Source organism: Carcharodon carcharias, chromosome 18 (assembly GCF_017639515.1).
Source record: "Carcharodon carcharias isolate sCarCar2 chromosome 18, sCarCar2.pri, whole genome shotgun sequence".
In the NCBI taxonomy this organism is placed as follows: Eukaryota; Metazoa; Chordata; class Chondrichthyes; order Lamniformes; family Lamnidae; genus Carcharodon; species Carcharodon carcharias.
The window spans coordinates 39,413,565-39,557,743 of record NC_054484.1 but is presented as its reverse complement, the minus strand read 5'-3'; the positions used below and the strand labels follow the sequence as shown (position 1 = coordinate 39,557,743).

The 144,179-nt window shown below is 41.4% G+C and overlaps 2 protein-coding genes across 6 annotated transcripts; both read left to right on the top strand.

Annotated features, from left to right (window-relative positions):
• Positions 1 to 23,081: 23,081 nt before the first annotated feature.
• si:ch73-264p11.1 (uncharacterized protein LOC100000923 homolog) lies at positions 23,082 to 41,794 on the top strand. The gene is made up of 4 exons (XM_041210874.1): positions 23,082 to 23,227; positions 24,606 to 24,669; positions 31,446 to 31,596; positions 41,754 to 41,794. Exons 1-4 carry the CDS (start codon positions 23,082 to 23,084, stop codon positions 41,792 to 41,794), a joined length of 402 nt encoding a protein of 133 aa, XP_041066808.1.
• Positions 41,795 to 72,277: 30,483 nt separating this feature from the next.
• On the top strand, positions 72,278 to 142,539 carry cip2a (cellular inhibitor of PP2A). Of its 5 annotated transcripts, none has more exons than XM_041211983.1 (22): positions 72,278 to 72,403; positions 75,141 to 75,244; positions 81,627 to 81,774; positions 84,664 to 84,773; positions 90,729 to 90,823; positions 94,267 to 94,363; positions 101,532 to 101,654; positions 105,061 to 105,206; positions 107,170 to 107,245; positions 111,593 to 111,820; positions 117,502 to 117,661; positions 118,498 to 118,639; positions 119,963 to 120,062; positions 121,721 to 121,839; positions 122,970 to 123,150; positions 126,861 to 126,935; positions 130,551 to 130,661; positions 133,977 to 134,173; positions 134,625 to 134,738; positions 134,898 to 134,980; positions 135,986 to 136,125; positions 141,386 to 142,539. In XM_041211983.1, the coding sequence occupies exons 2-22, from the start codon at positions 75,143 to 75,145 to the stop codon at positions 141,554 to 141,556; spliced, it is 2,718 nt and encodes a 905-aa protein (XP_041067917.1). In that variant the 5' UTR covers positions 72,278 to 72,403; positions 75,141 to 75,142; the 3' UTR covers positions 141,557 to 142,539. The 5 variants fall into 5 exon arrangements, with proteins under 5 accessions (XP_041067917.1, XP_041067918.1, XP_041067915.1 ...); XM_041211984.1 differs by lacking the exon at positions 72,278 to 72,403 and adding an exon at positions 72,825 to 72,980; XM_041211981.1 differs by lacking the exon at positions 72,278 to 72,403 and adding an exon at positions 72,825 to 72,994.
• Positions 142,540 to 144,179: the final 1,640 nt, after the last annotated feature.

The window sequence follows — 144,179 nt, the reverse complement described above, 5'->3', positions numbered from 1 at the left end:
TCAGAGATTGTTTCTTACTGCAGAACCTACCTGGGAACAGGCTATTTTAGACCTAGTAATGTGTAATGAGATGAGATTAATAAGAGATATCATAGTTAAGGATCCTCTGGGGGATAGCTAGCACAATATGACAATATGGTAGGATTTCAAATTCAATTTGAGAATGAGAAACTTGTGTCTCAAGCGAGCGTCCTCAACTTAAATAAGGGCAATTATAGAGGTATGAAGAAAGAGTTGTCTAAAGCAGGCTGGGAAAATAGGCTAAGGGGAAAGTCAGTGGATGAGCAGTGGCTCAGCAAAAATTTATCCCAGTCAAAAAGAAGAGCTTGATGAGAAGGATGAACCACCTGTGGTTAACAAAAATGATCAGGGGAGTATCCAATCAAAAACTAAGGCATACAAATTATCGAAAACTAGTGGTAAGCCAGAGGATTGGGAAGTTTTTAGGAACCAGCAGAAGACTAAAAAGCTAATAAAGAGGGAGAAAATTGATAATGCAAGTAAATTGGCAAGAAATATAAAAACAAACAGCAGGAGCTTCTACGGGTATGTAGAAAGAAAGAGAGTGGCTAAAGTGAGCGTGGGAACTTTGGAGGATGCTACTGGAGAATTGATAAAGGGGAACAGGGAAATGGCAGATAATTTAAGCCAATTTTTTGCATCAGTCTTCACAGTGGAGGACACTATAAACATCCCAAAGATATCAGATATGCAAGAAGCTAATGGTAGGAAAGATCATGTAACAGTCTCTATCACAAGGGACAAAGTATTTGAGAAATTAATGGGATGAAAGGCAGACAAGTCGCCAGGACCTGATGGCCTGCATCCAAGGGGTTTAAAGGAATTGGCTGCAGAGCTAGTGGAGGCATTGGTCAAAATAGTCACTGGATTCCAGAATGGTCCCAATGGATTGGAAAACTGCTAATGTGACGCCTCTGTTCAAGAAGGGAGGGAGATAAAAAGCCCGAAACTATAGGCCAGTCAGCCTAACCTCTGTCGTTGGGAAAATGCTAGAGTCCATTATTAAGGAAGAAATAGGACATTTAGAAACGCTTAACGCAATCAAACTCAGCATGATTTTGTGAAAGGGAAATCATATTTAACAAATTTGCTAGAGTGCTTTGAGGGTATATCAAGCAGAGTTGATAAAAGGGAACCGGTAGATGCCATGTATTTTGGATTTCCAGAAGGCATTCAATAAGGTGCCACATAAAAGGTTATTGCAGAAGGTAGGAGCTCACTGTATTAAGGGTAATGTATTAGCATGGATTGAAGATTGGTTAACACACTGTAGATAGGGAGTCGGGATTAATGGGTTCTTTTCAGGTTGGAAAGGTGTAACTAGTGGAGTGCCACAAGTATCAGTTCTAGGGCCTCAGTTACTTACTAGCTATATTAATGACTTGAGGAAGGGGCAGAGTATAATATATCCAAATTTGCTGACAATACAAAAATAGGTGGGAGGGTATGTTCTGATGAGGACACAAGGAATCTGCAAGGGGATGTAAATAGGTTGAGTGAGTGGGAAAAAACTTGGCAGATGGAGTTCAATGTAAGAAAGTGTGAGGTCATGCAAGTGTGAGGTAGGAAGAGTCAAAATGCAGATTATTATTTAAATGGAGAGAGACTCCAAAAAAGTGCAGCACAGAGGGATCTGGTGCTCTTGTGCACAAAACACAAAAAGTTAGCATCCATGTGCTTCAAGGCAGGAAACCTGCTGTCCTGTACCATTCTAGCCTATATGTGACACTATACCACAGCAATGTGGTTGACTCTCAATTGCTAACTGAAATAGCCTAGCAAGCCACTTAGTTGGAACAAATGGCTACACAAAAGTTGAAGAATAAAATCAGACTGTCCATCCTACACCGACCTAGGCACTGGACAAGACAACCCTGGAAATTCCTCCACATTAACATCAGGGAACTTAGGCCAAGATTGTCCTCCAGACCACAGCCTTACATTTTCATGCTCAGAAAATCATTCCTTAGAGCCAATGTGCAGATTCCTCCATCACCATCCCTGTCTTGTCCCACAGACAAGACGGACTCACCTGAGATGGTGGGATGGTATAGAGCCTGGAGCGAGTGGACCTGGGAGTCCTCAACATTGAAGTCTCATGGCAGCAGGGCAAATATGGGCAAGGCAACCTCCTGCTGTTGCCATCTACCACCCTCCCTTAATTGATGAATCAGGACTCCCCCATGTTGAACACCACACAGTAAAAACCCTCAGGATGGCAAGGGCACAGAATGTGTGAGGGACTTCAATATCCTTCACCAAAAGTATCTTGGTAACACCACCAAGGTGGGCGAATCCTGAAGGACACATCTGCCAGACTGGGCTTATGACAGGTTATGAGAGAATGAACAAAAGGGTAAAACCTACTTGATGGCTTCCTCACCAAACTACCAGTCACAGAAGCATCTGACCATGACAGTCCTTGTGGAGAAGTCTCATTATCACACTGAGGGGAGTCTCCATTGCATGGTGTAGCACTACCTCATGCTAAATGGGCTAGATTCAGAGCTGATCTAGCAGGCTAAAAATGAGGCACAAAATGCAACTGCAGCTCAGGTCTACATACACACTGAATGACGGAAATATCATGCTACAGGTAAAGATAAATTATCTCACAGCTAACGGATCAGAGTAAAGTTCTACAGACCTGCCATATCTAGTCATGAATGGTGGTGGACAATTAAATAAATAACAGGAGGAGAAGGCTTCATTAGTATCCCCGATGGTGGAACCCAGCACGAGTGCAAAAGATGAGGCTGAAGTGTTTATAACCATCAACCAGAGTGCCGTGGATGCTCCATCTTGACCTCCTCCTACCATAGCAGAAGCCATCTTCAGCCAATGTGATTCACTTTGCGTGGTATCAAAAACCAGTTGAACGTACTGGATACAGCAAAGTTTATGGACCCTGCCAATATCCTGGCTGTAGTGCTGGACACTTGTCCTCCAGAACTAGCTGCTCCTCTAGCCAAGCTGTTCCAGTACAGCTACGATACTGGTATCTACTGTAAAAAGTGAAAAATTGCCCAAGTATGTCCTGTCTGTAAAAAAAAGGACAAATCCAATCCAATTAGTCTACTCTCAATCATCAGCAAAATAATGGAGCGTGTCATTGACTGTGCCATCAAGTGACACTTACTGATATCCTGCTCAACATGGCTCAGTTTAAGTTCCACCAGGACCACTCAGCTCCAGACCTTAGTACTTGGTCCAAATATGAATAAAGCTGACTTTCATTGTTGAGGTCAGAGTGATTGCTCTAGACCTCAAGGCAGTATTTGACCAAATGTGACATCAAGGGAGCCCTAGTAAAATTGAAGTCAGGGCAATTGGGAGGAAAACTCTTCTTTGACTGGTTGAAATCATAACTAGCACAAAGAAAGATGTAGTTGTTGGAGACCAATCATCTCAGCCTAGAGCATTGCTACAGGAGTTCCTCACCTCCCATCAGCTACAAGGTTTCCCCAGGCTCCTTTAAATCTCACAGTCTCATTAAAATTTTTAAATGAGCAAACTGCCTCCTGGGCACAATTTGGTATCCGCCACACACCCTGCCTCCTTTTAAAACATGAAACCGGCAGGCTCAAGAGGGATTTTGTTGGGGTTGAGTATTTCTTTTACATTTTTAACTCAAATCCATCTGGTTTGCAGGGGTAGGGGAGGGGGTTAAATTTCCCCCATTATATTTCATCACTATCTCGGAAGATCAATCTTTGTTGCCTTACACTGGCTCAGGGTCAAGACAATTTAGCTGACAAAATCCATGTGTTGTTCTTTATTTTGCATCCTTTTACTCAGCATTTCAACCAACAAAGGCTACATGCTATCAGACAACATCAACATAGCCATTTTTATGATGTGGAACTTGCTAATGCAATTGTACTTTAGTTCCTTATGATGAGGAAAGTTCCTCCGAAGGTATTTGGTTGTCTTTCGAATGTTACTATTGAATCTGCTTCCACCATCCATTTAGGCAGTTCAATACAGATCACGACAACTTGCTGTGTAAAAGAAAAATGTTTCCTTGTGCTGCCTTTGGTATTTTTCCTAATCACCTTAAACTTATGCTATCTGGTTGTTCACCCTTCTGTCAGTGGAAACAATATCTCCTTACTTGTTCTATAAAAACCATTCATTATTTTGAATCCCTCTATTAAATTTCCTCTTAGCATTTTCTGCTCTATGGAAAACAACTCCAGTTCTCCAGTCTGTCCACGTAACTGAAGTCCCTCTTCCCTAGTAGTGCTCTAGTAAATCTTTTCTGCAATCTTTCTGATGTTGTGACATTCTTCCTAAAGTGTTGCGCCCAAAATTGACCACATTACGGCAGCTGAAACCTAACCAGCATTTTATAAAAGATTTTGTATAACTTCTTTGCTTTTGCTCTCCTTCGCTTTGTTAATAAAGCCAAGATTTTTTATCTGCCATCTCAACTTGTCCTGCCACTTTCAAAGATTTGTTTGATCATTTCCAGGTCCTGACGATTTATTAATTTATTAAATTTTATAAATTTATTAATTTTGCTTCCAATCTCCACCCCTCCTTCATTTTCACATGGTCCATCTCTGACACTTCCATTCCCTTCCTTGACTCTCTGTCTCAATTTCTGGTGATGGACTGTCCACCAATATCCATTACAAGCCTACCGACTCCCACAGCTACCTCAACTACAGCTCCTCACACCCCGCTTCCTGTAAGGACTCCATCCCATTCTCTCAGTTCCTTCGCCTCCGTCGCATCTGTTCTGATTATGCTACCTTCAAAAACAGTTCCTCTGACATGTCCTCCTTTTTCCTTAACCGAGGTTTTCCACCCACGGTAGTTGACAGGGCCCTCAACCGTGTCCGGCCCATCTCCCACGCACCTGCCTTCACGCCTTCTCCTCCCTCCCAGAAACATGATAGGGTCCCCCTTGTCCTCACTTATCACCCCACCAGCCTCTGCATTTAAAGAATCATCCCCCGCCATGTCCGCCAACTCCAGCATGATGCCACCACCAAACACATCTTCCCTTCACCCCCCCCCCCCCCGGCAGCATTCCATAGGGATTGTTCCCTCCGTGGCATCCTGGTCCACTCCTCAACCCCCACCTATGGCACCTTCCCATGCAAACGCAAAATATGCAACACCTGCCCCTTCACTTCCTCTATCCTCACCGTCCAAGGGCCCAAACACTCCTTTCAAGTGAAGCAGCATTTCACTTGCATGTCCCCCAACTTAGTCTACTGCATTTGTTGCTCCCAATGCAGTTTCCTCTACATTGGAGAGACCAAACGTAAACTGGGCGACCGCTTTGCAGAACACCTTCGGTCTGTCTGCAAGCATGACCCAGACCTTCCTGTCACTTGCCATTTTAACATTCCACCCTGCTCTCTTGCCCACATGTCTGTCCTTGGCTTGCTGCATTGTTCCAGTGAAGTTCAACGCAAACTGGAGGAACAGCACCTCATCTTCCAACTAGGCACTTTACAGCCTTCCGGACTGAATATTGAGTTCAACAATTTTAGATCTTGAACTCCCTCTTCCATCCCTACCCCCTTTCAGTTTCTTCCCCCTCCCTTTTGTTTTTTCCAGTAATTTATATAGATTTTTCTTTTCCCACTGATTTCCATTATTTTAAATCTATACCTTTTATGCCCTTTTAGTCTTATTTCACCCCCACCCCCACTAAAGCTGTCTGTACCTTGCTTGTCCTACTATCCATTCTTAATTAGCACATTCTTTTAGATAATATCACCACCTACAACACCTCTTTGTTCTTTTGTGTGTGACATCTTTTGGTTATCTGCTCCTATCATTGCTTGCTTGTCCCTACAACCACCCCATCATTCTCCACCCCCACCCAACCAACCTTAAACCAGCTTATATTTCACCCCTCTCCTATTTTTACTTAGTTCTGTTGAAGGATCATGAGGACTCGAAACGTCAACTGTACTCTTCTCTGCCAATGCTGCCAGACCTGCTGAGTTTTTCCAGGTATTTGTGTTTTTGTTTTGGATTTCCAGCATCCGCAGTTTTTTGCTTTTATCTTAGATTTGAAACTTGATCTGTAGTGAGCTGGCTGAACAAAGCCTGGGCTGAAATATAAATGGTAAATATGCCTTTAATATCTCCAGGCTAAGAAATAACAACTATTCAAGGTGTCCACTCCTGATCAATATCTGGTCTCTTATACTGATTCAGAGAAGGGAAGGGGTCACGGTAGCTCCACAGATAAAGGTAAACTACTAATCTACAGCCATCTGTGCTTTTCTTCATTTTACTCCCTTTGCTGAGCATTACTGAACCAACAGAAGCCAAATGCTATCAGAGAACATCAATGCACCTATTACGGTATTGGTGGAATTTTACTTCTGTCTTGTGTTATCAGCAAAGTTATCTTAAATCTGAAGGTTAAGAAAGTTCCACATTTGTACCTTAAGCTGTGCTGAGCTAGCTGATCACAGCTAGAACAGCGGCATTAGTAGTATAATTGGCCTCGATATCCCAGGGCTAAGATGGAAAATGATTATCCAGAATGTCTGCTATTAATCACTTTCTGGTGATTCATGTTGACTCAGAGAAATGCCAGATAGCTCCACTGATAACCCATATGTGTTTTTTTGTTTTGTTTTGTGCCCTCTACTGACTGTTTCGACCACAGAGGCTAATACTACCAGATAAAATAATGTAGCCATTATTGTGGTGTGAAACACGATCTGGGTGGGATTGTAGTTTAGCTTTGTATGGGCATCAAACCAGGTGAAGATGGAATATGGCTTGGTTGTGATGCCCTTCATGTTGGAATAGTACACTGACACTCCACTATCTGGGGTCACCCATGATGAACATGTAATATACTGGGAAATGGCCAGTATCGATGGAACTATATCCCACATCCTTTATAAGAAAAGGAAATTGGAAAAAAATTCTACTGAATAAGCAGAATAATTGCTGCTGTTCCCTGAGCATCTCCCACTGAAAGCTGAAGAAAATAGAAGTTGCCATTACACTAAGCAAATGTTTTATTTCCATTACCGACAGGATTGAGCAAAATTGAGATTGAGCATGAAAATTGATTTTTTTTTTACCAGTAGCAATGGAATGATAATGCACAATGTTGCCAAGGGAATAGTAAAATCCTGTTCCATTCTTCCTTATCTTCTTCAAGAGCATGTTTTGCAATGTCGGCAGTCATGGCTCTCCAACTTTCACGATCTTTGACAACGGCCAACATCTTGTTGTTGTTCTCAAGTCTTGTACCTGTTTTACTTTTTAAACTATCAGTGTATTTCCTCCATTGTCTCCCTCCTGCTCTGCTACCTTCAATTTTACTAGTCACTACCAGATGTTCTAGTTTCGCTTCTCTTAAGTATGTGCCCAAGGAATTGTAGTTGTTTTTCAAACCTAACCCTCATCATACGTCTCAGAACGACATCTCTGTTGCCTTCCATTGTCTTGTTTGTATTCCAACTATCACATTAATATAATAATGTTCACCAGAAGTAACATTTTGACATGTAGCATTTTCTTCCTTATATATGTCAATATTGCTGCAACATTTTGCATCGTTAAAGATGTCACATAAATGGAAGTTTTCATTGTTGCCTGAAGCCTACTTATTACAGTGTGTATTTCGGATTCATTGCGTATGTTGGTGACTGGAATAGAGACAATTCTTCTAAATATACTGTGTACACCAGATGTTTGGACATATAAATGATTGAACAACAACAGTACTTGTGGCCAGAATTTTACGTCCTGTGGGCCGACGCGCGCCTGGCCCTTCCGGCCGCAAAATAGCGTGAGATGATGTCAGGCAAGGGTCCCAGCTTCATCGTGCACTCGTGCGATATCTCGCTCAGCGGGCACGCGCAGCAGTTGGAAGCGTGCTCACCGACAAGTAAGCGGGCAATTAAGCTCATTTGGGAGGCGCTTGAAAGCGATTTTTCGTGGCCTGTCCACTTTTACAGTTGGCAGACAGGCCAGTCGGCCAGGCAGCCTTTATACTTTTGCTCAAACCTCGGTCGAGGGTAGGATGAAATCTCCGTGGGGAAATAGAATAACAAAGAAGTACCTGGGGACTGGTTGTTTTTTAATGAGGTTTGCTTTCAGGTGCTTGATTGTGCTGCATGGGCATATTTTGCAGCATTTTGGTTGTTTTGATTATTCTGTGGAGGTCTGCAGCTCCTTGAGGCAGCTGTCTGCCTCCAGGGAGCTCACTGGAAGTGTTCACCAGCACCCGCGGTGACATCGATACCCGCTCTCTTCCCACCCCCATTGGCAGTGCACATTACATGCTGGCTAGCCTTTAATTGGCCAGCCAACATAAAATCGCGGTTGGGGCGCCCGTTTCCCATCCGCTCCTGGGCCTGCCGACCGCGTGCGCCCGACAAGCAAATAATTCAGGCCTATGTTTTGATGGTTTTCCACGTAACAAAAATCTTCCAAAGCACTTTACTGAGTTTGGGGAGAATCAGCAAGAAGTGGGGTTAAAATTACAGGTCGTATCAAGAAGTTTAAATTAAAAAGAAGGGCTTTTTAGGAAGAAATGAAGCAGAAATGTTTTAGAAGAGAATTCTAGATAAGGGGTACACTGCCTGAATGTGTTGCCACTGATGCTGTAACAGAGCATTGGTGGGGGTGTCCGGTGAGGTTGCGGGGGTGGCTGTGGGTAGGTGGATGGAGGGACAGAAGAAAATGGCGCAAGAAACCAGATTTGGAAGAGCTAATTTAGGTCATAACTCTGGAGAAAACTGCAGAGGAGGAATGGAACATTGCCAGGGAGAGATTTAAAGATGAGAACAAGGGATTTGAAATCTCAGGGTGTCTGGGGGCCAGTCGGATTTATCAATGACTCGGGTAATAAGTGTGTGGAACATATGAAGATGGTTATGAGCTGTCTCACAGACTAGTCAACCAACAGGCTGACAAGATCCAACAGAGGATGCTGGTGAGAAGTGACTGAAGCATTCTGGGAGAAGTCAGCGCAGACACTGCGACTCAGGAGGGAATCGAGGAGGAGCCACTGTCAAAGAACGGAATAGCCCCAAACATTACATTGCTATATTGTTTCCATCCCTCCCTCCTCCTCAAACCTAAAAAAGAGAGAGGAAGAGGCAGTGCCTTCAGGAGTGCACCAGACCTGCGAGAGACAGTCTTCTGAAAGTGAATTTTAAAGTAAAAGCAGCTGATTGGTGAGTAAATCCTGGGAGCAGACTCGGAGGGAGGAGCACCAGAGCGGTGAGTATAAATCTAGCTTACCTCAGGGATTCACGGCTTTGTCTCCAGGTAGCAGACTCAGAGGGAGGAGCACCGAAGCGGTGACCTCGGGGCACAGAGTAACTGAAGCCAAAAGTGAAAAAGTGATATCACACGAAAGCTGTGACCTGACTGGTTGGTAGGAAATCTGCACCAAATTTGTAAAAACACTGCAAAGCTAATTAATAAATTAATTAACTAAGTAGAGACGACTGGGCAGGTGATGTGTTGTAGTTCTTTGATGTGGGAGCTGGCAGATCCCATTGCGAGCCACAGTGACCACATCTGCAGCAAGTGTTGGTTGCTGGAGGAACTCCGGCTCAGAATTGATGAGCTGGAGTCTGAGCTCTGGACGCTGCGGCACATCCGGGAGGAGGAGAGTTACCTGGAAGCTTTGTTTCACGAGGCCGTCACACCCGGTAGATTAAGTACCTCAAATTCGGTCAATGGTCAGGATCAGCAGGATGTGACTGCAAGTGAGGCAGGTAGAGGGATCCTGTGTTCAGGAACAGAGGAGCCTCAGCTCTTGACTTTGTCCAACAGGTATGAGGTACTTGCTCCCTGTGTGGATGAGGAACAGGGCTGTAGGGAGAATGAGCCAGCTGACCACGGCACCATGGCACAGGAGGCCATTCAAGAGGGGGGAGCAAAAAGACAAGTGGTAGTTGTAGGGGATTCTATAATTAGGGGAATTGATAGCATCCTTTGTAAGCAGGATCGAGATTCCCACATGGTATGTTGCCTGCCTGGTGCCAGGTTGGGGGACATTTCTGACTGGCTTGAAAGGATATTGGAGAGGGAGGGGGAGGATCCAGTTGTTGTGGTCCATGTCGGACAAATAACATAGGTAAGACAAGGAAAGAGGACCTGTTTGGGGATTATCAGGAACTAGGAACTAAATTACAGAATAGGTCCTCAAGGGTTATAATCTCCGGATTAGTACCTGAGTCGCGTGCAAATTGGCCTAGGGATGCGAGAATAAGGGAAGTAAACACGTGGCTAAAGGAGTGGTGCGGGAAAGAGGGGTTCCATTTCATGGGGCACTGGCATCAGTATTGGAACAGGAGGGATCTGTACTGTTGGGACGGTCTCCACCTGTACCGATCTGGGACCAATGTTGTAGTAAAAAGGGTAAATAGGGTGGTCAACAGGACTTTAAACTAGAAAGTTGGGGGGGAAGGGAAGGGTAAAACTCCAAGAAGTATGACTAATGGGAAACAAAGCTGCAGGTTAGCATGTTGGCCGGGGGGAAGGGGGGAGGGGGGTGGTGGTGGATTCAACTTCATGGAAAATTATGAAAAAACTGAAAAGAAAGGAGAGCCCAGGAGAGGCTATTAAGGTCTCCAGAACACAAAATTCGACAGAGTGTTTGGAAAGTGCAGGGAATCTAACTTCAACACATCAGATAAAGGGATGACAATGAGAAGGGTGACAGGAAATACAGGACTGAAGGTGCTGTATCTGAATGCACACAGTATACAAAATAAGGTAAATGAGCTTGTGGCGCAGATTGAATTGGCAGGTATGATGTGGTGGGCATCACGGAGACATGGCTGCAAGGGGATCAGGACTGGGAGCTAAATATCCAAGGATGTACATCCTATCGTAAAGATAAGCAGGTTGGCAGAGGAGGTGGGGTTGCTTTGTTAGTAAGAAATGAAATTTAATTGATAGCAAGAGATGACGTAGGGTCAGATGATTTAGAATCTGTGTGGGTAGAGTTGAGGAACCACAAAGGTAAAAAAACCATAATGGGAGTTGTGTACAGGCCTCCGAACAGTAGTCAGGATGTGGGGCACAAGATACACCTGGAGATAGAAAAGGCCTGTAAGAAGGGCAAGGTTACAGTGATCATGGAGGATTTCAATATGCAAGTAGACTGGGAAAATCAGGTTGGTAGTGGATCCCAAGAAAAGGAATTTGTGGAATGTCTACGAGATGGCTTTTTGGAGCAGCTTGTGGTGGAGCCCACTAGGGAACAGGCAATTCTAGATTTAGTGATGTGTAATGAGGCAGATTTGATAAGGGAGCTTAAGGTGAAGGAACCCTTAGGAGGAAGTGACCATAATATGATGGAATTTACCCTGCAATTTGAGAGGAAAAAACTGGAATCAGATGTAACGGTATTACAGTTGAATAAAGGCAACTACAGAGGCATGAGGGAGGAGCTGGCCAGAATTGACTGGGAGATGAGCCTAGCAGGAAAGACAGTGGAACAGCAATGGCAGGAGTTTCTGAGAGTAATTTGGGAGACACAGCAAAAATTCATCCCTAGGAAGAAGAAGCATACTAAAGGGAGGACGAGGCAACCATGACTGATAAGGGAAGTCAGGGACAGCATAAAAGCTAAAGAGAAAGCATACAATGCGGTGAAGAGAGGTGGGAAACCAGGGGATTGGGAAGCCTACAAAGACCAACAGAGGACAACTAAAAAAGAAATAAGGAGGGAGAAGATTAAATGTGAGGGTAAACTAGCCAGTAATATAAAAGATTTCAAGAGTATTTTTAGATATATAAAGGGTAAGAGAGAGGCAAAACTGGACATTGGGCTGCTGGAAAATGATGCTGGAGAAGTAGTAGTGGGGAACAAAGAAATGGCGGAGGAGCTGAATAGGTACTTTGCGTCAGTCTTCTCGGTGGAAGACACGAGTAACATCCCCAAAATTCAAGAGGGTTGGGGGGCACAGGTAAGTATGGTGGCCATTACCAAGGAGAAGGTGCTAGGAAAACTGAAAGGTCTGAAGGTGATAAATCACCTGGACCAGATGGATTACACCCCAGAGTTCTGAAGGAGATAGCTGAAGAGATAGTGGAGGCGTTAGCGGTGATCTTTCAGGAATCACTGGAGTCAGGGAGGGTCCCAGAGGACTGGAAAATCGCTAATGTAACCCCCCTGTTTAAGAAGGGAGTGAGGCAAAAGACAGGAAATTACAGGCCGATTAGCCTGACCTCGGTCGTTGGTAAGATTTTAGAGTCCATTATTAAGGATGAGATTTCAGAATACTTGGAAATGCATGGTAAAATAGGGCAAAGTCAGCGTGGTTTCATCAAGGGGAGGTCATGCCTGACAAATCTGTTAGAATTTTTTGAGGAGGTAACGAGTAGGTTAGACAAAGGAGAGCCAATGGATGTTATCTACTTGGACTTCCAGAAGGCCTTTGACAAGGTGCCGCACAGGAGGCTGCTCAGTAAGATAAGAGTCCATGGTGTTAGAGGCAAGGTACTAGCATGGATAGAAGATTGGCTGTCTGGCAGGAGGCAGAGAGTGGGGATAAGGGGGTCCTTCTCAGGATGGCGGCCGGTGACTAGTGGAGTTCCGCGGGGGTCAGTGTTGGGACCACAACTTTTCACTTTATACATTAATGATCTAGATGAAGGAACTGAGGATATTCTGGCTAAGTTTGCAGATGATACAAAGATAGATGGAGGGACAAGTAATATTGAGAGGCGAGGAGTCTGCAGAAGGATTTAGACAGGTTAGGAGAATGGGCAAAGAAGTGGCAGATGGAATACAATGTGGGGAAGTGTGAGGTCATGCACTTTGGTAGGAAGAATTGAGCCGTAGACTATTTTCTAAGTGGGAGAGAATTCAGAAACCTGGAGTGCAAAGGGACTTGGGAGTCCTACTCCAAGATTCTCTTAAGGTTAACTTGCAGGTTGAGTTGGTAGTTAGGAAGGCAAATGCAATGTTGGCATTTATTTCGAGAGGACTAGAATATAAAAGTAGGGAATTGCTGCTGAGGCTTTATAAGGCTCTGGTCAGACCACATTTAGAATATTGTGAGCAATTTTGGGCCCTGTATCTCAGGAAGGATGTGCTGGCCCTGGAGAGGGTCCAGAAGAGTTTCATGAGAATGATCCCAGGAATGAAAGGCTTAACATATGAGGAATGTTTGAGGACTCTGGGTCTATACTCAATGGAGTTTAGAAGGATGAGCGGGGATCTGATTGAAACTTAGAGAATACTGAAAGGCCTGGATAGAGTGGACATGGGGAAGATGTTTCCATTAGTAGGAGAGACTAGGACCTGAGGGCACAACCTCAGAGTAAAGGGAAGACCTTTTAGAACAGAGATGAGGAGAAACTTCTTTATCCAGAGAGTGGTGAATCTATGGAATTCTTGCCACAGAAGGCTATGGAGGCCGGGTCATTGAGTGTATTTAAGACTGAGATAGATAGGTTCTTGATTGGTAAGGGGATCAAAGGTTATGGGGAGAAGGCGGGAGAATGGGGTTGAGAAACTTATCAGCCATGATTGAATGGTGGAGCAGACTCAATGGACCAAATGGCCTAATTTCTGCTCCTATGTCTTATGGTCTTATAGTCATGGAATCATATCTTACAGATAATGTCCGAGACATTCCCATCACCAACCTGGGGTATGCCCTGTCCCACAGGCAGGACAGACCCAGCAGAGGTGGCAGCACAGTGGTATACCGTTGGGAGGGAGTTGCCCTGGGAGTCCTCAACATCGAATCAGGACCCCATGAAGTCTCATGGCATCAGGTCAAACATGAGCATGGAAACGTCCTGCTGATTACCATGTACTGCCCTCCCTCAGCTGATGAATCAGTGCTCCTCCATGTTGAACATCACTTGGAGGAAGCACTGAGGGTGGCAAGGGCACAGAATGTTCTCTGGTTGGGGGACTTCACTGTCCATCATGAGGAGTAGCTCGGTAGCACAACTACTGACCGAGCTGCTAGACTGTCCGGGTCTGCAGCAGGTGGTGAGGGAACCAACAAGAGAGAAAAACATACTTGACCTCATCCTCACCAACCTGCCTGCCACAGATGGATCTGTCCATGACAGTATCAGTAGGAGTGGCCACCGCACAGTTACTGTGGAGACAAAGTCCCGCCTTTACATCGAGGATACCCACCATCATGTTGTGTGGCACTACCGCCGTGCTAAATGGTATAGATATCCAACAGATCTAGCAAATCAAGTCTGGGCATCCATGAGGCGCTGTAGGCCATCAGCAGCAGCAGAATTGTACTCAAACACAACCTCATGGCCCAGAATATCCCCCACTCTACAGTTACCATCAAGCCAGGGGATCAGCCCTGGTTCAATGAAGAGTGCACAAGGGCATGCCAGGAGCAGCACCAGGCATACCTAAAAATGAGCTGTCAACCTGGTGAAGCTATAAAACAGTACTACTTGTGTGCTAAACATCATAAGCAGCAAGTGATAGACAGGGCTTAGAGATCCCACAACCAACGGATCAGATCTAAGCTCTGCAGTCCTGCCACATCCAGTCATGAATGGTGGTGGACAATTAAACAACTCACTGGAGGAGGAGGCTCCACAAATATCCCCATCCTCAATGATGGAGGAGCCCAGCACAGCAGTGCAAAAGATAAGGCTGAAGCATTCGCAGCAATCTTCAGCCAGATGTGCCGAGTGGATGCTCCATATCGGCCTCCTTCGGAGGTCCCCAGCATCACAGATGCCAGTCTTCGGCCAATTTGATTCACTCCACATGATGTCAAAAAACAGCTGAAGGCACTAGATACTGCAAAGGCTATTGGCCCTGACAACATTCCAGCAATAGTACTGAAGACTTGTGCTCCAGAACTTGCTGTGTCTCTAGCCAAGCTGTTCCAGTAGAGTTCTGCCCGGCTATGTGGAAAATTGCCCAGGTATGTCCTGTACACAAAAAGCAGGACAAATCCAGCCCGGCCAATTACCGCCCTTCAGTCTACTCTCCATCATCAGTAAAGTAATGGAAGGTGTCATCAACAATGCTATCAAGCGGTACTTGCTTAGCAATAACCTGCTCACTGATACCCAATTTGGGTTCCGCCAGGGCCACTCAGCTCCTGACCTTGTTACAGCCTTGGTTCAAATATGGACAAAAGAGCTGAACTCCTGAGGTGAGTTGAGAGAGGCTGCCTTTGACATCAAGGCAGCATTTGACCGAGTGTGGCATTAAGGAGCCCTAGCAAAACTGGAGTCAATGGGAATCAGGGGGAAAACTCTCCGCTGATTGCAGTCATACCTAGCACAAAGGAAGATGGTTGTGGTTGTTGGAGGTCAGTCATCTCAGCTCCAGGACATCAATGCAGGATTTCCTCAGGGTAATGTCCTGGGCCCAACCATCTTCAGCTGCTTCATCAATGACATTTCTTCCATCATAAGGTCAGAAGTGTGGATGTTCGCTGATGATTGCACAATGTTCAGCACCATTCACGACTCCTCAGATACTGAAGCAGTCCATGTCCAAATGCAGCAAGATCTGGACAATATCCAGGCTTGTTCTGACAAGTGGCAAATAACATTCGCACCACACAAGTGTCAGGCAATGACTATCTCCAACAAGAGAGAATCCAACCATCGCCCCTTGATGTTCAATGGCATTACCATCACTGAATCCCCCACTATCAACATTCTGGGAGTTACCATTGACCAGAAACTGAACTGGACTAGCCATATAAATACTGTGGCTACAAGAGCAGGTCAGAGGCTAGGAATCCTGCAACGAGTAACTCGCCTCCTGATTCCTCAAAGCCTGTCCACCATCTACAAGGCACAGGTCAGGAGTTTGATGAAATACTCTTCATTTGCCTGTATGAGTGCAGCTCCTACAACACTGAAGAAGCTGGACGCTGTCCAGGAGAAAGCAGTCCACTTGATTGGCAGCATATCCACAAACATTCACTCCATCTACCACCGATGCACAGCAGCAGCAGTGTGTAGCATCTACAAGATGCAATGCAGGAATTCACCAAGGCTCCTTAGACAGCAACTTCCAAACCCACAACCACTACCACCTAGAAGGACGAGGGGAGCAGATAGATGAGATCATCACCACCTGGAAGTTACCCTTCAAGCCACTCACCATCCTGATTTGGAAATATATCGCCTTTCCTTCACTGTCACTGGGTCAAAATCCTGGAGCTCCCTTCCTAACTGCACTGTGGGTGTACCAACACCACATGGACTGCGATGTGCACATCTCCTGAATGAATAAAAAAAAAATACATATGAAAACTGAGCAAGTTAAGGTGGAGTGATGCAGACTTGTTGGATTACTCATGGCCTTGAACATCTAAGTCCAGGGTCACATGATAGAGTGCAACAAATGGAGCCATATCCAACAATGCAGTGACTTTCTGTGTGTACCTCCTCTTGTCACTTGCTCAATGTTTTGAGAAGCCTATTTGAAGTGAGAGGATGAATGGCCATCTTGGCAGAATCTGCCTCATAGGCCCATTCTCCTGCCAAGCTGCTTGCACTAGGCACACTACCTGGATACATCTGAGCGATTGATAGATAGCCAATGATGTAGATAGCGTTCACTGTTCCTGCCCTCTCTGAATGATCTTTCTTTCTGTCAAACTTGGCAATGACAAATGACTACCCAGGAACTCAGTAGCACTAGTTACAATGTTTGTGTAAGAATGCTGTTTGGCATTTCTTCCATCATTCTTTTGGGATTCCCCTGAGATAAGTTGCAAAGATGTCACTCACTCTGTGGCAATATCATAAATCCATTTCCTCTGACTGCAGCGATATCAGTGATGCAGCAATAGAAACAGAATGAAAGAAGTTGCATTTAGGTAGCGCCTTTTACAACTTCAGGACATCCCGAAGCCAATGAAGCAATTTAGAAGCATAATCACAACTGCAATGTAAGTAAGCAGAGACATTCAAGAAGATTGCAGAAATTACATAGCATCTCAAACAGCACTCCTTTTCCCCTTGTCAGAAATAGGACTTCATAAATGGACATTCTGCCGACAGTACTGTATGTGAGCTGACCTTCACCTTCTGTTGCATGAAAGAGTGTTGTGAAATGAATTAATTCCATGCCATCTCCCTCAGAATGCAGGACAGAAACATTTCCATTCAGGCCATTCCTTCCATGTAGGAAGAGGCAGCATGTTTAGTAGAGTGCAGTTGCTTCAGAACATCCACCGATACCAGCAAACTTCTTTTTCATTTAGTCTGAGTACAACAAACCTGGAAGAGTGGATTCATTTGTCCAATCACTTCCCTCTGTGTGTTTTGCTCCTAACTTTTCAGAGTAATGGCATTTTCTCCAAATAGAGCCACCCTGCTTTGCTGCACCTGCTGCAGGGGGACCTCCATTGTCAGAGAATGGGACCATTTTGCCCACATTTCTCCTTGTAGCCATTTGTTCCTGCAATAGAGGGTTTCTTTGCATCACAAAAACCGGTCGTCTTTCTAATGTGCAGCAACAGCCTTTTAAGAGCTGCTTCCTGACCGGATTTTTTGGCTTTAAGCAAATAACATACCAACTTGGGAAAAAAAATGGTTACTTTTAAATTTTAAGCAGATGTAATTTTGAACATTACTTGTAGGCTGGGACAAAGAGGAACATAGGAACATTAGGAACAGGAGTAGGCCATTCAGCCCCTGGAGCCTGCTCCACTAAACATTTGATCCACTGTGTTGGACACTGAGATCCACTGTGGGCAGGATTTGAACATATATGGAAAAACCACATTGTGTTTTGTTTCCAAAAAATCCATAAGACCACTTTAAGCTTGTCCACCCAAAATACCAACCCTACAATCATCTTAAGACAGCAACTAGTTGTTTTAACAAATTGTTCTGTTCAGCTATTCTTCCTGGCAATGTTTTCAAGCTATTAATCACCCCCAATAAAGAAATACGTGAATGCTAACCCTAAAATTGCCTTTCATAATTCTGAATCTATGCCCTCTTGGCCAGCATTGAAATTCAAACCATTTGAGAATCCCAGAAGTATGTTATTTGCTTACTATTGCTCAATCTAGATCAATACGCATGGAGTCTAGCTCTGTATGTGAGATCCAAAAAAGAGGGAGAGCGATAATTAGGATGGCAGCAAGTGAACAGATGGAATGTAGGACAGATCAGCTAGAGAGGTGAGCAAGGCAGAGAATGGACAGCGTGTGATAAGCAGGACAGAAATCTTCAAAGCTGTCAAGGCACAAAAGGGCTCAGCCAGACTGAGGTAAGGAAAGGCAGAACAAAGTTCACTAGAGTCTTGAAAAAGTAGTGTAATTACCAAGGAAGTGGAGAGGACACACAAATTATACGTTGGTATTGCAAAGCAGATTGACATCTGTAATATAGGTAATACCTGTGTAATTTCTTAATTTCCACCTTTTAGTGGATTTTAAGTATAAAATAGGTGCAAAAATGCAGAAGTAACTACCAAAACATACAGGAAACTCGTATGGAATATTGAGAATCTTATTTTATTTGAAAATACTGACCTCCTGTGAAATTGCCAAATTTAGATTCATGAGATTTTTGTTAGTTTGTATTCTGACTCTTAAAAATATATAAAGACTGTAGATTTCTTTGATTCAGTGATTGTATCATATCTGAGGTTTGAATAGTAGCAATTTGATCTGGCCACAAACTGGAAACTAGACCAAGTTGTCATGGAATAATCCTCCCACATTTACAGACAAGAGGTCACTGTGAGCAGTATTGACGCACTACTCTTGTGAATTCTGCAGCATAATTTGCATATAATATAACTGAACACCATGTCTCGCGTACTACACCAGACATCACATTTTCTACCAAGATTGCAGCTGCTAAACAAGAACTTGCACCTATGTAACACCTTTAACATGGTGAACTGTTAAAAGGTGCCAGTCAAACAAAACTTGACATCAAGCTACGTAAGGAGATAATAGAACAGATGACCAAAAGCTTGGACAAGGAGGTAGATTTTAAAGAGTGTCTTAAAAGAGGAGAGAGGTGAAGAAATTTAGGGAGGGAATATTAGAGCTTAGGGCCTAGTAAACTGGAGGCATAGACATCAATGGCGGAGTGAGTAAAATTGGAGAAGTACAAGGGGAAAAAATTTGAGGAGCACAGATCGCAAAGGGTTGTAGGGTTGGAGGAAGCTACAGAGTTTGGGAGGGGACAGGGCATGGAGAAATTTCTTTAAAAAATAAGAATTCTAAAAATGAGCAGCAAATGGGCGATGAGTGAATCCGACTTGGTGTGAATTAGAATATGGGCAGTAGAATTTAGGATAAGTTAATGTAGGGTAGAAGATGGGAGCATTGGAAGGGGAATGACTTCGGGTGGGAAATCCAAGGAACTTACAATCTGTCTGTGGCATTTTAACAGTCAAGTCCAGAGATAACAAAAACAAGGAAATGGTGCTGAACAGCAGGAGATCTGAGATAGAAGTGGAGTAGGGCAATGTTATGACGTGGAGCTAGGTAGCCTTGGTGATTGAACAGATATGTGGTCAGAATCTTATCTCAGGGTTAAGCACGGCACCATGTAAATGGACAGATTATTTCCACTGGTTGGTGAAGTCATGAAAAAAGGCATAAGCTCAGGGTGAAAACCTTCCTTTCCATCCTCTCAGAACCCTAGGTCTGACTATCTAAAAGAGAAATGGGTAAACAGTTGAAAAGAAGAATGCAAAAGAAATCAGGGAAAGTTCAGAAAAATAGGATTCATTTAAGATAATTCCAACTGAACAGATATGAACCAAGTATCATTCTGTGCTGTGATTTTGGTAATTGTAAGATATAAAACGATGTAAAATCATGTTTAAAAATAACGGGTCGCCCATTTAAAACAGAGGTGAGGCAAAGGTTTTTCACTCAGTTGTGAGTCTTTGGAACTCTCTTCCTGAAAAGGCAGTGGAAGCACAGTTTTTGAATATTTTTAAGGCAGAAGTGGATAGATTCTTGGTAAGCAAGGGGCGATAGGTTATTGGGGGTAGGTGGATGTAGATTTCAGGTTCATATCCGATCAGCCATCATCTTATTAAATGATGGAGCAGGCTCGAGGGCTGAATGGCCTACTCCTGCTCCTTGTTCTTATGCTCATAGATTCATATTTATAACAATTATGCTGACCTTTCCACCCTGAATCCTCTCTTTGCATCAGGCACAGTGATATATATGGTAATGAGCCTGTCAGACGTCTTGCTACCACATAATAGGACTTATTTTCCTGATTCTTGTCTCTGATGAGCTCTCAGAAATGCCATTAAAGAGCGGAGACAATTTAATGGGGAAAGAGTAGTCCTGAGAAACCTATGTCTATGAAACAGCTTAAGACATTTCCAGTAGCCAGCTTCATTTTTGTAATGGAAGGCTTGTTCGATAATGTGGCCAGCCTTTGAATCATCCCCAGGAAGTCTACAGGGCAGACTCAGTCTTGAAGGAGGCCTCTTCTAACATTTATGAACTCCTCATCTCTTTGGATCTTGAGATCAGTTAGGACATGCTGGTTGCCAAATTCCATCAACAGGAAAAAGGACTCAATGATCTGGATAATAACTCCAAGGAGGATAAAGAGCAAGGGGATATGACATCGGGTGGGAAATCCAAGGAACTTACAATCTATCTGTGGCATTTTGACAGCCACCTATTTCTAATTTTCATGGAATACATGACAATAGATGAGGTTATGGACTGGCATAATGTGTTGTCAATTGGGGTATTTCACAGCCAATCCATAGCTTGAATTTGGAGGACTTTGAACAGGGAGACAGAAAAGTTTCATCATGGATTCAGGAAGATCAAGTGCTTGATATATTGGTGGATGTAGTGAGTTAGTGAGAGATACTCATCCCGAGTAGTGGGAGGAAGAAACCTCTATTGCCATCTTGAAGGCATGGTTGGAGAGGGAGCAGGAGGGCTGGAGCAGGAACATTATGAAATGCTCCTGAATTCGTTGCAGCAAGTATCTTAATGACCTAACCAGCTGCACATTTACTTGAAACCTATTGTGCACATTACACCCTCTGCACTCAAACTTGTCAAACCTACTCCATAATTTCTCACACCCACTTACTCTTGCAAGCACACCTATCATTCTCTTTCTCTGCATTTCCTCACATCCCCATCTACCGATCCACCACTGCCACCCACCTTGATCTTATGCAACTTAATGCCTCTACCAAATAGTCACCTTCCCTAATACAATGTGTCCGTTGAGTGAGTACTTCCCATTACAGTCCTTCCCCTGTTCCAGAAGGAGAGAGCATAGTACACAAAGCAGAGGAAGAGGATCAGAAGTGATCATCCACAGATTTCCTAGTTAATAGCTGACAAGTAGGAAGGGCTGGAGATAAATGGCGTTTTGGTGTTGCTGACCATCAGAGATGGAGATATTGGGACATACCAGCTACCTAAATATCGGTGTCCGACATGTCATACAACACTCAATCATGTTGACTTGATTTCCAACAGTGAGTGGAATATAATCATCTTCGTAATGATAAGTTGCAATATTCAGACATATAGCAGCAGTTGAACTTCCCAGCTGACTAATCCTCAGAGAAAGTGATTCTTTCTGAGGATGCACCAAACTCAAGACTCATGCTTGCCCTACACCATCTCAGATCCAGCTAGGTCGTTAGTTGGGATTTAACCTGGTGACTTACATTTTATAAGTGAGCAAGAAAGAGCAGTGGTGGTGATGGCACCTGTGGTGAATCTGCATCAGAAGGCGTAGCTCTCCCCAAACTCTGCTCTGCTGGATGCAGATGTTGTACCCTGGACGCCGTTAACAAAAAGAATAATCATTGAGGGGCAGCGGAAAATCTGTAACATACTGGTAGGCCTTCCATGCACACAGCCCATGATTGCAGGGAGTGTTGTAATATGGCTTTAAAGGATAGCAGCATAACATCACTAGAAGGGAAGTGTGTCGTGCAATCCAGTCTTAGTTTCACTTTTGCCTGTGAGCAGAACACAGCACAGTTCTGATATCTTCAAGCTTCCTACCTTTGTATAAATGTTCCCTTGTGCCTAGTTTAAATTAATGAACCACAATGTGTTTACACAATCCCTTATGAGTGATTGGTGCCTATAGCATTATAACAACACAAAAGAGAGGACCGGGGAGTCCAGCTCATGCATTTCATGAAGCAGGATGAAAGCATTATGGCATCCACCTGCATAAACCTTTTCTTGTAGTTACACACCAGATTCTCATCAACAGAATGGAAACCCTTGCAGTTTACCAATATTTATGTTGTCTGGATATGTACGAATTAACATGGGCTGGATTTGACAGGGTGCCGGAGTCCCTGTCTTCCCTGGCAAAAAAGTCAGGGCAAGTTTGCCCCTGCTCCAGCAGCTCACCCGCTTGGAGGGGTGTTAATTGCCTTGGACAGGAAGTCCTACCTTCGAGAGCTACTTCTCCAGTCCCAGTAGTGTCACCAAGAACGATGGCCACTACTGGGATTGCATCCAGTACCCATGCTGAGGAGCAGGAAATGGAGTCTGCCCAATAGTCTACTCTAAATATCATTCACTCCCAGGAAAACCTCCTGACATCAATCCTAAAGTCCATTGATGTGAAACATGAACTCTCTTTCTCACTCCACAGATACTGCTTGACCTGTTGAGTATTTCCAGCATTTTCTGTATTTATTTCAGGCCACTGATTGGCCAGCAGCTCACGGAAGGCAAGACGTTTATTGCTGGGAGCCTCATTCATGGGGAAGGCCCGCTAGGGCACTGATTCCATCAGGCACCCCCACAGAACTGCTGGGGTTCTCCAACCATGGAACAAGACTCATGTTGGCTTGACAGAATCCAGCCAGTATTTCTCCCTACCTGACTTTATCTCTCTAACCATTACATCATGTTTTCTGCATTTCATTCAATGGTTTGATCCATGCTCAAGCTTTGTACTGAATACACAGAACTTTGAGTTTAATTAATAATCATTAATTTTGCTTTTTACTAAGAACGGAACAAAGTAACATCCTTACTTTTTATTCATCAGTGAATACTGAGATCTCAAGACAAAGAAACAAGATTTCAAATGTGAATGGAAGAGAAGGCATGAGTTAAAAGCCAGACTAAATGTCTGATGCAACATCACTCCCGTATTTTCATGGAAACATCAGCAAAAAGGCCTGTGAAATTTTATTTGCAGCAAATGGGAAAGACGGAAGTTATTTACTGCGAGAGAGTGAAACCATTCCTAATGTTTTATGTCTCAGTGTCTAGTAAGTACTGGTATGATAAACATGTAGTTTTGTCTACTGGTCTAATTTTTTACTGGATGTTTAAAAATATAGTCAAAAATGTACTTCACCAAAACACCTTATGGATATAAATTTCAAAAGGGAACAGATAAATGCGGCCAACCCTTATTAGTCCTCATCTAATGTATCTACTACACGCAGTAGTTATTGATCAGGAATTAGACCCCAAACCAATTTTCCCTTTCTCTTTCAATTGTACTCATACCAACACCTCAGCTGAGATCAGCTAATTCAGTATTGAGGATCAAATCAAGGACCTCTCTGCTTTGTATGTCTCAGTTACTATCGCTTTTTAATTACTTGTATCTTTGTTGCATAACAATTCTATTATTAGAATTAATTAATAAGTAGGTTGATATTTCTACTTTACATTTTCCCTAGGATTCATTTTACTTTGTCATAAATTTACTAATTATGGCAAGATAGTGGGGGGGTGGGGGTGGGGGGGCGGGGTGGTGGGCTGAAGGTTGATAAATAATAAATTATATCAGACTGCTTTAAAGGAGTAATAAATGATCATGCTCATCCTGATCAACTATTCTTCTTTTAGAAATCATGGGACTAAAAAAAAATTGTTACAATTATTGCTACTGTTGCTTTGGTTGAAATTCTTTTGTGTGAAAGTGCAAATTTGTGTGTGGTGTCGGAGTACATTTAGAGAAAGGAAGTCTGTTAGTCTGAGAAAAAAACCACACATGCACTAATTATCAGACTTGTTTGAATGGTTTCAAGCTGTAGTATATATGAATCGGGTGAGAATTTACAATGGCTGCAAGAGGTTTTATGGCATGCCAGAGCTTAAGGAATTTTGGGCTGCATTTAAAGTTTAGTTTTGGGATAAAGTTGTTTCACTGAAGTTATTGCACAAATGTGGCCTAAGTCTGGAGTTAAGACCTCACTTGATACTGAAGCGAAGACTTGACACTCTCTGGAATAGAAAATCTCAATCCAATTCATTTTTGAGTCAGGTGGAGCTTCAACTCTGGATTTACATGACAGAATGTTACCACACAATCATAAAGGTAGAAATAGTGAGGTTCTGTCGCTGGTGTGGAGACTCATTAACATGGATGTGGTACGTCTAATAAGGGCAATGGTTTTGTTATCCAATCTCCCGCCTGTGCTTATGTTTACTGGAGCTCTGCTCTTGGAGCGGAGTCTCAGGCAGCAATTTCTGTGCTGTAATGTTAATGGCCTCTTACAAGTGCCAGATGCAAAAGCATATACGGGTGATAGAATTCACTCAACACTAGTCCTGTAATGACTTATTTGAAGCTTATTTTGTAGTTTAGTAATCAATATGGTGCAATGATACTCATAGATAATATCTCTTTTTTAGCTTTCAAAGAATTGTATATACGTACAGAATTTTTAAAAATCATCGAGGACGTTTTATGGTTCAGGTAAGAATGCAATTAAAGGTATTTGATCTATGTCTGTGCTTTTCACTGCAGTATCTAGCTCAGAAAATGATTTTTCAAAAACATGAGAGGAAATTTTCTAATTGTTCACCCAATATGTACTTGAGGTGCAAAGTTAACTCTTAGGAGATCTAGGCCATTCTCTTAAACTCTGGTTCATCAACTGCTGCCTATAGCTACCCATGCACATAATATAAACTGCAACATATAAGTCGATCTGGCAGATAAGACCACTCCATTTATTCAGCCCCAAAAATCATGTTTTTGCACGTACTCGGCGTATAAGTTGACACCCCCCACCCCTGTCCCTTTCAGCCATGACATGCTATACTCGCATGAGTCGTCAGCCTTAATTTTTCACCCAACAAATGGATGTTTTACTTCCCCTTACCTTATAACTAGGTGCAAGGGATCAAGCAGGTGATATGGGCTGTGTTGCAAAGATAGGCGGGAGTTTAAGACACCTTCACAAACCCCCACCCTGCATGGCGAATGACAAAAATAGCGACCCCCCAAACCCACACCAGTGGTTCACTTTTATACTTGGTGAATAAGTCAAACCATTTTTGGGGAGATTTTTCAAGTCTTCAAAGGTTAACTTTGACATCCAAGGTAAATAAAATCTTGCCCCTATGTGAAATAGGTTACAGAGGCATTCTATTAGTATTTATATCAATGTGCTTCCTAAATCCATGTGATAATATTCTTTTGGATCTGACTTCTGAACCAGCTACTTTTTCTAGCCGTAAAGAGAATAGAGTTCTATGATCAGTTAGTTGAGTCACTCTTCCTAAATATTGAAGAACAATTGTAATAAACACAAAAAATGTAATAAATAAATTTTTCTTAATTTTATTCAGCAATAGATAAACATATAAATAGATTTGTACAATTTAACAAGTTTGATGCACTTTAAATTTGGAACTTTTTAAAATATGGAAACAACAGAACGTGCTCAGACTTGTTTATATTTAAACTTTGTTGAATAGCCAGCAGTAAACCCACACATGCTATGTGGTGTTGAGCACCTAAGATACCTATCACTGATAAGAATCAACATCAACTATTTCTTGAAACATCTATAAGTGTGTATTTTTTGCTTTAGCATCTCTTTTTCTCTTCTGTGCAGGCAAGTTGCTCTGCATGAGATGGTTGCGAGGGTGGAAGGGTGGGGGGTGGGGGAAGCGTTGTTGGTGGAGCTCCCTGATTTGCACTCCAAAAGACTTTCTTCAGAGGATAGCAATGTATCATGTCTGGTTGAGTGGTTAGGCTCAAATTTGTACATATGTTATGACATGACAGATGATGTATGCCAGGCGGACCAAATCCACGAGGGAAACTTGGTCATGCTTTCACAACGGTTTTGCAATTTGTATTTATTTCGAGAAGATCTGTGCACTGAATTCAGAAATAATGAGCCTACCAAGACTTTCAGAGATTTAAAAAAATATTAAATTAAGATGTTTGTTAATAAGGTAAATGATTTCAAGCACATACATATGACTACAATTACTTACTACTATAACACATCCTAAAATTCCTAACTGACCTGACTCCCAGTTACACACCCACTTTAAGCAACAGTCCAAAATAAATTTTAGACTTTAAACAAACTTAGCAAGTTAACACAGTACCCACTTGACAGTGGAATTCCAAATGGTTTTTCTCCAACTTCAGTTACTTTACATAGCAAATTTATGCACAAATGGCTGGAGGGTTCTTGAAGGCTGTTTCATACACTCGTTTTAGATCTTACATGGCCTTCTCTCACATAGCCTTTCATTCTCCTTAATATATGTTTCTCTCTCTCTCTTTAATGTGTAAATTCTATTGTTCCATATGTCTTAGAAACTGTATCTTCCTCATAATATAAAAACTTCCATGTTGCCAATATTGTCAGTAAACTTTGGAAAAAATAAACACACTCCTTAGTCTTGCTTATCTCGCGACTTGTAAGCAGACTAAGATCCTTTTGAAATCCAAAAAATCCCTTCATCGATCTAGAAATGCAAATTTCCTTCACACCTTACATGCTACATCAGCATCCATGTTTACTCGTTAGCATTTCAAGCACATTTCTACACCTAGCTTATTTTGATTATTTCAAGCCTGCAGTCTACTTGACTCCAAATCTTATTAAATCACACAGAAGACAAAACTACAGATACTTACTTCAATAAACCAACTTCACAATAAACCAAAAAATATTATGAAAATCATTATACCTTCATCACACCTCCATCCTTATGGGAAAATGAACCACCATAATATAAAAAGACGGCTTCATTTTCTTAAACCATCTTACACTACTTAGTATACTTACGTATATACCCAAAACTATTACATTACCAGATGCATGCATTAACATAACAGTAAATCCTTTGTATCAACAGAGGTCATTTCAGTCCAGTGTCCAGGTTTTAAATGTCCAATTTCCCTTTGAGCTTTAAACTCTTAACAATGCATCTGCAATTAGATTTTCTTGTTCAGCCACATGTATAACCTGTAAATTAAATGGTTGTAATAATAAACTCCATCTGAATAACTTTGCACTTCAGTCTCAAAATTATAAACAATTGTTTCTGATGAATTGTTTGCAACAAAAACTTCAATGCTGCAATGCTAACACCATACTCAGAGATCCTTTTTGATCGTTCAATATCTTCTCTGTTGTACATTCATCTTTCATGTAAAATACCCTATCGGTTTCTCAATTCCAATTTAATCTTGTTGCAACAGTACAGTGCCATTGCCTACATCACTTGCGTCAATGGCTAACTTAAATTGCTTGACATGATTAGGTGCTGCCGAAATTGGTGCCATAGTCAATACAGTTTTTAAACTGTCAAATGCCTTCTGACACTTCTGTGTCCATTGAAACTTCTTGTTATTTTTTAATAGTTCAGTCAATGGAGCAACCATACTGATAAAATTTGGTACAAATTTCCAATAAAACCCACTCATACCCGGAAATCTCAACTTCTCATTTTGTCTTAGGCACTGGGAAATCCACAATGGCTTTGGCTTTCACATTTTTTGGAATCACCTTACCAAGTCCAATGGTAAGGCCTAGATATGTAATTGCACTTTTGCAAATTCACTTATAGCCAAGTTCATAATCAAATTAACTTCTTGCAGTCAATTAAATTGTTCTTCCAGATGTTGTAAATGCTCCTTCTACATTTGACTGAAAACTATCATGTTGTCAATTGCTCAGTCCTGCAATTATTTTGTTTGTCAATCTTTGAAATGTTGCTGGTGCATTTTTCATACCAAATGGCATGACTTAAACTGATATAGTCTACCTGGCATCACAAAAGCCGATATCTCCCTTGCTCTCCCCAATAATAGTTCTTGCCAATATCCTTTCCGCAAGTCAATCTTTGTGATAAACTTTGATTGCCCCACTTTTTCAATGGCAATCTTCCAATCGTGGAATAGGATATGAATCTGCTTTTGTCACTGCATTCACCTTTCAATAATTCACACACAGTCTTTGTGTTCCATCTGGTTTCGGTAGGCGAACTCCATTTATTGCAACGAGACTCAATTATGTCATTCTGAAGCACAAATTCAAATTATTTCTGTACTTGTGACAATTTTGCTGGACTTAAAATCTATAAGGATGTTGCCTTTTTGAAAATGAATCCCTTACACTTACATCATGGCCGGAATTTTAGAACAGTGGGATTTTGCCGTCCAGCCGAAGCCAATAGAGTTTACAATGGCTTGCTGCATGTTGCGGATCCATCCTTACTGTGGTGGGGCCATATGCAGCTAAATTTGTCCTCCCCAGCTTATTCTCCAAATCACTTTGACACTTGTCTAGAAGGTAACTCAATATTACATTTAAATTTTTAAGTACCCCCTCATTATCCAATTTGATTAGAGGAAACTCAATTTCAGTATCATTTATTTCTACCTCTTTCTCCTAATCTACCTCCACTAAAATGTCCTTTTGATTCTCTTCCCTGTCAAAGTATTTTTTAAGCACAGTTACAAGGCACACCCCCTGCTTCTTTCTTCTATCTGGCGTATTTATTAAATAATTTACTTCACTCAATTTCTTTTCAATTCTGTAAGGTCCACTAAACCTTGTCTTTAATGATTCACCCAGTACTGGTAACAAAACTAACACTTTTCCCCCAGCAACATATCTGTGGCTCTCCTACCTGCCTTCATTTTCATCACTTGCTGTGATATCTTTAAATGTTCCTGAGCTAACTCACATGCTCTTTCTTTCTCCAAAGATTGTCACATAAGTTTCTAAAGTTTTACTCATTAACTTCTCCTCCAGTCTCTCTCCTTGAACAATCTTATCAAAGATAGTATCAGCTAATTGAACTTTAACACCTTTTCCCTGCCTTTTAACTTCCTCTTCTTCCTGTTTCAATCTGTGAGCTTGTGATCTTGTTACTACACAATCTGGAGACAGCCCAGGATGTTCTGTCCGCAACACCTCTCTGTTGAATGCACCTCCACTGGCTGCTTGAATACCTTAGGCATCACCCACATCTGTGACCCAGCTATATCATTACCTAAAATAAATTGAACCCCTACAATGGGCAATTTTTCCACAATATTCCAACAATCACCTCACCTGTTTTCTATTTACTCTTTAAATTTACCTTCCACAATGGAATAGCTTTAGCATCTCCATGAACCCCACTTATCACCTTTTCCTGCAATACTCCCCCTGAACAACAAATATCACTATCCCACAACATCAAGGACTGATTAGCACCAGTGTCTCTTAAATTTTTAATATCTTTACCTGTTCCACCCTGTACACATGGAAAGATTTCCCTTTCACATACAAAATCTTTAAACATTCCTGCAACCTGCTCTTCAGAACTCCCTTGGATAAATTGTGAACACACTCCACTTCTTTGCCTATCACTGATTCTTCCTGCTTTACCTTTACACAAACCATTGTTTTTTTCCTATGCCATGACCTCAGAACCAACAGTACTTTTACTTCCAGAACTTTTCTGCATTCCAATTACTGCAACAGATTTTCCTTGTAACCTCCAACACATTGACTTTGTGTGCCCAACCTTATTACAATGAAAACACCTCAATAAAGTGTCATTTCTACCCTCAGCACCTTCCTTTTTAGTCTGAGAAAAAACTTGCTGAGAATTTCCAAGTGTTCCTTCTCTCCCTTGACTACCTACCTTCCTTTCACCTTCCCACTTTCTATCCTTCTCTGATTTAAAAGGGTGACGAAAGAAAGGTTTAGATCTATGAACTAACGCATAATCATCAACTATCTCTGCTATTTGCCTTACCATTTTAACCCTCTGTTCCTCCACATGACATGGGTTCTGACTACCAAAGGAATTGAATCTTTAAATTCTTCCAAAAGAATTACTTCTCTAAGAGCTGCATATGTTGTCTCTACCTTTAATGCCCAATTCACCAGTCAAAATTACTTTGTTTTACTCTCTCAAACTCAATATAAGTTTGACCAGGCTATTTCCTCATATTCCTAAATTTCTGCCAGTATGTCTCAGGAACCAACTCATATGCACTCAAAATAGCCTCAAAAGTGGGACAAAATTCCTCTTTTAACCTGCTGAAAGATTATGATATGAAATGAGCTGGCTAGTTTTAATTGAAATCCTAGTGGGTGTTGACCTATAGCATCAAGCTCTACCTAAATCAGGAGAGATGGAAGTTAATTCTGTAGGCAAAAAAGGGAGAAACATTTAGGGCAGGATTTTTAGTTTGGCTGGTGCCGTGATTGGCGGGCCTAGGAGCGGACAGGGAATGGACCGCCGACTGCGATCGGCTCCCGAACGCGATTTCACACTGGCAGGCCAATTAACAGCCAGCCAGCAAGAAACACGTGCTGAAAGGCTCAGCACTGCTGGGGTGGTGGCAGAAGGAGTGCTGAAGTCAGCGCAGGTGCGGGAGAGCACTCACAGGAAGCTTCCTGAAGGCAGAGAGCTACCTCAGGGAACTGAAGACCTGAAAAATCTAAATTAAAGGTCACAGAAACCGGGCAAAAGTGTCCAAGCTTTATAATCAGTCATCTGAAAATGTAGATAATGAAACTGCTGTCCACAGAAAATTATTTTTATTTTAATTTATCACGGAAACTTCATCCTGCCCATGGATGAGGTTTCCTGAAAAATGCAAAGGCGCCGATTTGCCCACCTGCCAACCATAACATTGGACGGGCAATGAAAATTCTCTGTTAACTGTGCCGTTAATGGGCTGAATTGCCCTTTTAATTGTCCACTGGTGCGCTTCAAGATTAGCATGTACCTGCCGACTGAGATATCGTGTGAGTGCACAATGACATCAGGATGCTTGACCGACCTCATCATGTGCTATTTTACGGTCGAGCGAGTCGCGCACGCATCTGCCCACTCAGCGAAAAATTTTGCCCTTACTGTTTTCTATCACTGACATCTCACACCTGAACAAGCATTCACAGAAGAAATGTAAATGAACCTTGAAATTACAACATGTAGAATCTTTTAATACTTTCTTTATTATTTATATAAAAAGACATTTTATAAAGGATGCAGAGAATATATTTTTATATAAAAATGAGGAGTTTCCTGACAGTGAAAGAGGCATAAAAGCATTGGGAAGCTTATACAGGAAGCCTACTGTATTATTTCAATACAAAGCCCTGGTTTCTGCAATTCTTTGTATATGAAAACACTTTGACAAGTGGACAATTCCGTGAACATGAATGGATTATGCTAGCTTTTAACAGAATGTATTGTATTTTCATTGTACAGACAGGATATGGAGTCAAAGAAAAGTTCTTCAAAAACCTGGCTGATTTAACTGTTTACTATAAAAAACCTGGCAAAGGTCTTGTGACTCAATTATGTTGCCCTTTGGAAAAAAGCAAAACTAAGGAGGAGGTTAACGTTAATGATTATGAAGGTATGGCAAGATCTTCCTGTATTTTAATCAGTACTTTCTTATACCAGTTTCTATCAGTGCTATTAATCTGACAGCAAAAATAAGTGACCAAACTCATGAATAGAATGGCATAGAATGATAGGAGGAAGCATTAGATAAGGCCCAAAAGCAGGCGCGGGGATCTTAATGCATGATGAGTCTACACCCATTGCTTCCAATACAGGTGGCATGCAAACTTTGTGCTGCCTACTAATTTAAAAGATTGTATCATGTAGTTCAGTGCTAAATACATTGATGAGTGGCTGCATGCCTCAGCAGGGGATCTAAGTTTGTGTGAGGCTCACACCATTCAAGGCTATAGTCTGCACTCCATAAAGCCAGACTGCACATCTTAAAAGGGGAAGTGCATTCTGGCTGCAGCAGGTGCTGCAAGTGACTGTGGAAGACATTGTGAACTTACTAATGGCACAACAGGGCAGAGAGTATGATCTGAGGTCCTCTGGTGCATCACTTGAGGCTTAGGTGCAGGAGGCGGACAAGAGGAAAATGTTCTCAATCCATAGGGTATCAGGAGGCTTTCCAGACAAATGCTGTGAGGCAATGGGGCAGATAGCCACTGCATCAATGTCAGTAGTGTCACCCTGAGAACCTGGATACAGTGCTGCAAGGAGTTCAACAATCTCACATGAGTGGTCAGTGAATGCATCTTCAAATGCCATATCCTTACTAATGAACCATTCATCTCACATGCTCAACTCATTACTAAACATCTATATCAACCACAACTCTTAACTAGCATTCATAGTTTCACCACATCTTCACACACAACATATCTCACAGCTTACACACATTGCTAGATAGTCAACTGACAAGCACCTCACCCAAGCTCATTGCACCACATTCGATGCAGGACAAGGTGATATAAAACCACAGGCAGCAGCTCTGAATCCACAGGGGACAGGCACGACTGTATGTCCTCATCCCGATGGAGAAGGTGGTGCTAGCCATCTCTGAAACTGCCACAGCTGGCCATGGCTGATGGCAAGGCTGAAACCATTGAAGAAGATAGTATTCTTCACCTCAATCCACCTTCTCATATCCCCTTCTCTTTCAACCCACAATCCCTTCTGATTTACAAACTGCAAATGGTCCAAGCATGAACCTATTACTTTCCCTTTTTCACCTCTCCCCACAAACCTACCCTTGTGCCTTTCTCCTTTCAGCTATCCAAGAATTGTCCCCAGATCAGGCAGTAATGAAGAGGAGTGAAACGTAAGAGGATCAAGAGATTAATCACACAACCTCACACTCACGGTCATCAGCTCAGCTTTTGGCAGTGCACATACTTTAGACAGCAGCATAAGTGTCTGGCTCCAAGTTGGCAAAGGGCTAAACGTGGAGCTTGGAGCCCATTGTCTCCAGTATGGAAGTAATGGTCAACTCCATGAGAACAGTTGCAGACCTGACCAATGGTTTCAGTGTCTGGTGGCCAATGTCTCAGCTTCCAATTCAGCACAAGCAAAAGCCACGCAACATTCAGTACTGCAGTGAAAGCTCACAATGAGATCATGAGATGCATGCTTATGGCCATGCAAGCCCAGCTTGGTGTCATGCAAGCTCACAGACTGCTACCATCATGACAGCTAATATCAGTGTTCAAAGGGGCTCACTCAAATACTCTCACAGCAGTTCAGCAATCTATCCTCTAATTGATTATTAGTATAGCTGAGGCATCATCCCAGAGGACTGTTAGTGGATTGGTAGAGCCTGACCTGCTGTACTTTCTCAGGGTTTTGTGCTCTCATAACTGCCACTTCATCAGTGACCTTGTTCTTGCCTCTCCACCAGCGAGCCCAGACTGTTGCCAGCTTATGCAGAGAAGCTGCAGTCTGAAGCCGGGCCTGCTAGCGGCAGAGCAGCATAAAGTTATCCTGCAAGGCCATCTGCAGTCTGTCCCATTGAAAGCCTTGTTGGAAATGCCATCTTTTGGATGAGATGTTAAACCGAGGCTGACCTGCCTGCTCAGGTGGATGTAAAAGATCTCCCTTCAGCTGCTCGCCACACACCTGATAGCAAGGGCTTTGCCCTCATGATGGCAAAGTTGTGCAGGATACAGCAAATCATTATGAATAGTGACACATGCCTGGCAATTACTGTAGGGTTCCACTGGAGCAGTCCAGGCAGCAGGACCATTACTTAAACACCCGTGTGGCCTGTTCAATAATGTTTCTTGTGGCAGTAAAGCTCTCATTATATGCATGCTGAACATGTGTGGTTGTGTTGCACTCCAGAATCCTAAACCAGCTGGTTAGGATCATAAAATTACCTCCTTCTATGCCATAACCATTTGACCCATTGAGTCCACAATGGCTTTCTGCAAGGGCATTTCAGCTAGTCCCACTCCCCTGCCTTTGTTTTTATCTTCAGCTGTTCATACAATTTCCTGTTGACAGGCACAGTTGAATCAGCCTTTGCCACCCTCTTAGGCAGAGCATTCCAGTTCCTAACCACTCACAGCATAAAAAAGTGTTTTCTCATGTCACCTTGTTCTTTTGTCAATCACCTTAAATCTGTGTCCTTTGGTACTCAACTCTTCTGCCAAAGGGAACAGTTTCTCTTTATCTACACTGTTTAGAACTGTTATGATTTTGAACACCTCTTTCAAATCTCTTTTCAACTTCTCCATTCATTCAATTCAGAAAGCACATGGAATGTTGGCTTTTATGGTAAGGGGATGGGGTGTAAAAGTAGGTAAGTCTTGCTACAACTGTACAGGGGTATTAGGCAGACCACACCTAGAGTACTGCGTACAGTTTTGGTCTCCTTATTTAAAGAGGGATATATTTGCATTGAAGGCAGTTCAGAGAAGATTCACCAGGTTGGTTCCTGCAATGACGGAATTGTCTAATGAGAAAAGTTTGAACAGGTTGGGCCTGTTTTAGGAAAATGTGAGATGATCTTACTGAAACTTAAGAATTTTAGGGGTCTTGGCAGGGTAAAAGCTAAGAAGGTGTTGCCCCTCATGCGGGAATCTCCAACTAGGGGGTATAATTTCAGAATAAGAGGATGCCCATTTCAGACAGAGATGAGAAGAAATTTCTTCTCTGAGGATTGTGAATCTTAAGAATTCTCTATCTCAGGGAGCTGTGGAGGCTAAGTCTTTGAATATATTCAAGCTGAGACAGACAGATTCTTGAAACAAGGGTTATGGGGAACAGGCTGGAAAATGGAGTTGAGGTCAAGGTCAGGTCAGCCACGATCTTATATAATGGCAGTGCAGGCTTGAGAGGATGTATGGCCTACTCAACTCCTATTTCTTAAGTTCTTTTGTTCTATCCTCATAATTGACATTTCTCATCCCTGGAACCATTTTCATTAATTGTCCCTGCATCCTCTCTAAAGTTTTTCCGGCCTTCCTAAAGAAGGGAATATAATACTCCAGCTGAGATTGAACCATTGTTTTATAAATAACATAAGAAATAGGAACTGGAGATGACCATATGGCCCATCAAACCTACTTCGTCGTTCAATATGAGCAGGCTGATCATGGGTTTCAACTGCACGTTCCTGCCAGCTTCCTATATCCTTTTGTTATGACACTGCCGATGGTAAACGCTGAGCTGCTCAAATCCCTAAGGGAAACTTGAAACAACTGCCACAACTGTTTTGCAATTTCAACAAATTTCAAGATGCATGCCTTGAATTCAGTAGTATTAAGATCACTGAGTCTCATAGGTTTTTTACTAAACTAAATTAAACCTCTATTAATAGAAGAAATGATTTTAAGCATACACGTTAATCTGCAAATTACTACTATGATAACTTCTAAATCCCTTAGTTCATCTAACTCCCAGTTGTACTTTTGTTAAGGCAACAGTAAGACACCTAGATTTTAAAAGACCTAGACAAAGAAACACGATACCCTGAACAATTCAATTCAAAGTGAGTTTTCTTAACTTCAGTCCTTTGTAGACAGCAGCTTGAAGCTTATATACTGAAAGCTTTTCACCCTTGTTAGATCTTAGAATTCCTGCCCTTGCACATAGCCTTCTCTCCTTTATCCTTATTTTCCCCTTTAAATGCAAATTTCCATTGTTTCACTATGTCTTTGGACTTTACCTCTCTCATAATAAAAATCTCTACAGTATCAATTTTACCAGTAATCTTTGGGAAACATAAACACACTGTTTCTTAACTTCTCCTGGCTAGGTGAAACATTTCACCCCTCCCTTGAATTCAACTAGTCTGGTTTATTCAAAAATGCAAATGTTCCCTTTACACCTGTTTACCTACTTAACATTTCAAACCTTGCTTATCTTCTGTTAGATCAAAGCCTTCAGAGCAGCTGCCTCTAATTAAATCAAGTCACACACACGCGCGCACACACACACAACTTTACAATAAATTCCAATAACATTATGAAAATTATTATATCTTCCTGACACTTTGATTTCCAGAAAGACCAAAAATCTGTCTAAATCAGCCATATGTCATATGTTCAGTTATTGCAAATCCACACCCTCTCTAGGTAGAGAATTCCAAAGATTCACAACCCTTTGAGTGATGAAATTTCTCCTCATCTCAGTCCTAAATGATCGGCTTGTTAACCTGAGACTGCACCCCGGTTTTCTAGATTCCCTAGCCAGGGGAAACAACCTCGTAGTGTCTACCCTGTCGATCTCCTTCAGAATCTTGAATATTTCAATAAGGTCACTTCATATTCTTCTAAACTCCATAGAATATGGACCAAGTTTACTCAGCCTCTCATCTCACCCCAGGGACCAATCTTGTGAACCTTTGCTGAACGGCCACCAATGAAGTATATCCTTTCTTAAATATGGGGACCAATTGCACACAGTATTCTGGCTGTGGTCTCACCAAAGCCCTGTAAATTGGAAAATAAAAACAGAAAATGCTGGAAAGAAAAACTCAGCAGGTTAGGCAGTATCTGTGTAGAGAGAAAGATAGAGCTAACATTTCAGGTCTGTGACCTATTATTAGAACTGGCAAAGGTTAGAGATGTAATAATGTTCAAGCAAGAGGTGGGTAGCACAAGGACAAATGAAGTTCTGTAATAGGATGGAAGACAGGAGAGATTGAATGATGGAGGAGTTAGTCTTCCAGGCCAAAAGGTAATGGTGATAGGGCAAGAAAAGAAACAAAGAAATAAAAGATGTTCCAGGAGCAGGTATGCTGCTAACTTAAAGAAAAAAAATGAAACCAGTAAAGAAAAGGAAACAAAATAGGGGACAGTTTACAGCTGAAATTGATTAACTCAATGTTGAGTCCAGTTACCTGTAAAGTGCCTACTTGAAATATGAGGTGCTGTTCCTGAAGTTTACATTGAGCCTCACAGAAACAGTGCAGTAGGCCAACTGTATATCATTTCATATTTTTCTACATTGAGTTTCATTTGCCATGTATCTGCCCATTCAACCAGCCTGTCTATGTCCTGTTTAAGTCTATTGCTATCCTCTTCATAGTTCAATACTTCCATGTTTTGTGTCACCTCCAAATTTTGAATTTGTGCCCTGGATAGCTAAGACTAATTCATTGATAAATATCAAGAAAAGCAATGGTCCTGGTACTGACCCCGGGGGAACCCCATTGTATACCTTCCTCCTCTCCTAATAACAAGTTACCACTACAATCAACTTCATATCCAAGCTGCTACTGTACCCTTTGTTCTATGGGTTTCAACTTTGCTGACAAGCCTGGATTGGGGCTTTTTATCAAACGCGTTTTGGAATTCCTTGTACACCACCTTAACTCTACACCACCTCAACTCTATCAGTTAACTCCATAAAATGCAATCAAGTTAATTAAATGTGATTTGCCTTTAACAAATCCATAGTGGCTTTCCTTGATTAATCCACCCTAGTCCAAGTGACTGTTAATTTTGTTTCAAATTATTGTTTCTAAAAGTTTTCCCACCACTGATGTTGAACTGTCTCACCTCTATTTGCTGGGTTTATCCTTACAACCTATTTTAAACAAGGGTGTAACATCCCCAGTTCTCCTGCACTACCTCTGTACCTATGGGGGATTGGAAGGTTATCCAGTGCCTTCACAATTTGTACCTTAATTTCTTATCATCCTGAGATGTATCACATCTGCTCATGATGACTTATCAATTGCCCTGCCCTTGCTGCTGACTCCCCCCCTGCCACCTCACACCCTACCCCCACACCCCACGACCCCCTTCCCGCCACATTCACCCGCCTGGATCCCTCCTCGATACAAAGCGTCAGGTGGTTGTCATACCAGCAACAGCCACTGCCGCAGGGGTAGCACTGCTAAATACAGAAGAATTGCCAGTCTTTGATTGGCTGGCAGCTCTAAGCAGGCAGGGACTATTGCCCCTGGGGTCCTTGATTCCAGGGAAAGGCCTCTGCTATCCTGTCAAGTACATGAGTGGTGGAAGATGTGGTGGACCTTCCTGAAAAGAGGTGTCGCAGTGCTTCCGGGGGCTCTTTAGCCAGCGGCCGTGGCCCCAATCACCTCCACAAGATTCCTCCCTTATTGCTTTTGTTATCTAGGTAGCTCCCCTCCTGGGAATGTACCTCAATTGTACCCGAACCATCTCCTTTTTAAAGATAGTCCATTATTCCATTACAGTATTGCCTACCAGTCTTGCATTCCATGTTACCCAGAACAGGCCTGGTCTCAACGCACTGAAATTGGCCCTCCTCCAATTAATTGAGTTTTCTCTAGATTGCTCCTTCTCTTTTTCCATTGCTAATCTATACCTTATGATACTATGATCACTACTCCCTAAATGTTCCCCTATTGACACCTGATCTACTTGATCCACTTCATTTCCATAGAACTAGATTGAGCAAAGACTTCCTTCTCATTGGACAGGAAATTTGCTGCCACACACTTTGACATTGTGGCTGAAATACTGATGGAACAGCAGACTGGTGCAGACAAAGGCAGACTGACTCCTGCCAGGATACTAGGCATTTACCTGTATGATGAGGTGTCCATGGTCGTACGCTAACTACACATTCAGGGAGTGGAACCCTTTGCAGTTCCATTTGCAAGATATCTCTGCATTTAGATTTGGCGCCTACAAAGGTACATATGTGCAGGCAGTGGCACCCTGCATCATGGGTAAGCCTGCTATCCTGGCAAAGCCACGTGCACACTCTACATGTTTCTCTCTGATCAGTCCCCGCCCTTATACAGCAGTAGATGGCAAACTGTGAAATGTTACAGATGCCCCCTGCTCCAGCCTAGAAGGATCCCAATGCAAAGAAATTGATTACCTCAATCACCTTCAGTCACTGGCAGCACTGCCCTCACCCTACTCGGAGGCTATAGGTCTGTGTGTAACAGATTGGAGATTTCAGTGAGCACCTCCTTTGTAAAATGGAGACATTGCACACACTGTTCCTCACTGAGACTGAGTTAAGAGCAATGAGGTAAGAGCTGAAGATGCTGGGTCGATAAGAGATCCTGCTGAGAATACTTCTCCCACTTCTCCACCCTCTGCATCCAGATTTTCCTCTGTGTTGCCTCTGCTTAATCTCCCTTAATCTTACAGCACCAATGACTGGGAACTAGTGGTCTGACCAGAATCCTTGAAGTCAGAACCAAGGCCTTCACCACATGCAGCACTACTCCTTGTCAACTTCATCAACTTATAGTACTAGAAAACTCACTCATTTCTATAAACTCAGACAGAGTCCAGAAATCAATCAGCAACTAACCTGAAAGTAGTTGATGAATTCTTTAAACAGGACTGCTGGGTGCTACTTGCTGCTACTGAATTTGTATTCAGCTGTGCATACTTAAGGGATGGTGTTAGCTTCAGCAGCAAGTTCCAAAATGACAGCGTTGTTGTCAAATAATCGTTATGCACTGACGGATATTGCGATCTATCTACTCTGCATTTTTCCGGCACAAACTCCTAAAACCCAGACTCATGCCCTCACCAAAATGGTATCCAATATAAGTTGTAGCAGAAGTGTGTATCGCAGAGTGGATACCATTTTCATACTGAACAGCACCTATAGCACTGAAAATACCAATGCCTTGGAACATATTTTGTGATCATAACATATAACCATTCACTGGTAATAGCTTTTGGCTGCGAGATTCGTCTCTATAGTGCCCGATGGTTTCAACAAGAGCCTGTTAAGTAAAAATAATGGCAGAGGACAGCAGCAGGCCACTTTTGACAACTTCCGGCAAGGTGCGCCCTGATCACCATGTTGTAGAGGGCAATAGCACAGGTGTTTCGTGCATACACTGAAAGTATGCAAGGTGGCAGATTATAACATCAGTCAGCAACAAACAATGATTTGATACCTGACCTGCCATTTTGGACCTTGTCATTTTGGTTAACATCATCTCTTAAATGTGAGGAACCCCAACCAATGCTATATAAAGGAATCATCACCCAACTTGCAGGCAAGTTAGTTTTGACAATCTACTTTTGCAAAATTAGTGGAAGTATTGGGTTGTTGAAGGAGCCGTGAGAAGCTGGTTAAGTCAGCAGCCGTAGAGATCAGCACGTGCAGCCGTACGTCCAGTTTGCTGCTGCTGCTGTAAATTATCCACCACCTTTTCCTGCAAAAGAGAGGAAAATGTGTCAGTGTTGCAATGTATTCAGGAGTTTGGCTGTTAGTGTGTGCAAGGTGTGTGAGTGTGCAGTTTCCAGCAGTGTTAGTTGTGTGGGGTGAGCTGAAACAAATGAATGAGAGGTTTATCTTAATTGTTGGTATCAAAATGAAGATGGTATGGTGGATTGAGCATTGTGTGAGCCTAATGGTGCAGTTGATAGAATTTGGCACATAAGAATGCATTCACTGATTTGACCATTTGTGTAACACTGTTAAATTTCTTGTGACGCTGCATCAAGATCCTTGTGTCCAGACTGGCACATTGATTTCCAAGGCCATCTACTCCCAATGCCTCCTGAGCACTTGTCTAGAGGGCCTCCTGAGGGAAAAGGACATCTCTCTTCCAATCCACCTCCTGCACCAATGACTCCATCCCAGGATCTGAAAGCCTGGGGGCACACTGCACATTCTGCATCATTTTGACTCCTTCCTGAAGCTTTTTCAATGTTGGCCTAAGCAGTTTCAGCACCTATTACAGGCAGCCTTTAAGAGATGTAGTCTGACTTTAAGTTGTGCTGTTTAACCTCATCCGAACTTGGACTCCCCGATAAGGCATCCGGCCACTCAGCAGCTCACAATCATGGAAATGAGCATTACCAAGGTTGTAGGCCGCCTGCATTGCTCAATTGGGCATGGAATAATCGCATATCACACTCTTCACACATTGCCATTCCTGTGCCTGAATTCAGGAGGGATGGGAGGACTATCCAACGTAGCCGCCAATCTTTTGCTCTATTTTTAATAATTTCTGAATACGATAAGTAAATATGTCTGAATCTATTGCAGAGTTCCTATATTATAAAATGAGTGGTATAAGGTCATATGTGTCATCTAAAAAGATTGAATGCATAGCCAACGTGTGACAAGCTCTTTTTATTAGGTATTTGAATTCCATTTTGTGCCTATATTTTTCATGAGTGCTGCTCAAGGAAGAATGTGAGCTGCTAACTGTTCAGTGACAGCAGTCACATTGGGCACGTTATCACGTGAGAAGTAGGTCCATTTGCAGCTTAAAAAGCTTAACTCCAGTTATCAAATGACCTCAATTCTATAATAAATTATTTATATGATCAAAGTAAAAAAGAGTAAGGTAAAGAGGTGTAATAGCTGGGTGGAGGAGTTGGCAATTGGGGTGTAACAAAACAGGCAACATCCTTTAATGAAGACCAGGCATTATTAGGTATTTTGCTTACAGCCATTGCCAGACTTTTCATTCTTCTATACTCTTTTTTTTCAATAGACTTCATTGACTGTTTGAGGAATTTATGTTATTAATAAGTTATTAGAGGGAATATTATCAGAGTTGATAACTGGAGCTTCTTTGAGTCATCTCCTTTCAACTATATGGAATAATTACAGTGCATTAACATTAATCTGTGCCTATCCTCTGAGCTGCTGCAAGTGGCATGAGTTGCAGAGATCTAAAAACAGAATAAAGGAAAAAAAAACAGTTTTGCCAAAAAGTAGGTAAAAGGGACACTGAAATGATTGAAATAGTTTTTCAATGTACTCCCGCATTTTATTATTCATTTGTCTTTTATTTTGCAGAAGTTGATGATGCTGACTATGTAGAAGTCCTCCCTGATTGAAAATGTTCAAAATTATTGAACGGAAGAACAATTTTCTTTTTTCTTAATGTAGCATAAATATTGTAGAAAAAATGGAAACATAAACAGCAGCATAATTTGTATCTAAGTGTATTATAATTACAATTGGATGCCATATGAATATGGCATAAAACACACAGCTCCTCTAGCTTCACTCCCTCCCCAGCAGACAACCTTCATGTACTGTAAATAGCTTAATGTTCTTAATAGTCACTGATTTGTAAAATTTCTAGGCAAATGTAATTTGCTCAAGAAAATTACTCTGAGGTCTCAATTTTGCAGTCAGTGGCAAACTAATGACACTGGCTGCTGACCTCCAAGAAACCACCCCATCCCATGCTTGCATTTTACCTTTCCTGATGTTAATTTGATTCTGCTGCCAATTTTGGGAAACTCCGGTGTCCAGCAACGGTGATGACATCAAGCAGCCAATCATATTGAAGAATTCTGACAGATTGGAAAACAGGAAGTAAAATGTATTGGTTATCCTTCACTTTTTAATTGTTTTACAGAAAATGAAATGAAGATTGGGGTGCACACATAGGATTAAGGTGGAAACTGAAATATTGTAAACAAACTTTTAAAAATAATCTCATATGAAAAACCAATGGCATTTTTCATAATGGAGAAAGTTAACATTTCACAAATATAAAATTAGATTTTGAAGGCTAAAAACGTTGTTCAGCAGCGTTCATTATTTAGTATGCCATTAGAAACCTAGTCTGATCTAATTTAACAAGGCATAATTTTTTCTGATGTTTTTACAGCAGGATTAGTATTTAAACAGTGGAAGTCCACAAAAATCCAAGTGATTACTGAAGATTTCCATCTGCTGGGAATTCACCAGTGCATCCTGTGGAGGAACAGGAATCACTGACAGCAATTTCCGGATTTCCGTGTTTAACTGCACAGGTGTGGGCACCAGAAGTTGCTATCAGGTTCACAGTTCCAGTGATGTTGAACGTTGACAGTTTCAGTGATGTTGAATGTTGACAGTTTCAACAGCACTACAATCACAAAATCTGAGTCCTTGTTAATTGTTGGCTTTTGGGTTGAGAAGATTTTCATAAATTATTCCGTACTTGATGTTGGTGATTCTGGTGGAAAATGTATATAAAAAGATCTTACTATTTTCATTTGTGTTTCTGTGCAAATGAGTAAATAAAATGAGGTTATTAAGCTAGAGTTCTCCATAGGCATCATAAAATTATTACAGTCACAGTTATTTATTTATAATTCATTTATTGCAATTATTTTTAAAGCCCCATTTTTACTCTGTTTCTAATTGTAAAGATTGTTTGATTATAACACACCCTGCTGAAATGCAAGTTTGGCCCATAGAAATCCCACTTTAACAAGATCCATCACCTTTGGACCTAAGGCATTCTCTCTCAAATTGTTCGGATCTGTGGTCATTATGCCTGAGAACCAGTTTGACCTGGTTTCCACCTGTTTGTTAGTGTTGTGTGTGAGAGAGGAAGTCAAATTTCCAGTTGGCTCAGTTTTTAAAAAGCACCATTATTTGTCACTTGCATAAGTAGATTATTTGAACAGTATGGAGGCATTATAAATTCAAAAGCTAGCCACACAGAAGGATGGCATTTCTGAATTGTGGGTCCCTCTAATTTTGAAATGAAAAAAAGGATGTCAAAAAGAAAGGAGAATAGGTTAAAAATGGAAGTGTAGAAGGAAGATGGCTGATGTTGATGAAGCACTGCCTTGGTGATTTAATCACAAAGGAGCTCAGAAAATCCAACTTGGTGATTGAAAGCTAAAGTTAATACGCTTGCCAAAGGACTTGGTGTGGAATGCTTTGAAGTATTAAATGGTTAAATGAATTCCTGTGCCAATGGAAAGTGAGAAAGCCTTATCTACAAAAAGCTGAGTGGATAGTGACCAACCCACTTCTGATGCATGAACTGAAGAAATATTGTCAGGTTTGTTACCTGAGTAAAACAAAAACAGAATTACCTGGAAAAACTCAGCAGGTCTGGCAGCCTCGGCGGAGAAGAAAAGAGTTGACGTTTCGAGTCCTCATGACCCTTCGACAGAACGGTTCTGTCGAAGGGTCATGAGGACTCGAAACGTCAACTCTTTTCTTCTCCGCCGAGGCTGCCAGACCTGCTGAGTTTTTCCAGGTAATTCTGTTTTTGTTTTGGATTTCCAGCATCCGCAGTTTTTTTGGTTTTATTTTTGTTGCCTGAGTATCTAACTGATTGTATTACAATTGTGATGAGACTGGCCTTTTCTATGGTGCTATTCCTGATCAAACTATGCAAAAAATGGAGAGAAGTGAGTTGCGGCAAAATGACAAAAGGACAGCACAGATTGACATTGAGTTAGAAAATTGTGCTTGTGCAAGGTGAATGAGAAAAGCTAAAAACCACATTGGTTTGACAATGTGTAAACTTTTCCAACCTACTATGAAAACAAAGTCACTGCTTGGAGAAAACAAACAATTTTCAGAAAGTGGCTACAGCCTTTCAACGATAAGCCGAGACAGTAGCTCAGACAATTGTGCTTTTGTTGGATGATGCCACTTGCTATGCTGTGACAGTCTTTCAGATGGGAGGGTCCAATTTGTACCGTCCATCATCATTTCCATTATCGAGCTGCAAGACCCAGGTGCCATTCGTTTCTGAAGCAACACTGCACCTGAGCAAGATGGTTTCCATTTTAGATGCCACTGAGACAACTGTCATTTCACAGGTTATGAAAATATATAAAAGCAAAATACTGCGGATGCTGGAAATCTGCAACAAAAACAGAAAATGCTGGGAAAACTCAGCAGGTCTAACAGCATCTGTGGAGAGAAAAAAATGAGTTAACATTTCAAGTCCTTATGACTTCTTCAGAGTAAGCTTCAGGTAAGGACTCAATGTTAACTATGAAAATATATGGTGTGTTGGATGCTATGCACTTATCTAGTAGAATTTGGAGTTTATGTACTGGAAGAGAGAGTGAAAAAGTTACTGAATTTGGATTCTTACCAAAAACAATGCAGAATTCTTTGTAGCTAAAAAAGATCAAGAGACAGCATTTTTCTTCAAATTTTAAGATGTGACACAGTTCTGTATTCATCTTTTTGAGATGTAATAATTTGCCGTTACATTAAAAAAGGGAAATGAGCATTTTTCTTTAAATTTTAGTGTTATACTGTATTTACAATCATTGTGAGAAGCTATACAATATTGAGACAAATAAAATGTTTTGCACCAAACCAATCTTTATTTCTGTTGCTTTTGCTGCTTCCTGCTTTACAGAAACTCCTGTTTTATCCTAATTTGCGAGGTAGTCCTGAATGGTTCTGCTGAGCACTAAGTATCAGTAGAAAGTAAGGAAATATTAAAGATATTTTTTTCTCAATTTCATTTGTCTTAAGGATAGTCAAGTTTTCTCTGGGAAGAGACAATTTTCTTTGGAGGAGAGATATGGGCAGGCCTCTTTGAAGGAGCAACAGCAGTTAACAGAGATAGTTTGCGCAAACGCTTAAAAGGAGTTAAGAATATTGGTCAAAAGTGAAGAATCAGGAACAACATTGGCCCAGATCTTCTGAACAGGGTCAGAACCCCTGTTTCCAACACTGATCAGACAAAAAAATACACACTTACATTCCTCCGGCAGGTGTGTGAATTGGGTAGGTGGGTGAAGTAGTAAGGTGGCAGGTGAGTAGGGTGGCAGGTCGGTGAGCGGGCTGGGGGTAGTCAGGTCAGGTTGGGTGGGGGGATAGTTGAGGAATCAGGGAAGAGTCGAATGGTGGGATCAAATCAGGCCGAGTTGGGGGGAGGGTGGAGTTGGGTTGGTGGAGGGGAATTGATCTGTCGCGGGGAGTCGAGTGGTTGGGGGCTACTCAGGTTGGGTTGGGGGAGTTGGGGGTCAGAAGGGAAGTCGGGGGAGATTGGAGGTCAAGGGTGGAGTCGGGGGAGGGGAGGGAGGTGTGATTGAATGAGGGGTCAGTTGTTTAGTTATCCAGGAGTTAGACTAGGTTTTTCTCTGTCCAACATTTCCTGGGTAATTATCCAGGTAAGTAAGTCAGAACCAAAATCTGACTCTGGTAGCAGACTTTTTCGGAGGGTCCTGGGAAATGGGAGAATTGCCTATTGAAAGTTCAAACTTCCCAGGCATTTCCCCGGAGCCCTTATGCTGGGACTTCCAAGGGGTCACATAAGACATCTTCCAGGGCATGTCCAGTCTCCAATCGTCTGGAGACCAATATTTCCTAGTATTGCTTTGATGAAGTAAGTACACTTCCCTTCAGCACACCAATACATGATCCAGAACCCTCAGTTGTAAGGATTGTGTTTAGACCATAAGACATAGGAGCAGAAATTGTCTGCTCCACCATTCAATCATGGCTAATAAGTTTCTCAACCCAATTCTCCCACCTTCTCCCTGTAGCCTTTGATCCCGTTACCAATCAAGAACCTATCTATCTCGGTCTTAAATACATTCAATGACCCGGCCTCCACAGCCTTCTGTGGCAATGAATTCCATAGATTCACCACTCTCTGGATAAAGAAGTTTCCCCTCATCTCTGTTCTAAAAGGTCTTCCCTTTACTCTGAGGTTGTGCCCTCAGGTCCTAGTCTCTCCTACTAATGGAAACATCTTCCCCATGTCCACTCTATCCAGGCCTTTCAGTATTCTGTAAGTTTCAATCAGATCCCCCCTCATCCTTCTAAACTCCATTGAGTATAGACCCAGAGTCCTCAAACGTTCCTCATATGTTAAGCCTTTCATTCCTGGGATCATTCTCCCGAACCTCCTCTGGACTCTCTCCAGGCCAGCATATCCTTCTTGAGATACGGGGCCCAAAATTGCTCACAATATTCTAAATGTGGTCTGACCAGAGCCTTATAAAGCCTCAGCAGCAATTCCCTACTTTTATATTCTAGTCCTCTCGAAATAAATGCCAACATTGCATTTGCCTTCCTAACTACCGACTCAACCTGCAAGTTAATCTTAAGAGAATCTTGGACTAGGACTCCCAAGTCCCTTTGCACTCCAGATTTCTTAATTCTCTCCCCATTTAGAAAATAGTCTATGCCTCTATTCTTCCTACCAAAATGCATGACCTTACACTTCCCCATATTGTATTCCATCTGCCACTTCTTTGCCCATTCTCCTAACCTGTCCAAATCCTTCTGCAGCCTCCCCGCCTCCTCAATACCACCTGTCCCTCCACCTATCTTTGTATCATCTGCAAACTTAGCCAGGATGCCCTCAGTTCCTTCATCTAGATCATTAATGTATAAAGTGAAAAGTTGTGGTCCCAACATTGACCCCTGCGGAATTCCACTAGTCACCGGCTGCCATCCTGAGAAAGACCCCCTTATCCCCATTCTCTGCCTCCTGCCAGACAGCCAATCTTCTATCCATGCTAGTACCTTGCCTCCAGTCTGACTCTCAAGGCTGTGCAACGTTCACCTGGTAATTTTGAACTCTTAATATGTTTAGCAGCCATGTCTGCCTGGAAATTTTAAGGGTTTTTCAGTAAATTCTTACTGTATTCTCTTTTAGCATTTTTAATTTCCCCCTAACAGTCCCCCCTTTTGGCCCTTGGCAAAGCCAAGGCTGGCCACACCTTAAGTTGAGAATTCCTCTTCTGGTCCTTTGGGTGGCCAGTCGTCCAGACCACCAGAGGAATCCTAAACCATCGGGCTGTATAACCTAATTTTCCCTGCTCCTGTTTTCTCCCTAGGAGTATGCATAGGTCGGGGAACTGATGCGTATCTTTGGTTTGTTGCTGTCTGTGCCTGGAGAGTCCCTTTTCATGTTGGTAGCAGCAGAGTCCAAGAGCCCATAAGAGCATGATTCCCGAGACTACCGTCATACCCATTCTAACAATCTCCCACCAATTCATCAATCTTCCGGCTGTAGAATAAAAAGTAGCTGATTGAGCTAACCTCCTGGCCGATTGGGTGGCTAAATCCACTTGCACACGCCCCCTTGCAATTTGCTCCCTAGAAGCTTCTACTTACGATTGAGCTATTCGTGTGGCAGGCGTGCTATTCTAGCAGGAGTTTGATCAGTGAATAATGTGTCATCCCACCAAGGGCTAAACAAGTATCCTGTGGTTCTGCCTGGCAAATGGAAGTCTCCTATAGTAAAAGGATCGGTTACCTGTAGGCAGAAACTTGAGCTGCTAGCACAAAGTAAGTCCCCATAAAGGAACTCAGCCTCGCTGGTATTGAAGCACCATTGAATTGAGGACACCAGAATTGCCTTAAATGCTTCCTGAATCAGTAAAGTGGTGAATGTGACTTTGCTTGTGTTTGTAAATACCTCCAGCATTTGGCATGAGCACACAATGTAATTTCTTGATTCTGTACAACAATCTCTAGTACTCATCAGTACCATGTCTTTTACATAGGATATACATCCACGTAGCCCTACGTGGAATACCATCCCCCCTTTAGCTACCCCTAGAGATTCAGGGCTATAGCTGTTCAGGGAAGCCCCATTTGGATGATGTTCTTGGGGAATGGCCATGATAAATTTTATAACTCCATCCTCTCCTCCATCTTGATCTTAATCACCAACACCTGCTGCTTCTTGCATAAATTTATGAGGTTTAGTTGGTATACTGACTTGAACATGTGTTCGGGAATTGTTCCGAACCTGATATCTTCATTGTTGGATTTTACCCCATCAATTAGATCTTGCGCTAGCATATCGCATGCCCTTCCTGTGATTTATGATTCGACTGTGTCTATTATCCCGTCTGCAGTCTGCCTAAGGATCTGTAGCAGACCCTCCCCTTATACCTCCATGGCTGTCAGGGCATGCTCTGTTCCGCGTGCACTGTAATGTAACCCTCGGGCAGTCTCAGCAGCCACCCAGGAGGCATCATCATTTAAATCATAGATCTGACCTGAATTAAGCATGGAATTGGCACTCCCAAATAGCCCTCTGATGTCTTCTAGTATACTTCTTTTTAACCTGGCCTGTGCTTTTGCTCTAATTCCCGGGACGATTCGAAATTTATAGGTCTTTAACTACCCTCTTCAGTTGGCTTCTAGCCCATTTTATGGAACTGTGACAAGTAGTATGTAACACTGACAGGAGTCCCGAGATATTGTACATTACTTCCAAGGACACCATAGTTACATCATGTAGTAGTGGTTTTGACTTTCTTATCCTGACTATCCCATCTGTGGGGGGACTTATTGCATCTGGACATTGAGTGGGTCTTTGATATCCACACGTCGTCAAAGTGAAACATAGCGTATCATAACAATCATATCTATCTATTACATATTTACATGTTTCTTAACAATATTGTCCCTCAAGACCAGGTTCCCAAACAAAGGGAGGTAGGTCTGTCCATCCGGCGGTCACATTAATCTCTTGGTACATCCAAATGCTTGTTGATGAAAAACTGGTAGGAGTCACATTCTACATCCCCCATACTACCAACCCAGTCCAGTTCTATTGTCGTAAATCCCAATTATCGTTACCCTACCACTCGTGTCTATGCTTATGCTTAGTGAGGTGTTACTGGGTGTGTATTTCCCATTGGGGTGTATCCTCAAGAGTGCATTTGTCATTTTAACTTTGCCCTTGCCCTCGGGTATGTACCACCACCCCGTGAAGTTCCCTTGTTGACATTCGAGGGTGTCAATCAAACCAGCTGCCCTGGTGCTGTTAAATGTAAAGTACTCTTAAACTCTTTGTGTGATCACACGTGGGGGTCCTGTTCCCAATTGTTCGTTTGATGTTTCCGTGTAGAGACTTGATCCGTAATCCAGGTGTTGGGCTTTCTTATCCATTCCCCACTTCGTCCTCGGGAAGTAGTACATACTGCCCAGGGTGAAGGCAGATGTCATTATTGACTTTGCCCGTTGGTGCTTCCCATGCCATCGCTGATGCGCCCATAGCCAGGATCGCGGACCTGTGGAAACATTAACATTGGCTCCTGTTGTCCGGATTACCACTTGGTGATTCATCATATATCTTTAACTGTGGGTAATGCCTCCATTTATTTCCCATTTTCATATCTACAAGTGTGCACGTATCAGCTGTCATAACTACCTCATATGGTCTATGCCATCTGGGTGCAAACCCAGTTTGTTCTGGGTTCAGCTTGACCATTACCTTATTCCCCACTTGGGGGGGGTCCATTGTTGCTCTTTGGATTCACCTGTTTCCATTTCTTTAATCATCTATAGGTTCCTGACTTCTTTCTTTAACACATACAATTGCTTACTCATTTCCCACACACAGTCTCACACCCTTCCTTTTAGTGGTCCTACATCTCCCCCTCCTACTATGATTCCCTTGAGCAACTGCATTGGTCTCCCTGTCATTGGTTCAAATGGGGTGAACCCAGCGGCCCTGCTTGGGATAGCTCTAAGGCGCATCAGAATATTGGCTAACACTGTTGCCCAACTCTTCCTGGTTTCTTGAATTACTTTTGCTATTGATGTTTTTAAAATTCAGTTCATCCTTTCCACCATGCCTGAACTCTGGGGGTGGTAAGGAATATGGAATTTCTGTTTAATCTCCATAAGTTTACACATTTCTTTAATGACCCTTCCTGTGAAATGAGTTCCCTGATCTGAATCCATCTGGGTAGGCACCCCCACTCCTTCCAGTTTACTATCTCCTGCTGCTGCCTCATGTCAGACCCCAATTCCTTAAGCTGTCTATACAACTCTACAATGTACCTTCTTATCCTATCTTTCAATGGTTCACTATCTTCACTTCCAGTGGCCGTTCTCTCTGGGAGCCGCTTAACTCTACCTGTCATCATGGTGTTTATCCTGTGCTCTTACTTTTTGTAGCTCACAGGCACATTAATGTAGTCAGTAATACAACTATTTAGCCTTTTCCCAGCTTTCCCTTTACCTGTATCCATCTTGTGGTAAATTGTTGTTAAGTATTATTTCTCCTTACCCTTCAATTGCCTCAACTACAGATTCTGAATAGTTTTACCTCTAAGGTTTTTTTTTCCTGATCACGATCATTCTAAGATTTTCTTGAGGTCAGTTTCTCTATTGTCTTGATCATTTAAAATGTTTCCTTACTTTTTAGGCCATATTAACTATTCCATGTCAATGGGGATCTCTGTCTCTAGATCTTTGCTTTTCTCTCCCTGTGTGGTTCCAATGTCTCAGTTGATGGCCAGACTATCAAATTCAGTTCCCTTAAAGCAGTTTGAACATTATGTCATCTTTCCCTAACTCTTTCTCCTACTTTCCTCATACCATTTTACACATGCAACAGCTACCACCTTATCTCATTCAGATTGTCTGGAGAGACTTTACAGTCCAATAAAGTATTTCCATAACAGTTTTCAAACAGAAATCAGGCATTGACAAGTTTTGCTTCCTTATCTTCTTCTCAAACAACTTTTTATTGTCTCCAAAGTAACCCACTAAATTGTGTCTGACCCTGTTCTTAGAATTATTCCAGATTCATTAACTCAGCCAAAAATTGGATTTCTGCCAAACTTTGTTGAGGTCTTGAGTTTAACTTCACATTTTGGGAACAGACTTACAAATCCAAAAGCTTGCAGCATTTGAATGAGTGCCAATTGTTGGCAAAAACCTTTAAAATGAAAATTCCCTTTTGAGAACTTTATCAAAAACCAAACCTCAATTTTTTAAACTTTGTAATAACTGTAACTTACACTATTAAAATTAAAACTCTTTCTCATGTGTATTGATTTGTATCCAGATTAGAAGTCCCATATGTTTATTGACACATTCTTTATCTTTGGATAGCATCCTCGTTTTTCAAAATTAACCTGTTAAATTACACAGCATTTTACATCTCAAGATTGTCCCAAATTCAAATTCCAGTGCTGTTGGAATGCAGATTTCCTTTCATATTTAATTAATCTCTTCAAAAGAAACCCCTTTTTATCTATTGGAACCACCTAGGCCATGTTTATGTCTTTTGGTTTTCCTAGAATCCTTTTGAATTTCAGGTAACTTTTTTCCCCTCAGAATTTTAGAATACCAACTCATATGCATCAATCCCAATCAGCTTGGAAGCTGGTGATGAGGGTTATTCCCTACTAGTCTGCAAGGGGGTGGTACAAGGGTTGGTTCATCCCAAACAAAGGCAAACCCTGTTTTATCTTTACAATTCCTTCAAATTGCGATTTTTGCCAGCAATCTCAACTCAAACTTTATACTCAAAACTTAGGAATGTTTGCGTACATTGTTCCTTTAATCTAATATGGGGCTTTCGACTACACACTACACTGAACTACACACACAAATGACAATTTAGGGAAGAAAACACATTAAAGCACACATACAAATGCTTCCTTGCACAAAACAACCACATTTATGTATTTATATTCCTATAATATTGAACTTAACTCTAAACGAAACTTCAAGAAGCAGTGGGGGGAATAAAGGGATCTTGGAGGCTCCACCTATAGGGATAATCAAACTGACTGAAGCTTACATTTCCTCTGCTTCTGTACTAGGGTAAAATTAAAAATGCTAAAAGAGAACACTAAGAATTTACTGAAGAACACTTCAAATCTCCAAGCAGCCATGGATGTTAAAGCAATTGACAGCTGAGGTTAAGCAGATGGACATTGCACACAAAGAAGCTTTGAGTTTGTGTGATTTACACAGTTTCAAGAGATGAGCTAATGTCCAGTCACAGGCAGAAACATTCAAATGGTGCAACGATGCGGTGAAGCCTTGAGAGCTGGACTGGAGATAAAACATAACATAAAGTTAGCTTAGTTATACTCCTCTCTCAGATAGGGACAGGGTAGATGGCTTATTTTAGATATGGGAGGACATACAAAGACAAGAGAGGTCTTTGGTGAAACACAAGCAGTCTTGAGTTGTGAGAACCAAGGTCTTTGTGTACGTGTTTTAATTTTGATTGGATAATATAATTATGTATACACCCTTTAAAATAATTGGTTAGCAAAATCACATGTTTATGTACTCAATAGGATAGTTTTAACATGGTACCTATGTGTAGGTTACCGAATGGATATATTCAAATGTACTCAAATGTATTGTGAGAAGAAAAAGTACAAAAGTAATGAAATGTAATCATTCAGGGAGCTGGGTCTTCATTCTTAGGAATGATTGCGGCTCCCTTGCATATGCTTGAATAAAACTGGTAAAGGAAGCCTGAGTTTCTCTGGTTGCTATTGGTCAGGGATTGTAGTTTCTCCTCTTCAAATGGTCAATGTGGTAGTTGCAGGATGGGAGGGAATGCCCTCTTCATTCTGCCTGTCACTGCTCACTAACCCCCTAGGGGTACCCCCTTTCTCTCTCTCTCCTCAGCACAAACAGCTCTTGAAACTTAGATTAATTCATTTCTTTTAAGTTACAAAAATTCAGTAGGGGACCTTTCAGATCCCAATTATCCTTCCACATATTCCCAATATCTGTTGGTGGCCCCTGGGAGAAATCAATCTGCTGCTACAACCGGCATATATTTCTGTATTAGTTTAGTTTGCTGCGAATACAGTCTCAAAATGAGTACTGTAGCTTTTGCAGTTTTATCATTAATCTGAGCTTTCCACCACTCCTTAGAGCTTGACGGCGGATCGCTCGGCTGCCAACCTTGTTGTTTCATTTTGCTGATCAGCTTTCTATGCTTCCTGGCCAGGTGAATGGACATGGTTCCTTGACCTCCCCATTCTGCAAAAAACTCGAGTTCGTTCTTCTCGCGCATATCCACACACACACAGACTAAATGGTCACACACACTAAAACAGGGACCCGCAGTTCCCCCGAGATCTGAGTCTCCTGAGACTCAATCACCCCACACTAAAACAGGGAATCACAATTCCCCCGAGATCTGAGTCTCCTGAGGCTCAATCACCCCACACTAAAACAGGGACCCACAATTCCCCTGAGATTTGAGTCTCTTGAGGCTCAATCACCCCACACTAAAACTGGGACCCACAGTTCCCCCGAGATCTGAGTCTCCTGAGGCTCAATCACCCCACACTAAAATAGGGTCCCACAGTTCCCCCGAGATCTAAGTCTCCTGAGGCTCAATTACCCCACACTAAAACAGGAACCCACAATTCCCCTGAGATCTGAGTCTCCTGAGGCTCAATCGCCCCACACTAAAACAGGGACCCTCAGTTCCCCCGAGATCTAAGTCTCCTGAGGCTCAATCGCCCCACACTAAAACAGGGACCCACAGTTCTCCCAAGATCTGAGTCTCCTGAGTCTCAATCACCCCACACTAAAACAGGGACCCACAATTCCCCCGAGATCTAAGTCTCCTGAGGCTCAGTCGCCACACACTAAAACAGGGACCCACAGTTCCCCCGAGATCTGAGTCTCCTGAGGCTCAGTCGCCCAACACTAAAACAGGGACCCACAGTTCCCCAAGATCTAAGTCTCCTGAGGCTCAATTGGCCCACACTAAAACAGGGTCCCACAGTTCCCCCGAGATCTGAGTCTCCTGAGGCTCAATCGCCCCACACTAAAACAGGGACCCACAGTTCCCCTGAGACCTGAGTCTCCTGAGGCCCAATCACCCCACCTGTCCACCTGAGTCTCCCTGGCCGAAACGTTTGGATTCGCCCTATTAGACCTCCGTTCTAGTCTGACGTGAACAACTGGATAGTATCTTTCAAATGAAAATTGTTCCGCCTTCGCAGAGGTCCGGGCGAATCCTGCTGACGACGCCACTGAAGGAGAGATGTTACACTCTCCGATCCCATAACGACCATAGAGACTCAGGCTTCCTTTTAACGGGTTTTATTCAAGCATGTGCAAGGGAGCCGCAATCATTCCTAAAAATGAAGACCCAGCTCCCAGATTGATTACATTTCACTACTTTTGTATCTTTCCTTATCATAACACATTTGAATACATCAAATCTGTAACCAACGCACTGCTTTCATGCTTTCGCTATCCTAGTGAGTACATAAACATGTGATTTTGCTAACCAATTATTCTAAAGGTTGTATACATAATTATATTATTCAATCAGAATGAAAACACGTAAGCTAAGACCTTGGTTCTTATAACTCAAGACTGTTTATGTTTCTTCAAAGTCCCCTCTTTGTCCATTGTTCATCTTTTCATATCTAAGCTAAAACCATCTGCCCCTTCCCTATGTGAGAAGGGATTACAATTAATCTAATTTATGTCATACTTTTGTCTCCTGTCTGTTTCTCAAGGCTGTGCAATGTTCATCTGGTAAACTTCAACTCTTAATATGTTTAGCAGCCATGTCTGCCTGGAGATTTTAGGAGTTTTTCAGTAAATTCTTACTGTATTCTCTTGTAGCATTTTTAATTTCCACCTAACAACGTAAAATGGCGGTGCACCCCCAATCTGGGGCGCCAATTAGGAACCCGCCCGCTCACGCCCTCTCCCACACAACGCCCCCCCCCCACCAATGGGGGGAAAATGCCGCCCCAGGTTTCTGTTATTGACACAATATCCCCCAAAAACACTTTGTAGGAGCATAGTCTAATCTTCTTTTGGCCATTTCAATTTTGTAGCAACTTTCTCAAATGAGAAAGTACATTTCTACCCCTTCCTCACTAAATTTAGGTCTTAAGCAAATATTCTTTGCAAATTCTGAAGTGCTAGCTGTTGACTCTGAGCCATCCTCACCGTTCCCATCCAATGCATGAGTTGTGAGCTTTTCTTTTTCCAATTCCAAATAAATTTTTCACACCACATGGCTTTCTGCATCTGCAGCTCGCCAGTTTTATTTACTGCACCTCGCACATTCATATACATGCATTGTAAACCTAATTTAGACCTTATTACATTATCTCTTACTCTGTCCCCACCTAATAACTTACTATTTCCTACTCTAGTGCCATCTGTCTTTCTCAATTCTGTGTACCTTGGTTTTCCTCTCTAATATTATGTTGTGGTTTAAACCTCCCTAATAACACTAGCAAATTACCCTGCAAGGACGTTGATCCCAGCTCTGTTCAGGTGCAACCCCTCCTGCATGTACATCTCTCTCAGAACCGGACCCAATGTTCCAGGAATCTAAAGCCCTCCCTCCTGCATCATCTTTCCAGCCACGCATTCATCTGCTCTATCCTCTTATTTCTACAATCAGTACACATGGTACTGGGAGTAATCTGAAGATTATTATCTTGAGGTCCTGCTTGCTATTTTCTTCTTTAGCTCCCTAAACTGTGCTTGAAGGACCTCATCATTCTCTTGCACTATCTTCCTGCACATGTGGTTATCTAGGACATGAGAAGTGTCCTGGAGTTCCCACACGGAACAAGATATGCACTCCACTGCTCCAAGCTGCTGTGCCATGCGTCTATTAATTAGACTATTTATTTAAACAGTAAGTTTAATAAAGACTAACCAGCTACTCACCAATCAGCTGCTTCTCCTATGCTGACATCACTCCTTTTAATCAGGAGGTTTACTTGACACTTACATCTAAAAACTTAGATTTCAATGTACTCAAAAAATCATAATTCTTTAGTTTTACTATCCTCTAATAACTAATTTTAACTTTAGCCCCTTGATCTGATTGATCACTGATTTTAAATATATGATAAATTATCAAACTGGCTTTAGACTTTAGCTTTTATTCAAATTAATTAAGTCTTACTTGATAGTTGCTTAATTTAAATTAAACTAAAAGCTTACTAGTGTACTCACCCCAAGTGTCTCCTTTTTGAGGGGCTGAATGGCTTACTCCTGCTGTTATTTCTTGTTCTGTGATGTCACTTTGTGATTATTTTTCTTTCTTCTCCTCTCCAGTTCAAGCCTGACTCACAGATCACAACCAGATCCATGCCCAATCCACTCCCAACCTGCTTCACACTGCTCCTACCTTGGGTTGCTTTACACTGCTCCAATCCTGGTTTGCTTCACTCTGCTCCCAACCTGCTTTACAGTGATCTGACCTACTTCAGACTGCACCAAACATGCTTCACAATGTCTCCAACCTGCTTCGCAGTGATCCTGACCTGCTTCACAATGCTCCTAACCTGCTGCACACTATACCAATCCTGGTTTGCTTCACACCGCAATCTGCTACACTGTGATCCTGACCCACTTCACAATGTTCCCGAACTGCTACACACTGTGCCCAGTCTGCTTTCACTATTATAAATGACTGGATGTGCAGAGCTTTGATCTGATAGATCTGATAGCTCTATTTAATATAACTACGTCACAGGGAGAATTCAAATAATGACTTGGTCTAGGCTGCTTACTACACCTAGTGGTTATTTGTAAAATAATATAGACTTGGATTAATTTGCCTATCTGCCTGCTCATCTTTACAAATTGCTAAGATGAACAAGGCTATTATATAGATACTTGGGCCAGCATCTTCTGGTCGGCGAACGGGAGCGGGGTCCGCTTGCCGACCCGTAAAATGACGTGGGGTGACGTCGGGCATGCATCCCGACGTCATCCCATGTCATTTAGATTATCAGTTCGGCGGGCGCACACCCAAGTCGGATGCCTGTCAACGGCTTATTAAGGCCATTAAAAAACCAATTGAACTCATTAACGGACCTGCCCGTCCAACCTTAAGGTTGGTGGACAGGCCGAGAGACAGGTGGGCTTGTGAAAAAACATGAAGCCTCATCCATGGGCGGGATGAGGTTTCATAAGTGATTTTAAAAATGCAGAATATGTAGGGGGTGGTGGTGTGAGTCAGTTTCACCTCTGACTTTTGAGTGGTTCGAATCGCTCCCACTCCACGGGTTCTAGACCTTAGATTTATTTGGGGGTTGTGACAAAGTGCAGCAGACACTGGTTTTGGTGCAAGAAAAGCTGTGAAAGTGTCACATTAGGGGACATAATCTTTATTCAAAGTTTCAAATTGGAGGCGATCTCGCTGAGGTAGCACATTGCTACTTTCGCGCACATACAGGAAAGAGCGCACTCCCGGCTGAGGAATATCCCCCCGCCCACATAGGGAGGGCATAGCACTTCCTGGCTGACGTCACGCTGGGAGGGCCCTAATTGGTCCGCCTATGTAAAATGGCGGTGCACTCCCAACTGGGGGTGCCGATCGGGGACCCACCTGCCCACTCGCGGGGGGAAAATATTGCCCTTGCTTTAATTTAACATTTCCTGGCCATGGATGAGACAGATCAAGTTCCAGAAAGTCAAGTTTGGGCTGTAAAATTTAATTTCAGACAAGCAGCACTTAGTACTGCACACAGAAATAAACAAATAACATTTTGAAATGAACATATACCAAAAAACATTTTGAACAAAGCTAAAACTTGACAATTACAGCACACTTCTGGCTGGCCTCCTGCATTCCACCCTCTGTAAACTTGAGGTCATCTAAAACTCTGCTGCCCATGTGCTAACTTGTGGTAAATTCCTTTCACCTATCGCCCATGTGCTTGCTGTCCTATACTGGTATTCCAGTTAAGCAATGTCTTGATTTTAAAATTCTCATCCATGTTTCAAATTCTTTCATGGCCTCACCCCTCCATATCTCTGTAATGCTGAGAAAAGTGTCCTGCAGTCAGCATCGCAGTGAAGCAGTCTGGGAAGAGTGTCCCACAGTCAGCATCGTGGTGAAGCAATCTGGGAAGAGTGTCCTGTAGTCAGCATCGCAGTGAAGCAGTCTGGAAAGAGTGTCCTGCAGTCAGTTCTTGTTGAAAATAACAAGAATGACATCACAAGACAGCACAAGAGAGTGGTGGAGAGGTCAGAACCAGCGTAAGTGCGTAGAAGCTTCAAAAAGTGACGTCAGCATAAGGCGAGAGCTGATTGGTGAGTAGTGGGTAAGTGTTTTTCTCCAGTTTAAAATAGACTAAGCTAAGGAAAGGTAAGAGTTCTAATTTTTATTTAAAGTACATAAATAATTTAATTTTTTTTTACTGTATTTAATTTAAAGTAAGGGGTTTTTTTCAACTAGAGACATGGCAGGGGAGGTCAGTCCTGTGTTATGTACCACGTGCAACATGTGAGAAGTCCTGGATGCTCCTTGTGTTCTGACCATGTGTTCAGGAAGTGCCGCCAGCTGCAGCTACTTGAGCTCTGAGTTTCGGAGCTTGAGCGGCAGTTGGAGGCACTGAGGTGCACCTGCAAGGCTGAAAGTTTCGTGGATTGCATGTTTTTAGACGTGGTCACCCCACAGCTTACAGAAGTGCAGACAGAAAGGGAATGGGTGACCATCAGTCAGAAGAAAGGTGTCAGGCAGGTAGTCAGGAAATCCCCAGGGTGCATCTCACTCGGGAACCATTTTTCAGTGTCAGAAAACAGTGAGAGTGACGGTTCCTCTGGGGGGTGCAGCCACGCTCATGGCACGATGAGTGGCTCAGCTGCACAGCGGGGAGGAAAAAGAGGGGAAGAGAAATAGTGGTAGGAGACTTGATAGTAAAGGGAACAGACAGGCATTTCTGCGGCCGTAGACGTGATTCCAGGATGGTATGTTGCCTCCCTGGTGCCAGGGTCAAGGATGTCACTGAGAGGCTTCAGGGGGGAGGGCAGATAGAGATCGTGGTACATACTGGTACCAGCGACATAGGTAGAAAGAGGGATGAAGTCCTGCAAGCAGAATTTAGGGAGCTAGGAAGCAGATTAAAAAACAGGACCTCAAAGGTAGTGATCTCTGGATTACTTCCAGTGCCACGTGCTAGTGAGTACAGAAATAGGAGGTTAGTCCAAATGAACGCATAGTTGGAGAGATGATGCAGGAGGGAGGGCTTTAGATTTCTGGGACATTGGGACCGTTTCTGGGGGCAGTGGGACCTGTACAAGGCAGACAGATTGCACCTGAACTGGAATGGGACTAACATACTTGTGGGGAGGTTTGCTAGTGCTGTTGGGGAGGGTTTAAACTAATTTCGCAGGGGGATGGGAACCTGAAAGGAGGTTCAGCAGGTGGAAATGCACATCCAAAGTTAGAAGGGAGAGCAAAAGAGTCTGGAAGGCATAGAAATTATAGACCAGTTAAGGCACAAGGGAGTTTGGCAAGGTTGGATGGTATTTATTTTAATGCAAGGAGCCTGATGAATAAGGCAAATGAGTTGAGGGCACAAATTAACACATGGAAGTATGATGTCATTGCTGTCACAGAGACATGGTTGAGGGGCAGGATTGACAGCTCAATATTCCAGGATATAGGGTCTCCAAGCGAGACAGGGAAGGAGGTAAAAGAGGAGGGGGTATCACAATATTGATCAAGGAATCAATTACAGCAGTGAGGAGGGTTGACATCTTAGAAGGCTCCTCAAATGAAGGCATAGGGGTAGAACTGAAAAACAAAAAAGGAGCAATCACATTGTTGGGAGTGTACTGTAGGCCCCCAAACAGTCAGAGAGAGATAGAAAAGCAGATATGTAGGCAAATTTCAGAGAAGTGTAAAAATAACAGGGTATTAATAGTGGAGGATTTCAACTTCCCCAGCATTAACTGGGTTAGTCATAGTGTGATAGGTTTAGAGGGAGCGGGAATCTTAAAAGGCATACAGGAGAGCTTTTTGAGCCAATACGTAGAAGGTCCTACAAGCGAGGGGGTAGTCCTGGGCTTAATTTTAAGGAATGAAGCCGGGCAAGTGATAGAGGTATCAGTGGGGGAGCATTTTGCAGATCGTGATGGGCCAGAAATCAGAGTTCCAAATTGGGGGAAGGCCTATTTTAGTAAGATCAGATATGATTTGGCCAGAGTGGACTGGGAGCAGCTACTTTTAGGTAAATCTTCGTCAGAGCAGTGGGACTTATTCAAGAAGTAAATAGGGAGAGTACAGGACCAATATATTCCAGTAAAGACAAAGGGTGGATCCAACAAATCCAGGGAACCTGGATGTCGAGGGATATACAGGATTGGATAAAGGGAAAAAGGCAGGCTTATAGCAGAAACCGAGGGCTCAAAAACAGTGGAAGGCCTAGAGGAGAATAGAAGCAAATTAGGAGAGCAAAAAGGGAGCATGAAAAACCATTGGATTTTCCTTTATTTTACCTGCCAAAGTTGTTTTACAAGTACATTAAGAGTGAGAGGATAACTAGGAAAAGAGTAGGGCTCATTAAAGACCATAGTGGTAATTTGTGTGTGGAGCCGGAAGATGTAGGTAGGGTTCTAAATGAATACTTTGTGTCAGTGTTCACAAGTGAGAGGGACGACGTGGGATGGAAATGAGGCAGAAGGACTGTGATATAATTAAAGAAATTAGCATAGATAGGGAGGAGGTTCTAAGTGATCTGGCAGGCTTAAAAGTAGATAAGTCTCCAGGCCCATATGAAATGTATCCCAGGCTGTTGAGTGAGGCACGGGAGGGGATAGCAGGGGTGCTGGAAATAATTTTCAATACCTCTCTGGTCACAGGAGAGGTGCCAGAGGACGGGAGGACAGCCAATGTGGTATGTTATTCAAGAAGGGAGGAAAGGGTAAACTATGGAACTACAGGCCAGTCAGTCTAACCTCAGTAGTGGGGAAACTACTGGGAGCAATTTTAAGGGACAGAATTAATCGACACTTGAAGAGGCAGGGGTTAATCAAGGACAGTCAGCATGGTTTTGTTAAGGGGAGGTCATGTCTGACCAATTTGATTGAAATTTTCGAAGAGGTGGCCAGGTGTGTAGATGAAGGCAATGCATTTGACGTAGTCTACTTGGACTTCAGCAAGGCATTTGATAAGTTCCAGCATGGGAGACTGATAACGAAGGTAAGAGCATGGGATCCAAGGCAATTTGGATGCAGAATTGGCTGAGTGGCAGGAAACAGAGGGTGATGGTCAAGGGGTGTTTTTGTGACTGAACGCCTGTGTCCACTGGGATTCCACAGGGATCGATGTTTGGTCTCTTGCTGCTTGTGGTATATATAAACAATTTAGACTTGAATGTAGGAGGGTTGATCAGTAAGTCCATGGATGACACGAAAATTAGTGGGGTGGTAAATAGTGAGGAGGATAGCCTTAGATTACAGCAGGATATAGATGGTCTGGTCAGATGGGCTGATCAGTGGCAAATGGAATTTAATCCGGATAAATGTGAGAACTTGGGCAGGACAAACAAGGCACAGGAATACACGATGCATGGTAGGACCCTGAGAAGTACAGAGGATCAGAGGGACCTTGGTGTGCATGTCCACCGGTCCCTTAAGGTAGCGGGACAGGTAGATAAGGTTGCTAAGTAGACGTATGGGATACTTGCCTTTATTAGCCGAGGCATAGAATATAAGAGCAGGGAGGTTATGCTGGAACTATATAAAACACTGGTTAGGCCACAGATAAAGTATTGTGTGCAGTTCTGGAATCCGCATTATAGGAAGGATGTGATTGCACTAGAGAGAGTGCAGAGGAGATTTACCAGGATGTTGCATGGGGTGGAGAGATTTAGTTATGAAGAGATATTGGATAGACTGGGGTTATTTTCCTTGGAGCAGAGGAGATTGAGGGGGGACATGATTGAGGTGTATATAATTATGAGGGGCATAGGTAGGGTAGACAAGAAGGAACTTTTCTCCTTGGTGGAGGGATCAATAACCAGGATTTAAGGTAAGGGGCAGGAGGTTTAGAAGGGATGTGAGGAAGAATTTTTTCACCCAGAGAGTGGTGGGAATCTGGAACTCACTGCCTGAAAGGTTGGTAGAGGCAGAAACCCTCACAACATTTAAGAAGTATTTGGATGTGCACGCGATGCCATGGCATACAAGGCTATGGGCCTAGTGCTGGAAAATGGGATTAGAATAGTTAGGTACCTGTTTGACCGGTGCAGGCTCGATGGGCCAAAGGGCCTTTTTCTGTGCTGTAGACCTCTATGACTCTATGACATTAATCTCCTCCAGCCCCACATCCCTCCAAGATACTTGCATTCCTCTAATTCTGGCTTTGTTATGACACAGTGGATGGTAAATGCTAAGATGCTCGAATCCAAGGGAAACTTGAAACAACTGCCACAATTGTTTTGCAATTTGTGTTTTTATTTTGAGATGCTTGCCTTGAATTCAGTAGTAATAAGACCACCGAGTCTTAGACATTTTTTTTACAAAACTAAATTTAACATTTATTAATAAAAGAAATAATTTTAAGCACATATATAGGTCTAAAAACCACTACTATGATAATTCCTAGCTCCCCTAATTAATCTGACTTCCAGTCACACCTCCATTAAGGGAACAGTAAAATCAAAATAGATTTTAACAGACTTAGGTAAAGCACACGATACCCTGGACAGGGATATTCACAGTGAATTCTATTAGTTTAGATTCCTATAGGCAGTAGCTTGGTACATAGAAGCTGGACGATTTTCACCCTTGTTAGATCTTAGAATGTCTTCTCCTTACACATAACCTCATCTCCTTTATACATGTTTCTCCTTTGTTAATGTAAATCCCATTGTTCCAATGGGTCGCAACTTCCGACGGAAAGTGCTGGCACGCAGGAATTAGAAGAAATAAATGCACACTAACCTGTTCTTAAAAATTGCATTGCCACTTCGATTCGCCAGAGCTACTTGGAGCCTTCATCGAAAGAATCCTTGTAGGCCCCAGCGAAGTCTACATCCAGTGTATTCAAAGAGGCCATGCACCCTTTTTAACAGCACTTGTTGCCATAAAGCAGGTACATTTAAAGGGCTAGGCAAATTGACCAGACTGGGGTGGGTGGTCCAAAGTCTGGGGAAGTTGGGCCAGGCTCTGAGGTCTGAGTGGGGTCCGCGGTCCAAGATCAGAGTTGGATCCGAGGTTGAAGTTGGGTGGTTCTGAGGTCGGGGGTGGCGGGGGGACGGGAATCTGGGATTGGGGTGTGTGGTGCTGAGATCGGTGGGGGGGAGGTCAATGGGGGCAATGGGGGGAGCCTCATGGGGTTGGGGTGTTTACAATAGTTACACAGAAGTTAGAAAAGGTTTTAATTCTTCTAACTGTTTCTGGGTAACTATTGATATAACCCCGGCGGGACCATCGAAGTTTGTAATTTAAATCGCATTTTCAGATGGTTCCCAGTGCAGCGCAATTTTCCAGAGGAAGTGTGCACTTCTGGGCAATTGCCATGCAAGCCCTTGCCTGGGAATTTGCCAAAGGGATTCCCCAGCACACCTTTGGAAAACCGTCCAAATCCGACAGTGGGGAGCACAGAAGTTACAGGCCAATATGACTTTGGACTTAACCTTTCCAATAATAAAAGTCTTTCATAGTACCAATTTTATCAGTAAGATTTGGGCAAAATAAACACACTGATTTATTCTGGCTAAATGTAACATTTCACCCTCTCTTTTGAAATTCAAACTACTCTGGTTTATCTAAAAATGCAAATTTTCCTTTACACCTCATATTCTAAAACTCCAGTTATGTTTACTTATTTAGCATTTCATAAGACACACACACACTCCAGACCCTACTATTCTTACTTTATAATAAATCCCAATAACATTATGAAAAGTATTATATTTTCATGACAGGCCTCTTAAGCATCCATGATTTTAATTGTTGCACCATTAGTGGCCATGCCTTTAGCTGCCTAGACCCTAAGCTCTGGAATTCCCTCCCTAAACCTCTCCCTCATTTTCATCCTTTAAGATACACGGCTTAAAACCTACCTCTTTGACTGTGATCATCTGTCCAATCTCTTTATGTGTCTTGGTGCCATATTTTGATTTATAACATTTCTGCGATGAGTCCTGGGACATTTAATTACGTTATAGGCACTATTTAAATAGAAGCTGCTATTATTGATTTACAGACTACCTGTTTTCTGACATATCCAGGTACAGGCCTAGTTTCTGCTACACTCTCATCAGATTTATAGAAGTGCATATAGATTTTGAATTTTCAGTCCTTGATTATTTTATTCACATAGTCACTGTCATAAAAATATAATAATTTTCATAATAAATAGTGGAAAAATTGCTTGCTGCATGGGTTCAATTTATTTTAGGTAATGATATAGCTGGGTCACAGATGTGGGTGATGCCTATGATAGTTGAGCAACCTGTAGAGGTGTTTTTCACAGAGGGGCTGCAGAGAGAGCATCCTAGATTGTGTTCACAGGCTCACAGGTTGAAACAAGAAGACCAGGAAGTTAAAAAGCAGGGAGAAGGTGTGGAAGTCCAATTAGCTGACACTGATTTTGACAAGATTGTTCAGGAAGAAAGAATGGAGAACAATGCAGCTGAGGTACTTAGCTCAAGGAAATTGGTAGAGTAACAGAAAAAGGATACACAGATAAGACAGTTATATAAGACAGCTTACTCAGAACAAAAGCTGAATGTATTCCAGAATGTTATTACCTTAAGGGTAATGTTTTAATGAGAAAATGGCAGCCTTATCATGTTTTAGCAGATGAAAGCTGGAAGGGAGTGCATCAGATTGTTATACCATTTTGATATAGAAATTAGATCCTGAGAATAGCTCCTGAAGTTCCAATGGGGGGATAATCAAAGTTTATCACAAAGATTGACTTGCTAAGCAGATATTGGCAAGTACTGTTATTGGAGAGAGCAAAGGTGGTATCGGTTTTTGTGTCGCCAGATGGACTATATCAGTCTATAGTCATGCCATTTGGTATGAAAAATGCACCTACAACATTTCAAAGACTGACAACAAAGTAATTGCAGGACTGAGCAATTGTGCTGTTTATATTGATGACTTGATAGTTTTCAGTCAAACGTGAGAGGAGCATTTACAACATCTGGAAGAATTATTTAGTCGATGGCAAGAAGCTAATTTGGTAATGAACCTGGATAAAAGTGAATTTGCAAAAGCGCAAGTTACTCATCTAGGCCATACCATTGGACATGGTAACGTGGCTCTGAGAGATGTGAAAGTCAAGGCTATCGTGGATTTCCCCGTGCCTGTAACAAGATGAGAAGTTTTGAGATTTCTGAGCATAAGTGGGTTTAGCAGTCTGGTTGCTCCGTTGACTGAACTATTAGAAAAGAAGAAGTTTCAATGGACAGAGGAGTGTCAGAAGGCATTTGACAGTTTGAAAACTGCATTGACTACGATAACCAGTTTTGGCAGTACCCAATTATGCCAAGCAGCTTAAGTTGGCCATTGACGCAAGCAATATAGGCATTGGGGCCATGCTGTTTCAAAAAGATGAAGCTGGAATTCAGAAAGCGATAGGGTATTTTTCACAGAAGTTGAATCTGCAACAGAGAAGATATCTAACAATCGAAAAGGACACTCTGGTGTTAGCATCGCAGCATTTTGAGATTTACGTTGCAAATAATTCATCAGAAACAATAGTTTATACAGACCACAATTCGTTAAATTTTCCAGACAAATTTCGAGACAGAAGTGCAAAGCTATTCAGATGGAGTTTATTACTGCAACAATTTAATCTATGGATTAAATATGTGGCTGGATGGGGAAATCTAATTGCAGATTCATTGTCAAGAGTTTGAACCTCAAAAGGAAAAATTGGACACTGGACTAGAATGATCTCTCTCTCTCTCTCTCTCTATATATATATATATATATATATATATAATATATAAAATGTTAATGCATGCATCTGGTAATGTAATAGTGTGAGTATATGGATAAGTATAGGAGGTAATGTAAGTTGGTCAAGAAAACGAAGCCGTTTTTTTTAAATTATGATGGTTCATTTTCCAGTAAGGAGGGGACTGTCATGAAAATATAATTTTCATAACATTATTGTGATTTATTGTAAAGATAGGTTAATAGAGGGTTTGAATAAGATGTGTGTGTGCGTGCATGGGATTTAATTGAATTGGAGACAGCTAGTCTGGACGTTTTGAGATATCAAAAGGGAAGCTAGGTTTGAAATGCTAAATACGTAAACATGGCTGAAGTTTTAGAATGTGAGGTGTGAGGGGCATTTGCATTCTTAGATAAATTAAATTAGTTTGAATTTCAAAGAGATGGTAAGATGTTACACCTAGCTAAAAGAAGCTAAGCTATTTTTTCCCAAAGGTTACTGATAAAATTGGTATTATGAAAGATTTACGTTATGAGAAAAGTGGTTGCAAAGACATGTGGGAACAATGGAATTTGCATTAAAAAGGGAGAAACGTGTATAAAGTAGACGAGGTTATGCGTAAGGGAGAAGGCATTCTAAGATCTAAGACAAGTGTGAAAAGTCTCCAGCCCGTATGCATCAAGCTGCTGTCTACAGGAACCAAAGCTAAGAAAACTCACTTTGAATATCATTGTCCAGGGTATTGTGTGCTTTGCCTATGTCTGTTTAATCTAATTGTTTTTACTGTTAACTTAATAGAGGCGTAACTGGGAGCCAGATTAATTAGGGGATTCAGGAGTTACTATAGTAGTAATTTGTAGACCTATGTATGTGCTTAAAATATTTTCTTTTATTAATAAATGTTTAATATAGTTTTGTAAAAAAAAACCTGTAAGACTGGTTAGACTTATTACTACTGAATTCAAGGCACACATCTTGAAATAAAATACACACTGCAAAACAGCTGTGGCAGCTGTTTCAAATTTCCTTCTGGGATTTGAGCAGCTCAGCATTTACCATCTGCTGTGCCACAACAATCACCTCTTCCTGCATGTGGCTTTGTACTGCTTGCTAAAATTTGGTGCATTATCCGTTTTGCAACATTATGCCAGCAGGAAGGTACGTGGAAAGGAAGAATGAACATGATAATGTTGCATTTTCACTAGCACCAAAAACTGCTGAGATGATGTAGGTCTTGGGGCAGATCTATTTACTTAAACACAGGAACTCGGCCCTAGTAACTACTCTGGATACCAGCCTGGCAGTAGCTGACTTGGGAAAAGTTACTACACAGTGGATGTACCCCAACTGTTTGGATAGTCTCTGTCTCACTTCTTTGTTCCACTGACATTGCAGCACATTTGATTCTTGTCATATATTTTAATTTCTTTAATTGAATTGCTAATGTTCCTGCCGCACTTCCAGTCAGCTGCAGGAGGTAGCCTATTCGGATTCATGGCTAGTGAACTCTCATTCTATTGTTTCTCTTTTTATCAACTTCTTGGCTCATCTCTCATTGGTTTCTAAAACACTCTCAATCCTCAGGGTTACTACTATTCTTTGCAACATTATAAGCCTCTTCTTTTAACTTAATATGATCCCTTAACCCTAGAAAGCCAGGGATAGATCTTTCTTGCTGAATCTGTGTTTTTTAATGCAATGTATTTTTGTTGAATATCTTGAATTGTTTAGTTAAATGTTTCTCATTGTTTATCATCATATCTTTTAGTTTCTTTATCCTGTCAGCCTTAGCCAGCTTGCCTCTCACACCTATGCAATTGGCTTTATTTAAGTTTAATATTCTTGTTTGTCAAATTTAATAGCCCAGATCTTCAGAGAAAGCCATCATTGTCAGATTGCTGCTTTGCTGGAAGATTCCCCCAACTCGATGCTGCTCCACATTTCTTTTGGGATCTTCCGAGCCTAGCTTTTCCAGAAATGCAGAGTGCAGTGTCCTTCAGGGAATTTCAACAAAGCAGAGTAGAGTCGGGGAAAGACTGGACAGGCCCTTTTATACAGCAATAGCTGCCATATGGGAAGTTTAAATGCCCAGTCTTTGAATGCTAGTGAATGGAGGAGTGAATGGGAAGGGTGGTAGGTTGGGTGAGTGTTAGGATGGAGGGTGTTTAAGTGGGTAGGGTTGGTGAGGTGGTAGCTGGGTGAGGCGGGTAGGCTGGTGAGGCAGATGAGTGGGTAGGTGGATGAGTGGGTCAGACGGTAGTTGGGTCTAGTTGGAAGAGGTAGTCAGGTCGGGGGCTGGTCAGGTCTGTTTGGGGTTGTAGTCAGGTGGTGGGCATAGTCAGGTCTGGTTGAAGGGGTAGATGGGTTGGGTCAGGTGGCAGTCAGGTGGACGGTGGTTAGCCTGGTGGTCAATAGGGGTAATCAGTCAGGGGCAGTAGGGTGGTCAGTAGGGGTAATGGGATCAAGTCAGGGGGTAGTCGGGTTGGGACAAGGATTGGTTAGGTCGGGTCAGGGGAAGCCGGGTGGCTGGGAGGTAGCGTGGTCAGGACGGGTTGTTGGGTTGGGTTGGGGGTAGTGGGTGGGTGGGCGAATCGGGGAGCAGTTAGGTGATTGCAGACTAGTTGGGCCAGGGCACAGTTGGGGGGTCGGGGGTAGTCGGGAGTAGGGTATAGTCAGGGGGTCAGGAGGGTGGTGACGGGAGGGGGTTATCAAGTGAATTGGGGGGTGGGGGTTGGGGGGGTGGTGTGGTGGGGATCAGTTCTGGAGTTACCCAGGAATTAGACAAGGTTTTAATCTGTCTAAAGTTTCCTGGGTAGCTATCCAGATAGCTCTACAGAACTGTTCCAAGTTTCCAACTCTAACTCAGATTCAGAGACAATTGCGCAAACCTCCCACACAATTCCTGTGGAGGACCCTGTGTCAGGACTTCTATAGGGTCTGGATGCGCATCTTTAGTGTACAAAGATCTGGCCCAATTTGTAATTCAATTATATTATGATTACTTTTTCCCATTGGATCTTTTACTATGAGGTCGCTAATTAACCCTGCATTATTGCACAATACTAGATCTAAAATAGCTTTATCCCTAATTGGTTCCACAATGTATTATTCCATGTAACTGTTACAGAAGCATTCTACAAACTCATCTTCCAGACCATCTTTGCCAATTTGATTGGTCCAATTTATATGAAGATTAAAGTCCCCCACAATGATTCCATTGCTTTTGTTACAAGCTCAAATTATTTCTTCATTAATGCCCTGTTCAATGTATAACTATGTTAGGGACATATAATCTACTTTAACTCATGTTTTCCGACCCTTATTACGCCTAATCTCCACCTATACTGATTCTACTTCCTTATCTTCTAAGCCAAGATCCTTTCTCACTAATGCCATTATGTCAATACTTACTAGCAGGGCTACACATCCTCCTTTTCCATTCTGTCTTTCTTTTCAAAATGTTGTGTAGCATAGAAAATAACTCTGGAATATTTATTTCCCAATCTTGGTCACCTTGTAAGCATGTCCCTGAAATGGTGATTAGATCGAAACCATTTATCTCTATTTATGTCACTAATTCATCTATCTTGTTGCGAATGCTTCACAGATTCATAGAAAGAGCCTTTTTTTTTAATCCTATTATTTACATGGACTTTAATCGCTGATGCACCATCACCATTAAATTCTCTGTCCTTTCATGTCTCTCTCTGTAACAATTTCGGTAAAGACAGGCAATGTTTTGATGTCTCACCTTTTCTCTTTAGATTTCCAAATTTCCCTTCACTTGAACCCTCCCACCCACCTTAAGCCCTATCCATGGCCCTAGGATTCACCAGGACACTGATCTCAACCTGGTGTAAGTGGAACCCAATATGGCTTTGATTTGACCAAAATTTAACTGAAGGAAATTGTGGCTCATTCAGAATTGGATATTGGACAAACAGTCTGAAAACATGGGGCTGAATTTTGCAGATTTAGGCTGGAATCTTCTACCCTCTCAAGGGGTTTGTTTGAAGGCAGGGAGGGCATTTAATCAGATGGGAGGGTGGCAGATGAACACCCTGCCACCTTGATTAAGTCTGGGGTGGGTGGCCCATGGTCGACCTTCCACCCATTGCTAATTGAGGCCCTTAAGTGGATAATTAATGAATGCTTAAGGGCCTCATCCCACTAAGCGGTATTAACCCAGCTGTGGGCTTATCACCATGCAGTTTGCACAAGTAAACAAGTGTGGGCTGCTTCTGATCAGGGGGATGGGGGGGTGCTTCTCAACTGTTCATGGCTGGAGCTCCTCAGCATAACTGATCAAAGTTTCCCAGCTTGTCCATTTCACTGAAGAAGCTCTTCTCGCTGTTCATTCACATCAATGACTTTCGCAAGTCGGTGACAGGTCAGGAAACAGGTTCCCTGGTTGGGAAATCCAGAATTGAGGGCAAAAGCAGTTTTTAAATTGGCTTTTTAATGCCTTAATTACTTACCCAACAGGTCCAAGGGAGTTTCCCATCCACCTTCAACCCCACCCAGGTAAAACACAGGAGAAAGTGAATGATGTTGAGATGCCAATCCCATATCAATTTTAGGAGATTTAGCTCCCTGCACTTAGTCAAACTTGCCTCCCTTTGCCTGGGAAAACTCCCCCCACAGAGTCAGAGGAGGGGTTTGAGAGGATGTGGAGAATTTCTCTGGGTTGATAAATGGCATTCATCACCTGTTAAGCATTTTGTGATCTTAAAAGCAGGTGGTTCCTAATGTGAGTTTTCCCAGAGATTTAACTTGAGTACATACTTAGTTCAGCTATATCCGAAGGATTAAGAGATACACATTCAAAATGAAGAAATTCTGTCTGCTCTTTTCAAGTGCTGCCTGACTGCAGTACATCTCCAGCCTCTTGTTTTCAGTTCTTGCACCAGACTTCATTCCCTAGTTACCAACTCCCTCCTCCTCGGAAATAATCTGTAATTAAGCCAATCTGTTTGCAACCTTGGTGTCACATCTGAGGCTGAAGTGAACTTCTGATCTCATTTTCATGCCATCACTAAGACCGCCTAATCCACCTGTGTAACATCACCTGACTTCACCCCATCTCAGCTGAAACCCTCATTATGCCATTGTTACCTACAGGCTTGATTATTACAATGCACTCCTGGCTAGCTCCCGCATTCTACACTCTGTGTACTTAAGGTGATCCTTGTCATAACTCATAGAAAGTCCTATTCCCATATCACCCTCTGTTCACTGACCTACATTGGTGTCTGGTCAAGCAATGTCTTGATTTTAAAATTCTCATATTTGTTTTCAAATCTCACCAGCCTGGTCTCACCCCTCGCTATCTCTGCAATCTCCTCCAAATTAAGCAGAAGCTTGACACATCCAGGACAAAGTAGCCTGCTTGATTGCACCCCAACTACAAATATTCACTTCCTCCATCGACGCACAGTAGCAGCAGTGCATACCATTTACAAGATGCAACGCAGGAACTCACCAAGGTTCCTTAGACTGCACCATCCAAACCCACGACTGCTACCATCTAGGACAAAGATAGCAGACACCACCAGCACGTGGAAGTTCCTCTCCAAACCACTCACCATCCTGACTTGGAAATATATTGCCATTCCTTCACTGTCACTAGGTCAAAATCCTGGAACTTTCTCCCTATCAACACTGTGGGTGTAACTACATCACATGTACTGTAGCAGTTCAAGAAGGCAGCTCATCACCACATTCTCAAGGGCAATTAGCGATGGGCAATAAATGCTGGCCTAGCCAGTCACCCTCATCATGTGAACAAATAAAAAAGCTCCACAAACTTCAGAATATTTGGACCCTCTAGCCTCTTTAGCATTCCCCATTTTATTCACTCCACTATTGGTGGCTGTGCTTTCAGTTGCCTCAGCTCTAAGCTCTGGAATTTCCTCTCTAAATCTCCATACTTCTCTTTCCTCAAAACATACCTCGTTGACCACGCATCTAACCTACTATCACCTTATGGGGCTCGGTGTCATACTTCGTCTTTTAATGGTCTTTTGAAGCGCCTTGGGATGTTTCATTCCATTAAAAGTACTATATAAATGAGTTGTTGTTGCTAGTAACCAGCCGGGAATCTCAACACGGGGCGGGATCCTCACTTTGTGACGTCATAGCACCGGTCCGCGCTGCGGGACAAACTGCTACGCATGCGCCTAGCGGTAAGATGGCGAAGCCTGGAGCCTAAGAGGAGGCAACGATTCATTTTCTGGGAAATTTCTTGTCGCGGTGTATAGGCGCTCCAGAAAAAGAAAAAGCATTCTGAGAGGTCAGATATTTACCTACACTCTTTAAAGCGGAGCAGTGATTATAGTGATGCGCACAATCCCAATCACACAACTGCCGAACGGCTACCTGGATAGCTGAACTGTTGTAAACTGTATAAGGGGGGCGGGGTGTAGAAGTGGCGAGTTTGAAAAGACAAACTATGTTTAGGAACTTTCTTCTTATAACTGCAAGCGAAATTAGTAGAATAATAGCAGCAGAGTATCAGTGGCTGCAGAAATTTTGTTGGCGGATTAATATTTTGAGGGAATGCTGGTTTGCTCTAATTTGCACCCCGCCCCTCGTAGTGGTAAATGCCAGTGATTTAAACTGAGCGCGCGCGAGCCCTGACCGTTACGGGGCGTGTGATGACTTCACATCCTCCCCCGTCTCTTCGCTTCCCCTTCACACACCCAACCGCCCCACCCCCACCCTCAGGTAGTAGTTAGCAAGGCTTAAGAGTGCTCTACAATACTGGTATACAATGTGACAAAAAAACCTACATTCATATTCATTAGAGCAAACAAGTAAGAGGGTTATTTAATTCATCAGCGACTTCAATAATACGTAACGGCAAAAAGGTATTCTTTCGGTGGTAAGTTTACAAAAAATGCATTGTAACATACTCTAGGTGTAACATTCATCACTAACGCTTAGGACACTATGCAAAAAATGGGAAATGAACTAAACTTTGAACATCCTGGGGGTTACCATTGACCAGCAACTGAACTGGACTATCCATGTAAATACTGCGGCTACAAGAGGTCAGAGGCTAGGAATAGTGCGACGAATAACCTACCTCCTGACTCCCCAAAAGCCTGTCCACCACTTACAAGACACAAATCAGGTGCAGGAAGCATTCAAGTAGGGGGAGCAAACAGGAATGTAATGGTAGTAGGGGACAGTATAGTCAGAGTGATTGACACCATTGTCTGCAGCAAAAAGAGCAAGAGTCTGGGTGGCTGTGTTGCCTATCTGGTGCCAGGGTGCAGGGGGAAGAGGGAGGACCTTGGAGGGGGAAGGGGAAGAGGGAGGACCTTGGAGGGGGAGGGGGAGGACCGGGGAAGGGGAGGACCGGGGAGGGGGAGGAACAATCCTTTGATTCTGATTCTGAGAGATGGAATACTCTCCACTTGCCTGGATGAGTGCAGTTCCAAAAACGCTCAAGAAGCTTGACACCTTCCAGGGTAAATAAGCCTGCCTGATTGGTACCACTTCCACAAACATACACTGCCTCCACCAACGACAAACAGTAGCAGCAGCGTGTATCATCTACAAGATGCACTGAAGAAACTCATCAGAAGGCAGTACCTTCCAAACCATGACTACTGCCATCTAGAAGGACAAGGGCAGCAGATACATGCAAAGACCACTACCTGGAAGTTCCCCTCCAAGCCACGCATCATCTTGACTTGGAAGTAGATTGTCACTCCCTTACTGTCACTGGGTCAAAATCCTGGAACTCCCTGCCTAACTGTGGATGTACCTACTCCACTGGGACTGCAGCAGTTCAAGAAGGCAGCTTACCACCACCACCTCAAGGGCATTAATTTTGGCCTCTCCAGCGACACCCACATGCTGTAAATGAATTTTTCATCTGAATGGAAATACTATCAAAAGGATGACCAAAATAGCCAGTTCACTTTCACATCTAGCAGATCCTGATGACGGTTGTTACACACTAGGGCTCTAGCCACACCGACCGTTGCTATTTTCTAGTCTTGGATCTTGCCAGTACTTTGTGACACTTCCATTTCTTTTTCCAGGTTATTGACTGCACTCTGATTACATTGTTTTCTTATCAGATTATTTCAATGGTTTCCTTTATGAACTATCTTAATTGCACTGAAGTTAATTTTTAAATATTAGATATTGTTGCCTATTTTGAAAACTAGAGTATAACAGAATTATCACCGAGAATATTGCTTCAACGTGTGTAATGTTACCTTGGTTAAGCCTGTCAGATATATTCTGTCAAATGATGAAACGACTCTAACATCCTTAGATATTCATATCAGGTCAATTTAAAATTTAACCGCTATAATCTATCCAGAATTGAAAAAGGACTCATGGAATCTTGGGCTTTGTAAGTAGAGGTATTGAGTACAAAAGCATGGAAGTTATGCTGAACCTTTTATAAAGCTCTGCTTAGGCCACAGCTAGAATATAGCATCCATTTCTGGTCACTATGCTTTAAGAAGGCTGTGAGAGTCTTTGAGTGCCCAGATGAGATTTCCCAGAATAGTTCCAGGGACGAGAGATTTTAGCTACAAAGTTAGGTTGGTATTTTCATTGAGAAGAGGAGAATAGGGAGATTTGATAGATTATGACAGGTTTAGATAAGGTAGACAAAGTATTCTCATTAGCTGATGGTATAAGAATTAGTGGCGATAGATTTAAGATTTTGGGCTAGAGATGCAAGGTGGATCATGAGAGCCTTTTTACACTGTGAAATCATACCTATGAGGGTGATGAAAGTGGTGATGAATGATTTCAAAAGGCATTTGGTTGGGCAATTAAGGGTAATAAACTAACAGGGTGAGGAGGATAGAGCAGGGGGAAAAGGGACTGATTGCATTGATCTACAGAGAGCTGGCATGGACTTGATAAGCTGAATGGCCTGTGCAATAACGTTTTTAGATTCTAATGTATATTTACATGATGCTGATTTTTTTGATATTAATGCCTCTAAAATTGAGAAATCTATCAATCTGCATTAAATTCCCTTTTTTGTTACCTAGAAATGGATCCAACTTCGACCATGAAATCTCTGTTACTGGCTATCACCCAGTATAAAAATGCGAAAACTGAGAGCAATGTTTTACAAGTACAGAGGCAATTGGGTGTAAGTACAGCACTTACTGTATGAAAGAAAAGTTGAAACGTATTAATAAATTGTGAGGTATGTGTGTGCGATAACACTACAAAAGCAATTAATTAATTGGCTGTAGCATGCTTTTGACACTGAAAGGCTGGATCATTTTATTATTTTGATTTTCTCCCCCTCATTGCTGCTCTTCCTCCCTCCTTCCTTCATGCCCTCCACTTTGGCATTAAATTCATCTCCACTGTTTTGACTAAAACATTTTTTATTAACATTTAGAATGGAACCTCCCTATGTTTTGCAATATTGCAATAATTGCAATAATGAAACCCTTGTCTAAATACGTAGCTGTTTTTAATGGAACAACTCTTTTAGGCTCTGGGTGATTTGAGAGAGGTCGGGTATGAAAGATTTGGGTGAAAGCTTAAAATGTGGTTCTGTTTCAGAGATGACATTTTATATTTATTCATGGGGTGTGGGCATCGATGGCTAGGCCAGCATTTATTGCCCATCCCTAATTACTCTCCAGAAGGTGGTGATAAGCTACCTTCTTGAACCGCAGCAGTCCATGTGGTGTAGGTACACCCAGAGTGATGTTAGGGAGGGAGTTCCAGGATTTTGACCCAGTGACAGTAAAGGAACAGTGATATATTTCCAATTCTGGATTGAATTCTGACTTGGAGGGGAACTTCCAGGTGTTGGTGTTCCCATCTGTCTGCTGCCCCTGTCCTTCTAGATGGTATTGGTGCTGTGTAGCTGGCTTTGGGAGTCAGGGGGTAAGTTACTTACTGCAGGGTTCCTAGCCTCTGACCTGCTCTTGTATTGGTCACGGGTTTGGAAGATGCTGTCTAAGGAGGCTTGCTGAGTAACTGCAGTGCATCTTGTGGATGGCACACACTGCTGCCACTGTTCGTCGGAGGCGGTGGGAGTGAATGTTTGTGAATGTGGTGCCAATCAGTGGGCTGCTTTGTCCTGGATGGTGTCAAACTTCTTTCTGGATGGTGTCAAGCTTCTTGAGTGTTGTGGGAGCTGCACTCATCCATGCAAGTGAAGAGTATTCAGTCGCACTCCTGACTTGTGCTGTGTAGCTGGCTTTGGGAGTCAGGGGGTAAGTTACTTACTGCAGGGTTCCTAGCCTCTGACCTGCTCTTGTAGCCGCATTATTTGTATGGCTAATTTAGGTCAATTTCTGGTCAATGGCAACCCCCAGGTTGTTGATGGTGGGGATTCAGCGATGGTAATGCCATTGAATCTCAAGAGGCAATAGTTAGATCTCTTGCTGGAGATGATTATTGCCTGGTACTTGTATGGTGTTGTGCTTGCTATTTGTCAGCCCAAGCCTGGACACTGTCCATGTCTTGATTCTTTTGGACATGGACTGCTTCAGGATCTGAGGACTTGTGAATGGTGCTGAACATTGTGCAGTCATCAGTGAACATCCCCACTTCTGTCCTTATGACGAAAGACAGATCATTGATGAAGCAGCTGAAGATGGTTCGGCTGAGGACACTATCCTGAGGGGCTCCTGCAGTGATGTCCTGGAACTGAGATGATTGACCTCCAATAACCGCATCCATCTTCCTTTGTGCTAGGTATGATTCCAACCAGCAGAGACTTTTCCCCCTGATTCCCATTGACTCCAGTTTACCTAGGGCTCCTTGATGCCACACTCAGTGAAATGCTGCCGTGCTGTGAAGGCAGTCAGTCTCATCTCACCTCTTTTGTCCATGTTTGAATCAAGGCTGTAATGAGGTCAGGAGCTGAGTGACCCTGACGGAACTCGAACCGAATATCAGTGAGCAGGTTAAGCAAGTGCGGCTTGATGGCACTGTTGATGACCCCTTCCATCACTTTACTGATGACGGAGAGTAGACTGATGGAGCCGGCTTAGACTTTTCCATCTTTTTGTGTACAGGACATACCTGGGCAATTTTCCACATTGCTGGGTAAATGCCAATGCTGTAGCTGTACTGGGACGGTGTGGCGAGTTCTGGAGCACGTCTTCAATACTATTGCTGGAATATTGTTAGGGACCACAGTGCCTTCAGCTATTTCCTGATATCACGTGGAGTGGAGTGAGTGGAACTGAATTGGCTGAAGTCTGGCATTTGTGATGCTGGGGACCTCTGGAGGAGCCCAAGATGGATCATCCACTTGGCACTTCTGACTGAAGATTGTTGCAAATCCTTCAGCTTTTTACTGTGCTGATCTCCCCCATCATTGAGGATTGGGATATTTGTGGAGCGGCCTCGTCCGGTTTAATTGTCCTCCAACGTTCATGACTAGATGTGGCAGGACTGCAGAGCTTAGATCTGACCCATTGGTTGTGAAATTGATTAGCTCTGTCTTTTGCTTGTTGCTTTGCTGTTTGGCACTCAAGTAGTCCTGTGTTGTAGCGTCACCAAGTTGACACCTCATTTTTAGATATTCCTGGTGCTGCTCCTGGTATCTCCTGCATTCTTCATTGAACCAGGGGTGAATCACCTGGCTTGGTAATGGGGGGATATGCCAGGCCATGAGGTTACAGATTGTGGTTGAGTATCATTCTGCAGCTGATGGCCCATAGTGTCTCATGGTTGCGCAGTCTTGAGTCGCTAGATCTGTTCGAAACCTGTCCCATTTAGCACGGTGGTAGTGCCACACAACACAATGGAGGGTATCCTCAATGTGAAGATGGGACTTCATCTCCACAAGTACTGTGCAGTGGTCACTCCTACCAATATCATGGACAGATGCATCTGCGGCAGGCAGGCTGGTAAGTTTGAGGTGAAGTATGTTTTTCCCTCCTATTTATCTCCTGACCCCCTGCCGCAGATCCAGTCTAGCAGCTATGTCATTTAGGGCTCGGTCAGTAGCAATGCTACCGTGCCAATCTTTGTGATGAGCATTGAAGTCCCCCACCCAGAGAACATTCTGTGCCCTTGCCACCCTCAGCCTTCCCCCAAGTGGTATTCAACATGGAGGATTCACCAGCTGAGGGGGAGCAGTACATGTTAATCAGCAGGAGGCGTCCTTGCCCATGTTTGACCTGATGCCATGAAACTTCATGGTGTCCAGAGTCGATGTTGAGGACTCCCATGGTAACTCCTTTCCAACTGTCTCCCACTGTGTCACCACCTCTGCTGGGTCTGCCCTGCTGGTGGGACAAGAAATACCCAGAAATGGTGATGATGGTGTCTGGGACATTATCTGTAAAATATGATTCCATGAACTTAACTATTTTATATTGTTACTTGACTAGTCTATGGGACAGCTGTCCCAATTTTGACACAAGCCCCCAGATGTTAGTAAGGAGGACTTTGAAGGGTTGACAAGGCTTGAGTTTGCCATTGTAATTTCTAGTGCCTTGGTCGATGCGTGGTGTTCCATCTGGTTTCATTCCTTTTTATTGAGTTTGAAACAACTGAATGGCTTGTTAGGCCATTTCATATGGCATTTAAGAGTTGACCATATTGCTGTGGGTCTGGAGTCAGATGTAGGCCAGGTAAGGACGGCAGATTTCCTTCCCTAAAAGGGAAGGACATTAGAGAGCCAGGTGGGTTTTACGACAATCGGCAATGGCTTCATGGTCGTCATTAGACTTTTAACTCCAGATTTTTTTATTGAATTCAAATTCCACCATCGGCCGTGGTGGGATTCAAACCCAGGTCCCCAGAGACTTGCCCTCGATCTCTGGATTACTAGTCCACTGGCAATACCAATACACCACTGCCCCCATAATACCGTATATACTCAAGTAATAGTCGATCTCATGTAAATGTTGACCCCTGACATTTAGCCAAACAATAGTAACTCTACATATCACATGCCCACCACATCTCCTGCAGGCTGACCCTCTCCCTTTCACCAACTCTTGACCCTCTCCCTTTCACCAACTCTCTCTCGCTGCTGACCTGCTCAACTCTCCTGCTCGCCACTTTCTGTCCCAAATCTTCACTGCGATTGAGGCCTCAGGAGAGGGCTGACAAGAAGGAGGAAGTGAGTGAAAGGAGCTGCAAGTGCGACAGTCAGGCAGGGAAACAGCCACTGGGAATGTGTCTTGGCTAACAAGGGAGGCCACTCTAAAATGGCGCCGTTTTGTCGGCCCCAGCGCAAAACTATTTTGACCCCACAAAAATATTATTTGTGCATAAGTCGACCCCTTCCATTTTGCTTATAAACTTGGCCTCAAAAACACTGGATTTTACATGAGCATATATGCTATTTTTCGAAGGAATTCCTCCGTGAATTGCCTTCAGCTGGGGTAACGTTTTGTTTTTTAAAGCATTACTGTGCTTATTCTAATTGCTAATTGTACCTTGCTGAAAGGAGGCAAGCTGTTTATTACATAGCTCTTTCAAAGAACCACCAGGAACATGGTAGGATGAACTCAGCCTCCTGTGCTGTCTGATTCGATGAGTTGCCAGTTTAAATTGATTAAGCATTTTGGGAACTAAAAATGTAGTTCCTCATTTTTGAAAAAATCTTTACCATTTTTTTTTTCAAATTGAAATTTCCAATGTCAAGAATCTAAAATTGAGGCTATTAACGAGACAGTGAAGAATCTCTTTGACTTATATGGTTGCTTTTAAACTTATTTGAAGAAAACCTGACAGACCAATATCAAAAGCTTCATTCTGGTAAACAATATACTTGTGTGTATTTTAAAGTAGGATATTTGTGAGAGGACAATGTTTTCTTCAGTTTTCCCTTGGGGAAAATAGGGTGAAGTAGTGGAAGGATTTGTAGGCTGGTTAACAGCTAGAATATAAACACTACTTCTATACTACTACTTTTATAGTCTATACACTACTTCTATAGTCATAGCAATCATGCCAGCACATTGGCGGTCCTATACAACAAAACCTTTTTATTGGCCCCTGCAATCCATATAATGAGGAGGGGCCACTCCTCAGTTGGGTAAAACAGTAGACTACTGATTATCTGTTTTTAATGTTTGGAGAGATCGCTTAGCAAGTTACAAGCCAGTGCCATCAGGCCCAGGTCGTTGTCTTCCCTTTGTTGCTGACAAACACCAGAAATCCACAATTGAGCCATGCACTGTATCTGGTGACTACTTTGCCTGCAGTTCTGACAAATCTTATCTTCCCCCTATACAATACTGCTGAATCTCATGTACTCCTCCACAGTGACAATAGACCAACAGTTTCTTCTATCCCAATGTACAATTTCCAAAGCCTCCATCAGTCCCCAACCTAGGTTTGCCAAGGGAGTCTAATGTACCCCTACCCAATACTAAATACCAGGACCTGGAAATTTTTGGGAGCCTGCTCTACCCATGTAAGTACAGCAGACTGAAACTCTTACCAAAGTCATTCACTTAGTCAGGGCAGGCCACAGGGATGCAGTAGCATCCACCCTGGCCCAAGTCATTTACTCTTCTGAGGCGGAGTAGAATCCATATAGCTCTAAATGGGCTTAAAGGGAAGAAAAATCTTTTAAATCTTTGGCTTCTAGTGGAGCAATTCCAAGTACAGAAATTCACCATTCCCTTGCAAGAAGATTTTGGGCCTTCAAAAAAAAACTTCATAATGTTGGATCCTGTATGTAATTTCCGTTAGGCCTTTCGAACAAGGAACTTCTGGGAACTTCTCAACCTTTTCCTTTGATGTGGTTTCAGATGTCCAAGGTTCCCAATGGGAATTTTAAGTTCTGGTCAATAGAAACCAGGATCTTGCCCATATTCCAGGCTACACTCCCATTGCAAATGGGACTTGTGTCCCCACCAGCTCCATGAACTTGGGGGCCTAGTTGTCTGACTAATTGACACATATTGCATACTGCATTGCTTTGTATTCTTAGCTTTAAGTCTGCTAAAGGATAAATTTAGATACATGGGTTAAAAAGAATTTATATAAAGTAGAGACCACTGCTTTATGGCTTTCACAGGATATTGGAGTAATGGAATTAAACATCCACAAAATTTCTGGAGCATCATTTGATACAAATGGAAGTTGTCCCTGTCATTCTGTTAGTGGCCCTGATGTTGTCTCCTAGCATCCCTTTTGTAAATTAGTATCTTCCAACTCTTAGCAAGTACTTACACTGGTAAAAAATTCCAAAATGATCACAGAAGTATATAACAATTGTCATTTTGAAGTTATTGATGCATTTTGGGCATCCTGTATTCTTCAAATGTTCACTGCAACATTCCGATCTTAAGGATGGCCAAATCCTGTTCTTATTCAATTTATAGTTTAAAATACTGTATCTTGTATTCATTTCAGTGAAAAGCAGAATAATGGACAATAATAGCTAAAATGGCAACTGATTTAGAAGCTTCTGGGTAAGCAGATTGGAAGAGCCATGGATTACATTCAGTATACTTTCCTTGACATAATGGTTATTTCTAGTCTAGAAATATCAAGGGAGTCAAATTTTGAAATATTCTTTTATCTTCTAGGTAATTTGTGGGACAAAAGCAGTAATGGTATTTGCAACAAATCAAAGCTTACCAAGTGAATGTCTGAATAGCCTTGTGGAACTTGTTGGTGATCCTAACATAAAAGTGACACTGACTCTAAAGATTATTGGATTGCTAACACAATTAGGTATGATTTATTTTGCTATATTAAATTGAATGCTGTGATTCAATACAACCTTATTTTTTAATTTTTATTTTCACAAGTATAATACCCATTGTTGACTTTATATTGTATAATAACATTCGTCTTAGCATATGAATAGCTATAAGTATAAATACAACCATGCATATGTGTTATATATCTGTAAAAGGTAAAGAGAGGGAAACTGTGTGTACTTTAAATTTTTGGAGAAGGTTCAAAATATTAAAACATTGCTAATACCTATTCATGGAAATGTCCTGGCTCTCAAAATTAAAAAGTCTATAAATTAAATCAATTCTCTTGGGGTACTTTGTTGAAGGGGTGTATAATGCCAAATTTTATCACTTTCGGGTTTCCTTTAGAGAATAATTCATTCCATTGGTTCACAAACTGTGAAGTGTCTACAAGTGGGGTGAGACATAATACAGGTGGGACAGAGTGATGTGGTAAATCACAATCAGAATAAAACCAACAGCATTGCTAAATGTGAAGGAAAAGAACAGGCATAGTTGCACGGATGTAAAACATTAGCTGGTACTTTGAAGTCTGAAGGGGATAAAGCTCAAAGGGATGGGAATTAACAAAAGACCTGAAAGACAAAATGAGAGTAATAAGTTTAAAATAACTTTAGTGGAGCGCAGAAGGCTGTATGACAATCTTTTTTTGCCAGGAGCCAGCTCTGAATAGGTTTGAGAACAATCAGTTTATATCCTTTGTTGAATGAAGTTGATTATTGCTTCACAAATAAATATACATTACTTAAGAAATGTTATGCAAGGAAGGGGGCACGAGTTGTCTTTTTTTCTTCCAAAAAGAAAGGGAGGGGAGAAAATTTGCGAGAGCCCCATGGTTCCCTTTTTTTTCCAATTTCCACAATTAACACCCAAGTCTGGGAAAGATCATCCTGTTCAGTGCTAATTAGTTGAAGCCAAGTCTGTCAGATAAATGTTCTGAACAGACCTCCCATGAAGCTTTCTTCTGGCAGAAGAAAGACTGAAAGAGGAGACTGACAAAAGTGAGTATCCCTGCCTAGTATTAGCTTGATGGCTATCCCTTAAAATCCACTCGGAATACAAAGGAATTGAAAAGCTGTTAACAAAAACAATTAAAACCTGTATCTCAGCAATATTCAAATATATATAATATGAGGTGTATTCAGTTATGTGGATGGCAGCTGATTAATTTTGAATGTGGTAGGCAGTTATTGAATACAAGCACAGGGACATTTAAGGAGCGAGTGGAGTTGAAAGCAGGGCAGACACGTTATTTGGAACTGTCAAGGGATTTAGTTCAGACTCACTCCCACAGAGATGATAAATACTAGAAACAATATATTCTACCAAAGAGTAGCAGATTGATTGCCACCTTGTTTTTCCTTTTGAAGAGCTAAATTATGGAATTTCTGCTGCAAATGTTTATAGTGTAACATGTTGCTTCTCTGTAGTAGCTTCTCCTCTGTAGTAGCTTGTTCTTGGTTTGTTTAATAAATTTGCTTAATCTTTTAAACTGGAAACATGATCAGATGTTCTGATATTCTACTACTTAGCTCAGATGGAAATATCCTGGGGGTAGATAGGACATTTTATCACCATTAAGCCATTAAAAGCATGTGGTGTGTTTTAGACGGAGCGCGTCACTTAGAGCTACTTGAGTATCAGGACTAAGATACTTTTGAAATTGTAGAGAGCAGAGACTCACAATAAGAGTAGAAAGACAAACCACATTCCCTTTACTTTTTCTGGGATAAGGAACTTAAGTTAAAAATGCTCCCTCCCTGACTTTTGCATGATATTTTAAATTCCTGAGCATAAAGCTATTTTTGTGACTTTCAGTTTATCACAAGTCATAGTAAAAATATCAGATGAGACTTTTTCTTCCATATTAATGAAATCTAATTACTCATTGTAATTTGTGTATAAAGTATAATTTGGTTTACAGTCATTTAAGATTCATTGTATGTATCTTTTTAAAAGATGATTTTAAAATCCTTTGACTTTTTTAATTTTCTGGTTTTCACAACCTAGCCTAACAGGCAGCCCACTTTCAAACTTCTGAGCGTCTGTTACCAGTAATTGAGGTGTGTGAGAATGAACCATGGTGATTCATTCTGTGTGGAAGTGTCTGACCTCAGCTTGGTATCTCCCTATGAAGAACATTGCAACCAGGGCATCTCTGTGAGGGAGCTCACTCTGTTTTAAAGTGGGTTGATAGTTTAATGAAAACAGAGATAAAAACAAAAAAACTGCAGATGCTGGAAATCCAAAACAAAAACAGGATTACCTGGAAAAACTCAGGTCTGGCAGCATCGGCGGAGAAGAAAAGAATTGACGTTTCGAATCCTCATGACCCTTCGACAGAACTTGAGTGAAACCAAGAAAGGGGTGAAATGTAAGCTGGTATAAGGTGTGTGTGTTGAGGGGGGGAGGGGGTGTAGAAGTGGAGGGGGTTGGTGTGGTTGTAGGGACAAACAAGCAGTGATAGAAGCAGATCATCAAAAGATGTCACAGACAACAGAACAAAAGAACAAATAGGTGTTAAAGTTGGTGATATTATCTAAACAAATATGCTAATTAAGAATGGATGGTAGGGCACTCAAGGTATAGCTCTAGTGGGGGTGGGGGGAGCATAAAATATTTAAAAATAATGGAAATAGGTGGGAAAAGAAAAATCTATATAATTTATTGGAAAAAACAAAAGGAAGGGGGTTCCAGCATCCGCAGTTTTTTTGTTTTTATGATAGTTTAACGAACTGCACTGCCTTTGTGTTGCCCTTATAATTGCAGAAATAGACATTTTAACATGGCGCTATTTCACATTATTGCACCTGACATCAGTACCAGTTTTTCAATGTTTTCTTTTATATTTCTATTCCAGCATCAGACCATGAAAGCAGAGAGGCTTTGCACACATACAACCTCATCAGTGCACTTGCAACAGTGGTTCAACATTATAGTACAGCTCCCAATGTGCAGGTTGTACTGCAGGTACAAATCTCATATAACTGGTAGTCCCACCTTTTGTAGCTTTGGCATAGGGTGCAGAAGAGGAGAGGATTTCAGGATGGAATAAGGTGTTTAATTATTAGAAATTCTGAATGTTTTTAAAACTACTTCCTTTTTCAGACCAGGATCATCTTGTTAACTGGAAAAACTCAGCAGGTCTGGCAGCATCGGCGGAGAAGAAAAGAGTTGATATTTCGGGTCCTCATGACACTTCCACAGAACTGAGTGAATATAAGAAGAGGGGTGAAATATAAGCTGGTTTAAGGTGGGGGGAGGAAGAGAAGTGGGGGGGTGGTGTGGTTGTAGAGACAAGCAAGCAGGGATAGGAGCAGATAATTAAAATATGTCACAGACAAAAGAACACAGGTGTTGAAGGTGGTGATATTATCTAAACGAATGTGCTAATTAAGAATGGATGGTAGGGCACTCAAGGTACAGCTCTAGTGGGGGTGGGGTGGAAAGACTAGCAGGGCACAAAAGATTTAAAAATAATGGAAATAGGTGGGAAAAGAAAAATCTATATAAATTATTGGAAAAAAAAAGGAAGGGGGAAGAAACAGAAAGAGGGTGGGGATGGAGGAAGGAATTCAAGATCTAAAGTTGTTGAATTCAATATTCAGTCCTGTAATATGCGTAGTCTGTAAAGTCTACGCACTGTAAAATGCGTAGTCGGAAGATGAGGTGCTGTTCCTCCAGTTTGCATTGGGTTTCACTGGAACAACGCAGCAAGCCAAGGATAGACATGTGGGCAAGAGAGCAGGGTGGAGTGTTAAAATGGCAAGCGACAGGGAGGTTTGGGTCATTCTTGCGGACAGACCGCAAGTGTTCTGCAAAACGGTCGCCCAGTTTACGTTTGGTGTCTCCAATGGAGAGGAGACCGCATTGGGAGCAATGAATGGAGTAGACTAAGTTGGGGGAAATGCAAGTGAAATGCTGCTTCACTTGAAAGGAGTGTTTGGGCCCTTGGACGGTGAGGAGAGAGGATGTGATAGGGCAGGTGTTGCATCTTTTGCGTGGGCATGGGGAGGTGCCATAGGTGGGGGTTGAGGAGTAGGGGGTGATGGAGGAGTGGACCAGGGTGTCCTGGAGGGAACAATCCCTATGGAATGCCGCCGGGGGGGTGAAGGGAAGATGTGTTTGGTGGTGGCATCATGCTGGAGTTGGCGGAAATGGCGGAGGATGATCCTTTGAATGCGGAGGCTGGTGGGGTGATAAGTGAGGACAAGGGGGACCCTGTCATGTTTCTGGGAGGGAGGAGAAGGCGTGAGGGCCGATGCGCGGGAGATGGGCCGGACACGGTTGAGGGCCCTGTTAACGACCGTGGGTGGAAAACCTTGGTTAAGGAAGAAGGAGGACATGTCAGAGGAACTGTTTTTGAAGGTAGCATCATCAGACCAGATGAGACGGAGGCGAAGGAACTGAGAGAATGGGATGGAGTCTTTACAGGAAGCGAGGTGTGAGGAGCTGTAGTCGAGGTAGCTGTGGGAGTCGGTAGGTTTGTAATGGATATTGGTGGACAGTCTATCACCAGAGATTGAGACAGAGAGGTCAAGGAAGGGAAGGGAAGGGAAGTGTCAGAGATGGGCCATGTGCAAATGATGGAGGGGTGGAGATTGGAAGCAAAATTAATAAATTTTTCCAATTCCCGATGAAAGCGTGAAGCAGCACCAAAGTAATCATCGATGTACTGGAGAAAGAGTTGTGGAAGGGAGCTGGAGTAGGACTGGTACAAGGAATGTTCCACATATCCCATAAAGAGACAGGCATAGCTGGGGCCTATGCGGGTACCCATAGCCACACCTTTTATTTAGAGGAAGTGAGAGGAGTTGAAGGAGAAATTGTTCAGTGTGAGAACAAGTTCAGCCATATGGAGGAGAGTAGTGGTGGGTGGGGATTGTTCGGGCCTCTGTTTGAAGAAGAAGCTAAGGGCCCTCAGACCATCCTGGTGGGGGATGGAAGTGTAGAGGTATGGGACATCCATGGTAAAGAGGAAGCGGTTGGGGCCAGGGAACTGGAAATTGTTGATGTGACGTAAGGTGTAAGAGGAATCACGGATGTAGGTGGGAAGGGATTGGACAAGGGGAGAGAGAAGGGAGTCAAGATAACGAGAAATGAGTTCCATGGGGCAGGAGCAGGCTGACACGATCGGTCTACTGGGACGGTTCTGTTTGTGGATTTTGGGTAGGAGGTAGAAGCGGGCCGTCTGAGGTTGGGCGACTATCAAGTTGGAAGCTGTGGAAGGAGGATCGCCAGAGGAGATGAGGTCAGTGACAGTCCTGGAAACAATAGCTTGATGTTCAGTGGTGGGGTAATGGTCCAGGGAGAGGTAGGAGGAAGTGTCTGCAAGTTGATGCTCAGCCTCCGCAAGGTAGAGGTCAGTGCGCCAGACAACAACAGCACCACCCTTGTCAGCAGGTTTGATGACAATGTTGGGGTTGGACCTGAGAGAGCGGAGTGCAGTAAGTTCAGAGAGAGACAGATTAGAATGGGTGAGAGGAGCAGAGAAAATGTCACGCCGACAGTTCTCAATGAAAAGATCAAGAGAAGGTAAGAATCCAGAGGGAGGAGTCCAGGTGGAGGGAGAATATTGGAGGTGGGTAAAATGATCTGTTGAAGTGAGCATGGAGATGTAGATGGCGGAAGAAGAGTTCAGCATCATGCCGTGCCCAAAATTCATTGAGATGAGGGCGTAAGGGTATGAAACTAAGTCCTTTGCTGAGCACTGAACTTTCAGCGTCGTAGAGGGGAAGGTCAGAGGGTATAGTGAATATATGGCCGGGGCTGGGTTTGGAAGATGGGGTAGGGACGGAGGGACAGGCAGGGGTGGCGGGTCCTAGATGGGTGTTGGTGTCGATGAGTTGCTCGGTACGATGCTGAACTCTTCTTCCGCCGTCTTCGTCTCTGTGCTCACTTCTTTGGGCAGGAGTCCTCTCCTCGTTCAATGGATCCTTTTACCCACCTCCAATATTCTCCCTCCACCTGGACTCCTCCCTCTGGATTCTTACCTTCTCTTGATCTTTTCATTGAGAACTGTCGGTGTGACATTAGTCATCTCAATTTCTCTGCTCCTCTCACCCATTCTAATCAGTCTCTCTCTGAACTTACTGCACTCTGTTCTCTCAGGTCCAACCCCAACATTGACATCAAACCCGCTGACAAGGGTGGTGCTATTGTTGTCTGGCGCACTGACTTCTACCTCACGGAGGCTGAGCGTCAACTCACAGACACTTCCTCCTACCTCTCCCTGGACCATGACCCCACCACTGAACATCAAGCCATGGTTTCCAGGACTGTCACTGACCTCATCTCCTCTGGCGATCTTCCTCCCACAGCTTCCAACCTGATAGTCGCCCAACCTCAGACAGCCCACTTCTACCTCCTACCCAAAATCCACAAACAGAACTGTCCCGGTAGACCGATTTGTGTCAGCCTGCTCCTGCCCCACGGAACTCATTTCTCATTATCTTGACACCCGTCTCTCTCTCTCCTTGTCCAGTCCCTTCCCACCTACATCGTGATTCCTCTGACATCTTACGTCACATAAACAATTTCCAGTTCCCTGGCCTCAACCGCTTCATCTTCACCATGGACGTCCAATCCCTCTACACCTCCATCCCCCACCAGGATGGTCTGAGGGCCCTTAGCTTCTTCCTCGAACAGAGGCCCGAACAATCCCCATCCACTACTACTCTCCTCCATATGGCTGAACTTGTTCTCACACTGAACAATTTCTTCTTTAACTCCTCTCACTTCCTCCAAATAAAAGGTGTGGCTATGGGTACCCGCATGGGCCCCAGCTATGCCTGTCTCTTTATGGGGTATGTGGAACATTCCTTGTGCCAGTCCTACTCCGGCCCCCTTCCACAACTCTTTCTCCGGTGCATCGATGATTACTTCGGTGCTGCTTCACGCTCTCGTCAGGACTTGGAAAATTGTATTAATTTTGCTTCCAATCTCCACCCCTCCATCATTTTCACATGGTCTATCTCTGACACTTCCCTTCCTTAACCTCTCTGTCTCAATTTCTGGTGATAGACTGTCCACCAATATCCATTACAAGCCTACCGACTCCCACAGCTACCTCGACTACAGCTCCTCACACCCTGCTTCCTGTAAAGACTCCATCCCATTCTCTCAGTTCCTTCGCCTCCGCCTCATCTGTTCTGATGATGCTACCTTCAAAAACAGTTCCTCTGACATGTCTTCCTTCTTCCTTAACAGAGGTTTTCCACCCACGGTCGTTGACAGGGCCCTCAACCGTGTCCGGCCCATCTCCCGCGCATTGGCCCTCATGCCTTCTCCTCCCTCCCAGAAACATGACAGGGTCCCCCTTGTCATCATATCACCCCACCAGCCTCCGCATTCAAAGGATCATCTTCCGCCATTTCCGCCAGCATGATGCCACCACCAAACACATCTTCCCTTCACCCCCCCGGCGGCATTCCATAGGGATTGTTCCTCCGGGTCACCCTGGTCCACTCCTCCATCACCCCCTACTCCTCAACCCCCTCCTATGGCACCCCCCCATGCCCATGCAAAAGATGCAACACCTGCCCCTTCACATCCTCTCTCCTCACCGTCCAAGAGCCCAAACACTCCTTTCAAGTGAAGCAGCATTTCACTTGCATTTCCCCCAACTTAGTCTACTGCATTCGTTGCTCCCAATGCAGTCTCCTCTCCATTGGAGAGACCAAACATAAACTGGACGACAGCTTTGCAGAACACTTGCGGTCTGTCCGCAAGAATGACCCAAACCTCCCTGTCGCTTGCCATTTTAACACTCCACCCTGCTCTCTTGCCCACATGTCTGTCCTTGGCTTGCTGCATTGTTCCAGTGAAGCCCAACGCAAACTGGAGGAACAGCACCTCATCTTCCGACTAGGCACTTTACAGCCTTCCGGACTGAATATTGAATTCAACAACTTCAGATCTTGAACTCCCTCCTCCATCCCCACCCCCTTTCTGTTTCTTCCCCCTTCCTCTTTTTTTTCCAATAATTTATATAGATTTTTCTTTTCCCACCTATTTCCATTATTTTTAAATCTTTTGTGCCCTGCTAGTCTTTCCACCCCACCCCCACTAGAGCTGTACCTTGAGTGCCCTACCATCCATTCTTAGTTAGCACATTCGTTTAGATAATATCACCACCTTCAACACCTGTGTTCTTTTGTCTGTGACATCTTTTGATTATCTGCTCCTATCCCTGCTTGCTTGTCTCTACAACCACAAACCCCCCTTCTCTCTCTCTCTCTCTCTCTCTCTCTCTCTCTCTCTCTTCCGCCCCCCACCCCAACCTTAAACCAGCTTATATTTCACCCCAAACACAAAAACAGAATTACCTGGAAAAAATCAACAGGTCTGGCAGCATCGGCAGAGAAGAAAAGAGTTGACGTTTCGAGTCCTCGTGACCCTTTCACAGAACTGAAGGATCATGAGGATTCGAAACGGCAACTCTTTTCTTCTCTGCCGATGCTGCCAGACCTGCTGAGTTTTTCCAGGTAATTCTGTTTTTGTTTTGGATTTCCAGCATCCGCAGTTTTTTTGATTTTATCATCTTGTTAACTGCCTTTCTATGGTATTTAAAGATTAAACAGGCATCGCACTCAGCATAACAATTGTTCCTTTGTCAAAGTAGTGTAAAGCAGAGCGTAGGGTTTTATTTTCAGATTTTTATTACCATTCCAACCTGTATAACAGGTGTTATTTAGCAAATAAATAAATATCATTATAAGCAATCAAAAGACCTCTGAAAACATGTTTCAGATAAATATAATTAAGGGCTTGCTAACACAATCCCGTGGCTGCGTTTTCTTGCTCTTGAAAGTAATTCCATAAAATTTGAGCACCGGAGACTTGTGGTTATTTATTTTTTAAGGTCTGTGTTGCTTGCACAGTTTTCAATTTTAATAAGTTACTTAATCATTTCTTTTTCAACAGAGCTTGCAGCTTCTACAGAAAATGACTTACAATACCAGAGTTTTTAACTGTAGTGCAAATATTGATGTGCTGATTGCCTTTCTGGTGAAACATATGTAAGTTTGTGACAATTTGCTTGTTATTAGTAACCTGAATAGAATAACTTCTGTATATTATGCAGCCATTGTTTTGAAGTTCTTACTCTCTGCCTTAATGTCTAAATTATTGCAGATCATTTCCAATTGCTTCCAAATTACTGGTCCTTTGATACTAACCACCTGGTTTCTCAGTCTCTCTCTCTCTCTCTCTCTCTCTCTCCCCTCAACCAGCAAATTTTTATCTGTCCAATTTCCCTCTTAACCCAATAACCTCCCTATCACATTGTTTTCAACCTTTACATTAAAATGACATCTTCCTACTTGCAATAAGGTTCTTAAAATTAAGCTTTCAAATAAAAAGGTCTGGTCATATCACTGCAGATTAACTAACAAATTAGAGCTGGTAGTCAGTTGGCTATGCAACATCTTGTCTGCTTAAGTGTAAATATTTCAAAGCCAATTATTGTCATCCTTTCTTAAATCCTCCATCAATCCTACCTCTGACTGAGCCTTTCTCTCTAAATCGTTAGATATGTTGTCACATGACCATGTGCTCACGTCTTTCACAAATTCTGTTTTGAGTTCCTCAAATCTCATTTCCAATCTACCTAAAGCACAAAGACTAGTCTGGTCAAAGTTTTGAAAACATTGTGTGTCACAATTGTTCCATCTCATCCCCCTCAACCTTTCACACATTTGAGCACTGTTCTCAACTACCTTTCCCCCAGTGTTATCTTGTTGCTCTGTTTAAATCTGTGCCAATATACTAAGTTTCTCATCGCACATTTACTGCTGCTTCAGTACGTTCCACAGCCCCATTACTTGGTCGTCCTCTATTCATCATTTACAGTTTGGTCATTAGCAACTTCAGTGACATCAGCACAGGGTAAGCTTCTATGTGCATGCCAGTGAAATCCAAAACTGCCTATATTACTACCAAGCAGACCTTTGTTATACTTTTGACTGTTCCTCAGGACCTGGATGAGTCAGAATTTCCTTTTGTCTAATGTGAGCAAAAACAAACCCACTAGCTTCATGCTTTCACTAGCACCCCCATGTCTCTGGCACAAACTGTGATGCTCTGTCAAGTTAAATTCATTGTTATTTTCTTGCTTAACATTCAGTCTATCACTAAGATTGCATTTTCATCTCCAGAACATTGTCTGTTAACACCTCTGTCTCTTCCCCAATGCTGCTGAAATGTTACCCAAGTCTTCACCTTTGCATTTGACACCAGCAATGCTTTCCACACCAACCTCCCTGATTCAACATTTCACAACATTCAGCTAATTCAGAACTCTGCTTTGGCATCTTTACTATAACGTGTGTCCTGTCCATAATACAGGAAAGATAATGTATATATCTGCATCAAACTGGCTACTCTAACATTATTATTTTTATTTTAAAAATAGACAAGGCTTTACCCTGACTAGCCATGACTCATACCAAAAGAATTTCTAACCTTCAGAAACCAGCAGGGACCTTGTTATCTTTAAAGAGGTTCTAATGTCCTTTGTGACAACCAACAATCAAATTTCAACAATGCACCAACATCCCTTTGCATTTCTAAGACAGTTGTGGCCAATGGAGACTGTAAATCTGCAAAGGACAAAAGGAATCCTGATTCTTCTATTAAACACTTCAAGGTTCCAGACCTGGGAAAATACAACTTTTGTCCAGCACCCAGGAGAAGTGAGAGTTGTGTCACATGATTTCCCCCCCCCCCCAAAAAAAAAAGCTGTTCGAACCTGAAATATTGTTGTGTGGAACTGAACCCAGGCAGTCTACCATTTTATCATCTAACAGGTAGCAGCAGAAAGAGCTCTGTCCAGGTCTGGTCCTCATCTACACTGTGTACTATTGGAACATATGTGCCTGGGCCTTCAAGACTAATTCATCTCTGAGTACCTTCTTCTATTGTGGAAGTCCTCATTTCTGGAAAGTCTGATCATCCTGCAACAGCTTCAGCCCACTAACCTGTGAAGGGATATGCCACTGGACTTTTGATTCTGGGCTCACGTGAAACCATAACTCTTATTTTTATCGTGGTCTTACCTTGTACCCCTTTCTTTCTCTTATCCCTTTTTAATTGTATTGAGTGCAAAAGGGCCGAATATTGCAAAACCCCTTTCCTACATTTTGTGTGTGTGTAAAATAAACCAACCCTCTTATTTTATCTTATCTTGAGTTTGCTGCGGGTTATTAATAGAGGATTGGATCACTCTAAATAAAATGGTTGGGGAAAACACATTACCACTTATAAAGGGGGGAAATAAGGAATCAAAAACACCTTTCTGTTTATGGACAGGTAGAGAAATCAGGGCCGTTTAAATTAACCTCCCTCCGGTCCGTAACATGCTACACACCTTTCTCTCCTGTTCAAGTTTTTGGTGTTTAAGATGTGTAACGTTATGCGTTTCATCTCTATTTCTTAAAGAAATGGGACACATATAGTTAGAGATTGTGTATCTTCAGCGGAAGCTTTTAAGGGCAATGATTCTAAACTAAAAATAGCTACAAGCAAGTATAAGTAGTGAACAGCATTATCTAACATCAAGGAAATTAGATCTTGTTTACTTTTCAATTTTTGTATTGAAAAATCTCTACTGTAGAAGTATATTACTTATATAAACATGAAAAGGAAGGAAGTCATACTGCCTGTATTTTGCAGTGTAGTTAATAAAGTTTTAAAAGTAAACCTGTTGTCATGTGGTTTTGGCCACCAGATAATCGAGCTCAGACAACAGGTTTACTTTTAAAACTTTATTAACTGCACTGCAAAATACAGGCAAGATATAATTACCCAGTCTAGAGGACAGATGCGTGCTATCTTCTCATGTCTGTTATGCTACCTAAGTACGCTGTGCATCACAGACAGTTGACTGTTTTTAGACCTCTTACTTAACTTCTGCTTATTCAAGGAAATGCTTGTAACACACATCTGTGTGTTACTTCCCAATTCCAATGTCTTTTTAAGATTGGGACATTACCTAATGCGTGGTGGATTAATTTTCCAACCATCCTGTTTGCAAATATTAATTTTCTACCATGACATATTATTCTGTGTATTTGTTACAACACGTGTGTAAAATAATCCAATAGCATATCTAATTTCAATATCCTCACAAGTGATTTATACTATCATATCAAGATGCAGTCAACTGGTTAGAAATGACTCGTGAGATAGCTTTAATTGAATTTATCAACTTATTTTTAATCCAATTCTGTTTATCCAAAGAAATTAGAATTCTACTTTTTAATATTTACACTTAAGCAGACCAGATGTTATGTAATCAAATGACTACCAGCTCAATCTGTTAGTTATTTTGAAGTGATATAACCAGGCCTGTTATTTGAAGCTTAATTTTAAGCACCTTATTGCAGGTAGAAAAATTTCATTTTAATATCATATTGAAATAATTCCAGATGAGCTAATTAATGTGAATTCTGTTCTAATTTAGTCAAGCCCCAGAAGATGAGCTAACTATGCCGTGCCTAGGGCTGATGGCAAACCTGTGTCGTCACAACCTTTCTGTTCAAGCTCACATAAGATCTTTGGTAAGAATTTATTTATTAATGTAATATTTTTTCTGTTTGGATTATACTAAACTGAAATTATGACTGCAGTAAACCTAATTGTAGAGTCTATTCCTATTAATTCCAAGATCTGGCCTGCTGACAAAATGTCCAGTTGAATTGAGCAATTTAAATGAAACAGTAGAAGGAACACTTTTTTTTAACCAACTATTGAAACACATTATTCAAAACCCGAGCACTATACAAACTGTGCATTGCAAGGTTCAATCATTTCATAAAACCTTAATTGTCATTTTCTTCCTGCAAAATTGTCCATCCTATTTAACACAGAAAATGGTTCAGTCAGACCAAGTAGCTTAATTGCATCAGTCAGAGGTCAGGGCCTCCAACATTATTAGAACCATGACTACAATTCAAAAAATAGTTTCAGAATTACCTGGAAAAACTCAGCAGGTCTGGCAGCATTGGCGGAGAAGAAAAGAGTTGATGTTTCGAGTCCTCATGACCCTTCGACAGAACTTGAGTTCGAGTCCAAGAAAGAGTTGAAATATAAGCTGGTTTAAGGTGTGTGTGTGGGGGCGGAGAGAGAGAGGTGGAGTGGGCGTGTGGTTGTAGGGACAAACAAGCAGTGATAGAAGCAGATCATCAAAAGATGTCAACAATAATACAAAAGAACACATAGGTGTTAAAGTTAAAGTTGGTGATATTATCTAAACAAATGTGCTAATTAAGAATGGATGGTAGGGCACTCAAGGTATAGCTCTAGTGGGGGTGGGGAGAGCATAAAAGATGTAAAAAAAAAAAATATTTTTTTTCCCTTTTTCTTTTTCTCTTTTTATAATGGAAATAGGTGGGAAAAGGAAAATCTATATAATTTATTGGAAAAAAAAGAAAAGGAAGGGGGAAACAGAAAGGGGGTGGGGATGGGGAAGGGAGCTCACGACCTAAAGTTGTTGAATTCAATATTCAGTCCGGATGGCTGTAAAGTGCCTAGTCGGAAGATGAGGTGTTGTTCCTCCAGTTTGCGTTGGGCTTCACTGGAACAATGCAGCAAGCCAAGGACAGACATGTGGGCAAGAGAGCAGGGTGGAGTGTTAAAATGGCAAGCGACAGGGAGGTTTGGGTCATTTTTGCGGACAGACCGCAGGTGTTCTGCAAAGCGGTCGCCCAGTTTACGTTTGGTCTCTCCAATGTAGAGGAGACCACATTGGGAGCAACAAATGCAGTAGACTAAGTTGGGGGAAATGCAAGTGAAATGCTGCTTCACTTGAAAGGAGTGTTTGGGTCCTTGGACGGTGAGGAGAGAGGAAGTGAAGGGGCAGGTATTGCATCTTTTGCGTGGGCATGGGGTGGTGCCATAGGAGGGGGTTGAGGAGTAGGGGGTGATGGAGGAGTGGACCAGGGTGTCCCGGAGGGAGCGATCCCTACGGAATGCCGATAGGGGGGGTGAAGGGAAGATGTGTTTGGTGGTGGCATCATGCTGGAGTTGGCGGAAATGGCGGAGGATGATCCTTTGAATGCGGAGGCTGGTGGGGTGATAAGTGAGGACAAGGGGGACCCTACCATGTTTCTGGGAGGGAGGAGAAGGCGTGAGGGCGGATGCGCAGGAGATGGGCCGGACATGGTTGAGGGCCCTGTCAACGTTTTTATCAAAAAATAGTTTATTGGCTGCAAAGCACTTTAGGACATTCTATGATTGTGAAAGGTGCTATATAAATGCAAGGCATTCTTTTTTCCACTATCAATGAATTGAAAGTGGATGTGGTAATTGCAAACCAAGAGGTGCACTGCCTCTGCATCGGCTGTATACTATTTATCATCTCGAGCTTGTTCCACCATTTAATTAGATCTTGGCTGATCTGTTCCTTAACCTTAATTACCTGTCTTTGATCCATATCCCTTGATAGCTTTACTCCCAAAAAATCTATCTGTCTTAGTCTTGAAAGTTTCAATTGACCCAGCATCCACAGCCTTTTGGCAGAGGTTCCAGATTTCTATTATCCTTTGTGTGAGGAAATGCTTCCTGATTTCAATCCTGAATGGCCTTGGGTAATTTTAAGGTTATGCACCCTTGTTTTGTGTTCCTTACCAGACAAAATAATTTTTGTGTATCTACCTTATCGAAAATGAAGTAGTTGGAAATGGTTATTAGAGAACACAGATCAATGGTGCATAATTTTAAAATTGGCATATTTGGCATAAAATATTGGGTGAGAAATTGGGCTCAATGACACTTGTTATTTTGGGTGCTGCTAGTGAGATTAGAGGTGTGAAATATTGTCTGCATATTGCATGCACACCTGTAAGATGAAGCATGCCAAATACCATTGTGGTGCATGTGCACAGTGAACTTCTGCTGACACTATCGATACAGATCAGGCAAATCACATGTGAAGCAGCATGCAATGCTGACTTGACCCCAACACTGCTATTTTGCTATTTAATGGTCCAGGTGCCGTGCTTGCTTAAACTCGCACAGCTGAGCATGTGTTAAGCGGCAGGAAGGACTGCATTGCCACTTGGCTATGAAAGTGAATATTGTGATGAACCTTTCTGTGCCTGGCTCCTTTGAGACTGTGCTGGAGAAGTTTGTAGCACCCTGCAGTATGCCATCCACTGTTGGCATAGGGGAGGTCAATAACTCTTTATTCCAAGAGAGTGCACTTCATCTTATTCCCTGTTGCCAGAGACAAGCAGTTGGAGTGAGCATGCCGATTTTCTCAGTTTGCAGGCGCCATGTGTCAACTCTGCCACGTACCAGAACAAAAAAAGGATTCCACTCCTGCAACGCCCAGCTGATGCATGACCATGGGCAGCACATCATGCAGGTCAATGCTCAGTATCCTGGCAGCAGTCATGAAGCTTTTATTTTGCGTCAGCCTTCTGTGCCAGCTGCATTTTAGCTACCAGGGAAAACTAAAGGGGTGACTACTGTGCAGTAACTATAACCCCAATCCCCTGTTCCTCAACAGTTCCACACTTTTGCATCCCCTCTATCACATCATCCTCTTGGCCATGATGCAAAATATCACCATGTTACAAACCAGATTTACAACTGAAGTAATGCCATTTTGTATACAAAACTCAACTAATTGTCATTGGCCACCCTCTTAGTGCCAGTTCTCTGTGTATCTTTGCTTCATTGAGTTCTCCTACATAGTGTCACCCTTGTGGCTCCAATATGGCTGGTGGAAAGCTGATAATTTTCAGTGCAGGAAGCTACACATAACCTTGGAGGATGACCTTGAGCAGTGCTGGGTCTAGGAGGCCTGGCTTCAGGCTGCACCACCTCAGTATGAACAATCTCAGCTGACTTGCAACAGCAAGGGCTGTTGGGAAGTGACGAGAGGGCAGCAGGTGTATGCTCCACAGAGCCACTGTCACTCCCTTAGGTTGGCAGCTCAGCAATCCTAGCAATTTGCTGGAAGGCAGTGCTGAATTTCTGTTACATATTGCAAGCCCCTTTGAACACCTTTATCTGTAGCCATGATGGCAGCAGTCTAAGTTTGTGTAGTAGCAAGCTGATTTTGCATGACCTTAGTATGAGCTTCTACTTCAGCATTCCGGCATCTGGCAGAAACTGCTTGTGCAGCAGTGGATGCCAAGACATCAACTATCAGAAGCTACTATGGTTGGGTCCACAGATGTGTTGAGAGAGTTGGCCATCACTTCCATGCTGGAAAGGATGAGCTCCAAGCTGCATGCAAAATCTTCAGTCAAGTTGGTGACAGACTCCTCTGTATTCCTTGACATTGAATGCAGGCTTTCAGAACACAAAAGTATTTTGTTGTGAATACCTATTGGCTGCCTGCTATAGCCTTCCCTATTGAAGTGTTCATCAGAGTCCTCTGCAGCAGAACTCATGTCTGATCTCTCCCGGTGATAAGCTGACACCAACACTATCCTTGCACACTGTCCTGGCTGCAGCATATTTGTGCCCAGTGTTTCACTGTGTAATGAAACTATTAATGTTTATAATATTTTGGAAAACATTTTTCTTTTAAAATAGAGGTTTAGTCTGCGGGTGTGTCTTAGTTGGATTAAAGCCAGCTAGTCTGGGTGCTTTGATGTTACTGGTTTTGATATGGAAGAGAAGATAGCATGCATTTGCATTTTTTTGAATAGAGCATTCAAGAAATGGGGTGAAAACTTGACACCCTTTCTAGCAGCTACCAAGCAATATGTTTATATACTAATGAAATTGGTACAATGAATGGGGTTTCATTGTTGAAAAGTAAAGTTCAAAGAGACTGGTGAGATAATGAGAATTTGAATTCAATCTGTGGTGGTAGGTATAACTTCAGTAGTTTTTGGATGTGCAGAGCAGAGGCAATGTAAGACCAAAAGGCAGCTGCAAGCCTCCAACTAGCTCCACAGTGAAAGGAACCTCATTTTGAATTCGTAGGGTGAAAATTCTTTGCCTGGTGTTTGGTTAAGTCTATGGGTTGCTGTTGCCTTAATGGAGATTAGTTTGGGAATTTTGTTAAACGTTATGATAGTAATTTGTAGCCATGTATATACATATTTTTAACCTGTGTAAATTAATAAAATGTTTCAATTAGTTCAATATAAAACCTCAAGAACTAATGGTCTGAGTCCTGAATTTAGAGTCACATCTCAAACATAACACTTAAAATTATAGTTTATGACAGTTGTTTAAAGTTTCCATCTGAGAATTTTAAGTAACTCCACTTTGCCATTGGCCATAACACTGCAGATCCTGCCTCTATTCTATCCTTTTATGTGCACATGTCAGTATCTGAGCTGATGGCTACAAATGTGAAATAAAATGACAGGATGCCTTCCTCATGACTCTTTCTTGGTCTTCCTCAGCTGTCTGACCAAGTTGCACTTATTGGGTATCTGAAAAGACAAAGGCACATGGATAGGGTCGTGCTGAGCGAAGAGGAGGAAAGTCATGGGTTCATCCTTACACCATATACAGCTTGTATGTCAAAAAAGATTGTTGGATGAGGCGGAAGTGGAATTTGAGAAGGAGAATTAAGTATGAGGATACTATTATCTTCAATGGTTTCAGCCCTGCAGCTGGTCATGGCCTCCATTGTGGCATCCCAATAATGGCTTTCATTATCTCCTCTATGGGGGTTAGAGCATGTGGATGTGCCCCTCCACCTCCGGTTAATTCCTGCAGCCTTTGATTGTGCACCACCTTCTGCAAGGGAGAGTGACGTGTGTCAGTGAGTGCCGTGAAATATGATTGGATGATGTGACTGTTGCGGTTCAACAGCTGACAGTGCGTGCGGTGTGCAAGCTTTGAGATGTGGGTGTGAGGCTTGCAATACTACGATGTGAGGGGGTATATTAAGCATGAATCTTGATTGCTCACCAAGCAGCAAACTCTATCAGTGGGGTTGTGATGATTTGAATAATGGCTGAGGCTTGTGCATCAGTGGTAGGATATGGCACTTGATGCATTTACGGACCTTCAGCACTTGCATTAGACCTCTTGTGACACTGTATCCAATTCCTTGGGACTAGAATCCTGGCTTTGAATACCACAGATATCTGCTTCCACTGCACTTTCACCATGTTTCTGGCAGGCCTTCTGAACCCATGTGGAAGCAGCACAGTATTCCTTGTTTCCATGCCCTCCACCAAGATCTCCAATGCAGTTTCAGAAAATCTGGCTGCCTGCACTCTCCCACGTTCAGCCATTCTTCTGTCTTTCAGCTCATGCAACACTCCCAGCACCTGCTCCAGCAAAAATGCCACCTCTCCTTAAGAGATGCAGGCTAGCTTCGTGTTGATTTCGGACTCCTCTGCTGATGCATGCGTCCAGTCAACAGCGCAGTTAGCATTGGCTGCACACAGCAATCATTTAAATGAGCAGACAGCACAAAGGCTTAGTCCTGCTTGCATCATGCCAACTCCAGGTACACGCTAAATGTATATCTTGATTCCTGTGCCTGTTTTGGGGAGCTATCACTGCTAAAGCCCACTATCTTTGATGCAGGTGGTACTTGTGAGTTCCATTGTCATTGATTCCTTCATTTTTATATAGTAAGCTATGGGCAGAATAACAGCATAAAATTATTGGTGGAGGAGGAGTTGGAATTCCGAATCGAGCAGCTTTTTTCCAACTGAATCCACACCCACCCACTTTGAAATCACATTAAAGTAAACAATGACATTGATTCACTGCTTGGCTTTTTCCTCACCTAAGTAATTTTCATTAAACATTTTATTAATCATTGATATTCTAATTGATAGACATTTTTTTGAAGAAAAGGCGGCCCGTTTCATCAGCATTAAAGATGTCTTCATGTTTGTCATGAGATGGAAATCTTAAATTTTATCATACATTCAGCTGTTGACAGTTTCTACAAAAAAGTTACTTTCCATGTTTTGATCTGAGGTTGAATGAGCAGCAGATTTTGAACTGGTTGATCACAATGTAGAAACTTCAATGTATGTGCTCACCTTTTCTGACAAGACAAGTTTGTTTAACCTAGGAAGGTTAGTTGCTCTGGCCCACATGAACTAGTTCAGCAAAACCAATTTTGGCATAGAGACAAGCTGAGATGTTCATCCTTTCCTTGTGGCTGATAATTAATGGTAATCATCTCTTTATCTTCTCAACTTACAGGAAAAAAGTGGTGGGATGTTAGTTTTCTGTACTACAGCTTTTATTTACCTGGGCATTCCTCTGTGTTTGATTTCTTTTTTGTCCTAGATGGCAAGGGTTTTGTACTTCTGGCTAGCCATGTGCTTGATCTCATCCTGAAACTGTTTCCACAGAGCTGAATTGCTGCACTTAGTGAGAGAGGGCTAGAACACCATGGGGCCTGATATTTATAATAAAAGCAAAATACTGCCAATGCTGGAAATCTGAAATAACAACAGAAAATGCTTAAAAAGCTCAGCAGGTTTGACAGCATCTGTGGAGAGAGGAACATTTAATGTTTGAGTCCATATGACTTCTTCAGAGCCTGATATTTATCACAATTGAAATTTATGTTTGACAGCATATTTTACTGGAGGGAGGGAATTTGAATTAAGTACATTTAAATATGAGGTTTTATTTTGCAGTTTTAATGTGAATTAATAGAATTCAAACTAAAAAATTAAAATTAAGAGTAGACTATAATAATAGATTTTAAAGTATTTGATTAGCAATTGAATAAATATTCATTTGAATTGTCTCATTTTAATGTGGTTATTTCCACAGAGCCACGTAAAAGGATTTTACCGGTCTCTTATTAAATTCTTAGCTCATAGTAGTTTGACAGTGGTGGTTTTTGCACTTTCTATACTGGCAAGCCTAACACTCAATGAAGAGGTTGGAGAGAAGGTAAGGTCTGAAATGCCTTTTATTGATCTTGTTCTTGACCCTTCATCAAAAAATATCAATGCTGCTATACATTTTGCCACTAAACATTTATGGACCAATCATTGAGTAATATTGCACTACTATATATATTTTTTTTTAAAGCTTGTTTTCATTTATTTGCTGGATGAGTTCATGGATATAGTAAACATTAAGATCAGAGATGAATTGTAGGCCTATTCAGTCCTTTTTGAACACATCAGTTGATCTCTGATTTAGTGATTTTCTGCTCTCAATCCTAGTTCATCTTTACTGCTCACAATCATACTGCTTCAGCAGAAGTACTACATCATGTATTTCAGCTAAAATAAAAGTAAAATATTGTGGATGCTGGAAATGTGAAATAAAAACACGATGCTGGAAAAACTCAGTTCTGGCAGCATCTGTGGAGAGAGAAATATTTTGAGTCTGTTTAACTTCTTCAGAGTTGAAGAGCGGTGGAAATGTGATGTTTTACACTGTTGAAGAGAGGTTGGAGCAGGTGGAGTAAAATAAGTCAGGGATAGGTGGGAGCTCAGGATATATTTGACAGATGTCATGGACTCAAGACAAAGGGAGTGATGATGATAGTGTTAAAGACCAAGGCAGGTGCTAATAATGGCATGAAGGTCAGATAGCAGAATGTGTTAATAACAGAACAAGGGCCAGCAGTCTCTGAAAGCAAAACATTAGAACAAGTTACAGACTGGCCCAGTGGAGGGAGGTGGTTGGGGAAAAAGGTAATCAAAATGAAGGTCAGAGCTCATGGTCTGAAGTTGTTGAACTCAATGTTAAATCCAGAAGGCTGTAAAGTGCCTAATCAAAAGATGAGGCGCTGTTCCTCCAGTTTGCGTGGGACTTTACTGGAACATTGTAGCAGGCCATGGACAGAAATGTGGGCATGAGAGCAAGATGGTAAATTGAAATGGCAAGTAACAGGGTCATACTTGCGGACTGAACAGAGGTGTTCCACAAAGCGGTCACCCAGTCTGCGTTTACTCTCCCCAGTGTAGAGGAGACTGCATTGTCAGCAGCAAATGAAATAGACTAATTTGAAAGAAGTGCAAGTGAATCGCTGCTTCAAGCATGACCCTGACCTTCCTGTCGCTTGCCATTTCAATTCACAATCTTGCTATCATGCCCACATTTCTGTCCATGGCCTGCTACAATGTTCCAGTGAAGTTCAACGCAAACTGCAGGAACAGTACAACCCCTTCTGATTAGGCACTTAACATTGAGTTCAACAATTTCAGGTCATGAACCATGCCCTTCATTTTGATTATTTTTCCCCCAACCCCCTCCCCCACAAGGCCGGTCTAACTTGTTCTTCTGTTTTGCTTTCACAGAGCGCTGACCCTTGTTCTGCTATTAACACATTCTGCTATCGGACCTTTATGCCATTATTAGCACCTTGGCCTTTAACTCCCTTTGTCTTGTGTTCATATCATCTTTGTCAAATTCCTCCTGAGCTCCCACCTATCCTGACCTTTTATTTTGATACGTCTGCTCCACCCCTCTCTTCAACTGTATAAAACCCACCACATTTCTATCTCTCCACACCTCTAAAGAAGAATCATACAGACTAGAAACGTTAACTGTTTCTTTCTCCTCAGATGCTGCTACAGCTGAGTTTTTCCACCATTTTCTATTTTTTATTTCATGTATTTCAGCTGTTCTGTTGATTAATTAGGATCAGTTTCATAGAGGAAGCATAAAGAATTTTTGGTGTGCCTTTATAAACTTGAAAGTATAATTGCATGAATGAACTGAGGAAAACGTAAATATTTTATATAGTGCTATTGAGGTAGTAAAATGTCCCCTGACACTTCATAGGAACATATTCAAAAAAAAAATTGACAGAGACATGAGGACAGATTTTTAAAGAGCATGGCTTAAAGGAGAAAAGACAGAATTTTAGGGAGGTAAGGCGGGGCCACCATGGGTTGGGGTGGGGAATGGGGGGAAGGGGTGGCACAAGAGGCCAGAGTTGTAGGAGCACAGAGATCCTGGAGTGTTGTAAGGTTGGAGAGCATTAGAGATGAGGAGGCAAGACCATGGAGGAATTTTAATGCAATGAGAATTTTAAAATCCTGTTGATGGGCTGAGAGCTAATGCAGGTCGATGTAGACGTAGGCAAGGGCAGATATGGAAGAAGGCAGTGATGGAGAAGATATGTCGAAAACTCAGTTCAGGGTCAGATAGGACACAGAAGCTGCAAATAGTCTGGTTCAGCCTGAGACAGTGGCCAAGAAGAAGGCTAGAACCGGTGGCTAGGAAACAGATTGCATGATGGGGATTGATGAAGAAGATAATGGTTTTGGTCTTCCTAGTGTTTAATGTGAATTAAGTTTGAGTCCATAATGGACTGGGTATTGAACAAGCAATCTACCTGATATCAAAGCATTGGAGAGTTGATGGTGAGGTAGAGCTGTGTTGTATCATGTGGTGAGCAGCTTTAGCAGAAGAGAACAAGATCCAATTGTACTAGATGTGGTCCAGCGAGATTTTTGTGATGAATAGCTAACCCAGTTGTGTGTTCATAAATATTCAAATCCATATTCAGGGACTCGCCATGGTGAGAGAAATGAACGGATTTACTGGGGAGAAGGATATTAAAGGTGGAGATTAGGTTATGATTGAGCAGATTGATGTGACAGAAGTATCACAGAAGGGCAAAAGACTAGACAGTTATAAGTTTGTGAATTTCGTTATGTGACTTGGGCAGGAGAGTTGTTTTATAGGTGGATACAGAAGGAAGTGCTATTCGAATGGGGATGAGAGTGATAAGGATACAAAGAAGTTATCCAAGGTTTGACTGACTGAGATAATGGGAATAGAGAAGTCAAATGAGATGGTTGGATCAAAAAAAGTGGGTGTGAATATGGGTAGGAGAGGTTAGGGAAATTGGGTAGACTGGTGGATCCTGTAAACTGGTTAAAGCTGCCTAAACTTAAACAGTATGCCTGGGTTCCTAAATCTTGCCTTTATTAATCTGCCATTAAGCTATCTGCACTTGGGTGAATGAAAAATGTTTTTGGGGAGTGTGCATGCATTATTTGTGTTGAATGTATGGAGTAACAAAATTATACCTGTACAAATTTCTTAGTAGCTGTTTGGAGAAGCCAAAAGGTGTTGGTGGGGTTATTTTTTTGTGCATCATGAACACCTAGCTGACGGGGTGTAGTAGGTGGGGTTTAAAGACATTGCAGTAGGGAGTTACCTGCCAAAATATGGAACTTTCTCAAATACCTTTAGGGAGGCTTTGCATGTAAGAAGCAATTTGACATTCAAATTATTTTAGGTTTGTTGCTGATCAAATGAACAACATACCAGGATATCCATCCTCTCATTCTGATTTCTGTCTCTCGTTGTTTCTTATTTTTAATTGCAGCTGTTTCATGCCAAGAATATCCACCAGACCTTTCAACTTATATTTAATATTCTGGTGAATGGAGATGGAACAATAACCAGAAAATATGCCGTAGATCTTTTGGTGGATCTCCTTAAGAATCCCAAGATTGCAGATTTCCTCCAAAGGTAGTGTTCTTTGCTGGCATTGTATGAAAATTGCATCTGTGAATATCTGATCAGGGAGCAATTAATGCCACATAACTGCAATGCTGTAGCTCTACATTTTTTTTCTAATCATTAACTGTGGATCTAATTTTTCAGTCCAAAATTAAAAGCTTTAGTAGCTAGTTATTTTGATCTGCTTTACTCCCATAATGCCTTCAGATCTACAAGTTTGAAACAGGAAGGAAAATTTAGGGACAATACTGTTTGTTCAAAATGCCAGCCCAATCTTTTTGTGCAAAATACAATTGTAAAAATGTCATTGTTTTGGATTCCTAAAGATCAGATATTTCAGATCTCTTCCATCCTCAGGAACTCGAAATAACATCACTGACTTGCTACTGAAGAGGAGCTGCCTGACTATTGGCTGTGTGTACAGCACTAACAACCCAGCTGGTAGTCTTTTCAAATTTTCTGTGCTTTGTACAATTATCAACTCAAACTCCTGAAATATCTTTCTTTAGCTCAAAATCAGGAGGTTTAAGGTTGGAATCTTACTCCAGACTAGGATGATATGCCATACAATACTGAGGGAGCACTGCTTTGTTAACTGGAATGTTTTGTCACTTGGGCATTAAAGAGAGGCCATGTCTACTTGTTCAGGTGGATATAAAATATTATGGTACTATCCAAGGAAGAGAAGGGGCTCTCCTCGTGTCCTGACAAGCATTCATTCTTCCACCAAAACGGATTAGCTTGTCAGTTATTTCATTCTGTCATTTTTACAAACTTATTCCTAAGATTGACTGCCGTAGTTGCCTACATAATGTACATATCCAAAGTTCATTTCTTGGCCAGGATGACCTGGGCATGTAGAAAGCATTATATATTGCAAGTTTGTTCTTTGTATTTGGCTGTAATTATGCAAATTAGTCAGCAAGCTAAATTGTTAAGCAGAAATTGAGCCAACCATATTTAATTTGAAACTGTCAAAATATTAAGATAAAATTATTATGTAACCTAAGCCATCTTTGTTCAATGGCGCACACTCAACTCTTGAGTCAGAAGGTTTTGGGTTCAGGCTACAATTGAAACTAAGCATATAATCTAGGCTGACATTTCAGAGCAGTACTAAGGAAGTGCTACACTGACAGAGGTGCTGATTTTTAAATGAAAAGTTGAACCGAGACTGTGTAAGTAGAGATAAGAGATCCCAATGAAGAAAATTTAAGGCTGTTCTTCCTTGTGACCTGGCCAATGTTTATCCCTTAACCAACATTGCAAAGTCAAATTATAGGTCATTATCTCAATGCTGTTTGGAGGACCTTGTTCATTACAAATTGTCTGTCATGTTTCCTGTATTACAATAATGTCTACACCCCAAAAGTACATCAGTGAATGTAAAGCACTTTCCGATGTCCTGAAGTTGTGATCGGTGCTATAACAACGAAAGTTCTTTATGATCTTGGCTTTCTGTTAGGAAATCTGAATTTATATCCACACATCTACAGTTTGAATTTGGATTTGCCCTAACTGTTCTGTAGTGACTATAGTAATTTGAATCCGCTTTTTTGCAAAATTGTCAAGAATTTTGGTCTCTTGTGTGCAAGTTCTTTGAGGATAGCACCAACTCCAAATAACTGCTGATGATTTGCTTCTTGTAATTATCTATTAACTAACAGTTTAGCTGAAGGGAAGACAACTTTCCTTTTATTCAAGAGCCTTCTCAAATTTACAATGAAATAAGTAGTTGATTGTCTTGTCTCCATGCTTATAATTGCTGCTTTCTTATTGTTTCAGTTTGTTAAATCTCAAAAGTGCAAATCCCTAGTGATGTTTAATTTAAAATAATGAAAAAAAAATCAGTTCTGAAGATTTAATGTAGCCTCTTTTTCTGAAACATAGGCCTGTTTCTAGCAGCAATGTAAGAATATAGTGGATGTTGAAAAACATGGCTTGATAGTCAAGGTCCTTTCTCTCACCTTAGGTATGAACACTTCAAGTCATGCCTGGGTCAAGTACTAGGTCTTTTGAGCGGTAAGGACTCTGATTCAGCAACCAAGGTATGAGCTATTTAATTCTCAGGTGTATCACAAATATAAGAATAAATGTTTAATTTTTATTTAATTTAGAAATGGTTTTGAAGTTTGGGATTGCAGTGTCCTCTAGAATGTTATCTTTGAAAGTGATTTTGCGCATACTATTCTTGTTTTACTTTGTCATCTGCATAACTTAACTAAACAACTTGCTTAAACATTGAAGAAATTTTCTATCCCTATTCAAAGGATTGAGTGTATGTGATACTTTTTCTCTTTCATTTCCTCCCTACATTTTGTGTTGTGGTGTTCAAGGTATTCCAACCCTGTTCAATTTCTCTGACACATACCCAGCCTGCAGTTTGCAGCCTATTCAGAATATTTCAGGCTGTGTCCTTATCTGCACTTTCATTGCCTTTATTCTTTCAGAACATTACTGGATCTCTGTGCTCCTGTAAATTGGCTTGAAAGGTACTGATTATCTCTTTCAGGTCTCCAAAACCCTTCCTACCCTACCTCAGCAATCTCTAATTCCTCTGAAATCAGGTTATTCCTTATTCTTGACTTCCTCTGCACCACCATTGGTTGCTACTCATTCAACCTACCTTCTAGCACTGTCTTCCTAGTTCAGCCTACCTCACTGCCTCTTTCACCTTCAAAAAAAACTATTCCAAGGCATTTTCCTTCTGCCTCCCTCCCATTACACACATCGCACACCCTCATTGTCCACTGTATTCCCTCAATTTAAAATGCTTTGAGACATCTTCCTGCACATGGGAAGTGGTATAGAATGGTTCTGTTGGTGTTTTGTTCACTGTACCATTGTATTGATCATTATAGTCTATTCAGAACTCTATTTAAATCCCTCCTTTTTTACCATTTATTTCCTTCCTTTCAAACTCTTTTATCCCTTAACTTTTCTCTTTGCCTTATTTTCCCTCTGCCCTATGAAGTGTTTGAGATGATTTTTCTGTTTGTGAGGAGCTAGAGATCTATAAGGTGGCATGCATCTGGGAGTTACTTGGGATATTCCAGATCTATCAGTGTCAGGTTATTGGCATCCATATGCTGGTGATGTTGATGAAAAGCCAACAGGACAGCCAGGTCTTTGCCAATATTTAATTAAAGCTTTAAAGTTTGCTTAGCGCTGCATGAACTTAGCTTTGCAGTTATTTAATGACAACAATAAAAAAGCTGTCATTCTACAATATTTGGATAAGTGACTTTGGAACATTTAAGAATGATAGGTTTGCAGCTATGCTGCATCCTATTTGTGTTGGAAGGAAAACTATATCACTTTACCTATTGTACAAACATACACCATTTGTGAATGTGAATTTATTATCTCAAAAGTTTTTCACCTGGAGTTTATTTTCATAGTTACCCTCAGTTCTGCAATGTAAAACGCCAGTTTATTCCCCTTGGCACCTAATAAAATTTATAACCAGAACAGCAATGGATCTTATATCAGCTGAAAATGAACAAATCTGAACACTAATGGCTTTCGGTGGCATGTTTGCTGAATTTTCTTGCTGTCTTTGGGAATATTCCAAGCTTTCATTTAATGTCCAAATTAGTAGTACTATTGCCTTGTTTAATTGAGACTGATAAAGGTGAGGCTGGATAAATAATACTGCAAGTGTGTCCCTTAAGAGGGCATCCCTAATTTCAGTTGACCTGGTTAGGTTATTTGTAGAGTTAATCTTGTGCAGTATTTCATTATATCTATTAATCATGTAATGAATGACCTGAGACCCTCATAGGTTGTGTAAGATTGGTAATCACCACATTCTTCCAGAAAAACCTGGGCATAAACAAAACTATTGAAGAGAGACAAATAGCAAGAGCAACTGTTTTGCAGGTCATAATCATCTTGCCAACTGTGAATGACTGTCATTGCCAGGCCCAAGGACAGATCCATGGAAGGCCTTCTGACTTGTCTGCCCCATTCTGTACAAACTGGCCAAAGATCAGGAGTATGGGGCTGAAGTGAAGCCAGATATTGAGGAGCAGCTCACTTAGATAGTAAAACAAAGGCTTCAACCTTTCGCATCCCACATACTTGAAAAACCAACAGAAATGATATGTGACCTGGGTGTCCTTGAAAAGGTTCAATGTAACGTTTGACACCAGTGCTCCATGCAGCACTGACCCCAAATTTCCAATAGTGGGGGAAAGGATCCTCCAAGAGAGAGAGCCTTGTGTTGGGGGAGGGTCTAGGCCACTGTCAAACTGCAAGATAGAACACCAGGCCAGGCTAAAGACAAGAGCAAGGAATTGTTGACTGAGCAGAAATAGCCCATACAAGAAATCCCTCCATGCAGAGCGCAATGACACAGAAGGAATCTTTGACTGCTGAAGTTGAGTCGGAGATGTCTGAGGGGGCTTTCAGGACCCCATGCTCATGAAAAATTTTGCCCAAATGGAGATGTGATCAATTGGGGTTGCTCCATCCTTGTGCCACCTCAATACACTGGTAGAGTCAGGGCTGAATTTGAAGATCAATGTATCTGTTGGGCAAAAAACATCGCCAGATCTCAGTGAGGGAAGATCAACCAAATACAGAATTTGAAGTTGGAAAGTTGCAACCTGGATATACTCGTGGGAGAGATTCAGGCACTATGTGCAAGTGGACGATTCGTAATGGCAGCAGAGATGCAGTGCTTCATTTGTTTCAGAGGAAGTCGGTGAACTTGCTCTGGATCTGATAACAAACTTGTTGGACCAAAGTGGCCAAGCGATACCATAATTGTGCTGCTATGATTTTTGAATTTGCTTTGCTGAATTCTGGCTCTAAATCAGTATCTTGTCAGTTCCTGAAAGTTGGTACATGGGTGTGCTATTATTTTTATTCATTTTTCTCACTTTAAAAAAAAATGTGCTTAATATTGGGGTAGCAACAGGACTAGGCCATTCAGCCCCTTCTGTTGGATCATGGATAACCTGTAGCTCACTCCTTTTACTCCTGTTTGCTCCATATCTCTTACTCCTATTTGCTCCATATCTCTAGTACTGGGTGGAACTTCCCTGTCCTGTGGAGGCAAGCTTGAAGACTTTTGGAGGCGAATCAGCAAAGGCTTCCTTCCTGGACAGCACCCCCACCCCGGAAAAGGTTGATGTCTGGCAGTACTTGGAGCTAGCTAGGGGGCCTGTGAGACTCTTTCAGCTCGCCTCAGCTGGAGGTGTGGAGATGGGGGGGCCCACAGTTGTTGCTGCTGGCTATCCTGTAGAGGAGCTTGCCCTCCACAGGAATTGCCTTACAGCTGTGGTGACATTTAAAAATATAAATGCCTGTTCAGAGGGCGCCTCAAGTTGGAGCTTTCTTCACAGTCCCTGTCCTGCTTTGACAGTGCCCACCTCTGCTGGTGGGACTGCCGTGGAGGTCTGCAGCATCAGGAACCCACCACCATCCTTATATTAATGGCAGATGAGGAGGTGGCCAATGAGGAGCCCAGCTCTGAGAAGACTCTGCCAACAGGCATGTTGCTGACAAGTACATGGATGAGACCTGGAGTTGAACCCACCCTGTGGTTATTCTTAAGGGCTTGGGATTCCTTCCATCCATCCATATCCAACAAACACCTACCAATTTCAGTCTTGAAATTTTTAAATGATCTAGCATCTTCAGTGTTTTGGGGAGCAGGTTCCAGATTTCCTCCATCCTTTGCTGAAAAAGTGCTTTATGATTTCACACTTGACCCAGCTCTGATTAAAATTATGCATTCTTGTTCAGGATTCTTCCAGAAGAAATAGTTTCTTTACATCCACCCTACAGAATACCTTAATCATTTAAAACACTTTAATTAAATCACCCCTCAGCCTTCGAAACTGAAGGAACTACAAGCCAAGTTTATGCAAACTAGCCTTATAACTTAACATGTCGAGCCCTGCTGTCCTTCTGGTGAATCTGCACAGTACCCCTTTCAATACCAATATACCTTTCCTGAGGTTCAGTGTCCAAAGTTGTTCTCCAGATGAGGCCTGATATCTCAAGGATTTCTCTCCTTATATTTTCTGTATTCGAAACTATCACCAAATGGAGTGAAGCAAAGCAATTCCATTTACTTGATTGGTATTATTGGATCCAATTTTGATATTTCAGTAAGGTGCAATCCCAAGAAACAGCACAAAACAGACAATATAGTACAGACAACATGGACTTTTCTCTATTATAGGTAACCAATTTTAAAACAAGTAGCTCAGCTGTAATATAGTGCAACCAGAAACCATTTGGTCTTCAGTGAAGTGTAGCTAATGAGTGCACTGATAGATACAGAAAAATAGAGGCTAAAGTTAAATTGGCACTGCACTGATTCAATATCTTATTGAACATTGTATAAAAATTTATGATTCAATGCAACTTTTCTCCCTTAGATCCTTGAACTACTTCTTGCTTTCTGTTCAGTGAGCAGTCTCAGGAGAATATTATGTCATACAATGTTTGGAACCTCCTCTGAGCAACGGCGTACAGCAGCTAGCCTCAAATCACATGTTAAACATTCGGAACCAATTGTCACTCTTATCCATTGGTCAAGTCAACCACTAGAGAACTCCGACAGGTGTTCATTACTGGCTTTGGTTCTTCTGAAGGAGTTGTTTGAGGTACACAGTCTTTGAATATGCCTAAATGAATGTTTGAAGGGGAAGAAAGATCTATTTAAATATGTTTATAATACCTAATGACAAGTAAAGTATAATGCTTTTATCTGTGGTGGCCAGTTAAGGAGACATTTCTTATTCCTAAACAAAGATATATTCCATTAACAAAGACTCCACAAGAAGAATGACTATCCGTGACTAACTAAGAAAGTTAAGAATGGTATCTGTTTGCAAGAAAAAGCATCCATTTTCGCGAAGTTGAGAGGTACACCGGAAGATTTGGAAAATTTTTAGAAACCAAACAAAGAATGACTAAAAGCAAAGGGAGAAAATAGGTTGAAGGTAAATTAGCAAGAAATATAAAAACAGACAGTAAGAGCTTCTGTTAAGTATATAAAAAGGAAGAGTAGCTAAAGTATATGTTGGTTCCTTTTGAGGACAAGGAAACAAGAAAATGGCGGAGGCTTGGAACAAATATTTTGTGTTCCCATTCACTAGAAGACACTAAAAACATCCCAAGATATTTAAAACAGGGGGCAAAAGGGAGGGAGGAAGGAAGTTAAAGTAATCATTATCACTTGAGGAAAAAGCACTGAAAATGGGCTGACAAGTCCCATGCATCTATGGCCTACCCTAGGGATTTAAAAAGAAGTCGCTGCAGCGATAGTGGAAGCATTGATTATAATCTTCCAAAATTCCCTAGATTCTGTAAAGATCCCAGCAGATTCAAAAACCCATTTATTCAAGAAAGGAGGGGAGACAGAAAGCAGGAAACTACAGGCCAGTTAGCCTAACATCTTGTCATTGGGAAAATGCTGGAATCTATTATTAAAGAAATAGTAGCAGGATGCTTAAAAAATCATAAATTAGTTAAGCAGCAATAATATGGTTTCACGAAAGAAAAATTATTTGACAAATTTATTGGCATTCTTTGAAGATGGAATAAGCAGGTTGGATAAAGGGAAACCAACCAATTTGGATTTTCAAAAGTCATTCGAATAGGTGCCACACTAAAGGTTATTGCACAGGATAGGAGGTATGTATTGTGGTAATAGCATGGTAAGCGAATTGGCTAACTAACAGAAAACAGAGTCAGGATAAATGGGTGATTTTCAGGTCAACAAACTGGTAGAGTGCCACAGGGATCCGTGCTGGATCTCAACACTCAGTACCTTCATCCAAGTTAAAAAGAATGTATTGTACCCAAGGTTGCTGATGGTACAAAGTGGGGAGGCAGTGGCATATTGGTATTGTCACTGGACTGGTAACTCAGAGACCCAGGGTAATGTTCTGGGCATCTGGTTCGAATCCTACTATGACAGATGGCGGAATTTGAATTCAATAAAAACCTGGAATTAAAAGTTTGACGATGACCACAAAATCATTGTAAAAACCCATCTGGCTCACTAATGTCCTTTAAGGAAGGAAATCTGCTGTCCTTACCTGGTCTGGCTGACATGTTGACTCTTAAAATGCCCTCTGAGGGCAATTAGGGATAGGCGATGCCCACATCTCATGAACAATTTTTTAAAAGAAGTTGGGTGGTAAAGCAAGTTGTGAGAAGGACCAAGTCTGCAAAGGGATATAGACAGGTTAAGCGAGTGGGCAAAAAAATTGGCAGATGGAGTGAAATGTGGAAAAATGAGGTTATCCACTTTTGTAGGAAGAATAACAAAGCACGTGTTATTGCTTCAGTACAGAGGGATTTGCACATCCCATGAATCACAAAAAGCATGCTGCTACAGGAAGTAATTAAGAAGGCAAATTGAGAACTGCTCACAGTTTTGATCTCCTTATTTAAGGAGAGATATGTTTGCATTGGAGGCAGTTCATAGAAGGTTGACTAGGTTGATTCCTGGGGTGAAGGTGGTGTTTGTCATATGAAGAAAGCTTGAGCAAGTTGGGCCTATGCTCATTGGAATTTAGAAGAATGAGGTGATCTTATTAAAATATATGATTCTGAGGGGGCTTGTCAGGGTAGATGCTTAGAACTGGGGGGATAGTTTCAGGATAAGGGGTTACTCATTTAAGACAGATGAGGAGGAATTTCTTCTGAGGGCTGTTGGTATTTGAAATTCTCTAACCCAGATAGGAAGGCTAAGATTTTTCAAATTTTGAGGGAACTGAGAGCCATGGGCAACAGGCAGTAAAATGGATTTGAAGTCAAGATCAGATCAGTCATGATCTTATTGAATGGTGGAGCTGGCTCGAGAGGCAATATGGCATATTCCTGTTTTTAGCGTGTGACTTGGGTGTGCACTCTGCCTAGAAGTTTTAGCTCTGCAGAATGAAATTTAGCAATTACATACTATGTAATTATGAAATGCCCCAGTTCAGGACTTGACCACACCTATACTTGCAGCAACACTACATCATACTAGACTAGGAAAATTCAACAAGCATTCTTTCCTAAAATTTAAAAGTAATGTGAGGAGAGAGGAAAGCAAGAATAAACATCCAACTTTGCTTTGACAACTGGGCCTCTAATCTTTTGTAATTAAACAGTGTCAAATGAGCCCCATTTGACTCTTAATGAATTTTAGTACTGATGTTGCTGTCATGTGACAGTGTTTCAAGATTGTGTGCGGTTCCGAAGGTTATTCAAGGCTGCCACTCAGCATAATCTCTCAGTTGCCAGGCAGTTGTATTTAAAACTTAAACTAAGTGGAAAATCCAGTTCCGTACATTTGTTTTCACCCATCTCCTGGACTTATAGAGTGTACCCATGTTCAAGTCACTTGTAGTATGTAGATAAGTAATGAAACATTAATCACACTTTAGTCATTCTTCTTTTGAATGTAGGTATTCTGCACATGGTGTTTTCCTCTCCATTCACCATTTTTTGGGATTACTGTATGGGATTTCTCCCTATTTCCATTGTAATCATAGCATGTTTAATGTTTTCAAAATTTATATTAATTAGGAAGCATGTTCCAGGTCATTACCATTGGTTGTGTTCAAAAAAAGTTCTTTCTCACATGCACATCCCCTACCCCCAACAACTCTTGCCTAAAAACTTAAATCTGTACCCCCTAGCCCTTGTACATAAGCTAAAGGCAAAAAGCTTATCTTTATCTACCTTATCTAAACCATAATCTTGTACATCTCCATCAAATCTCACTTCAACCTCCTTCGCTCCAAGGAGAGCAAACCCAACTTCTCCACCTAACCTTGAAGCTAAATTCCCTCATCCCTGGAACCATTCTGGTAAATCTCCACTACACTCTAAGGGTGCTAAATGTCATGACTAGAAATAGATGTGGTAATCTAGTTGCGGCCTCATTAGAGTTTTATAAAGACTCAGCATAACTTCTCTGCTTTTATGCTCAATATCTTCGAAGCTCAAAATCCCATATGATTTGCTAATTACTCTCTGGCCCAAATGGTCCTGTCTCTAGATTGTCAAAGATGGGACATGTATCAGGTCCCTGTGGAAGCCCTAACTTGCAGACATATGTGGGAATTGTTTGGGAAGTGTCTGATTGCCTGCTGCCCAAGATCTTCTGCAAATGTCTCGACTCCCTAAGTTCAGGGCAGAGATTTGGCCTAGTTGCATGGGACTTAGCTGAATACTTATCCAGGAATTGTTAGATAGTTTAATACCTCATATAACTGGGTAACTCCACAACTGATTTCCCACCCTGCCCCTGCTCCCCCGCCCAATCAGTCCCTGCAGAATCTTTAGAACTGTGCAGTTAAGTCTATCCTTTCTGCTAAAATGTACCACCTCACAATTTGCTGTCTTAAATTCCATCTGACTCTTGTCTGCCCATTCTGCTAATCTATCAGTCCTGTTGAAATTGATTAGAATTAACCTCACCGTATGCAACACCTCCCAAGTTTGGCATCATCAGCAAATTTTGACATTTTATTCTGTATTCCAATATCCAAGTCATTATCTGAATAACAACCATTTACCAAGACTTGCTGTTTTCTGTCCTGAAGTCAGTTTTTTATCCAAGCTGACACTGACCCTTCTGTTCCATGAGCCTCAATTTTGGCAGCCAGCCATTTATGTGGTACTTTGTCAACTGTTTTCTCTAAATCTGTATAGGCAGCACCCATCACATTCCCTTCATCACCTTCTCTGTTACCTCATCAGAAAATTCAGTTGGATTAGTCAAACATGATCTGCCTTTTACAGATTTATGCTGGTTCTCCTTAAATAATGCAAACCTCTCCAACTAAGTTACAGTTAATTTTTTTTTCCCCCTGATTATTTATTTTAACCTTACCTATCACTAATATTAAATTAACTGGCCTTTGGTTACTATGAATGTCCTTGCACCCTTTCTTGAATAAAAGTGTCACATTGTCACTCTCCAATCCTCTGGCACGACCCTTGTCTCTAGGCAAGATTGGAAGATTTATGGCAAATCCTTCAGCTATCTCCGCCCCCATTTCCTTTAGCAACTACTGTGACTTATCAAGTCTAAGCATATCCAGCCTTTCCAGTAAATCCCGGCTATTAATTTTCATAACATCCATTACATTGATTCAAAGTATTGATTGTGTTCTAGCTTTGCCCTGTCTCTAAGCACACATTACACACTTTGTCCCTAATAGACCCCACCCCCTTACTTACAGTCAGCTTACCATTTGCATTCCGATAGAAGATTTTTGGGTTCCCTTTTATGTTAACTGTCATCCTGCCCTCATTCTCTTTTTGCCAGCCTAATTTTCCTCTTCATTTCCCCTCTCAGCTTATTGTATTTGGCCTGGTTATTGCTTGAGGAATTCATCCGACATGCATCATACAGCTTTTTTGTTTGCATCATATTCTCCATCTTCCTCTTGTCATCCTAGGAACCTTGGCTCTGGTTCCCCTACCTTTCCCTCTTGTTGGAATGTGCCAAGCCTGTATCTGAAACATCATCTCAAAGATCACCCATTGCTCTGTTAACAGCTTTTCAGTCCTCTTTAGCTCCTCTTTACCCTTGCTAGATGCTCTCTCATCCCATTGATGATAACCCTCTTCCCATTTAGAAGTTCTGCTTTAGATTGTTGCTATTCTCCATTACTAATCTAAACTTTGTGATACAATGATCACTCTTACCCAGATGTTCCCCCAAAATACATTTGCTCCATTTGGCTCATTCCTCAGCACCAGATCTAGCAATGCCTCCTTCCATGTTGGACCAAAACATACTGGTCAAGGAAATTCTCCTGTACACGTTTCAGAAATGCCTCCTCTCCTTTCATTCTAACATTTCAATCAATATTTAGGTATTTAAAATGCCCCCAGTTCTATAGTTCTTGCACATCTGTGATTTCCCTGCAGATTTGCTCCTCTAGCAAAATAATTACTTCAATTTGATTCTGATTCCTAGAATTCTTTTCACCCTGTTGTCCTTTCCCCACTCCTTTGTGCTTTTTATTCATCAACTTTTTGGTAATGGTTGGTTGATTGGTAAGGGAAGTTGCGACAGATGCAGTTGAACTTTTGGTTTCAATCTTCATGATAAAGTAGTTCCATGACCGCTTTCCACCTGTTCTTGGAGATGATTGTGACACGGGTAGCGAAGGGAGATATTTAAGGAGACAGTTGGTATTGAAGAAAATAAACCAGGGATTTTCTTTGTTCCAGGATCATATTGGAATACAGTGAGCAATGTAATGAAATAATTTATCCCAGGCTTGGTTTTATTCTGTGATTTAAGCTTATTTTCTCTAACACTATCCAGGAAATAATGGATTGTACCCTTTGGACTACAGTTGAACCATTTATGGAGCTGCTTTTTCCTGTTATCTTGGAGCAGTTACAGACTCCGGATCATGCCCAAGAGGGGACACTGATGAAAAAGAAATATGATCAAATCGCAAAGGCTCTTGATGTCCTATTAGATATCCTTTTTTGATTAGATGCATATACCTGAAATGTAAGCACTTAAATACGTAGTGGGGAATTAAAAATTCCAAACCATTTATGTCCATTTATTATATTAATTTCTGGGAATTGAAGTTTGTCCTTATTAAATTTACAATATGGGCTAAAATACAGTGAAACATACTAATTGATGTGAATAATTTTCACTCTGGAAACTTTCAACATTGAGATTTTCTTCCATTCCTGATGAATAATATTCTTCATTCTTTCAGTCCCTATATACAAGTAAATACACTTCCATCCTGCAACTGAGGGTTGCAAAAACAAAATCATTGACTATTTGAATCTGAGTGCTTAATAAAGTTGTTCTGAATCCTTCAACTAAGAAGTAACAAATTAATTAATATAAAAACTTGATTTACAGATTTTTTTTTTAGGTTCCACCAGTTGGTATCATAGCACCTTGAATGTGTTCCTTATTTGTCTACCTTTTATAGAAGTTGGCATGTTGTGCCATTGTGAATTTCTTGTCTTGTAACCATAGTTTAGTTTAATAATGTCATAAGGCTTCCTTCAGTCCTTTGCTAAGTGCTGGTGAATCATTTTGTATGGATACTAATCAATGAGGGACAGCATAATTTACTGATGCTAAAACTTGGGTTTAATTTGACAAATACTAATGATTGGCAATCTTTTTCTGGTCATTAAAACTTGTATTTTTACTTGTAAAGAACAACCTAATGGCTTGAGAACCAATCTTAGACTATTAAAATTGGAACATGTAAAGCTGAACTGTATTAAAAGAAGGAGGAAATGAACAAAACATTTGTCCTTTTCTTTAACTATATTTTACTGCTTTGTGGAGATGATACAATCAAGTTGCAGGTTGCTAAGGTTCTCACAGCCAGAAACTGTCTCTCAATTCTGGAATATCAATTCACATACAATAGGATGGAAATTGGCTACAGAAGCAATATCACAGATGTAGAGTTATGGTAAGCTATGTAGTTGTCTTGCAAAGTTTAAAAAAACAAACAAAATGTTAAGATATGAAATAGAATAGTTGTTTGAAATAAATACTTGAAAAAAGTTCGACAATGTGTCATGCTGAGAGATTTGTTAACTGCTTTAAGAGAAATTGTTCTATGTTGCATCTACAGTGGGTCTGTCAAAATTGATCAAAGCTTCACTGGCAGTAATTGAACAAATTTGCAGGAGTGGTTGGAGGTGAAGCCTATTAAACATAGGAATTCTTAACAGTGGCACAAAAAGGAAAGATATTTAATTTCATACCCACTGTTAATGCTTTATCAGTTCGAAAACACAAACATTGTAAGCGAAATTGATGGTATATTTGTAAAGGGAAGAGGGTGTAGTGGTTAAACATATTAACTTTAAAATCTTCATGGCTTTACTGTACCCTATTTCCACATGCTTTTTCAGCTCAATATTTCCCACTAGCACACTGTTTCACATGTTCTGCCTTTTTTTATAAATCCCCTGTCTTCCCCAACAAATCTCCAGAATTCACCTAATTGGAAAAGGCTGGACCTCCAACTACCAGGCTCCTAATGTTTAGTATTCTCTGCCTCAATCCCTCCCAGAAAACTCTTTCCAGTGGCCGAAAGGTTGGTGACCAAAGGACACAAATTTAAAGTGATTGGCAAAAAAACAGAGGCAACATGAAACTTTTTTTTTACACGGCTGTTGCGCTCTGGAATGGAGCAGCTCAAAGTTGGTAGAACCTGACTTAATAGTTACTTTCAAAAGCGAAGTTGATAAATACTTTAATGGAAACACCATATAAGGCTGTGGGGAAAGAGCAGGAGAGTGGGATTAATTGGATAGCTCTACCAAGGCACCAGCAAAGACATGATAGGCTGAATGGCTTCTTTCTGTGTTGTATCATTCTATGATTCTTGGAAATGGAATATTTTTGGATAATCATAAGTTCTAGGAAAAACATTGTTAAATGCTATTAAAATTAATCTTGTCATCTGTTCATACCATTGATGCTTATGTAGTAAGAGGGTCATTACTCAATAAGCATACTTTTAAGCTGATAGAAGATAGAGATGCGAATTGCCAAAGAGTTTGTTTTCTGTTATTAGGTACAGGAAATACATCTGAGGGTCTCAAATTTCAAAATTCTTTCTAAATTGTTTCATGGAGCACTGATTTGTTTATGTTTATCAGGGATTGTATATGGAAGTTGTTCATTTCTGGCTGAATTATAGTAAGCACTTGGAGTCTAGAATTAGCTTGTAATTGACATCTTTCTAAACTGGTGTTTTTCTCCTCCTGCTCTACATTGACAGTAAAATAGGTACAGAAGTTGTCCTGAAGACACTCAGCCTTATGAACAGACTCAAGCAGTTGGTGCCGAACATGGAAGCAAGCTTTTATAAGATATTGCAGGTAAAACTTAGACTGGGTTCAAAAACCAACTTTTATAAGATGTCTTTTTTCTTTCTATTTTATTAAACAAATTAGAAAATAAGGTATTTCTTGTAATCTTGAGTTGTGTCGAAAAATGTGTCAATTAGGTAGCACAGGGCAAGATGTTGACTTGGATATTGTCAGTGGTGAATGAATGGCGCTTGCCATTCATTAAACTTAGCTGTCTATAGCTCTTTTTTTTTGTGGGCAACTTGCGCTCATGGGGAGTCTAAGGTAGGGTGGCATCCATAACAATGGATCACTGATCCATTCCAGAGCACTATACTTGATTATGTAAAAAAAAAAAAATTTGCACCTCTGATTCTTTTGCCATTCATGTTATGTATGTGTCCTATAGTGTACAACTCCACTGCCTCTGGAAAGTGTTCCTCTAGGCGAGGTTTGGACAGGGCATACCAAACGTTAGGGACCAGGTAGCTGAAGGACCAGCCATCACTGAGTAGGTGGATTCTGGGGATTTGAAGGGGCAAGAAGGAGATTTATAAGATGCAGGAGCAAGTGGAATGGAGTGCTAATGGGAAACAGAGCTGGGAAAGCTTGTGGAAATAGATGTGGCAAAGTCATGAGGATGAATACAAGCAACAGGGGAAGGAACACAGGCATTCCTGAGTCTAAGCCAGTATAAAATAGCATATTTAATTCAAAGCTAATGTACATGTGAAGTAAAATAAAGATGGAAAAGAAAGAAAAAAATTAAACTTTATAGTTGAAGATATAAAATATAAGTCTGAAGAAATGAGATTTCACACTTGAAACAACATATTTTCAGTGTCAAAGAGGTCGTTTGGAATAGATAAGCCATATTTTTTTCTAGAATGTTTAGTAGGGCCAAGAACGTAATAATAACTGGGGTTATCAGAGCTCACCCTTCTTAGAGTAAATTGTACAGCAGCTTCCAGCTTAAATGCAAAAATCAGGCAGTTGTTGTCCAATTTGTCCTACTCCTCCGGAAGTTACTTAACTGTATTTTACTGAGAGATTCAGGCATTTAAACACAAAGATGTGAAGTTGAAGCACTTAGCCACTTGATACACAAAATTAAGGCTTATGGAATTGGGGGGGGAAATACATTATCGTGATTTGAGGATTGGTTAGCAGGTCTGAAGATAGGAATAAACATTTTCAGTTGGCAGGCTGTGACTAGTGGGGTACAACAAGGATTAGGATTTGGTTCTCAATTGTGTGGATTAAGCTTCATATTATTTTAAAGTACCATGACACTTAAAATTAATTTTTGTTTCTACTTCATAGCAAGATATTTAACACAGAAGAAGCCATAGGTTCCACAAACCATTCCATCCAATTGACCCCTTTCTTTCTGAGATCTTTTGTTATTCAATTGCAAAATTTAAAATCCATGAATCTATTTAGATATCAGGATCTTTTCTATATTCATTTTGAAACCCCTCCTGTTCAGCCACCTGCTGTGATAATTATTGCACCTGTTGATCACTTCTGTAAGGAAATTCTGTGTAAATCTTTTATCTTTAGTTTTCATCATGAATTTCTGCCATCTCGTTCTTTAGGCCCCTTCAGGAGGGAAAGGAGAAATGTAAAAAGTATATGCAAAGCATGAATGTTATTGCTTTATACAGTTTTTTTGAATGTTTCTCCAGGACCAACGACTCACTTCGCCTTTGTCGTTTGCTTTGACTTCCGAACACCAAGAACATGTACAGTTTGCATTAAAAATTCTTTTTGAGGCAGCACCTTTGCCTGATTTTCCTGCTATAACGTAAGTGTTCAAGGTGTTTGGTTTGCTTTTTCTGTTGGTTAATCAGAATGATAAACATGACCATGCATCATCAGTTTGATAACCATTGTAAATCAATAAAAATACATATTGTAGACACTAATTACATTGTATAGGAAAACACCTCGGCTAAAATAATGGGACAGAGGAATGGCATACAAGCATGTTAAACATTTATTGGATATTACCGACAGTAATTATTAGGCTACCACAAAAGCAAAATATTTCAGAAGCTGGAAATCTGTAATAAAAATAATGCTGAAAATAATCAACAGATCAGGTGGTAGCTTTGGGGAGAGAAAATGAGTTGCTTTTGCAGGTTGATGACCTTTTGATAGATGGAGGTCATTGATTTGGCATGGTCATTGACTTGAAATGTTAACACCCTTTCCACGGAAGTTGCTTGACATGCTAAGCATTTTCAGCATTTTTGTAATTATAGGGTTTATGTTTTAACAATGTAACTTTTGCTGTCAGTATTGATGTCTTGTTGCTTTCAAATGAGTATGCCAACTTGTAAGAGCTGCATTCCTTTACATAGCAAAACATGGGGATGAAATTTTGCTTAATCTGTTATGACACAAATTACACGCAAGAAATGTAATTTAGTTGCAACATCTGATAGCATTTAGTGTGAGTCCTTGCAGCATCCCACAGTATCTATTCTGATTTCTGAACCCCAGGTGCACCACAGTTCTCACAGATCACCCAAAATGCCACCTATTGCACTAAATTGAGGTATGGGAAGAGCTTCTATAATTACGGTTTAGTGGTTTAATTAGCTGGAATTAATGATTTTAGGGTTGGGGTGCTTAAGTGCCATTGATAAATTATCCTTCTTAAAATACAATACAAAAACTGTTACAGAATGAATTACATCAGCATTACTTATTTCTCCCAATATATTTTCTTTTCAACGTTTTGGCTGGATTTAAAACTCTTTGTAGATTGAGTTTTGAAACTTTTATGTAGCAAATCATACATTTCACAGCTCTGTAACAAAAATTGTAGTGTTAATTCTCTCATGTATTATTCTGCCTGGGTATATGTTGCCCTGAATATAGGAAAGAGTGAGGAAAAATTTTACACTTGTGTTGCTTTGTTCCTTTCAGGCTTGGGGAAAACATTGCTGCCAATAATGCATACAAACAGCAGAACACTGACCATGTAATGAAAAAAGTTCCTGTCCATCAGCATTCTGCAAGCTTTGTAACATCAAAATGTTCAAGTACAACCAATGCTGCCAGATCCAATATTCATGAGTTGATTGATAAATTGCAATTAGGAATGGAGGTTTGTACTGCATGTTGATTGGCTTTACTGGTTATTTGTTTATACATTGTAGTTTGCATTTAATCCTGTACTCACATCTAGTTGTTACTGGCACTTTTTCAGCAGGCACTAGAAAAACTATTGGACCAACGATGCACTTCATTAATCTAATCTTAATATTCAGTCACGAGATATGGACATCGCTGGTGAGGCCAGCATTTATTACCCACCCCTAATTGCCCTTGAGAAGGTACTCCCACAGTGCTGTTTGGGAAGGAGTTTCAGAATTTTTAAGCAGCGATCGCAAAGGACCGCTAACATATTTCCAACTCATGATGGTGTTTGACTTGGAAGTGCGGGTGTTCCCATGCTCCTGCTGTCTTTATCCTTCTTGTTGATAGAGGTTGCTTATTTGGGAAGAAGAAACCTTGGTGAGGTGCAGCAGTGCATCTTGTAAATGGTGCACACTGTAACCATGTTGTACCAGAGGTGAAGGGAATGAAGATTCAAATTGGTGGATGGGGGTGCCAGGCAAGCAGGCTGCTTTGTCCAAATGGAACTTCTTGAATTTTGTTGGAGTTGTGCACATCCAGGCAAGTGGAGAGTATTCCATTACACTGTGATAATGAGGGCCCTCAGGAGGAGGCAGAGATAGATTATCCATTCACCTCTTATGATTGAAAATGATTGTGTATGTTTCAAAGAAAAAAACTGCGGACGCTGGAAATCCAAAACAAAAATAAAAATACCTGGAAAAACTCAGCAGGTCTGACAAGCATCTGCGGAGGGGAATGCAGTTAACATTTCGAGTCCATATGACTCTTCAACAGAACTAAGGAAAAATAGAAGAGAGGTGAAATATAAGTTGGTTTAAGGAGGGGTGGGACAAGTAGAGCTGGATAGAGAGCCGGTGATAGGTGGAGATTGCCAAAAGATGTCATAGACAAAAGGACAAAGAGGTGTTGATGGTGGTGATATTAGCTAAGAAATGTGCTAATAGGTGACATTAAGGGTAGAAAGCAGGACAAGCAAGGTACAGATAGCCCAAGTGGAGCTGGGGCGGGGAGAAGGGATCGAAATAGGCTAAAAGGTAGAGATAAAACAATGGATGGAAATACATTTAAAAATAATGGAAATAGGTGGGAAAAGAAAAATCTATATAAATTATTGGAAAAAAGGGGGATCGGAAAGGGGAAAGGGAGGAGAGAGCTCATGATCTAAAGTTGTTGAACTCAATATTCAGTCCGGAAGCTATAAGGTGCCTAGTCAGAAGATGAGGTGCTGTTTCTCCAGTTTGTGTTGAGCTTCACTGGAACATTGCAGCAGACCAAGGACGGACATGTGGGCATGAGAGCAGGGTGGAGTGTTGAAATGGCAAGCGACAGGGAGGTCTGGGTCATGCTTGCGGGCAGACTGAAGGTGTTCCGCAAAGCGGTCATCCAGTCTGCGTTTGGTCTCTCCAATGTAGAGGAAATCACATTGGGAGCAGCGAATGCAGTAGACTAAATTGAGGGAAGTGCAAGTGAAATGCTGCTTCACTTGAAAGGAGTGTTTGAGCCCTTGGATGGTGAGGAGAGGGGAAGTAAAGGGGCAGGTGTTGCACCTTCTGCGTTTGCATGGGACGGTGCTGTGGGAGGGGGTTGATGTGTAGGGGGTGATGGAGGAGTGGACCAGGGTGTCCCAGAGGGAATGTTCCCTGCGGAATGCTGCTGGGGGGTTGACGGGAGGATGTGTTTGACGGTGGCATCATGATGGAGTTGGCGGAAATGGTGGAGGATGATCCTTTGAATGCAGAGGCTGATGGGGTGATAAGTGAGGACAAGGGGGACCCTATCATGGTTCTGGGATGGAGAGGAAGGTGTGAGGGCGGATGCGCGGGAGATGGGCCAGACACAGTTGAGGGCCCTGTCAACCACTGGGTGGAAAACCTCAGTTAAGGAAGAAGGAAGACATGTCAGAGGAACTGTTTTGGAAAGTGGCATCATCAGAACAGATACGACGGAGGCGAAGGAACTAAGAGAATGGGATGGAGTCCTTATAGAAAGCAGGGTGTGAGGAGCTGTAGTCAAGGTAGCTGTGGGAGTCAGGAGGCTTGTAATGAATATTGGTGGACAGCCTATCACCAGAATTTAAGACAGAGAGGTCAAGGAAGGGAAGGGAAGTGTTAGAGATGGACCATGTGAAAATGATGGAGGGGTGGAAATTGGAAGCAAAATTGATAAAATTTTTCCAGGTCCAGGCGAGAGCATGAAGCAGCACCGAAGCAGTCATTGATATACCGGAGAAAGAGTTGTGGGAGGGGGCCGGAGTAGGACTGGAACAAGGAATGTCCCACCTACCCCATAAAGAGACAGGCACAACTGGGGCCCCTGCAGGTACCCATAGCCACACCTTTTATTTGGAGGAAGTGAGAGGAGTTTAAAGAGAAATTGTTCAGTGAGAACACAAGTTCAGCCAGAGGGAGGAGAGTAGTGGTGGATGGGGATTGTTCGGGCCTCTTGTTCGAGGAAGAAGCAGAGAGCCCTCAGACCATCCCAATGGCTCACAGCACATTGATACCCAGTTTTGATCTTCTAAATCTTTCCTATTTAGTAGTGCTGCAGAATCCTTAATGTAAAGATGGGACTTTGGCTCCAGAAGGCCTCTGTAGTGATTACTCCTATCAATACTGTTGTGGACAAATGCATCTGCGACAGATTAGTGAGGACAAGCTCAAGTATGGTTTTCTTTCATGTTGGTTCTCTCATCACCTGCATCAGGCTCAATCTGGCAGCGACATAGCTGGATCAGTCATGGTTCTAATATGCTACCACCCAAAATATAATCTGTGCCCTTGCTATCCCGGTGCTTCTTCCAACTGATAGTTGCGGGAAAGTAATAGCCAATAATCAGCAGGAAGTTTCCTTGCCCATGTTTGATCTGATGCCATGAGACTTTACTTCTGGAGTTAATGTTGAAGTCTTCCACAGCCAGTCCCCGCTGACTATACCATTCTGCCACTAGAGATTGAAATAAAGGAACCTGGGATGTTACTGGAGTTGCTGAAAGATATGAACCTGAGTATGAGTATGATTATATCCAGCTGTTGATTCATTAGCTTGTAAGTCAGCTCTTCTAACTTTTAGCACAAGTCTCCAGATGATGTTGGGGATTTTAAATTCATATGGAATGTGGGTATTGCTGACAAGACTGTCATTTATTGGCTTTGACAAGGTGGTAGTCGTAAACCATTTTGTTAAATATAACTGAGTGGCATCCTAATCCATTTCAGAAGCTAGCTAATAGTCAACTACATTGTGGGTCTGAACTCGTGTCTCCGGACCATTCCCCTGAACCTGTGGATTACTAGTCACCATGCTACCAAACCCCATGTTCAATCAATAGTAATAATCTAATTGAGGAAAATGGAACAATATAAAATGGGCTGCAGTGACCGAATCTCATTAAGAAACTGAGTTATCAGAATTGTGTGGAAAAAGTGAAGGTTCTTTTTTTAATTGTAATAGTTTCCTGAAATTGTACGTATTGAAAGCTGGCCTCTAAGCACAAGTGTTGAACTTTAATCTCTCATTTGGTCATATGTTTGAATTCCACAAATATTTTTATCGTCAGCTGTTTAATGTAAGCAATAAATACCTGTAAAGATATTTATTTTTTAGTTTTCTGCTGAGCATTCTTTATTGACTTTTTTTATTTAGCTACTTAACAATACATTTAATATCTTTTCATAGCTGAAGGAACAAGTCAAGGATGTGAGGCTGTCAGATGTGATGGATGTATATGAGCAGAAGCTTTCATCTCTTGCTGTAAGTAGCAGTTGAAATTGATGGCATAATCTTTTTAAACTGGCAACATTGAAAATTGTTAAAACGAAAATTCCATGTGCCACACTTTATAGGAATAGTGATCACGCTATTACATTAATGAATCTCTCTTTAAGTTGAAAACAATAAAGAAATACAGGGAACATTTTAAAAATTTTCCCTCGGTTGATTTCAGTGCAGTTTCTTTTGCAACTGAGTGTGAATAATATGATAATGCATTAGTATCTTTGCTGAATGTTTTGTGACAACGGAAGTCCAGAATTGTGGTGGGATTGTTGAGCTATTCTTCAGTTAGTCCGATTATAGCAGTTGCACAGTAGTAGTGGATAGCATAAGCTACATTTTCTAATCCCTTCAAGTTTAAAGTAAAATTCTTTATTGTAGTGTAACAGTTTTGAATTCAGCTTAATAATCTACCTCCACTGCACATATCTATGTCACGTCTGTTGGTTTAGTGTTCCTTCACCAGTATGAAAAGCAATATACATAAAGTTGTAAAGAGCTTTATAACTGTAGAAAAAAATGTATGAAGTTGTAATCTTAGCTCCTTAGTGTCTTATAAACATGTTTTTGTGTAGCTCAATAGATTTTTGAACGCTTATTTGCATTTAGCCCCTTGAACACAGTGAAATGCACTTCACAGATGTGTTAGCAGCCAAAATTTGACACTGGGCCACATCAGAAAATAGGCATGGATCAAAACTTTGGTCAAAGATATAAGCTTTAAGGAATGTCTTAAAAGAGGAGAAAAATATGTGGAGAGATTTAGAGAGGGAATTCCAGAGCGTAATGCTAAGATAGAGATGTAATGTTGACTGTAATGCTATTATATTTTATAGTTATACTATTTTGAGAAAGTGAGGGAAAAGAGGATCTTTTTTATTATCTAGATTTAAAACTGCTGCAATTTCTAAAATCTAGTAAATGGTTTAATTGTGATACTGGCTAACTACAAAGTGGAGACCAAACCAGATCTTTCTGTAGAGGCTAAAAGGGATGACTCACATGTACAATCAAATGCAATATGTACTAGAGTATAAAACTGCTTCAGAATAGACATGAAAGCAATTGGAAAGAACATAGGAGCAAGAGTAGGCCATTCTTCCTCTCAAATTGTTCTGCCATTCAATTAGACACTGGCTGATATGTACCTGAACTCCCCTTTACCTGCCTATGTTCCATATCCTTTTAATACCTTGTTTTTATTCATTCATGGGGTGTGGGTGTCGCTGGCTAGACCAGCATTTATTGCCCATCCCTAATTGCCCTTGAGAAGGTGGTAGTGGTGGTGAGCTGCCTTCTTGAACTGCTGCAGTCCATGTGGTATAGATACACTCAGTGCTGTTAGGAAGGGAGTTCCAGGATTTTGACCTAGCGACAGTAAAGGAACGGCAATATATTTCCAAGTCAAGGATGGTGAGTGGCTTGGAGGGGAACTTCCGGGTGGTGGTGTTCCCATTTGTCTGCTGCCTTTGTCCTTTTAGATGATAGTGGTCATGGGTTTGGAAGGTGATGTTTAAGGAGGCTTGGTGAGTATCCAACAATGCTCTATCAACCTCAATTTCAAATTTCAGTTACCTAGTAACCACAGCCTTTTGAGATGGGGGAAAGAAATATTTCCACAAACCTTCGTGTGAAACAATGCACCCAGATTTCAGTCCTAAATGGCCTAGCTTTAACTTTCAGATTAGGCTCTCTTGTGGGTGTCCGTCTGTCTCCCCCCCCTCCACCAGGTGAAATAGTTTCCCTATCCATTCTATGTCTCTTAATCATTTTAAGTACAGTTCCCATCGCTTAGAGTGAGCGAGTTTGTATGACGGCAGATTGACCACAAATATGGTAGCCAATGTAACCTATGACAGAAGTCCTGAAGGTGGCAGGCAACACTAGGACAGTTAACTCCTGACATTAATCATGATCAGATCTATTCGTGCATGTTAGTATATTCAAAGACATTTTGTAAACATCATTTGTGTAACTTTAACACAGGTTTCAGCAACAATTTTTAGTTTGCTATTGGCCTGCTGGTTCTACTCTTACAATTGTAGCAATGGTGCATTTTCTGGTGACGTTTTTAAACGTAGTTAATGTAACATTAATTATTTTTGGTGAAAGTTTATTCTGCATATGAACACCTGTCTGGCAAAAATGGACAATGTCAGTGGTAAGGACAGTATCTTTTTTACGTTCATCAACCACCCCTCTGCTGTCAACCGTTTAAGCTCAAGGGAAGGGTTTCTACAAAACGGTTCCAGAGATGCAAAGTAAAAATTTCAATTGCTGCCAGTTTCAGAAAAGACGGGCAATGAAGAAGGATTGTGCGCAAAAAAAAAGTTGAAAGATTATAAAGTTAGCAACTTAATTGGAATTAATGGCATATTGATCTTCATTAATCAGAAAATAAGATAGCAATGCAGATTGACTTGGGAGGAGAGAAGGAAGATGAGGGGGAAGAAATTGCCTTATTATAAAAATTGTCATTTGCTAGTACGGAATTTGAGTGTTGCTGAAAAATCAGACGTCTAAGCTTTTCATCTTGCAGTCATCAGGATGCTTTGCAAGAATACCAATATAGGGGGAAAACAATTTATGCTGCATGTGAAGAGAGTTCTTTGTCATCTCTGATTCCCCTTAAAATTCAAACAACCTCTCAACTTATCTAAAAATGCAGATGCTAGACCTAACCTATTTACTTGTACCTCAAACCTAACACTTTTAACCTTTTCATGTTTCCAAACACAGACATCCTGACTCCTATCAATCCCTTGCCCAGCTTAATTAAATCGTACACTGAGATCCAGCCTTTTTTACAGAATATCATAATATTCCCCAAAATACTTTTTTTTAAAAAACATCCATTCTCATACTGATGTAACCCAGTCGGAACCATCCGAAGTTTGATTTTTAATTAGCATTTTGCCTTACAAACCTTACTTGGGAACTTCCAAAGGGAATTCCCCAGCGCATCTTTGGGTACCTCCCTAATATGACATCCTGGAGCTCGGAAGTTATGGCCTCATGCAGACAGGATTTCTTCACACAAACCTAACGTTTTGGGGGTTTTGCCCTTCCACTATTACATATACAATTCTATTTTTTGTGTTGTGGGTGCAAATACTTTAAATTTATTCATTTTCCTTTTAAGCTTCCTTGGTTGAGACTATGACAGCTGAGAGATATGAAGTAGATGAGGAAATATCTTTTCTTTTTGATGTTTTACGTGGTGTAGCAAACATTTTTAACTTGGGTTAGTTTTAGATAAGGTTGCTCTCCCTTTTTTCTGCAATCCCTTTCTTTTGCTTGGTCTCATGCTTCTGCACGTATGTCAGTGCGATGCATCCAAGGCCATTTATGTCTCCTGTATCTGTCACATTGCTAGGAATTGTCAAGGTTCATGTAGAGGTGACACTCCCTCGTTTATTCCTTTGCATGCCTCCACTCATTGATACAATGGCACATGAACAGAGTGGGGCTTTAACCTTCCTTACTTCATTGGATTTCTCCATTTTACAATACCACAGACTCTCTTCTTGAAATATTTCAATATTAACATAATCTTTAGCATGAATATAATTGAAGTTTAACTCTTTTGTTTAGTCTAAAGAAAACCGTTTACAGGACCTATTGGAAGCCAAGGCACTGGCCCTAGCACAGGCTGATCGTTTGATTGCCCAGTACCGTTGTCAGAGAGCCCATGCAGAAGCAGAGGTATTTTGAATATACCATGAGATAGATCATTTTAAAAGTTACTGCCTTCTCTTAATTCAGTCTTTTAAGTCAACTAATCTTTTTATTTGCTGCATTATATAAATTAGTTAATTCAATTTATCAGAATGCAATTTTTTTTAGTACAACGTAGTATTGTCAAGGGTAGACCAACACTCTAGGCTGTAAAATTCTGGTTATGCGGATCTTCAAAATGTGGCAGAGTAAGGTACAGTTGGACTTTTTTATCATACTAATTTCTATTATATATAATGTAAAAAAGCTGTTATCAAATGCAAAGTGTCAGTAGACTGGAAATCTATTTTGCAGCTGCGATTCTTTTATTCTATGGAAATGAAGGACAGTAATGAATTATGGTTAAATATTTTCAAGTACTTTGTGATTGAACAAAATTGCATGCTGTTTGTCAATAACTTGGTGAAAATTGCACTGCTTCTGAGTTATCCAGTCATTATGGCTGTAAGAATGTTAGAAACTACAGTAAATCATATAGTTCCTTTTCATTTTGCTAATTTTGAAATTCTCATCAGGGGAATCTCATCAACTGTTGTTCACTGTTCTTCCTAGTTATTAACCGAACCAATTCAAACACGTGCATCTTAATTGGCCAATTGTTCTGGGGTTTTGGGGTCTCCAATGTAGAGGAGGCCGCATTGGGAGCAGCGAATGCAGTAGATCAAATTGAAGGAGGTGCAAGTGAAGTGCTGATTCACCTGAAAGGAATGTTTGGACCCTTGGGCAGTGAGGAGGGTAAAGGGGCAGGTGTTATACCTTCTGCAACTGCATGGGAAGTTGCCCTGGGAGGAGGATGAGGTGCTGGGGTGATGGAAGAGTGGACCAGGGTGCCCCGGAGAGAACGATCCCTACGGAATGCCGACAGGGAAGGTGAGGGGAAGATGTGTTTGGTGGTGACATCATGCTGGAGTTGGTGGAGGACGATCCTTTGAATGTGGAGGCTGGTGAGGTGAAAAGTGAGGACAAGGGGTCCTTATCATTGTTCTGGGAGGGAGAGGAAGGTGTGAGGGCAGAGGCATGGGAGATGGGTCAGACGTGGTTGAGGGCCCTGTCAACAACAGTGGGTGGGAACCCTCAGTTAAAGAAGAAGGAAGACATGTCAGAAGTGCCAGTTTGGAAAGTGGCATCATCGGAACAGATGCAACGGAGGTGAAGGAACTGAAAGAATGGGATGCAGTCCTTACAGGAAGCAGGGTGTGAGGAGCTGTAGTCGAGGTAGCTGTGGGTGTCGGTGGGATTGTAGTGAATATTGGTGGACAGTCTATCACCAGAAATTGAGACAGAGGTCAAGGAAGGGAAGGGAAGTGTCGGAGATGCACCATGTGAAGATGATAGAGGGGTGGCAATTGGAAGCAAAATTGATAAAATTTTTCCAGGTCCAGATGAGAGCATGAAGCAGCACCGAAACAATCATCGATGAACCAAAAAAAGAGTTGTGGGAGGGGGCCTGAGTAGGACTGGAGCAAGGAATGTTCCACATAACTCATAAAGAGACAGGCATAACTGGGGCCCATGTGCCCCAGCCATACCTTTTTATTTGGAGGAAGTGAGTCAAGTTTAAGGAGAAATTGTTCAGTGAGAACACAAGTTCAGCCAGACGGAGGAGAGTGGTGGTGGGATAGGGGTTGTTCGGGCCTCTGTTCAAGGAAGAAGCAGAGAGCCCTCAGACCATCCTGATGGGGGATGGAAGTATAGAGGGATTGGAAAGGAGGCGGTTAGGGCCAGGGAATTTTGTCCTTTGCCCCCACCTATTGCTGGCCTTCTATCCAGCTTCACCTGTTCCAACACCCTTAAACAGTATAAATTGCATCACATTTTTACTTTGGTTTAACTTTGAAGAAGAGTCATACAGACACAAAACGTTAACTCTGTTTTTCTCTCTGCAGATGCTGTTAGACCTGTTGAGTTTTTCCAGCATTTTCTGTTTTTGTTTCAGATTTCCAGCATCCGCAGCATTTTCCTTTTATCTTTCTGGAAAATATTCAGTTGGCATTCTAGTATGCTTTTCTATCTCACCAAAGGTTACAAATCCTAATATGGTTCCAATTAAAACTGGCTCAACTCAAAACTCCAGACCAATTGACCAATTAAAATGCACATGTTTGAATTGATAAGGTTAATAACTAGGAAGAACAGTGAACAACAGTTGATGTGAGAGATTCGTCTCCTGATGAAATGGCAAGCAACAAGTAGGTCTGGACCTCACTTGCCATTTCAACACACTGGAGGAACAGCACCTCATCTTCTGATTAGGCATTTTACAGCCTTCCGGACTTAATACTTGAGTTCAACAACTTCAGACCATGAGCTCTCTCCTCTATCCCCACCCCCTTCTTTACCCCCCTTAATTTTTATTTTTATTTTTATCCACTTTTTAATTTTTTTATTTTCATTTTTATTCATTTCTACAATGTTTTATCCCCACCTTTTATCCTATTTTCGATCTTTTATCCCCACCACCACTCCACTCCACAAGGGCCATCTGTTACTTGTTCTTTTCAGGGTGCTTACCCTTGTCCCTGCTGTTATCACATTCTGCTTTCTTACCTTAATGCCACTATCAGCACCTCATTTAGCCCTTACCAGTACCATTAACACCCACTTTGTCCTTTTTGTTCATGACATCTTTGTCAATCTCTCCTTTGCCCCTACCTATTACCAGCCTTCTATCCAGCTTCACCTGCTCCACCCACCCTGTCCTCTTGTTCATGACATCTTTGTCAATCTCTCCTTTGCCCTCACCTATCACTGGCCTTCTATCCAGCTTCACCTGCTCCACCCCACTTAAACAGTATAAATTGCATCACATTTTTGCTTCTCTTTAGCTCTGAAGAAGAGTCTTATGGACTCGGAATGTTAACTCTGTTTTTCTCACCACAGATTCAGTTAGACCTGAGTTTTTCCAGCATTTTATGTACTTGTTGTTGAGTATTTTCCAGAATAGATTAAAATAGCCCCTGTATGCTGTTCCTCAGAAATATCGTCTCCAAACATGGCGCCAACTTTCACATACATTGATAGTGAACCCTGCTACCACCATAGACACCAGGACCGCTATAGCAGCAGTGTTAGATTGCCTGTCTAATATCACTTGTCACTCTGCACTTATTGCACCAGTGATGTCTAGTGGTTAGTGCAAATCAGGTGTGTATACTCCAACAATATTTAATGTCTCAAGTATTGGATTTTCTAGTTGTTTTCTAATTTGTGTGGTATTACCTTCTCTACATTCATTCTGAATTGTTCCATTTTATAAATCATTTGGCATATTTTGAGTTGTAGGCACGACAGTTAGCTTCACTTTTAATGGATGCAGAGAGAAAAAACGAAGAACTTGATGGAGTGCTGAAGACACAACTGTTGGAATCTGACCGTGCCAAGGCTGATATTGAGGAGCTTTATCAACACAATTGTAAATTACAGGCCATTTCTGAAGAACATGAATCTTTAAAAGTTACTTCAAAAAGTCTTGCTCAAAAGTAAGGTTGAGTGATATCTGCTCATTTTTTGGTGCAGTTTTCCTTCTTGTTATTTCAAAAAATGGACTACAGTGGCATCAGGATTCATGTACAACAGCTAAAGAATTGACTTTGTGTATGACATAGAGCAATAGTTCTACCAGTTTTGTGCCATCATGTGGAAGGCCCCGTATTTGCCTATAAGAATTTCAAAATGGCATTAATGGATGCGTGGGGTAGTACACAAGGGAAAAGAACTTGAGACACTGAGGAGATTGTAGGAGAGGAGAAAATGTAACTTTATGGGAGTGGGCTGAATGAACCGCGATGTATGACAATCCGCAGGAGTATAATTATACTTGCGGAACTTTTTTTTATAGGTTACATAAATTGTATTTTTCACTGTATAACTTCTTGAAAGTGTAATCCATAAATCCAGTTTCAGATTTGCATATTGACACAATCTTTTTAGCCTTGAGACAGTCGAAAGGCAACTTGAAGAACTTCAGATTGAACACAATTCCTTAAGCAAACAAAGTGAATTGTTCAAAAAGCAAATTGACTCCCTTAAACAACAGAATGATAGGTAAGTCCATCTCCTATTAGATTAGATTATCTGTGATTATATGTAATATTTATAGACTCTAAGCCAGTCAGGATGGCTTGAAGTCATATGTTTGTCAAGTGGAATTTTTTTTAAAGAAACAGTAAAATATCTTGTCTTTGCTTTCTTTTTGAATCTTAGATGCCTTGCTCAGTTGGCAGAGATGGAAGCGCAGAAAAATGATTTGTGCATTCAGTTACAGGAAAAGGACAATAAATTATTGGGTATGTCTTTGGTTTGTCACTCATCTATGTCCATTTGCTTCAAGATGTATTTACTTTTCAAACAGAACAGTTAAGTGTGCCATGGAGTGACATTATACCTTTCTTTTGTATAGTTTTCTGTCCTACAAATGGCTAAGCTCATCGGGAAAAACTGACATTGGAAATGTGTGGGTGTGATGCTACTGGGAACTTAAAAGAAGATAGAATAGTAGGAAAAAATTAGTAATAAAACTTCCTGTTATCTTAAGACCATTTAATTTATTTGAATTGTGCTTCTTTCTGATGTGGATTTACCGTGCTTCAAAACTTTAAGTAGGTGACCCAAGATTGTAAGTCTCAGGTCCCTTACCCTGTTCTACATTTATTCCTTGCTCATGTCAAGCACTAATACAAAAGGACAGGACTGCAGAAAAATTCCTATTAGGTCATATCTCTGCAACTGATCTTCCATTTTTGAGGTTCATGAGGACTGCCAGTGTACCCAATGTAGCAGATTGACATGTTGTGTAAATCTGAACAGCTGTACATATACTGAAGCTGCATAATTCAGTGCCAACTGTTAAGTTATTCTGATTGTCATCTGAAAGCAGCTTGAGGTGAATAATTTGAGAAATTGTCAAGGGAACAGACTGAATGGGCCAGGGGCTTGATTAATATTGGTGACTGAAATTGAAGTAAGGAGCCGTCTAACAGGAGGGCACAACTTCAGAAAAAGAACAGTAAAGAACTGCAGCACTTGCAGGTGTGAATTCCACAGTTTAAATGAAAGGTTACAATTTTAGTTATTTCTTCAGCTTGAATCCTGATGGGCTGGAAAATCAAGTACCAGGTTAGTAGGCACCTTGCAAGAGTTGAAAATATTACATAATCAGCAGAAAACAGGACAGAGTGGCAGAAAGGCACCCAACACAAAAAAACCTGTGTGATTGTATTAGTGTTGATAAGTCTGCATTCTGCATGTTAGTCTTCAACCACTAACCTTATTTTTTTTGTAATGATTGACAGGCTTGGAACAAAAGCTCCAAGCACAGCAAGAAAAAACAAAAACAATGGAGAAGGAGAAAGAGGAGATGGAAGAAGCTATTGATGCCCTCCGAAAGGAGCTTAGCAAAACTGAGTTAGCCAGGAAAGAGCTCAGTATTAAGGTAAATGATGTATTTAGAATTATTAATCTGTCTGCCTTTCAGAAGATTGTAGAAGCACATGTGAGGATCACAATATCCAGTTTGTATTGCTGCTCTCTCCCTGAGTTATACTATAATATGACAAGCCTTTGAATAGTGAGAATAAACTTCTGATTGCAAGGATTGCAGGTCCAATTACAGGAGAAATTAGTGTCTCTGACTAACCTGAGAGAAAATCTAAGGCAAATTCAATATTTTATAACAGAAATTTAATTGGGGAACTAAAATGGCTGCTTAGAATAGTGGGTTCCAAAGCTACCTTTTCCCTCTCGATTTGGATATACTGTTTTGAACCCAGCACAGGATAATTTGATAGTCCTTTTTCAGTTGTTTTGGATAGAATTCCTTTCCAAGTTGGAGCACCTGTCATAATTCTACATAAATTGGCGCCCACACTTAACAGCCTTAATAATGGGTGATGGGGGAAATTGAGAAATTCATTCTTCATGGCTGTTCTGAGTTTGGGATTAATCCAAAGTATAAGGAGCGATAGTCATTTATATTGACTGTGTCCAAAGTGCCCGTTAATGAAATTTATAACATATGGTCCACTTTTCTACTTGTAAGGAGAAATAAGTAAACTTAACCAACAGTATATATTTGGTGTTTGCTGCAATTATACTGGAAAATAATTGCACTAATGTTGACGTGTTACTATTTTTTGTTGATGTGAATAGTAATTTTCTTTCTTCACAATTTTCTCTTGCTTTTTGAATAGAGAAAATGAACTAATCATTCCCATATTTTACTTATGAATTAATTGATTTGGCTGATATTGTAATTTCACTTCATTACTGTTTGAGCTTTAAAAAGAAATACATTTTTCATATTTTGTATATCACTCTGGAGTGCCCCATTGAATGTACTTTATTCAATTACTTGTGAAATTTTAGTTGTAATATTTCATTCTGTTTCAATTTGTTGTGATGTTCTGGAACTCATGACTAATTTGGGCTGTAATTTGAAAAATATATTGGCCTGGAGGCTCTGTTAGGTTGTACTGTTTGTTTTTTCCAGTGCGGTTTGTCCAAAATTGATCAAACTGGTGTAAAAGACCAATGAATTTCAAACGCACTTAACTTCCAACGCGGATTGAGTTTCCAAGATCTTTTGCTCACAAGCAGATAAAATTGATCACCATTGCAAGTTTCTGCTAAATTGCTTCTCTTGTGAGCCTTCGAGCAGGCTCTAAAAATTGAAGTTCTATTTTCAGGGCTAAAACCACTAGTAACTTTCAAATATTAAAAAAAGTATTTGCTAAAAAACAGACCAGGGTACACCAATGAAACTAGTAAATTGTTCACTTTTTTTTTGTAGTCATTCTCCAGCATTTAAAATAAAATTACTCAGCTGTTGGAATAGACCCATTTGATAAACCCATTTTCAGTTCTATTAGTAAAATTGCATCAGCTTACCACTTAAAATACTCCTTGATATATTTAATACAAAACAAAGCTCTGAAATGCTGCCTAGTTGTGCTGGTTCATGGTAGATTTTATGTTTGGCGATATGCAGATGAACTTGAATGGAAAATTGAGTAAAAGAAAATTGCTTCAGAAAACTAACATGACTTGCGATGCCGATTTGTGCCCAATGCAGAAACAAACATACAAATTATGAGCAGGAGTAGGCCATTTGGCCCCTTGAGCCTGCCCTGCCATTCAATAAGATCATGGCTGATGTGATTGTAACCTCAACTCCATATTCCCACCTACCTGTGATAACCTTTCACGCCCTTGCTTATCAAGAATCTACCTACCTTTGCCTTAAAAATATTCAGAGATGCTGCTTCTACTGCCTTTTGAGGGAAGAGTGTTCCAAAGACACTCTACCCTCCAAGTGAAACAAAATTCTCCTAATCTTTGTCTTAAATGGGTGACCCTTTCCTTTTAAACAATGACCCCTAGTTCTAGATTCTCCCACAAGAGGAAACATCCTTTCCACATCCAACTTGTGAAGACCCCTTAGGATCTTCTATGTTTCAATCAAGTCACTCTTCTTAACTCTAGCAAATACACGCCGAGTCTGTTCCACTTTTCCTCATAAGGCAACCCTTCAATTCCAGGTATTAGTCTAGTAAACCTTCTCTGAACCGCCTCTAATACATTTACATCCTTCCTTAAATAAGTAGATTAATATCGCACATAGTAATCCAGATGTGGTCTCACCATTGTCCTGTATAACTGAAGCATAACCTCTCTACTTTTATATTCAATTCCCCTTATAATAACAATAACATTCTATTAGATTTCCTAATTACTTGCTGTACCTCACAGAATTTTAACGAAACTGAAGGGGGCCATTTGGCCTATCATGTGTGCACCTGCTCTCCAAATGAGCATTATGACCTAGTGCCCTTGCCCTGTCTTTTCCTTGTACCCCTGCCATTGTTTCTATTCACATAATCATCTAATGCCCTCTTGAATGCTTTGATTGAACCTGCCTGCACCACACTTGCAAACAGTGTATTCCAGACCTGAACCACTCACATTTGCTTCTTTTGCAAATCACTTTAAATCTGTGCCCTCTCGTTTTTGATCCTTTTACGTGTGGGAACAGCTTCTCCTTATCTACTCTGTGCAGTGCTCTTGTGATTTTGAACATCTCTATCAAATCTCCTCTTAGCTGCCTTCTCTCCAAGGAGAACAGTCCCAACCTCTCCAATCTATCTTCGTAACTGAAGTTCCTCATCCCTGGATCCATTCTTGTAAACCTCTTCTGCACACTCTCCAATGTGTCCACACCCTTCCTATAATGTGGAGCTGTACACAGTACTCCAGCTGAGGTCTAACAAGTGTCTTATATAAATTCAGCATAACCTCCTTGCTCTTGTACTCTATGTCCCTATTAATAAAACCCAGGATACTATATGCTTTATTATTTGCTGTCTCTACCTGTCCTGCCACCTTCAATGATCTATGCACACACACACTGAGGTCTTTCTGTTCCTGCATCTCCTTCAACATTTCACCCCTTATTTTATATCGTCTGTCCATGTTCTTCCTTCCAAAATGCACCACCTCACACTTCTCTGCAATGAACTTCATCTGCCACCTAGCTGCCCACTCTACCAACTTGACTATGTCATCTTGAAGTTCTACACTGTCGTCCTCACAGTTTACAACATTCCCAAGCTTCGTATCATCCGCAAACTTTGAAATTGTCCCCTGCACACCAAGATCTAGATCATAAATATATATCAGGAAAGACAAGGGTCCCAATACTGACCCCTGGGGCCCCTGCAAACCTTCCTCCAGCCCAGAAAAAATCCATTGACCATTACACTCTGCTTCCTATTTTTTAACCAATTTTCTATCCATGTTGCTACTGTCCCTTTTATTCTCTGAGCAATAACTTTCCTCACAAGCCTGTTGTGTGGCATTGAAGCAAATGCCTTTTGAAAGTCTATGTACACCACATCCACAGCATTACCCTCATTGACCTTTTCTGTTACCTCTTCATAAACTCCAGCTAGTCAGTTAAACACTATTTCCCCTTTAGAAATCCATGCCGGCACTTTCCTATCAACCCATATTTTTCCATGTGAATTGTTTCACTGAAATTAAACTGACTGATCTGTAATTGCTGGGTTTATCCTTCAAACTTTGTTGACAAGGTTGTAATGTTTGCAATTCTACAGTAGCTTGGCACCTCCCCTGAACCTAGGGAAGACTGAAAAATTGTAGCCTGTGCCCCTGCAATTTCTGCTCTCTCTTCCTTCAATATCCTTGGATGCATCTCATCCGGTCCCAGCGCCTTGTCAACTTTTAAGTACTGACTGCCTATTCAACACTTCCTCCTTATCAATTTTGAACCCTTCTGGTGACAGAGTTTCCTTGTCTGTCACCATGGCTGAGGTAGCATCTACTTCCTTGGTAAAGAAGGATGCAAAGTATTCATTTAATACCTCAACCATGTGTAAATTCCCCTTTAGGTCCCTAATCGGCCCTAGTCCTCCTTTTACTGCCCTTTAACTATTTATATGCTTATAGAAGACTTTGAGATTCCCCTTCATGTTGGCTGCCAGTTTTTTTCTTACAATCCCTCCTCACTTCTCTATGCTTTTTCACTTCGCCTCTGAACCTTCTTTATTCTTCTGGGTTCTCAATTGTTTTTTCTATCTGTCATAAGCACACTTTTTCTTCTTAATTTCTATCTCCTTTTTCTTCCAGGGAGCTCTGGATTTGTTTGCCCCATCCTTCCATTTCGATGGAATATACCTAGACTGCCTGAACCAATTCTGTTTTGAAGGTAGCCCATTGTTCAGCTACAGTTTTTCCTGCCAATCTTTCATTCCAGTCTATCTGGCCCAGTTCCATTCTTTCCCATCAAAGTCGGATCTCGTCCAGTTAACTATTCTTACTCTGGATTGCCTAGCGTCTTTTTCCATCATCTGAAAACGTTCATTACAATGATCACTGATCCTAAATGTTCCCCCACTTGATCTACTTGGCCCACCTCATTTCCAAGAACCAGGTCCAATAGTGTGTCTTTTCTTGTTGGATTGAACACATGCTGCTGTAGAAAATTTTCCAGAACACAAGTTAGGAACTTTTGCCCCTCTCCACCCTTTACACTACCACTGTCCCAGTCTACATCGGAGTAATTGAAATCCTCCATTATAACTACTCTATAATGCTTGCATCTCTCTGCAATTTCCCTGTTGATTTGTTCTTCTACATCCTTCTCACTCGTTGGCAGTCTAAAGACTACACCGAGCAATGTAATGGCACTCTTTTTTTGTTCGTTAGCATCATATTTCCGCATAGCAATCTGCACCTATAATTCCCCAATCTTATTTACTATTTTCCGTGCATTCACAAACGTACATAGTATCCCTGATTTAGACTGTAACTTTCTACGTTATCCTGACTTCACCTATTATTAACTTACTATTCTCTATACCAGTGCTATCTGTTCCTCCCAGTATTTTGTGCACTCTGGTATTCCTCTCTAATATTGCATCTCCTTGCATATTCCTCTCTATTACCTGCATACTAACCTTTTACAATTCATGCACTAGGACACCCAGATCCCTCTGCATCTCAGACCTTTGCACTTGAAACCATTCTGTATCATTTTTGGTTATTTGCTTCCTGAATAAAGAAAGTATTTATGTTCAGGAACAGATATTTAGAAATTAGTTTTGTTTTACATAAATAAATTTGTTGTTCCACAGTCCTGCCTAATATGGATGTTCATTTTGTGTCTTGCCCTGCAGTTGTCATCTATAGAAATGCAAAAGTCCCAGGTAGAAGCACGATTGCAACAAAAAGAAGCCCTTGTCCAAGCCCAACAGGATGAACTCAACAAACACTCTCAGATGATAGCAATGATTCACAGCTTGAGTAGTAGCAAACTACAATCAAATACAGTAAATCTCAGTCTGTAACCTTGTTTCTTGGGATTTTGTTGAGAGAAATGGGGATTGACTTTGTTTGTTTATAGTCCTTGCATCTGATGCATTATATATCTCCCCTATGGGATTAAAACTACAAATTACTTTTAAATAAGAATTTGTAACCATTAAATATCAATAATATTTTTAAAAATTTGCTTCAGAAGTGAGTGTTTGACATTGCCAAAGTTTGACATTGCTGAATTGAACTGTTTTGAGCACATTCACTGGCAAGAACTTAATGGTATTGCGGTCTTTAAATTTAGTGTAATAATTCAAAACTATTTCTGACTGCATTATCAGACTCAACATGTAGCATATTACACCCTTTGGCCGTAAACTGACTAATTGTATAGAGAGTTCAGGTCAAGACATGTACTGTTTGGGTTAGTACTGTATCTTTTGAGTAGTTATTACTTTGACATTGGATGATAGCTGTGTCCCAGTGAGAAAAATGCAAAACTTGAATTTTCAAAATTATATTAATAGATGCAATTCTGTCTTCATACTACTGTCCTGGATTCCGATGCCAAATGCATCACAGCTATAATTATTCTAGCAGCAATCCATTTTATCTTAATCATAAAAAATAACTTAATCATGTTATTGATCAGCTTATGCGTAATGTAAATGTATGAAAATTTTATATGCTTTTCAATGTTTTTATGAATGTCCCTCACCAAACTGGGAAAGCACTGCTCTAAAATTAAAAAAAAACAACTTGCAGATTTTGGGTTCAAAGTAACCAACATTATCTTACCACAAATATATAGCAATAATTTGCCTTGTACATTCCTGTCGCTTGTGTTTGCTTCCTGTTCACCTTTGTAATGAATTTTGATAGTGTTTTAATCTATGGTGTCATCTCTAGAGATGCTGTCTCATTTTCAATTCGTTGTGTACGGCCACACAAATGTATTACACTTTTACTTTTCTTCCTTTCCCCCTTGAGAAAATAAACCTTTTCAAATTAAAAATATGCTTAAAGTTGATTGCAAACTATGATTCATACCACACATATATGCTCAAACTTTGTTTTCTTCTCAGAAGGCTGGTGTTTAAGCTTTCAGGGAAATGTTCGCAAATCTCAAAGCTGCAAATGTATTGTTCAAGCCCTTCTCACCTTTCATACCCATCCATTCTCTGGCTATGTACTTCCTCACATCCCATCTGTTCATACATCATGCCCACTCTGTCACCCCAACGAAATTTCATGAAACTCTGAAACTCATTCCATTGGCTGAACGTTATGTCATTATAGTTACTCATAACTATGCATGATGGTTTCATCCTGTGCCAGTCCCAGCTCCCTGACATCTTCAGACTTACAAGCACACTTAAGGGGTGACTTCTATGAGACAAAGCATAACCATTGAAACCTCGGCTAATATTATTTGCAGAAACTCAGACAATGAAGCACATCAGTGCTACAATGAATGGTATATGACCACCAGGTCAGTGGTCAAACAAGTCATTAGCAAGTTAAAGATGTACTTCAAGTGCCTAGACAGGTCTAGAGCCACCCTTCAATAAGCGCCAGTAAGGATTGCTAGAATGGCCCTGGTTACTGCACTCTGCACAACATTGCAGAACTATCTTTTTTTATGGTTGGACATCAGTTGCACATTGAATGAGTGAAAGCCTTTGTGGTTGATGAATACTCCTGTGCGATCTGGGGGTGTTCTGATTTGCCATGTGCAGTTGGCCCTGTAGATGTGGGAAATTATCCAGAGCTGCAAACTCGAGCACCTGCTCATTCTAACTAACATCATCACAGACAATGTTATTTTAATTGCTGTCCCTCAGTTACCTGTCTTCTGCATTTTTGGCATGCAAATTTGGATATCCTGAATATGTCTTCAACAGAATGACCCAAGGAAAAAAGGCTGAAGGTGTTGGTGACTTTAACAGTCACTGGTAAATTTAAGGTAACCAAAACATCACCTATCCTGATGATATAAAACTAAACTTCAAAGTGTATTAAGTACATTCAATAAAATTACTGTAAACATGCTTTCCCACTAGCAGATAAGAAAGCGGCTGTGAGTATGGAATATTTATTACATTTCCATGAAATTAATTGACTCCCTCTTTTGCTACCATGTTATAATCTTGTTTTCAGCGGAAAGTTTCAGGAAGCCTATGGATCTGATGTTAAATTCAAAAACCTGTAAATATCACCAATTGTTAATATGTTTAATTGGCAAGTTGCCTCTTCTGAGGGAGTTGGCCGCATGCAACCTAACACACTCGAGTGAAAAATCAAGGTAGCGGGTTGGAACTGGGTTCCTAACTTGCTGTTTTACCCTGGTTTTTACACCTCCCCGCACCACCCCCCCCCACCCCACCACCACCACCACCACCACCACCCACCCATCCTCCCCAACACAAGCCTGCACCTGAACCAAGACACTCTCTTCTATGTTAAAATTCTCCTATAAATCTAGCACAGGTCTTGATATAATATAACAACATTAAAATTGTAATAGAAAATGATTAGAACCTTAATTTTCCTGGTGCAATGAAGGTGGATTGGGGTGAAGTAGTGATTGCAGTGGGGAAATAGTGGGTTCTACCAGACTGCTAGCATATATGTGGATCTTGCATTTTTTACTAC

What these genes read in the sequence shown, in the direction of transcription:
- si:ch73-264p11.1 (XM_041210874.1), top strand. Translation starts at nt 23,082, where the DNA reads ATGTCTGATGCAACATCACTCCCGTATTTTCATGGAAACATCAGCAAA. An exon ending in GTTTTATGTCTCAGTGTCTA is followed by an intron (nt 23,228 to 24,605) that starts GTAAGTACTGGT and finishes TCTCTTTTTTAG; the next exon opens with CTTTCAAAGAATTGTATATA. An exon ending in GAGGACGTTTTATGGTTCAG is followed by an intron (nt 24,670 to 31,445) that starts GTAAGAATGCAA and finishes TTCATTGTACAG; the next exon opens with ACAGGATATGGAGTCAAAGA.
- cip2a (XM_041211983.1), top strand. Translation starts at nt 75,143, where the DNA reads ATGGATCCAACTTCGACCATGAAATCTCTGTTACTGGCTATCACCCAG. An exon ending in GCCTTTCTGGTGAAACATAT is followed by an intron (nt 90,824 to 94,266) that starts GTAAGTTTGTGA and finishes GTTCTAATTTAG; the next exon opens with TCAAGCCCCAGAAGATGAGC. An exon ending in CTTAAACAACAGAATGATAG is followed by an intron (nt 134,739 to 134,897) that starts GTAAGTCCATCT and finishes TTTGAATCTTAG; the next exon opens with ATGCCTTGCTCAGTTGGCAG.